Source organism: Loxodonta africana, chromosome 5 (genome assembly GCF_030014295.1).
Source record: "Loxodonta africana isolate mLoxAfr1 chromosome 5, mLoxAfr1.hap2, whole genome shotgun sequence".
NCBI lineage: Eukaryota > Metazoa > Chordata > Mammalia > Proboscidea > Elephantidae > Loxodonta > Loxodonta africana.
In genome coordinates this window covers 47941825-48086003 of record NC_087346.1, presented here as the reverse complement: position 1 = coordinate 48086003, position 144179 = coordinate 47941825, and the positions used below count along the sequence as shown (strand labels likewise).

Here is a 144179-nt window from a genome sequence, read left to right as displayed (position 1 = left end):
AGTGCTATTTTTATAATAAGACGAATATCCTGAATTGGAGACACTCTCTGTTTAAACAAAGGGGACTTAAGCAGGAACTCATAATCAACGATCTCTGGAAAAATCCCGGAAAGGATAGTCCTACTATTGTCAACAGCATCCTACCACCATTTTGTGCCACTTCTTAGGAATTAAAACTCCAATTTGAAGATTATGAAAAAACAATTATCAGAGTGGTTCTCCCCTTTGGTCTGCATCAGTGACACTGGGGTATTTTTTTTAAATGTTAGTCTAAACTTTGTACAGCCAGAAAAGCCAGCTCTTCCCACTGCTTTCTTCCTTTCCTTTTCAGGATCATCATAGTTACGTGTGTATGTAGGTAAGGGCTGAAGGGGGAGTTATGCATCCTCATGATTTATGAAAGATGCCAATTCACATGACACTGTAAGACACTTAGTGTCATCCAGAAAACTCTAGGTTCCATAAGAATAAAGATTGGGTCAGTCCTGCTCATCTTTGCAACCTCAGTGCCAAGAGAGCTCAGTAAATATTTGTTAAATAAATGGCTGAATAAATAGGAACTAAAAAGAAATCAGAGCTACCATTATGTGTTAGTTCCCTCCATCTCTCTCCCCAACAGTTACTATTACTTAACTATTTATTATCCTTCTCTGAACAAGCTGACTTTTGCCTACCAAAATATTTCCAAGTAAATAAATCAAAACCAAACCATTCCCATCGAGTCAATTCTGACTCATGGTGACCCCATGTGTTACAGAGTAGAACTGCACCATGGAGTTTTCTTGGCTGTAATCTTTACAGAAGCAGATCACCAGGCCTTTCTTCCATAGCGCCATTGAGCTCAAACCACCAGCTCTTAGGTTAGTAGTCAAGCACAAACCCAGGGCCCTTCAGGGTCAATACCAAAAACCAAATCTGTTGTCACTGAGTTGATTCCAACTCATAGCAACCCTACAATGACCATTAAATTCCCAACTCAATACAATACAATACATAGACGTATATTTATAATCACTTTTAATTTACCAGTGAGTCAAGATTTTTCATATGTCTCCAGTAATAGTTTTACATGACCCTATTTATCCGTCCATGGTCTGGGATCATTTCAAAATAGATCATTTTAACTGCGTTCAATAAATAAAACAATGGTTCTGCACAACTCCTAAGAAAGTTTACTCATCATGCCATTTTCAAGGAGCTGGGAAAAAAAGATGTGCAAAATAGGTCAGAACAAAAATTGATCATGTTGACTGTGCTCTGTAACCCAGTAATCACACAACCAAAATGGCAGGATGATCAGAGATCTTTAGTGACAAGACTCATTATCTTAAAGAATAATTTATCAAGAGAGAGCAGTTCATCTTCTTTGGTGAATGGAAAATGTCGGAGCTTAATAGCCATCATTTTTATAGCATCTGTAGCCTAGTATACAAGGAAAAAAATGAGTTTAAATGTAGGTGATAATTTATTTGCGGTAGACACATTACTGTATGAGTACTTAAGATTTCAATTTGAGCTAGTTAACACTCCCTTCCCGAGCCAATACTTTTGAGAAATGTGGTAAGGAGTGGAGAGAGTGGTGGGGACTGAGGGAAACTTGATTACCAGTCAACAGCTATGCCCTTCCTGCACTGATTCTGGAAAGCTCTTAGAGCCATATTGTCTTGAGAAGCAAAGGAATTTGCATTAAAAATGTGGAAGATCATTCTTCATCTTGAAGAAAAACAAACATTTCTGGGATAGGTTATGGGCTTGGATAGGTTGTGGGCTTAGAGGCAACTGCAATACCCATTCTTTGCAGCAGCTTGGAGTAGTGACTTCCAGCCTACCCAGCAAGTCTTCACCGAAACCACTTTGGCTAGTGTAAAGGCCAGGCACATGGGAGTCTCCAGAAACAGCAGTAATGGAAAAGGAAATGGTGCAATTGTCTACATGGCAATTCAGGCTTCTTAATGTACTTATACACAATGAGTTTTTAACTTTCTTAAAAACATCTTATCAATACTTTGGAGCAAGAGGAGAAATAGAAATTAGCATGAAAAAAATACAAGAATCCACATGGCATGCAAACTAGCTGCACAAATTCCGGAATCACACTCATCTAAGTCCAAAACCAGGTCTCCCATTTCTAGCTGTGGGAACTGAGGAAGCTAGGAGCTTCTCCAAGGCTCAGTGTCCCCATGATTTTAGAGGAGATAAGCATACCTATCTCAGAAGTTTGACTTAAAGATTACGTGACATTATGTATGTACAGCATTCCCCAGAGCGCCTGCAGTTACTAGATACTCAAAAAATGGCATCAATTATTATACTATCTATAATAACAATCTATATTCCACCTCAGAGATAAACACTGTTAACGTTTTAGCCTGTAATTTTTCATTTTGTCATTATGCATATGCTTGCCTGTATGTTTTATACAATGATGGGATCAGATTACGCCTACTGTTTGCAGTGTGCTTTTTAAAAGCAATCAACAGTATATCGTGAGCCTCTTTCCATCTAAATAAAGTTCCACAAAATAATTTACAATGGCTGCATGATAATCTCTTTTATGTCTCTACGATAATTTATTTTATTGATCTTCCTCTTGCTGAGGATTTAGAACGTGCCCCATTTTCAGTATCATCAACAATGCTGTGATGAATAACTTCGGACATAAATACTTCAGTAGAGTCCTCATCGGGTTAAATTCCTAGAAGTGAAATCATTGGGTCAAACAAAGTATATGTGCACTTTTTTTAGATTTTTGACACATTTTGACAAATTTCCTTCTGGAAAAGACTCCCACTCGAATGTGTGGAGTACTCTTTCTGAAACTTTATCCACCTTGGATATTATAATTTAACATTCAAAAAGAAAAAAACATTGCCAATATAACAGGAATGAGGAGGTGTTCCACTGATGTAACTGTAAGATAAAAAGCACTTTAAAGGATAATTGAAATCTCCTAATTGCTCTTTTCCAGCTAGAAGTTTATTCTAGAATAAGGACTGGGAACTATGGCTAGCAAACAAATCAAATCTGGCCCATCACCTGTTTTTGTACAGCCTACGCACTAATAATTGTTTTTACAGGTAAGCATTTGTATTTAATCTATAATGGTATAGATATAGAACAGAGTAGAACTGCCCCGTAGTGTTTCCAAGGAGCAGCTGGTAGATTCAAACTACCAACCTTTTGGTTAGCAGCCAAACTCTAACCCACTGTGCCACCAGGGCTCATTTAATGATATAACCCGTTGCCACTGAGTCAATTCCTACTCATAGCGACCCTATAGGGAACACTAATTTAACTCCCATTAAATGAAATTTTATTTTTGAAGAATTCAATTCTCATTAGCCAACCCATATTACCAAAACTTACACTCAATTATTTTTTATTATATTTTGAATTTCATCAAAAAAAGTTTGTAGCAATTCCTTTTCTCTCTTGTTATGTAAGTGTCTGTACAGCGTTCTCAATTTTATATCTTGGCCCACAAATTTACTGTCTGGCTGCTTACAGGACTTCTAGAAAAAAATAGAGTATCCACCAAAAACATAAAAATTTAAATGTGTTTTTAAGCATTTTTACCTACCATATTAGAGTGATACATTTAATAAATTATTCCCTTATTCCATTTAGAAATGATTTTCAAACTTGGAGTTCTTACTAAGGTTTCCCAGAGATACCACCTATCTCCAGGAAAAAAAAAAAAAATGAGTGGAAGTCAAAGCCAGCAGGCCTCATACTACGATCGTTTTTATTGTCTCTTTTTTAATAGCTGGGTTCCAAATAAGATTTCATGTAAATAAATAGTCCCATTACTTTAAAAAAAAAAAAAAAGTTATCTGAAAACTTCTAAATGTGAAACAGGCTTAATATGGAAAATGGCTTCTCTTTTTTCCAGTGACTGAGGACACTAGAGGGTTCAGGGTAGGTCCCAGCTCACCTGCTTTAAAATCAAAATTGACTTCACTTTTTTAAAGGTTAGAATTTGAATTGGTAACACATGGCTAATGACTAACTCAAATAAATCTAAATTGGTAGCAGGAATTTTTTCTCCTTTCAGGAGGAAACAACGAATCTTGATTCATGTATTCACACAGTACCGGAGGAAAAACAGAATTTAAGAGGAAGGGCATAGAACAGATATTGTAGGCCTAACTTTTCTCATTTTTCTGACTTATTTCTTTAGGCTGTGAGAGCAGATTTATACTGAAGCTATTCCTTCATTCTGTTGCAAAAAGTAATGAAATAGTTGGGAGGGGGAAATCAACAGGAATAGGGACTGGGTGGTTTTTCCATTAATTGTGAGTTCCTTGATGATTGTGCATTTCCAGAAGGTTTAACATAATTGCCTCTTCTGCTTTCCTGAAGCTCATTTAGATACATCTTGACACATTCCCACACAGCATAGCTCTTCTACTCTTCAGTTCAGTTTGGCAGGCAAATTCTTTCAAATAAGCAAGGAAGAAAACAATCTGCTCTTTCCTGGCTATATGCTATTAAAAATCAACAACAAAGTAACATATCAATCCCATAACAGGAACTCTGGGCCTTAGAGTTTAAATTTCTACCAATAGTTTGTATCAAGTTATCCTCATCTCTGGGATCAGGTAAATCAAGATAATGAAAATATAATCAATAGAATTCCCAAATGAATAAAATCCCTAATAGCAATACAAGCAAATGTTTGGGTACTTACTGTGTAGCAGGCCAGTAAGTCAAGAGAAACAGACTTCATGGAATTTCAGTAGTAATAACAAACACTCACTTATTATGAACTAGGCTCTGCACTAATTAACTTTTGTGTATTAACTACTCCAAGTCAACAGCACGTATGAGATAGGCACCATTATTATCACCATCTCACAGATATGGCTTAACAAATGGCCATGCTCACCAAACTGGGAGAGATGGACCTGATATTTGGGGCCCAGGTCTCTGGAACCCAGGTCAATGTGCCTATCCACGACTTTCTTCTGCCTGTCAACCTGCCTGATAATGGAAGGCGGAATGGAAAGTGGGAAGATGAGGGTAGTATAAGCTCTAGTCTCGATATCACTGAAATAAATAATGAATGCTCTCTGTTAGTTGCCGTGGAGCTGATTGACTCATGGTAAATATGTGTGTAGAAGAGAGCTATTCCATAAAGTTTTCAAGGCTATGATCTTTCGGACGCAGATCACCAGAACTTATGATGTGCCTCTGAGTGGGTTCCAACCACCAACTTTTCAGCTAGTAGTAGAGCACTCAACTGTGCCACCCAGGCATCCCTGAAATAGTGACTAGAAGGGTTTATTTTAAAAAAATAAATAAATAAGAACTGCTGAGGGTGAAAAAGGAAACTGCTTCAAAGGGTGCATTTGATCTCTGTCTATATTTGTGAAAGACATTTAGAGTAAAAAGCAGAAAAATCTGCTCCATGTCAATCTTAATGCATTGGACCATTACACAGAGGAGCTATTGTTGCTATTAAGTGCAGTCAAGTCGGTTTCAACTCATGGAGACCCCATGTACAACAGAACAAAAGGCCGCCCCATCCTGCACCGTCCTCACAATCGTTGTTATACTTGAGACCCTTGCTGCAGCCACTGTGTCAATCCATCTCGTTGAGGGTCTTCCTCTTTTTCACTGACCCTCTACATTACCAAGCATGATGTCTTTCTCCAGGTACTGGTCCTTCCTGATAACATATCCAAAGTACATGAGACCAAGTCTCACCATCCGTGCTTCTAAGAAGCAGGCTGGCTGTACTTCTGGCAGTCCACGGTATATTCGATAGTTTTGGGCAACACCATAATTCAAAGGCATCAATTCTTCTTCAGTTTTTGCATGCATATGAGGTGATTGAAAACACTATGGCTTGGGTCAGGCACACCTTAATCCTTAAAGTGACATCTTTGGTTTTTAACACTTTAAAGAGGTGTTTAGCAGCAGATTTGCCCAATGAAATTCATTGTTTGATATCTTGACTGCTGCTTCCATGGGCATTGATTGTGGAGCCAAGTAAAATGAGATCCTTGACAACTTCAATATTTTCTCCATTTATCATGATGTTGCTTATTGGTCCACTTGGGACGATTTTTATTTTCTCTATGTTAACGTACGATTCGTGCTGAAGGCTGTGGTCTTTGATCATCAGTAAGTGCTTTGAGTCCTCTTTACTTTCAGCAAACAAGGTTGAGTCATCTGCATATTGCAGGTTGTTAATGAATCTTCCTCCAATCCTGATGCCCTGTTCTTCTTCATTAGTCCAGCTTCTTGTATTATTTGCTCAGCATACAGATTGAATAAGTATGGTGAAAGGATACAACCCTGACACACATCTTTCCTGGCTTTAAACTATGCAGTATCCCATTGTTCTATTTGAACAACTGCCTCTTAGTCTATGTACAGGTTCCTCATAAGCACAATTAAGTGTCCTGGAATTCACATTCTTTGCAATGTTATCCATAAGTTATGATCCACACAGTCAAATGCCTTTGCACAGTCAATGAAACACAGGCAACCATCTTTCAGATATTCTCTCCTTTCAGCCAAGATTCATCTGACATCAGCAATGATATCCCTCCTTCCATGTCCCCTTCTGAATCTAGCTTGAATGTCTGGCGGTTCCCTGTCTACGTGCTGATGCAACTGCTTTTGAATAATCTTCAGTAAAATTTTACTTGTGTGTGATATTAATGATATTGTTTGATGATTTCCCCATTCTGTTGGATCACCTTTCTTTGGAATGGCACAAATATTGATCTCTTCCGTTCAGTTGGCCAAGTAGATGTCTTCTAAACCTCTTGGCATAGACAAGTGAGCTGCCCCAGTGCTGCATCCATTTGTTGAAACATCTCAATTGGCATTCTGTCAATTCCTGGAGCCTTGTTTTTTGCCCATGCCTTCAGTGCAGCTTGGAATTCTTCCTTTAGTGCCATCGGTTCTGATCATATGCTACCTCCTGAAATAGATGAATGTGGTCAAATTCCTTTTTGGTACAGTGACTCTGTGTTTTCCTCCCATCCTCTTTTGATGCTTCCTGCGTTGTTTAATAATTTTCCCTCAGATCCTTCACTATTGCAACTTGAGGCTTGAATTTTTTCTCCAGCTCTTTCAGCTTAAGAAATCATGAGCATGTTCTTCCCTTTTGGTTTTCTAACTCCAGGTCTTTGCACATGTTATTATAATACTTTGTCTTCTCAAACCACTCTTTGAAATCTTCCGTTCAGCCCTTTTACTTCATCATTTCTTCCACTGACTTTAGCTACTCGATGTTCAAAAGCAAGTTTCAGAGTCTCTTCTGACATCCATTTTAGTCTTTTTTTTTTTCCTGTCTTTTTAATGACCTCTTGCTTTCTTCATGTATGATGTTCTAGATGTCATTCCACAACTCCTTTGGTCTTCAATTGTTAGTGAACAATGTGTCAAATCTATTCTTAGGATGGTCTCTGAATTCAAGGGGAATATCCTCAAAATTATATTTTGGCTCTCGTGGACTTGTTCTAATTTTCTTCAGCTTCAACTTGAGCTTGCTTATGAGCAATTTATCACCAGTTGTGCAGTCAGCCCTGGTCTTGTTCTGACTGATGATATTGAGCTTTTCTATCATCTCTTTCCACAAACATAGTCTATTTGATTCCTGTGTATTCCCTTAGGAAGGTTTACATATATAGTCACCTTTTGTGTAACACTCCCCAAATCTGGCCCAGATAAAAGTGCTAAAAGCACGAGAAAGGAAATAGCTAAGGACTAGTAGTTCCAGATACCTCAAATGGTGTTAGAACCAAAACATTGTCTGTTCTTGTCAGCTGCAGTTGAGTTGACCCCCAACTCATGGGGTCCGCATGCACAACAGAACGAAACACTGCCCTGTCCGGTACCATTCCCATGATCAGTTGCCAGTTGAACCATTGTGATCCATAGGGTTTTCAGTAGTTAGCCCAAAAAGTGGCAGATAAAAATTGCAATAATTGAATGAAAGTAGTCACCATTGCCAAAATGGCATTCTAGGAAATGCTAATAAAAATTCCCCAAATCAAAAGAAAAGAATATGTGGTTTGATAATATGGGAAGAAGCTGGGTCAAAAAGAATTACATAGATTTCTTCACTGCAGGATTTCTAGAGTCTTTGATATGCTAAAGTAAATCTCCAAAGACAGACTATAATATGCAAAATTTCCTAAACTTCTTTGAACACAGCATCCTTTTTTCTTAGAAAGATGTGTTAACATTTTGTAGATCACCCATTTTCTGTGGAACACAGTTCAAACAAGCTAACCTTTATTCTTTCTCTGTGGTGAAAACTAGCAGAGTGTTGTGCTGAGAGAAAGATTTGTGCTGTGTGTCTTGGGTTTGCACATCTATATGCACTTACATGTAAAGTATTATAATAAATAAGTTAAAACAGGTGGTCTTATCTGGTACATTGCAATGTGATCCATAAGCAGGGCTATGAAAACCAAAGATTCATTTAACTAGCTGGGTTGCTATGAGTTGGAATTGACTCCATGGCAATGGGTAGCTGGGTGGGGAGAGAGAATTGAACTATAGACAAATTTGTGTATGCATATTTGTTTCTGCTGTTATCTGGAGAGAGGCTCCATTGTGTTCATCAAAGATTTAAAGAGTTCCAAGATTCAAAACAGTTTAAAAACCAACTGTATTTTACACAGTAAAAATAATCTTTGCAAAGGTGATATTAACACTGAATTCCAGATACTGCTGTGATTTCAGATACATCAAAGCTTCTATTGAAGACAATATTCTTTGTTCTATCTACCATGCAGAGTTAATATGAAGATAAAGTTATATCGCAGATGCAGAGAAGCTTTCATGAACATTTAAAAAAAAAGACTTGTTGCCACTGAGGCGATTCCAACTCATGACAACCCCATGAGTTACATAGTAGAACTGCTTCCTAGGGTTTCCTTGGCTGTGATCTTTACAGATGGAGACTTGACAGCATGATGGTTAAGTGCTCATCTGCTAACCCAAAGGTCAGCTGTTCAAACCCAACCAGAGGCTCCACGGGAAAAGAAACCTGGCAATCTATACCCATTAAGATTATGGGGCAGTTCTATTCTGTCTTATAGTTTTGCCATGAGTAAGAATTGACTCAATATGCCGAGTGAAATAAGTCAATCACAAAAGGACAAATACTGTACAAGACCACTATTATGAAAACTTATGAAAAGGTTTACACACAGAATGAAACCATCTTTGATGGTTATGAGGGAGAGGAGTGATAGGGAGGGAAAAACACTAAATAGACAATAGATAAATGGTAACTTTGGTGAAGGGTAGGACAATACTAGGCAAGTCAGCACAACTTGACCAAGGCAAAGTCATAGAAGATTCATACCAAAAAAAGATTCATAGACACAGCCAAACTCCCTGAGGGACTGAATTACTGGAGAATATCTAGCTCAGTTGTCATAAAACAGTTTATAAAGAAAGTATTCTACATCCTACTTTGATGAGTAGCATCTGGAGTCTTAAAAGCTTATAAGTAGCTATCGAAGATACTCCACTGTGCCCATCCTGTCTGGAGCAAGGGAGAATGAAGAAAACCAAAGATATAAGGGAAAGATTAGTCCAAAGGATTAATGGACCACAACTACCACAGCCTTCACCAGACTGAGTCCAGCACAACTAGATGGTGCCCCACTACCACCACTGACTGCCCTGAGAGGGATCGCAATAAAGGGCCCCAGACAGAGCTGGAGAAAAGTGTAAAACAAAATTCTAACTCACAAAAAAAAAAAAGAAAAGAAGACCAGACTTACTGGTTTGACAGAGACTGGGGAAACCCTGAGAGTATGGCCCCTGGCCACCCTTTTAACTCAGTACTGAAGTCACTCCTAAGGTTCACCCTTCAGCCAAAGATTAGACAGGTCCATAAAACAAACAATAATACACATAGTTCAACCATGTATATGAGACTAAATGGGCACACCAGCCCAGGGACAAGGATGAGAATGCAGGAGGGGACGGGAAAGCTGCACTAATGAAATGGGGAACCCAACGTGAGAAAGTGAGAGCATTGACATGTTGCAGGGCTGGCAACCAATGTCACAAAACAACTTGTGTATTGTTTAATGAGAAATTAATTTGCTCTGTAAATTTTCACCTAAAGCACAATTAAAAAAAAAAAAAAAGAGTTGACTCAAAGGCACACAACAACAAGAGGAAGCAGAGGACCTGGCCTTTTTCCACGGTGCTGCTGGGCGGGTTCAAACAGTCAACCTTTAGGTTTGTAGTCAAGTGCAAAGCCTTCATGCTGCCTGATAAGCATAAAATGCTATACAATTATTAGAATTATTATTATTATTATGGTAGTATTAAATCATATTTTCCTCCATAAGAGGCAATATAGGAAAAGAAAAAAAAAAAAGGTAACATTTTGAGATTAGCGGTGTTTTCAATCATGTCATATGCATGCAAAAGCTGGACAATGAATATGAAAAATTGATGCTTTTGAATTATGGTGTTGGTGAAGAATATTGAATATATCATGGACCGCCAAAAGAATGAACAAATCTGTCTTGGAAGAAATACAATCAGATGCTCCTTAGAAACAAGGATGGAGAGACTAAGTCTCGCATACTTTGGACATGTTATCAGGAGGGCTCAGTCCCTGGAGAAGGACTTCATGCTTGGTAAAGCAGACAACAAAAAAGAGGAAGCTCTTCAATGAGATGGATTGACACGGTGGCTGCAACAGTGGGCTCAAGCACAACTACGATTGTGAGGATGGCACGGGACCAGGCTGTTGTACATAGGGTCACTATGAGTCAAAACCTAACAACAACAATGTAAATCTGAAAACCACTCAATCTACAAAGAAATGGAAAATCATCAAAGAAGAACTAAAACCAAAGGAAAGCTCTGTCAGGCAAGCTCAAGCAATGACAATTAAGTAATTTGATGAATGCCTCTAATGTATGCAGGAAGTCCATGGATCTTAACTACTTAGTACAAAACACCAACATTTTAAGTGAAAATGGCATGTATTGATCTTTAAGTAATATTAGTAATATTCCTGCTGTACACATATACTTTCAAAGAAAGCAAATCTGGGTTAATTGTGGAACCTTAAAAACAGCATCAATGAAAATTGTTGATAAATAACAATGGTTCCTGGGTGGTAGAAACAGTTTGCACACGACTAAAACCAAAACAATAAAACCATTGCCACTGAGTCCATTCCGGCTCATAGCCACCCTACAGGACAGAGTAGAACTGCCCCCATAGGATTTCCAAGGAGCAGCTGGTGGATTCTAACTGCCAAACTTTTGGTTAGCAGCTGAGCTCTTAACCACTGCACTCTTTGCATTGAACTACTAGCCTAAAAGTTAGTGGTTCGAACCCACCTAGCGCTGTGGGAGAAATGCTTGGCAATGTGCTTCCATAAATATTACAGCCAAGAAAACCCTATGGAACAGTTCTACTCCATAACAAATGAGGTTGCCGTGAGTCAGAATTTACTCAACAGTATAAAACAACAACATAAATGACAACAGATCTGTGGCCTTATAACCGTGAAATATAAAGCATTCATGATCCCAAGTGGTATTCAAAGGATAAAGGGGTTTATAAAATAATATGAGTTAGTATCTACCACTTAAGGAGCCCTAGTGGTGCAGTGGTTAAGCCATGGACTGCTACCCTAAAGGTCGGCAGTTCAAACCTACCAGCTGTTCCAAGGGAGAAAGATGTGGCAGTTGGCTTCTTTAAAGATTATACCAAACCTACTGCCCTCAAATTGATTCCGACTCATAGGAACCCTATAGGACAGAGTAGAACTCCCCTAGCATGGCATAGTGGTTAAGAGCTCAGCTACTAACCAAAAGGTAAGTAGTTCAAATCTACCAGTCGCTCCCTGGAAACCCTATGGGGCAGTTCTACCCTGCCTATAGGTACTCGACAGCAATGGGTTTGGCTGTAGTTTATTCCATTCTACAGATGGAGCCCTTGGATGGTGGTTAATATGCTCAGTTGCTAACAAAAAGGTTAACAGTTCAAGCCCACACAGATGTGCCTCAGAAGAAACTCCTAGCAATCTACTTCTAAAAAACTCAGCCTACAGAGCCAGTTCTACTCTGACACACATGGAGTCATTATGAATCGGAATTGACTCTATGACAATTAGCCATTCTGTAGATAAGGAAACTGAGATTCAGAGAGGTGTGACCAAGTCCACCACGTAGCTAGTAATCACCAGATTTAAGATTAAAAGTCTAGTCTCTCTGATTCTAAAATCCTTTCCATTTCAACACATCTGCTGTTTCTCCAGACAAAATAATTTCAAAAATGAATAAAACTAAAAACAAATGTGAAGAAGTGTTTGGTTGACATAACAGCAAATCTAAAAGTTTAAATACCTAAAAATAAACTTACAGAAGATCTTAATAAGAAAATATTTTTACCGTTAACCTCAAAATTTATTTTTATAACTCACATATATAGGAGAAAGTTTAAAAGGAAAAGTACTTTTAACAGAAGTACCACTTACTTAGTAAATGACAGAATCGGTGGTAAATGAAATAACTACAACTATTATAATTAAAAATAGGAGAAACACTTAGCTAAAACTTATTGATTGACAATAGGCCAGCAGTAAAAAAAAAAATACAAGTGTTATATTTAATAAAATGTTCTCTGCTCAATATTACCTATTTTTATCCTGGTCTTGAAATAGCAATGGCAAGATCTGTAGTTTTAAACCAGGTTAAAGGATGATCTAGTTTCTTTGCACCTTCAGAGTCCTTTTTAAGAAAGTTTTTTTTTTTTTACCTTTACAAATTCTGTTAGGATATCTCACAAACCATTAATCTCAGCTGTGATAAACAAAACGCACAAGGAAGACACTTGCCATTCTTTACTCTTCTGCACAAAAACCCCACCTTTGGAAAAACCTTTCCCTGAACACCAACCTGCCACCACTTCTTCAATGAATGAGTAAATAGGATGAGAGCCCAGAGCAGCATCCCCAGGTTAAAACACCAAAGTTTCATCAGGAGATCCCTCAGGTTCCTGACCCACAATGCAAAAGGAAATAGAACAACTGAATTAAAAGTTCCACCTGGAAATCAGGGAGCCAAATAGTTTATGTGAGTATGGAGAATTATCCTCTTCCCCAAAATCCACATAGGATTCCTCAGTGGAGGTGTGTTAGTTTAGCAGCTTAGAAGACACAGAAGCAGCATGAGAGAGTCTCAGGAATCTTCACTGTTAAAAACGTCAGCAGAAACGAGAGCGTCCCTAGTGCCCCAGCCTCCCAGGCTCTGTGCCTGGGTAGGGACAACTAGCATCAGCAACTGGGGAGTACAGGAACAGGGAGTTCCCATTACAAAGCCTGTGAAGTTGTTTTCTCGATTTGTCAGGTCTTATTTTTATGGCCTAAGCATCTCTCACCGTCTTACTCCCCACCCCACCCCCCAATTCCTCTTGGAAATTACATCCATTCTCCTAACTTCACCTAAGCTTCTCTCCCCCACAAGCAGAATGTGAAATGCCTCTGTTTCCTCAGTCCTAGAGACTCAAGCCCTAAAAGTCACTCCAAAAAATGAGGAGCTGCAGGGTAGGCCTGCAATAGCTTCTTTTTCCTTTACCTTCCACAACCACGTGCTTCATACTGCCTCCTTAAGGAAAGAATGCATAACAATGAAAGAACTAACAGATGAGTCTGTCTGCTAGGGTTTTTCTCATAAAATGTGGCTATCTAAAAATAATATTTTTTTATTTATTTAATTGTCACAGTGGAGGTGATGGCGGCGCAGAAAGAGTGCTTAACACCTGCAGGTCAACAGTTAGAGAACTCCCATCCTTCTGGTTTTCACAGAAGGAAGGCACTCTCTTGGGTGCAAAAGGATTTAATCCTCTTTTCCTCTTGGGTTGACACATATATAGAGACATCTGGGGGACTAGGTAGGAGCCCTGGTGGTGTAGTTGTTAAAACACTCGCCTGTTAACCAAAAGGTTGGTGGTTCGAGCCCACCAGCTGCACAGTGGGAGAAAAATGTGGCAGTCTGCTTTCTTAAAGATTTACAGCCTTGGAAACCCTATAGGGAAGTTCTACTCTATCCTGTAGGGTCACTATGAATCAGAATGGACTTGATGGCAGTGGGTTTGGTTTTTTGATTGGAAACTAGGTGGGGGAGTGTTGCCAGGAGGCAGGGTTTGAATTGCAAAAGAAAACATTGGTGAGAGGCGCATCAGTCAGTTTGCTTTTGCTTGCTAGTCATTGAAAAGCAGAAGGAGCCCTGGTGGCGCAGTTGTTAAGAGCTCTGGTACTGGTTGCAACCATCAAAAAATATTAACATCTTATGAAGAACCAATTTTAAAGGATTCATAATCCCACAGATACCCTCTACTAATGTATTAGTAAATATCGTCTCTGTCTGTTACATACACACATAAGTACAAAAATTAGGATTATGGTATGTTAATTTAAGTTTTTACATTCCCTTTCTCACTGTAGTAATGGCAGTAATCATATCAACTGTGACACCTCTCCTCTAGTACGTATTCACAGTCTACAGCTATCTTTTAATATCCTTAATTACTAAAGTGTTTCATTTCAAATTAAGTCACAGGGTAAGATCCTGCTTCTTGGTGAGGGTCTTGGTTGCAGATAGAAATTAGACATTATTCACTAAAACCGAAGTCAAATAGTCAAATACTACCTCCTCTATGAAACATGGCCTGGCTGCCTCCTGTGCCAACCTAAGAAGAATTCCCTCACTTGTGCTGCAATACTATCTATCTGTTTGTCTCCTCCATCTTAACACCTATGAGTTGTGACACCATTGGTTGTTTACCTGAGTACTCCCCCACAATACTCCTGAAATCCGGGGTGATCTTTGATTTATCTTTGTACCCTCAAGAGTCTAGCATCAGTAGATACTCATTATATGTTTTATTAAACAGTAGAACAAGCTCTGGTTTTGTTTACTTCTTTTTTTTCCCCCTTGTTTCCTACGATGGTTTATCTTATTTAAAAAGAGGCAAAGTTTGACTGGTTAATTTTTAAAGTATCATTTGGAAGAAAGGGAAATGCAATTATTCCAATATTAACCTGGATATTATGCTTAAGTATCAGTAAAGCATGTACCTAAAAAAGCCAGGTGTCTATAAAAATCAAGCAGTAACTTAACAACCAGGTGACGGTTGCTAAGGAACTGCATCATTCTGCGAGCACATGGCATATGAAATATGGCCTAGATTCATCTCCTACATTAAACATCTTCCTTGGAGTTATCTAAAAAGTCTAATTTTGCATAGCTTGTCAAGGTATATAAGTTCCTCCTTCAGCTATCCTGCTCCTGCTATTACAAAATTATATGGTTCTATACATAGAATGTTATTTCAATACCATCATCTGGTCTGAAGCTCAGGTTGCCTGGATTACAGACTGAGCCTTCTTTAGCTCTAAAGTATTTCAGTGATACTAAATGTTACCATCACTTACAGTCACCACTAAGGAGCAGCCATCACTTCTGATGCACTGACAGGGCTAAACACAAAAATTAAAATCTCTACAGTGTTTCTATGTATTCTACAGTGAAACAAAAATGAATCAGAGATTATTTGAAAGTTTAGGAAGACTTTTGCTCACCACTAGGAGTCCCTGGGTGATGTAAAATCTTAAGTGCTCGACTATTAGCTGTGGTTGACGGTTCGAACACACGCAGAGGTGCCTCAGAAGACAGACCTGGTGATCTGCTTCTGGAAGGTCACAGCCTTGAAAACCCTATAGAGCAGTCCTGCACACACGGGGTCAGCAGGTGTAGGAATCAACTCAACGGCAACTAATAACAGTGGAATATAACAGAGATTTTGCCATTTTCTGTCTAAAATAAGTTGGCCCCAAACCTTGACAAGGGGAGGTCCAAAAAGTGCTGAGGGATTGTGCTAAATTCAAGCACTAGAAATTGTGATTGAAATAAATATCTCAATACTTACCTACTGCATTGGTTAGAAATTTTTCACTATGTAACAGAAGCCCAAATCAAATTAGCTAAAGCCTGATCACCCCTTCCCTCCCCCCAAAAGTCTTATTGAGGCAGTAGAATAACCAAAAAAAACAAAACCACTGCTACCGAGTTGATTCCAACTCAGAGTAACCCTGTAGGATAACTCACAAAATCGAAGGACCTGTAGAAAGAACAGAAAAGAACTGAGGGCATCAGGGACAGGAACCATGGACAACTCAACAATTCTCTCTCTCCGCTCCAGCCCTCATCTATGTCTTCTTCTCTCTAGGTCTCAGTCTCATATCCTCAAATTTTTCCTGCGGCGGCCAGGGATGTGACCATGAGCGGCTCTGGAGTCACATTCAAGAGGCGAGTGCTTTAGCTCTTCATCTTCAGTTTGGAAAGTTCTGTGGGAAGAAGAATGGCTCAGCCTGGGTGACTTGCCCAGCACATGGTACAGGGTAGCATTAGGTGATGAGATTGGCAGGTCCTCCAGAACCAGGGCGAGGGGGAGCAACCATCTCCAAGAGAAAGAGGGAAGCTGCTTCAAGAAAAATGGCAGAACTTAAGATAAGCAGAAGTCCATTACACCAATCATGTTTGCCAATGGTTTTTAATACCACTCTCTTTAGCCCGTCGCTATAAAATTACAGGACAATCTAACACAATGTCACCTCTAATACTCATTATTCTGAAATGTTATAAACTTTCTTCACCTAAAGAGATCACTATGCCAGCACAGTTTATGGTTTTCACATGCTTCACTCTATAAAATGGTTACATGATAAAATACTGAGGTTTAGTTTTCTCAAAAGACTTTTCCATTGAAACACAAAGAAAAAAAGTATAGAAAAGCACATATTTGGAGTACCTTCTCCACAGTTTCAAAGATTTCTAAAATCAATGTTTCCTAGTTCATTAACAATCCGTTATTTAATTACAAGAGTAAAACATTAAGTCTGACAAACATAGTGACTCCCAAAGGAAAAACATTGAGTACTTACAGGTGTCTGCTGTGTATAGTCAGATCCTCTCAGCTCTGTGGTTCTAGGCTTGAGTTCCTGGTTTTCTTACTCAGATAAGACTCAATAATTCCTAGTATATTTTAAGTAAAGGAGTGTGGCCCGTAGATATATATACATGGGAAAAATTCTTATAAGGCACAAGCTGTTTATTCAGCAAGCATTTATACAAATACATTCACTCTCTCAACCTAGAAATCTAAGTCTTTGTTTAAAAAAACAAACGAGGCTTAATGCTTAAGAAAGTATTTGCAGATGTATAGTTGGACAATTTAATGTATTCAAAAGATAGTTATCTGCCAAAAATAAGATAAATCCGTTTATAGCAAGTGTCTCAAAATGCCCTACATATTCTTTTCTATTTGAATAGTTACTCATGCAAATGAAGCTGACCCAATTCCATCCTGTTAACCTAAGAACATTTAATACATCAAATCATCCTGAAGCTTCTAATCATCTTCCAAAAGACCAGTCTCTCTTGAGTCAATTCGGACTCATGATGAACTCATGTGTTCCAGAGAAGAACTGTGCTCCACAGGGTTGTCAACAGCTGTAATCTTATGGGAATGCTCACTGGGAACCTGTACATAGAACAAGAGGCAGTTGTTCAGACAAAACAAGGAGATACTGCATGGTTTAAATCAGGAAAGAGGTGTGTCAGTGTTATATCCTTTCACCATACTTATTCAATCTGTATCTGAGCAAATAATCTGAGAAGCTGGACTATATGGAGAAGAATGAGTCATCAGAATTGAAGGAAGACTCATTAACAACATGCAATATGCAGATAACAGAGCCTTGCTTGCTGAAAGTGAAGAGGACTTAAAGCACTTACCGATGAAGATCAAAGATCACAGCCTTCAGTATGGATTACAGCTCAACATAAAGAAAATAAAAATGCTCACAACTGGACCAATAAGCAACATCATGATAAACAAAGAAAAGATTGAAATTGTCAAGGATTTCATTTTACTTGCATCCACAATCAACACACATGGAAGCAGCAGAAATTAAATGAAGTTTCGCATTAGGCAAATCTGCTGCAAAAGACTTCTTTAAGGTATTAAAAAACAAAGATGTCACTTTAGGACTAAGGTGCACCTGACCCAAGTCATGGTATTTTAATCACCTTGTATGCATGTGGAACCTGGACAATGAATAAGTAAGGCTCAAGAAAAATTGATGCCTTTGAATTATGGTGTTGGTAAAGAATATTGAATGTACAATGGACTGCCAGAAGAATGAACAAATCTGTTTTGGATAAAGTACAGCCAGAAGTCTCCTTAGAAACAAGAATGGTGAGACTTTGACTCACTCATTTTGGACACGTTATCAGGAGGGACCAGTCCTTGGAGAAGGGCATCATGCTTGGTAGAGGATCAGAGAAAAAGAGGAAGACCCTCAGTGGGAAAGATTGACACAGTGGCTATGTGATGGTTAAGGCTGTGTGTCAACTTGGCTAGGCCATGATTCTCAATGGTCTGGCAGTTATGATGCAGTTTGGCAGTTTTTTAATGATGTAATTTGACAGTTACATAACAATGTAATGAACTTTATGATGAGATCTGCTGTGAGCAGCCACTAAGTTGAAAGGGAGTTTCCTTGGGGGTGTGAACTGCCTCCAGTATATAAATTGATGTTCCAGCAAGTCTCTCACTCTAGATGCACATCCCGTTCACCATCATCTGGCCTCCAGTTCTTAGGATTTGAGCTAGCAGCTCACTGGCTGATCTTGGGATTCATCAGCTTCCACAGCCTGTGAGCCAGTAGCCTGCAATCTTACCTCCTGGTCTTGGAATTCTTTGGCCTCCGCAGCCTGTGAGCTGATTTTGGGTTCATCAGCCCCTGCAGCTATGTGAGTCAGGAGAAGCCTTCAGCCTGATGCCTGACCCACGGACTTGGGACTTGCCAGCCTCTACAACTCTACAACCACATGAGCCATTTCCTTGAGATAAATTTATGTGTGTATATATATATATATAAAATAAAATATATTTCACTGGTTTTGTTTCTCTAGAGCACCCAGCCTAAGACATTTTGTACCGAGAGTGGTTCTAGAGAAACAAAATTGTAAGGATGAGTTTTTGAAATTAGTTCTTATGTCTGGTTAGTCTTAAAGATGTTAATGACTCTGCTTCCAGTAGTAAAGAACGCACTGCTAATTCATGGCATGAGGTGGCAATAGAAATACACAAAATATAACCACCAATAGATCAAGTATTGGTGAGAGGGAAGGCTCTGGGTGATCAGAGCTGTTGATACTTTTCTACAATTTTGTCAGAATGTGAAGTATAAGGAAGCTAGTTGGTTGGTCCTACTTTCGCTAGACAAAGTGGTGAAAAAAAGAGATGAACTCAGGGCTTCAGAATCACAGCTCAAGCATCACATAAACGATCTCAAAGTTGCTACTTGTCAAGTGGCCATCTAAGATGCATCAATTTGTCTCAACCCACCTGGAGCAAAGGAGAATGAAGAACACCAAAGACACAAGGAAAATGAGCCCAAGAGAAAGAAAGGGCCGCATAAATGAGAGACTCCATCAGCCTGAGACTGGAAGCACTAGATATTGCCCGGCTACCACCAATGACTGCCCTGACAGGGAATACAACAGAGAATCCCTGATGCAGCAAGAGAAAAGTGGGATGCAGACCTCAAATTCTAGAAAAAAGACCAGACTTAATGATCTGACTGAGACTGGAGCAACCCCAGAGGACATGGGCCTCTGTTAGCCCAAAACTAAAACCATTCTCGAAGCCAACTCTTCAGACAAAGATTAGACTGGTCTATAAGACATAAAATGATACTGGTGAAGAGTGTGCTTCTTAGCTCAAGTAGACACATGAGACTATGTGGGCAGCTCCTGTCTGGAGGTGAGATGAGAAGGCAGAGGGGGACAGATGCTGGTTGAATGAACGTGGGAAATACAAGGTGGAGAGAAGGAGTATGCTGTCACATTGCAGGGAGAGCAACTAGGGTCACAACAACGTGTATACAAGTTTTTGTACGAAAAACTGATAACTTTCACTTAAAGCACAATAAAAAAAAGTTGCTGCTTGTGTCCTGAAACAGCCTTAATTTTTGTACTAACAGAACTGATATTGCTGAAAACCAAACCCACAGGCTTATTGTAAGAGTGGTTGAATTAAAACACTGATTGAATTCTCAACCTTGAATGGTGTCTGAAGTTAAAGTGAGAGCATTAATTGAAAATAATTGGAATCCTGAAACTTGGGATGGGGACATATGGGCAATGTCTTAGTCATCTAGTGCTGCTATAATAGAAATACCACAGCAAATGGCTTCACAAAGAGAAATTTATTCTCTCACAGTCTAGTAAGCTACAAGTCCAAATTCAGGGCATTGGCTCCAGGGGAAGGCTTTCTGTCTGTGTCAGCTCTGGAGAAAGGTCCTTGTCAACAGTCTCGCCTGGGTCTGGGAGCATCTCAGCACAAGAACCTCAGGTCCAAAGGACGTACTCTGCTCCCGGCACTGCTTTCTTGGTGGTATGAAGTCCCCATGTCTCTCTGCTTGCTTCTCTCTTTTATATCTCAAAAGAGATTGGCTTAAGACACTATCTAATCTTGTAGATCTCATCAATATTAACTGCTGCTAATCCATCTTATTATATCATAGTGATAGGATTTACAACACATAGGGAAATCACATCAGATGAAAAATGGTAGACAGTCATACAATACTGGGAATCATGACCTAGCCAAGTTGACAGATATTTTTGAGGGACACAATTCAATCCATGACAGGCAGATAATCAGGAAGCTAGGGACACTGAGCCCCTAAATTCTGTTGTATCACACATGCGAACAGAACCAGCCCTCTCACTTCTGTTTCAACAGATTACTCCATCTTTGTCTGCTAAGCCATCCTCTTCAGTAAAACCATTAGCTTTCTACCTCCATTTGATGATATTAACCCAGCTGTGTCTGAAAAGCCTCTGTCTGAGTTCTTCACCTGGGAGGCATCTTGGTCATTGCCTGGGGCATCCCCTGAGGAAGATGCCTTACAAGACATTCTGATGTTTTCAGAACACATTCCCACCACTCATTTTTGCTTCCAGACCTATAATTAGACTTAAGTCTCAGTGAGCCCCAAAAAGTGAAGTACAAAGTGTGACCCATTAGGAGGTGTGCTACACTCCAAAAGAACTGTTTGCCTTTTCTAATATGTACAAACAGAAACCTGGGGAATATGATTGGGAATAGCTATTAAGGGTGTGAGATAATGGTACAAAGAACATACAGGTGGATCAGTCTGAGTTTATTAACATGGTCCCACTAAGCACAGATTCTTCATTCAAGGTTTCAGCTTAAAAGGTTAGAAAGGATCTATTAGTCTATTTGATAGTTTATTTGATTGGTTCACTGAAACATTGATTACATGATGGCCTACGTTAAATCAAGTACCAGACCTGCATTGGTGTACTGTAGAAGAAGGTAACCAAAGGCTTAGGGAAATTGCCATGTTAGGGTAGATTTATCAGATTGGACCCACATACCCACACATGGAGTACCCAGAGGACACACTTTTCACCACAACAGTGAGATAAAATTTGTGAAAGGAGCTGCAAGATTCTTGAAGACTACTGTGATTGCTATTTTATGTAAATCAGGTTTGTCAGTGGGAACTGCTCTAACTCAATTAAGACAGCTAACTACCATGGGGCTGATTGAAACCTGTGGTGGTAGAGGTCAAGTGGCGGTACTCAATTGACAAAGACAAAGTAGGTGTGGTTACCATAATGGACAGCAGAGTTGAAGCACTAATCAGAATCGTCTGATCTGTATGGAGTTATGGCATTGGCTACTTAGTCATGGTGTGCCTAGAAGTGAAATAGATGGGAAATCTACTAAATATTTTCTTGATCTATGCGAGCGGCGGGGCCCTGGTGGCACATGGTTAAGAGCTTGGCTGCTTAACCAAAAGGTCAGTTCAAATCTACCCAGCCACTCCTTGGAAACCTTATGGGGCAGTTCTACTCTGTCCTATAGGGTCACTATGAGTCAGAATCAACTCAACAGCAATGGGTTTTATACAAGTGGAAGAATTCTAGGTCAAGTGAAGGGCAGTCTAACTTGAATCACTAAGAGTAGAAAGTCACGGCCCCTCAACCAATTCCCAGACTTAAGCCAGTTTATAGACCCAAAATCCTCGAATTAAGGGGAGGCCAGGTCCCTTTGAGTAAGGATCCCACTGCACTTTCAGAAAATTTATACTGTTAATCTTTCTCCCAGCCTTATTCAAAGGGATCTATGTCCTTTTATAAGAAAGGTTTTCATCAGGAAAAAGGGAGTAACTAGACTTTTCAGGGATTACTGGACACTTGTTCTGGACTGACACTAATTCCAAGAGACCCAAAATATCACTGTGGCCCACCAGTCAGAGTGGAAGTATATGGAGGGCAGGTTATTAATGTAGTCTTAGCTCATGTCCTTTTCACAGTGGGTACAGTGGGTCCCTGAACCCATCCTATCGTAATTTTCCCAGTTCTAGAATGCATAATTGAAATAGACATACTCAGAAACTGGCAGAACCCCCACGTTGGATCCCTGACCTATGAAATAAGGGCTATTACGGTAGGAAAGGCTAAATGGAAGCCATTATAACTGCCCCTCCCTAGGAAAATAGTAAACCAAAAGCAATTCCTGGAGGGATTGCAGAGATTACTGCCACCATCAAAGACTTGAAAAATGCAGGGTTGGAAATTCCCACCACTTCCCCATTCAACTCACCTATTTGGCCTGTGCAAAAAAATAGATGAACCTTGGAGAATGACAGTGGATTATTGAAAACTTAACCAGGTATTGACTCCAGTTGCAGTTGCTATTCAAAATGTGGTCTCATTTTTTGAGAATATGAACACATCCCCTGGTACCTAGTATGCAGCTATTGATCTGGCTAATGCCTTTTTCTCCATATCTGTTTGGAAAACCCACCAGAAGCAGTTTGCCTTCAGCTGGCAAGGTCAGGAATACATCTTCACTACCCTACCTCAGAGGTATATCAACTTTCCAATCTTATGTCATAATTTTGTCCACAGGGAAGTTTATCAACTTTGCCTTCCATAAGACGTCACGCTGGCCCATTACATCGATAACAGTATGCTGATTAGACTTAGTAAAGAAGACGTATCAATGAATCTAGACTTATTGGTAAGACATTTGCATGCTAGAGGATAGGAAATTAACTGAACAAAAATTCAGATCCCTTCCACCTCAGTAAAATTTCTAGGGATCCAGTGGTGTGGGGCATTGTCACGAATTGAATTATGTCCCCCCAAAATATGTGTCAACTTGGTTAGGCCATGATTCCCAGTATTGTGTGGTTGTCTTCCATTTTGTGATTGTAATTTATGTTAAAGAGGATTAGGGTGGGATTGTAACACCTTTACTAAGGTCACATCCCTGATTCAATGTAAAGGGAATTTCTCTGTAGTGTGGCCTGCACCACTTTTTACCTTATAGGAGATAAAAGGAAAGGGAAGCAAGCAGAGAGTGGGGGACCTCATGCCATCAAGAAAGCAGTGCCAGGGGCAGAGTGCAACCCTTGGACCCAGAGTTCCTGCCCTGAGAAGCTCCTTGACCAGGGGATGACTGATGAAAAGGCCCTTCCTCAAGAGCAGACAGAGAAAGTATTCCCCTGGAGCTGACGTCCTGAATTTGGGCTTGTAGCCTACTGGACTGTGAGAGATTAAATTTCTCTTTGTTAAAGCCATCCACTTGCGGTATTTCTGTTATAGCAGCACTAGATAACTAAGACAGGATTTTGCACCGAGAGAGTGGGGTGCCACTCTAACGGATACTAAAACTTGGAAAAGGTTTTGAAACTGTGAATAGACAGAAGACTCAGAAGGAAGTAAGGAGAACTGTTAACACCAGAAAAGGAAAAGATGGTGAGAAACATCAGCAGAGAACTGGCAGCAGCAGAACCAGGAGACCAGTGCCAGTTGGCACCGGAGCTGACCCAGAGGGCGAGAGAGCTGAGTACCTGTGTGCAGGAGGCTTTCTGGCAGAGTGGAGTGCTTCCATGCACTTATTGGTGGAGCTACTGAGCTTTGGAACGCTTGCCCTAGCAAGGCAGATGCCAGCATGAGACCAAGAAACCAGGAAGCAGAAGCTGAAGAGGCAAGGAACAAAGGAGCTGTCTCGGTCTCAAAGGGTAAGGCCACAACCTCTGGGGTTTCAAAGGATAGAGCCATGGCCCCTGGTGTTTCTAAGGGTAAAATTGCCACTCAGATGGACTAGGAGAATGATGTACCTAAAGCCAAGGGAGCAGAGTTGCTGTCCCAGTGGGCCTGGAAGGCAGAGCTGAAGCCCAGGGCTGAGGGGCCTCCACTCAGAATTGGGAGAGTGTGACCAATTCCTAGAGTCTGGAAGGCAGGCCTATTGTGTGAAAGGTCTCAGAGAACAGGATTATTTTCAAAGCCTTGAGTGCTAATGTAATGTGTTCTGCTGACTTGCTTGGTGCCTGTTATGCCTTCTTTCCCTCCAATTTCTTTCGTTTGTAATGGAAATGCCTAGTTTGTTTCTGCCTGTTCTGCCATTGTACTTTGGGAGTAGATAACTTGTATTCTAGGTTTCACAGATGAAGAGGAATTTTGGGATTTTGGACTTGGAGTTGATTTAAGACTTTTGCTATGATTTGATGGGGTGAATGTGTCTTACATGTAGAAAGGACATGAATTTTTGGGAGCCAAAGGACGGAGTGTCATGGATCGAATTGTGTACCCCAAAAATATGTGACAACTTGGTTAGGCCATGATTCCTAGTATCGTGTGGTTGTCCTCCATTTTGTGATTGTAATTTTATGTTAAAGAGGATCAGGGTGGGATTGTAACACCTTTACTAAGGTCACATCCCTAATCCAATGTAAAGGGAGTTTCCCTGGGGTGTGACCTGCACCACCTTTTACCTTACAAGAGGTAAAAGGAAAAGGAAGCAAGCAGAGAGCGGGGGACCTCATACCATCAAGAAAGCAGTGCCAGGAGTAGACTGCATCCCTTGGACCCAGGATCCCTGTATTGAGAAACTCCTCAACCAGGGGAAGACTGATGAGAAGGACCTTCCTCCAGAACCACAAGAGAGAAAGCATTTCCCTGGAGCTGATTGATGCCTACTAGACTGTGAGAGAATAAATCTCTCTTTGTGAAAGTCATTGACTTGTGGTATTTCTATTATAGCAGCACTAGATAACTAGGACAGGCATGTTGAGATATTCCTTCTAAAATTAAGGATAAGTTATTGCATCTACCCCATCCCACAACTAAAAAGGAGACAAAATGCCTGGTGGGCCTCTGGATTTTGAAGGCAGCATATTCCTCATTTATGTGTGCTAGTTCAGCATATCTATCAAGTGACTCGAAAAGCTGCTAGTTTTGAGTTAGGCCCAGAAGAAGAAAATGCTCTGTAAGAGGTTCAGACTGCCAGGTAAGCCATCCTGCTACTTGGGCCATATGATCTAGATGATCCAATGTGCTTGAAGTGTCAGTGGCACATAGACATGCTGCTTGGAGTCTTTGGCAAGCCCCTATTTGTGAATAACAGCACAAACCGTTAGGATTTTGGAGCAAAGCCCTGCCATCCTCTGCAGATAACTACTCTTCTTTTGAGAAACAGCTTTTTGGCTTGTTACTGGGCCTTAATAGAGACTGAATTCTTAACTGTGGGCTACCAAGTCACCTTGTGACCTGAGCTGCCCATCATGAACTGGGTGTTGTCTGCTCCACAGAGCCAAGAAGTTGGACGTGTACATCAGCACTCTATCAGTAAATGGAAGTGGTACATACGAGATCAGGCCTGAGCAGGACCTGAAGGCACAGTAAGTTGCATAAGGAAGTGGCCCAGATGCCCATAGTCTCCACTCCTGTCACATTACCTGCTCTCTTCTCAGTCTGTACCTATGGCCTCATGGGGAGTTCCTCAGGATCAGTTGACTGAGGAGTAGAAAATTTGTGCCTAGTTTACAGATGCACGCAGGCACCACTCAAAAGTAAACAGCAGCTACATTACAGCCCCTTTCCGGGACTTCCCTGAAGGGCGACGGTGAAGGGAAATCCTCCCAATGTGCATAACTTTGACCAGTGCATCTGGTTGTTCACTTTGCTTAGAAGGAGAAATGGCCAGATATGTGATTGTATACTGATTCATGGGCTGTGGCCAATGGAACATGATTAGAGAGTTGGAGACAAGCAGGTATGGGGAAGAGGTATGTGAATATATTTGTCTCATGTGAACACTCACTAACGGGTGACCTTGGCAGAGGAGAATTTTAACAATAAAGTGGATAGGTTGATGCATTCTATGGAAATCAGTCATCCCCTTTCCCCAGACACTCCCGTCATTGCCCAGTGGGCTCATGAACAAAGTGGCCATTGTGGTAGGGATGCAGGTTATGCATGGACTCGGCAACGTGGACTTCCACTCACCAAGGCCGACTTGGCTACAGCCACTGCTGAGTGCCCAATCTGCCAGCAGCAGAGACCAAAACTGAGTCTCTGATATGGCACCATTCCTCTAGGTGATCAGCCAGCACACTGGTGGCAGGTTGATTACATTGGACCACTTCCATCACAGAAAGGGCAGCATTTTGTTCTTAATGGAATAGACACTTTCTCTGGATACGATTTTGCCTTCCCCGCATGCAATGCTTCTGCCAAAACTACCATCCAGGGACTCACAGGATGCCTTATTCACTGTTTTGGTATCCCACACAGCATCGCCTCCGATCAAGGGACTCACTTCAAAGCAAATGAAGTGAGACAATGATCCCATGCTAGTGTAATTCACTGATCTTACCATGTTTCCCATCATCCTGAAGCAGCTGGCTTGATGGGATGGAATGGCTTCTAAAGACACAATTACAGTACCAGCTAGGTGGCAATACCTTGCAGGGTTGGGGCAATGATCTCCAGGAGGCTATATATGCTCTAAACCAGCATCCAAAATGTGGTGCTGTTTCTCCCATAACCAGGATTCATGAGTCCAGGAATCAAGGGATGGAAATAGGAATAAGCACCACTCACTATTACCCCTAGTGACCCACTTGTAAAATTGTGCTTCCTGTCCCCATGACCCTTTGTGGTTCTAGAGGTTTTAGTTTGAAAGGGAGGAATGCTCCTACCTAGAGACACATCACCGATTCCATTGGACTGGAAGTTAAGAATTCCTCTTGGCTACTTTGGGCTCCTCGTGCCTCTGGATCAACAGGCAAGCAGGAAGTTACCATATTAGCTGGTGTGATTGAGCCTGGTTACCAAGGAAAAATCAGACTGATGCTACATAATGGAGTTAAAGAAGAGTGTGTCTGGAATACAGGAGATCCCTTAGAGTGTCTCTTAGTACTACTGTAATGGATTGAATTGTGCCCCCCAAAGATATGTGTCAACTTGGTTAGGCCATGATTCCAAGTATTGTGTGGTTGTCCTCCATTTGGTGATTTTCCTATGTGTTATAAATCATAATCTCTGCTCGTAGTTAAAGAGGATTAGGGTGGGATTGTAACACCCTTACTAAGGTCACACCCCTAATCCAATGTGAAGGGAGTTTCCCTGGGGTGTGGCCTGCACCACCTTTTATCTCACAAGAGATAAAAGGAAAGGGAAGCAAGCAGTGAGGGAGATCTCGTAGCACCAAGAAAGAAGCACAGGGAGCAGAGCGTGTCCTTTGGACCCCAGGTTCCTACAGGGAGAAGCTGCTAGTCCAGGGGAAGACTGATGAGAAGGACATTCCTCCAGAGCCAACACAAAGCATTCCCCTGGAGCTGACACCTTGAATTTGGACTTCTAGCCTACTAGACTGTGAGAGAATAAATTTCTCTTTGTTAAAGCCATCCACTTGTGGTATTTCTGTTATAGCAGCACTAGATGACTAAGACAACTAACATGCCCTGTGATTAAACTCAGTGAAAAACTACAGCAACCCAATTCCAACTATTAATGACTACTAATGGCCCAAACCCTTCTGGAATGAAGTTTTGGGTCACCCCACCAAGCAAAGAACCACAACCTGCTGAGGTGGTTGCTGAAGGTAAAGGGAATACAGAATGGATTACTACAACATGACCAGTTTCAGAAATGAGGAATGTAATCGTTATGAATATTTCTTCCTTGAAACAAATATCTTTGTTTTCTTCACTTACGACATGTAAGATGTAAACGGGGCTAGTGCATTTTCAGTTGTACATGTGTTTGTTGTATCATAATATGTGCAAGTATGACTTTATAATTGTCTTTATTTAGAGATTATGTATGGCTTAAGAAGATGTGTACAGGTGCCAAGTTGACAAGGGGTGAACTGTGATAGTTAAGGTTGTGTGTCAACTTGGCTGGGCCATGATTCTCAGTGGTTTGGCAGTTATGATGTAGTTTGGCAGTTATATCATGATGTAATTTGGCAGTTATGTAATGATGTAATCAGCTCCATGATAGGATCTGGTATGAACAGGTGCTAAGTTGAAAGGGAGTTTCTTTGGGGGTGTGGTCTGCCTCAAGTATATAAACGGATATTCCAACAAGGCTCTGTCTCTGAATCCTGCATCTGACTCATCATCTGACCTCTGGTTCTTGGGACTTAAGCTAGCAGCTTATTGCCAAACTTGGGATTCGTTGGCCTCTGCAGCCTGTGAACCAGTGGCCTGTCATCTGACCTGCCAATCTTGAGTTCATCAGCCCCTGCAGCTCAGCTATGTGAGTTAGGAGGAGGCTCCAGCCTGACAGCTGACCCATGCACTTAGGATTTGCCAGCCTGTACAGGTGGTGCAGTGGTTAAGTGCTATGGCTGCTGACCAAAGGGTTGGCAGTTCGAATCTTCCAGGTGCTCCTTGGAAACTCTATAGGGTAGTTCTACTCTGTCCTATCGGGTCGCTATGAGTCGGAATCAACTCGAAGGCACTGGGTCTGGGTACAATCATGTGAGCAATTTTCCTTGAGATAAATCTCTCTCTCTCTCTCTCTCTCTCTATTTATATGCTTCACTGGTTTTGCTTCTCTAGAGAACCCAACCTAAGACAGGCTGCAATAATAGGCTCAAACATAGCAACAACTGTGAGTACAGCACAGGACCAGACAGTATTTCGTTCTGTTGTACGTACTGTTGCTATGAATCAGAACCGAATTTACGGCACATAACAACAAGAAGAAAATCTTATGGAAGTAGATTGCCAGGTTTTTCTTCTGAAGCACCTCTGGGTGGACTCAAACCTCCAACCTTTCTGTTAGTAGCCAAGCATGTTAACCATTTGCACCACCCAGGGGCTCCATCTAAGCGTCTTCAGCCCCTACAAATTTTGCTTGCTTTCGCATAGTACCAACTCACTCCCATTTACCCATTTTAGTGTCTTACCCTCTCCCCCAAATTCACACAGTCACCTCCTCCAGGGTAAGACATTTATGTCTAATCATTCACAGTCGTGTGGGAAACAAACTGCACAGTCAAAACAGGATAAGGCAAGGAAGGTTCACTTACAAAAGGAGTAATCATAAACACAGTGTGAGCTATTGAGGAAGTTTGCCATAAAACACAGAGTGAGACAAGCTTTATAAACTTTCTCAGCACTTCAAGGAAAGGGGAGCATTTCTGATTTGAATTCTTCCTAAAAGACTTTCACCTGTAACTCATAGCTTTTCATCTTTACTTTTCTTTTCCATGACCCCAGATCAGCCATCCCTTTGGTTACCACAAGCATGGTCATAAGTTATCCACCTATTGCCTCACTGGGGTTTTACCACAAATTGATGTATAGTGTTGTAGGAATAGCATGCACAATCACTGCAGTGGGAAATAAGCCAAAAGTCCCTGGGTTGTGCACATGGTTAATGTCCTCAGCTGCTATCAGAAAGACTGGAGGTTCATGTACCCTCACAGGCACCTCAGAAGAAGGGCCTGGTGATCTACTTCCAAAATATCAGCCATTGAAAACCCTACGGAGCACAGTTCTACTCTGATGCACATGGGGTCGCCATAAGTTGGAAAGGACTTGAAAGCAAATGGTTTTTTAAATAAAGTTTAAAACATGAATGTCCTACCCACTAAAACTGTTATTTGATAATCTCACTGTATATATCTGAAGTAAATGAAGTTGAGATCTGATGTCACCAGTAGCCCATTCAACTATTTACAAAAATCAGATAGCAAATAACATGACCGATTCCAACTTTGCTTGTGCTGAACACCTGTAATAAGCCATATAGAGACAGGAGAAAGAGAAAAAAAAAAAAAAATTTTCCAATTCCTGTTAATAGTACTTAGTTTCACAGTTCTGGATATAAGTCCAATAATTAGAAGAGTTTTAAATGTAAAGACCAAAGTCCATAGAAAAAGAATGTTGTTTAGATTTCATAATGATGATCATTAAAACCCCTTAGAATTTAAATGGTCTTGTGAAAACACAGGATTTCTTCCAGGTAAGTTCTCCCAACAAGCTGAGATAGAGAAACTATAAAGACAGGTTTAAATGCATGAGAACAATACTAGTTGTAAGGTAATATTAATCAGGGGTGGCCAGTAGAGCTAAAATAGTCAAGATAACAAGTAAGTGATCTAAGAGAAGTCATAAGAATCCCTAAAAGAAGCAATTATGTGAACTGACTGCATCAGAACCACCTAATAATAATTAATAAGCTTCCCAAGTGGATCTGATGCAAACCTGTCTATAGCCTAGATGGCTAATAGTCTATTGTTGTCGTTAGTTGCCCTGAAGTCAATTCTGACTCACTGAGACCCCATGTGTGCACAGCAGAACTGTTCCATACGGTTTTCAAGGTTGTGACCTTTCAGAAGCCAATCTCCAGACCTCTCTTTCGAGGTGCCACCGGGTGGGTTCAAACTGCCAACTTTTCAGCTAGCAGTAGGGTGCTTAATCGCTTGCGCCACCCCAGTACCAATTCTTTGCTTCTTCTTAGTAAGAGAACCCTGGTTTTGTTGGGAGTAGTGTATCCAGCTAAAAGCAACATTTTCCAGATTCTTTTGCAGGTTGGTGTGGACCTATGACTAAATTCAGGTAGGTGAATGTAAGTGGAGACTGTTGGATATTGCTTCTGAGAAAGATCCTAAAAGGGGGATGCAGAGCTGCGTGTGAACTTTTTGCCTTTCTTCCTGTTCCTTCTTGCCCTATGAGGAACTCAGATTCTAAAACTGAAGCTCTAGCTGCCCTAAAGGGGGAGTCACAGCTAAAGATGACATAGCAGGAAGGTCAAAGAAGCTTGGGTTCCTAATGACCATGGAACTGTCACACCAGTCCTGGACTGCTTCTCCTATACTTTTTTTTTTTAATAGAAAAGTAAACCTTACACGTTTAAGCCCCTGCTATTATCATCAAGGAAAACCTGGTGGCATAGTGGTTAAGAGTTCGCCTGCTAACCAAAAAGTTGGCAGTTTGAATCCACCAGGCACTCCTTGGAAACCCTATGGGGTAGTTCTGCTCCATCCTATAGGGTCGATATGAGTCAGAATTGACTCGTTGGCATTGAGTTTGATTTGGTTTATTATCATCAAGGAGTCCCTGCGTGGTGCAAATGGTTCACGTGCTCAGCTGCTAACCTAGAGGCTGGAGGTTCAAGTCCATCCAGAGGCATCTCCAAAGAAAACTCTGGCAATCTACTTCCAAAAAAATCAGCCATTGAAAACCCTATGGAGCACAGTTCTACTCTCCAACACATGGGGTTGCCATGAGTCAGAATCCACTCAACGGCAACTAGTGGGGTTTCTTTGTTTTGTTTTGAATTATCATCAAATCTTAAGCACAGTGATGCTGGTATTTTCTTGGCCTTACCAGATTTTAACAAAAGATTTTCATTTTCACACAACAATAACTACCTCAACAATGCCACCCGGTTGACAGTGATTGCAGCATATCATTTGGAAATGTTACACTACTGGGGAAAATATGTGTCTTAGAGTTAGTGGATATTTGAAGTTTCCAGGTTATTCAGCTACCTTAGCATACCTGAAATATGGCTAGTAAAGTCACTGATCCTGGGACCATAGAGAAGTCAGTGGTCTGCAATATAGGAAGTTAAATGGCCAAAAGAGAAAGTATAGCTTTGTGCCTACACAACAAAGACAGGAAGCTAAGGGAAAGGCAATTTAACACAAATATTGCAACTACAGTTGGATGGTAGGCAAGTATTGGTAAGAAAGCAGCTGTAGTAGCATCTGTCAGTGAATTTATTTATTACAGGGTTAAGAATCTTTTGTACAGTAATAGACCTTAAACAAAGAGGGAATGTGGAAATCATGGCTGCCTACTGATAAAAACCAAAGTGAGACCCAATGGAAGAAAATGTTGCCAACCAGAGCATGGAAGACAGACTGGCAATTAATGTTCCCCTGGCACAGGCCATCAGTACTTAACTCTGTTAATACACCTACACTAATTATCTGGTAAACTCATATTACTGTTTTGGTTGTTCTCAATGCATTTAAAAAAAAAAAGAAAAAAAATTTAAGCTCCTAGTTAAAGAAATCCTTTCAGATGTGATGAATGAGAAATAATTCAGGAGGGCCTTACTAAGCATCCAGAATTATTATAGTAATGCTATTTAGGGACTATTATAAAACTGGATAACATTGTGAAGAATGGGAATTCCAGAACACTTAATTGTGCTCATGAGAAACCTTTACATAGATCAAGAGGCGGTTATTCAGACAGAACAAGGGGATATTGATTGGTTTAAAGTCAGGAAAGGTGTGCATCGGGGTTGTATTCTTTCACCATACCTATTCAATCTGTATGCTGAGCAAATAATACAAGAAGCTGGATTATATGAAGAAGAATGGGGCATCAGGATGGGAGGAAGACCCATTAACAGCCTGCATTATGCAGATGACACAACCTTGCTTGCTTAAAGTGAAGAGATCTTGAAGCACTTACCAATGAAGATCAAAGACCACAGCCTTCAGTATGGATTCCACCTCAATAAAAAGAAAACAAAAATCCTCACAACTGGACCAATGAGCAACATCATGATAAATGGAGAAAAGACTGAAGTTGTCAAGGATTTCATTTTACTTGGATCCACAATCAACAGCCTTGGAAGCAGCAGTCAAGAAATCAAAAGACGCATTGCATTGGGCAAATCTGCTGCAAAGGACCCCTTTAAAGTGTTGAAGAGCAAAGATATCACCTTGAAGACTAAGATGCACCTGACCCAAGCCATGGTATTTTCAATCACATCATGTGCATGTGAAAGCTGGACAACGAATCAGGAAGACCGGAGAAGAATTGACACCTTTGAATTGTGGTGTTGGCAAAGAATACTGAATATACCATGGACTGCCAAAAGAATGAACAAATCTGTCTTAGAAGAAGTACAACCAGAATGTTCCTTAGAAGCCAAGGATGGCGAGACTGCGTCTTACATACTTTAGACATGTTGTCAAGAAGGATCAATCCCTGGAGAAGGACATCATGCTTGGCACAGTACAGGGTCAGCAGAAAGGAGGAAGACCCTCAATGAGGTGGATTGACACAGTGGCTGCAACAATGAGCTCAAGCATAACAACGAGCTCAAGCATAACAACGATTGTAAGGATGGCGCAGGACGGGCAGTGTTTTGTTCTGTTGTGCATAGGGTCGCTATGAGTCAGAACCAACTCAACGGCACCTAACAACAACAACATAAAACTGGACTCCCACGTTATCGATACTAAGCAATTTATAGAAATGAACCATAGCAGGGTTAGACTTAAAAGCTGGGAACAAACACAGATTATCCTAACTCAGAGTGAACCAGTATTACATCCACACAACCACACGGAATAACTTATACTGGTAATGGAAAGAATATCCTCATTAAAAGGGATCCAGGATATTATTAGCATTAGAAAAATGAGGTAGTTCTGGAAACTTCTGAAAAATTGTTGTTAATATTACACATACTTTTTTTTTTTAACTAGGTAAAATATGGGGGTATTGGTGGTTCAGTAACGGAATTCTCATCTTCCATGTGGGAGAACTGGGTTCAATCCCTTGCCAATGCACCTCAGTGCAGCCACCACCTGTCTGTCAGTGGAGGCTTGTATGCTGCTATGACAACGAACTGGTTTCAGCAGAGCTTCTAGACTAAGATGGACTGGGAAGAAAGGCCTGAAGATCTACTTTCAAAACCAGTCAATGAAAACCCTATGGATCACAAGGGTCCAATCTTCAACCAATCATGGGGATGGTGCAGGACTGAGTGGCGTTTCCTTCCAATGTGCACACGGTCACCATTAGTTGGGGGCCAACTCAATGGTAGTAGCTAACAACAACAACAGGTAAAATGAAAGAATAGTCTGTAGAGACTACTTATGGCAGATTGAATCAGTCTGTTACTTCTTCATCCTTTATTAGATTTGTATATTCATGCCCTTTGCCACTACAGAGCCTATCTGACCCACAGCTGGATGCAAAGCCACCCAGCTCAGCCCAGACTAAATCAGCTGAATTCCAATCAGCAGACTTGTAAACATGAAAGTAACAGCCTGTTGCTGTTAGCCTGAGACTTCTGGGGTAGTTTGTTACTCACATTACCAGTACATGTTAACTGATAGGTTCGCACTTTTTCAAATAAAGTTGTGCAGTATAAATTTAATCACAGTTGTCCATATCCTACCTTCAACCACAGACTCCAATAAGTAGCATATTTCGTTTTGCTTCTCAGATCTTCAATGCTCTAACGCCTCTGTTTACTTCACGTTGTTGTTCGGTGCCATCAAGTCAGTTCCAAATCATAGCGCCCCCTATGTACAACATAACAAAACACTGCCCAGTCCTGTGCCATTCTCACAATCATTCTTATGCTTGAGCCCATTGTTGGAGCCACTGTGTCAGTCTACGTCCTTGGGAGACTTCCTCTTTTTCACCGACATTCTGCTTTACCAAGTACGATGTCCTCCAGGGACTGGTAGCTCCTGATAACATGTACAAAGTATATAAGATGAAGTATTGTCATCCTTGCTTCTAAGGAGCATTCTGGCTGTACTTCCTCCAAGACACATTTGCTCGTTCTCTGGCAGTTCATGGTATATTCAAAATTCTTCACCAACACCATAAGTCAAAGGCATCAATTCTTCTTTGGCCTTCCTTATTCATTTGTCCAGCTTTTGCACGTGTATGAGGTGATTGAAAATACTATGGCTTGGGTTGGGGCATTTTAGTCCTTAAAGTGGCATCTTTGCTTTTTAACACTTTAAAGAGGTCTTTTGCAGCTGATTTGCCTAATGCAATACATCTTTTGATTTCTTGACTGCTGCTTCCGTGGGCGTTGATTGTGGATCAAAATAACATGAAACCCAGGACAACTTCAATCTTTTCTCCATTTATCATGATGTTGCTTATTGGCCTAGTTGTGAGGATTTTTGTTTTATGTTGAGGTATAATTAGTACTAAAGGCTGTGGTCTTTGATCTTCATTAGTAAGTGCTTGAAGTCCTCTTCACTTTCAGCAGGCAAGGTTGGGTCATCTGCATAATGCAGGTTGTTAATGAGTCTTCCTTCAATCCTGATGCCCCATTCTTCTTCATATAGTCCAGCCTCTCAGATTATTTGCTCAGCATACAGATTGAATAAGTATGGTGAAAGGATACAACCCTGATACACACCTTTCATAACTTTAAACCTCACAGTATGCCCTTGTTCTGTTTGAATGACTATGTCTTGGTCTAAGTACCACAATCAAGTGTTCTAGAATTCCCATTCTTTGTAACGTTATCCATAATTTATTATGATCCATACAGTCGAATGCCTTTGCATAGTTAATAAAACACAGGTAAGTATCTTTCTTGTATTCTCTGCTTTCGGCCATGATACATCTGACATCAGCAATGATATCCGTTGTTCCACATCCTCTTCTAAACGTGGCTTCAATTTCTGGCAGTTCCCAGTTGATGTATTACTTCAGCCACATTTGAATGATCTTGAGCAAAATTTTACTTGTGTGTGATATTAATGACATTATTTTATAATTTCCCCATTCTGTTGGATCACCTTTCTTTGGTATGGGTACAAAGATAGATCTCTTCTAATCGGTTGGCCAGGAGCTGTCTTCCAAATTTCTTAGCATAGACAAGTTAGTGCTTTCAGCACTGCATCCATTTGTTGAAACATCTTGGTTGGTATTCTGTCAATTCCTGGAGCCCTGTTTTTCACCTGCGTCTTCTGTGCCCGTTGGACCTCTTCCTTCAGTACCGTTGGTTCTTGATCGTATGCTACCTCCTGAAATGGGTGAATGTCAAATGGTTTTACCTCATACTCAAGGAAACTGGCCAAAAGATAAACAAATGTAGAGAATAACAAGAAGCACAAAAATATTCACATAAGCAGTGAAGCTACCTTGTTTTAATATAATGTTGAAATAGCTCCTTTTATCAGACATACAATCTGTACACTAAAAAAGATTATCTCATAAAATTTAATGTTACTATTTTTATTTTACCTGTTTACTGATTTTGATGAATGATAAATCTTTACAGTATTCACTCATTGAATATCTTTGAAATAAACATATCACCAATTCCCTATTTATCTCTCTCCCTCATAATTCCTGGTACATGGTAGGCATTCAAGTTGATACATAATAAATAATGAATAACATGGTTTCAAAGGTGTTTACTATTTGGTCAAAAATTATTTTTTTTTGTCAGTCATAACACAAAATATATATGAAAATACACATTAAATGCCGTTAATGCTCATCAAATCTGCATTAGTGCTATGTGAGAACACCTTATGGCTCATGGGACAATGGAATTCCTGAGATCAATGTTGACCTTCATTGATCATTTTCCTTACTGCTAAACCATCTTTCCCTAACTTGGGAGTGTAAATTCAGGTTAGGATGCTCAAATTTAGACCAACTTTCTATATCTACTAAATGAGTAAATATTTGGATCACAGACTCCAATCAGCAATCAATCATGGGGACGGCGCAGGACCGGGCAGCATTTCATCCCATTGTGCATTGGGTTGCCAGGAGAACGCAGTCGACTTGAGGGCATCTAATAACAACAACAATCTTTTACAAAAGGTAGAAAAATAAGCATAGTGTGCTGATTTCCCCCCCTCAAGATATATTGAATAGGAGACATGCAGACTGAACACAAAAGAAGTCTCTTCTTAATTTCTCTTATCATCCATAAGGAATGTATGCTGTCTAGTTAATCGGTCCTTGACATACAACGGCCCAGCTGTTGCTTTGCATTTATTTAAAAAATTCTTTGCTAATTAACTGCACTCATCTTTCAAAGTAGATTGCTTAAAATTTTACTCAATTTCTTTCTACAAACCAACACATTCTTCATTTTCACAAATCAAATATGTTGTACACTGAGTTTCTACCAGCTTTACATTGTTTTGCCATTTGTAATGGGCTCAAAGTCAACAAAAAAGCAATTCTGGTTTTTTATGAATTCTGCTAGAGAACACACTTAGAAATAAGGCATCAGACAAAGTCTGGGCTTAGTAGGACTATAAAACTTTATTGATTTCAAAAATTCATAGTTTTGTCAAATGGTTTTCAAAACAATCCTACAAGTCCCTAACTGAAATATAAAACAACAAAAACTATGAGCAATATTTCTTTCTTGGGTTCATTACAGCCTGGCTGGAATCATTTTTATGTGTGTGGCATACATTTTGTTTCTTCTCCACAGTTTGATGTACTTGTCCTTGAAAGCATTAGAACAAATTCATTTTAATTGGAAATGTACCACTCTGAAACCACTTGAACCTTTGATCTTATCTTGTATTTTTCTCTGGGCCTCGGTGTATGAATGTTTGTAGAATGCATGTCTCTTGCTTCAGGATGGTTTTCTAATATATATGTAACATAGAAAAGTGGGTACGTATCAAAGATTCCATACACCAAGCCCTTCAAACTGGAACTGAAAATCTTTAGAAGCATTTTTAAGTACAAATAATGGTCTCCTTCATCCATCTGAAGCCAATAATTAGTTTTCTTGACCTACAATTGAAAACAAAATTATCTTTCAACTAAGTAGATTAGCTTAAAAATCCCTTTGGAGATGTTTTTATTTATTAAACGCCTTCATTAACAGCACCATCTTCCATTTCCTATTACTCCAATTCAATGTCTCCTGCAAACAAGGTAATGAGCAGGATGGCTATGAATCCAGTTAACATTCCAGCATTCTGAATCATGAAGAAGGTGAAATCCGTTTTTCTTCCAGTTACCTTTTCTCTCAGCATATCATTCATCTCGGGAAACTAGAAGAAAGATATATCGTTAGATAACTGTTGCCATCTTGTGGTAAAATATAAAAGTCATGTATAGATTTCTGTGGAGGTAAAATGATCATTGATTTCAGATGTTTAAAAATTTTAGCATAGATAGCATAATAAGGATATCTAATGTTATCATCATTCAACATGCGGAAAAGTACGAAATAGCATTCTTCAACTGCCCCAGTCAATTGCATGGGATATACTTTATTCTTTCTCATTCATTCTCTTTATCTCTCTGTCTCTCCCTCCTGCCCTCTCTTCCTTCCTTCCTTCCTCCCTGTGCTCTAGCCACACCAGCCTTCTTTCAGACCCTCAAATGCATCTAGCTCTTCCCTGCCTCAGAATCTTCACACACCTTAACCTTCACCTGGACTCTTCCCTCCCCAGTTTTCCAATGGGCTAAATTCTTCAGGTCTCGGATTAAACTATACCTTCTCAGAGACACTTTCCTTAAATAAATAAACTTTCCTTAGCTCCTCCAAATTTACATTAGATTCCCCCAGGCCCCATTATCATCTATCATCATATATATTGCTTTTCCTTTCATAGTTTGTTTTTACTATCCGTAATTATTTACTTATTTGTATGATTTTTTTTTTTTTTTTAATTCTGGTTCCCTTCTCTGCAGACAGAAAGCCCCATAAATGCAGCAACTGTGCCTATTTTGCTCACTCCAGTGTCCCCAGTGCCTTACAGATTTCTAGGTTTGGTACAGAAATATCAATAAATAGTAGCTGATGAAATTTTTTTTTTTTTTTTAGAAATCACTATACATTTAATTCCTGATCTCTTCAATTTTGCTGCTTTCTGCTTACGCTACCCTCACAAAAGCATAAGATTCTTGAATAAATTATGTACTGTTCTAGGATCGAAAATTATAACAGTCTCATTGCAGTGAAAGCAATTAAAACGCCAAGTCTTGTGCTTAAAATCCAGCAGACGACTTCTACCGAAAATGCTACATGAGGAGATCTGGAAATGACAAAGTTTCAAGCCATATTCCAAAACGATATTCTACACATGTTGCAGTGCATTGTACCTAAGCATCTTAGAGATTTTCAGAATTCTCAGTCAATCCGCATGTCTGACGGAAGAAAACTGTCGCCAGGATAAAATGGGTGAAAGATGTGACACCATTTTTAAAAGAGCAAAACTGCTAAGTGTTATACAGCATCACGTATTATTACTATTTTTTAAACCGGACAACTTTAATAGATTTTGCCCTTATGTGAGATGGAAATGATGACTGGAATAAAGACAGGGTGAGACGGTGATTCTGTGAAAAACATACAGGTGCCGTACTGGTTCTAACAGATACAATCCTTACTCAAGGGTCTGCAGAGACCAATGAACAGAGCCAGACAGCCACAATTTGGAGCCAAGAATGCAGATGAAGGAAATTAAGTGATTGAATTATGTATGTAATACATGGTCCATTCAAAATGCAAAGAAAATATTCCTTCATTTCCACACACTTATCACATTTTCATTTTCCAGAAAGCTGTCCATGATTCAATTCATTCTGAAATATACAGGACCATTCATATGCTCTCTTATACACACACGGGACCACTGATACACTCTCTGTCTCTCTCTCTCTCTCTCACACACACACACACACACACACACTCAGATATAAACAAAGACATAGGCATAAGCATAGATACAAATATATACTGGCCCAAATATCCAAGTTTCATTTTAAATCCAAGTTTCATTTTACAAATTTTAGTTTACCAGTTTTAGTTTAGCCCAAAAGTCTTCACTGTTCAGATCCTTGAAAAAATAAAATGCTATTTACTCTAACAAGTTTTTCATCTTCTAAATATGATATCCTCACAAAAGGGGAAAAAAATTCTTTGCGGACATACAATAATAGAAGGCAGGGGCATTGGTGGTTCTGTGGTAGAATTCTCACCAGAGTCCAGGGTTCGATTCCAGGCCAATGCATGTCATGGTTAGCCTCCACCTGCCAGTTAGTGGTGGACTGTGTGTTGCTAGGATACTGAACAGGTTTCAGGGGAGCTTTCAGACTAAGACAGAGTAGATGGAAAGACCTGGTGATCTACACCCAAAAATCAGCCAGTGAAAACCCTATAGTTCACAATGATCTGCCCTGCAATCAATCACGGGATGGCACAGGACTGGGCAATGTTTTGTTTCACCAGAGACGGGATTTCCTTGAGTTGGGGGCTGACTGAATGGCTAGCAACAACATAACAGAAGACAAGGTTTACCTACCATGATGCAGAAGGAAACGCAGGAAAATATCTCTAATTCAGCAAAAATTAAATCACTTCATCATCAGTCAATAAAAATGTAGATAAAAGAATCAATGAAAATCACTTTCAAATTACCATTAGTGCAAACTACTCAACAAAAGTTATTTATTGAACTGAGAATGTTTTAAATTCCAATAAAAAGGTTTTTGCACACTGGGGAAAGCAGAATTACCCAGATGTTCACTTCTAAATTTTAAATCAAAGGAAAATCAAATATTTTAATTTCTTACCATATCTGCCAGAGAAATATAAAGGAACATGCCTCCAGCTAGTGCAAAGATGATATTTGGAGCAAAATTGTTGCCCACCAAAATGCCAAAAGCTAGCCCAACATAGCAGGAACACGCAGAAAGAAAGTTGAATAGCAAAGCTTGTCGTGTGCTCATCCCTGCATTGAGTAGGATCACAAAGTCCCCTAGAAGAAGAAAATAACAAGTGAATTTGTTTTTAATTGAGATAAAAGGTAATTATCAATGTCCGACAAGTACTCCTTCACTGTGATGCATCAGCAGAATTTTAGGAGCTTGTTACCTAAAATACATCATTCCACTAAAATCAAGAAGCAGAGACCCTTACCTAGCTCATGAGGAAACTCCTCACACAAGATTGCTATCGAAGTACTGAGTCCCTGAAAGAGAGACAAGGTGAAGGAAGCCCCAATCGCCAGGCCATCGATGAAGTTGTGGAGGGCATCACTGAGCGTTATCATCCAGGCAATTGTCCCTATTTCTGACAGCTTGGGCCCCTTCAAGCAGGTGCATGAACTTGACTCCCTTTTTTCATCCTGTAAAACAGCAGAAAACCAATCAGCATGATTAGCAATTTCTTGAAAGTCTAAGGGATACAGAAAAGTAAGAGATGGGTTATGTCTTGAGAGAGACAAGCGTTCCAACATAAAGTCTTTCACGGTGGATAGCAGCCCCTAATATTTTATAACAAGAAATTTACAGTGGGGAGAATGGAAATGAATCAGTTGAGACTCCCTGAGCAAGCCATTTAAAGACATTTTACTTTAGTTTCCCCTTAAAACAATCTTTTTGACTCGTATGAACAAATTCTTAACACTGCCTTCCTAAAATGTATTAATATTAACCTAAAAATTTGATTTATTCAAGGACAAATTTTAAAGTCTTTTCCATATTACAACTGAAATGTGAAATCCATATTTAAAGCATGACATCAAGAAACATTTATTTCAAATCCTTCTATGCCATTGTGTGACTGTGAACAAATTACCTCGGCCTCAGTTTCCTCAGCTGTGAAATGCAGAAAATACATTAAATGATTCCTTTATTTCTGAATAATTTATTAACTTTCTACTGTGTTTCAGGTATTGTGCTGGGTATTTAGGCTATAAGAATGTGGTCCCAACCAGCTCTAAATTTCAATTATTCTCTTAACCAAGTTCATAAAAAGTAATTGGAATAGGCTTGTCTTTACACTAATACTTCTTTCCATTCTGAAAAAATAATAAAAATAGAAAATTCTATAATAGATCCTTTGTAGGAATTTAGAATTTCATAAAATTTACAAAATTTTACGCCATCAAGTAACAAACTGCCAACTAATGCATATTCCAGAAACCACAGGGAAAATGTAAATTCATTTTAAGTAGTGTAGCAGTTTCCAATTAACTGGGAAACATTTTATACCTAATTTTCCTCCCCTCAATTCTACCAAAACAGCCAATCAATGTATTTATTGGACCTCTGCAATGTGTTAAACATTGTACTATTGGCTGTTCTGGGAATACAAAGAAGTGGAAATAACAGCTCTGTCTTCAAGAAACAGGCACCTTGAAGAAACAAGACATAAAGTATATGGCTGATCTTTTTTAAAAACATGATACATAATCAAATGAAAGATGCTTCCTTCAAAGCAATCACCTGAGAGGCATTACACTTAATACAACATTGCTTTTACTGCTCAAAACATTTTGGGGACAATTCTTTCAAAACTGACTTTAGATCTTGCGATACATCTTTTCACCGTTTCACTAGTGGCAAATCTCCGTCTTTGGGGGATGTTTTCGGTTTGTAGACGCAGTCAAAAGTCATTTATTTGGAGCCAATAAACCCTTAAGTTAATATGGAACCAAAACTGGTGAATAAATTGAGTGGCAAAACTAAGCAGGGTGGGTGGGGGACTTGAGTAGTGGTAATAAAAGGAGGAGGAGGCAGACGAGTAGGAGGAGGAGGAAGAAAGGGAGGACAAATATTAGAAGGAAAAGAAGAAGGGAGAGGAGAAGGAGGAAGAGGGGAAGCAGAAGGAGAATCTCAAAGTTGTAGGAAAGACTCAGGAGATTAATTAACAGGAAAGTAAAAGTAATACCAACGCCTTCTTAGGATTGTTGTGAGGATTAAATAATAAGAAGTAGAAATAGAAGGAGGAGGAGTGGGGGAGGGGAAGAAAATAGCAAGGGCATATAGTATTTGTTATGTGCCAGGCATTGTTCTAAGCACTTTAGATATTTAATTCATTTAATCATCAGAACAATGATAACTGCAGATACTAGTATTACCTTTTTATAGTTGAGGAAACTAAAGCACAGAGTGGTTGGTGAGCTTACTCAGGGATACACAGCAAATAAGTGGGTTTTTTTTAATACCACTATTTTACTACTCCAAATTTTTTGGGGGAGGAGCATTTCTTATTCGTAATAGAATCTGAAGGCAATTGACGAGGAGAACTCCCCCTTGCCAAAAAAAAAAAAAAAAAAACTCTTCTAAACACAAGTAGCAATGTTACAGTAAGTATTTAATCTCCTTGAAGAGGCAAATATCAAAAAATAATTCCATTTTGTCCAAAACATGGCCTTTTTATAGACATATCTTAAATGCACAGCATAATAAAAAATAATGACACAGAACATGTCAGTTGGGTGTTCTGGATAAGAACTGTCCCAGAAGAGGGGGCAATTACTGCTGAAGGAGTAACAAAAGTGATCATGGCAAAGCCACAGAGGAAGCGATCTGAGCTCTGTAAAAACTTATTGCCAAAATACATTTAATAAAACCATATTGAATTGAAACAGTTGTTTTCATATTCCAGCCTGGGTTACCTAATCGTACATTTATAATTTCCTTATTTACTTGTGTTGATTTAGGGCAAAGATTATATAAGACCAAGTATTGACTACTTGATTTTACATATGGAGTCTGCATACAACACCCTTTATGCTGCAAAAGAATTTAATATATCAGGCATGAGTCTTTCACCTCTAAGTACAGATATCAAGTCTATTTATTATGCCTTATATTAGCTCTATAAATTTAGGTCCCAAATGATACCATTGGGCAGGTTAACAGGTATACATTTTTAATAGTGTCAGAACAAACTGAAGTGGTCAAAGAGTTCTTTTGTATTTCATCTGTAACTAAGTCGCTGAGCAGAAAGTACAAGTGCAAGTCTTTCTAGCTCAGTTACTGAGTATTCTTCTCCAACCCTCCAACCCTCCACCTTTCTTGTTTGTTTGCTTGCTTTCTTGTTTGATTTCTACATTAAAGGTGAGGCTATTTCTACCTTCAGCCATGATGAAGTAACTCAATCTAGTGAAAAGACATCCAGGAGAACTGAGCTCTAGCTTGGCTCTGACAATAATTACTGTATAATCTTAAGCAAAGCTCTTTTATTTCCCAGGTTAGTTGTTAATGGAAATGAAAGTAAAAGCGAAGTGTAAGTGATCAGAATTGGGAAAGACTACCATGTATTAAAGCAGTAAGAGGAGAGAAGAGACTAAGAAGAGTTTCAACATAAATTTGCAAGGAAACAAAGAGAAGAACAAGGAGGAAGAGAAAGGCAAGAAGGACAAGGAGGAGGAGGAGGAAGAGAAGGAGGAAAAGAGTAAGGAGGAGAAGATGGAAGCAAGGAAAAGGACAAGGCGTAGGACAAAAAAGGGGGAGGACAAGGAAGAGGAAGGAAGAGAAGGAGGAGAAAGACGAGAAGACGAGAAGGAGGAGTTGTAGAGGGAAGAGGAAAAATAAAGAAACAGGTTGGCTATCCTTCAGTAGAATATGAATCATAAAAGTAATGGTTTATGCCTGCAATGAAATACTATGTAGTGTAGAATAGATGATGAATATCTACATTTTTGTACATGAAGATGTCCAAAACTGTGTTGAGGTATATATATATATATACACACACAACATTGTTTATTGGACGCCTTTTTGGTAAAAATAATAATCATTATTGTAATTACATGATGGTCTAAGTGCAAATATCTGGAAAGATATATACAAAAATGCTAACCATGGTTCTCTCTGGGAGATAGTACTGTAATAAGTTTTTTTTTTTTCTTACATCTTTTCTGGATTTTTGTTTGTTTGTTTGTTTTCACTCATTATGCATTATTTAAATACACCAAAAAATAAATTAAAAAAGTCGTGTGGGGAAGGGATGAGTAAAAAGCCAGAGGGAAAAGTGAACCTGTGAGGACATGGGTGTTATCACCAGTGAACAAGGTGAAGTTGGGGGAGCAGGTTGCCTGCTGGGTTTTGTTTGCAATGAATTATGCATCCATCCCTCGGATATGGTGCTTTTTTCACTGAAGTGAATCCTTCTTGGTTTGCTTAATAGATCTAGAGAGTAGCAGGAACACAGATCCCATTCTGCACTGTGAGACGCAAAGTGAGCTGTGATTAATGAAACAGTGTTTATAGCTTATGGTCTTTATGTTTTATTGATAAGAAGGCAAAAGCGAACAGCTATGACAGAGGAAAGTTAAATTTCACATGCCATGTGCCAAACTGAAAGAAACATGCAGGAGGAAGGAAGAGCTCTGCTAAAAAAGAAAACCAAGTCAAAAAAAAAAAAAAAAGGTAGCAACCCACCTAAAAACACAGTGAAGGTGGCAAAATGAAATACACATGCCAGGAAAATAACAAGGAAAAGTATATGTAAAGCAATACATAAAAACGTATGCCCATAAGTGAGAAATTAATGTAACAGAAATAAGAATAATAAAATGTTGTCTAAAGGCTGCAAATAAATGAAGATTTAAGGAACACAGCACTGGAAGGCAGACTACCTTAATGATTACAGGGCGCAGGACTTGGCAACAGGTGAACCTAAGTTTAAATAATGTCTCTACTACTTAAGAGCTCTGTGCCCTTGGAAAAGTTACTTGGCATCTCTGAGCTTCAAATTCCTCACATGTAGAATGGAGAAGATAATACTAGGGTCTTCATAGGATTGTAGTGAGGATTAAATGAGATGATGCTTATAAATCACTAACCAAAAGTGCTCCATTACTTATTATTATTATATAACATAGATCACTGCATCTAAAAAAGTACTGATGAACACAGCATTACTACAAGGAAGAGACACAAAAGCTGCCTAACACAAAACTGTGCCAAGAAAAAAAGATTTATCATCTCAGATTGGTATTATATTCAGGAGTCTATTGGCCATGAGGGAGCCCAGGTGGTGCAGTGGTTAAAGCGCTCAGCAGCTGACCAAAAGGTCGGCAGTTTGAACCCACCAGCTGCTCCCTCCACAGGGGAAAGGTGTGGCAGATTTACAGCCCTGGAAACCCTATGGGCCACTATGAGTTGGAATCCACTCGACAGCAGTGGGTTTGATTTGGTATTGACCAAGATTATTGGATAAAAAAGGGAGAAAAATTAAATCTACAAAGAAACAGCTTTAGGAAAGTGAGGCGGAGCTGAGACTTGTCTCAAAAAAAAAAAAAAATGAGAAAATATTTTAACAAGGATGGGCAAGCTTGGGCATAAATGTGCTCTTGGAGAAAGCCCAACTACTGAAGCTCAAAGTTGTATGAAAGAGTCAGGAGATTAATTAGCTGGAAAGTAAAACCCCCTATGAAAAGTATAAAAGCCGAGTTAATAGGTTTATATGAATCAGACAGTTGACAAGAGTAAGAGAACCTTAAAAATGTGAAGTAATATCTTGTGTATCACAGCACTTCATAGTTTACAAAGCACTTCCACCTGTTAACTTCTTCACTGTCTTTTGACCTTTACAACGTCCTCAAGAATGAAAGAGGACAGAGGCTGGTATTTTAGAGATGAGGAAAAGGACATTCCACGAATACAAATGATTGCTCAAAGTCACACAGGTGTTGGAATTAGACTACTTAATTGTTCACTGAGCACCTTGTTTATAAACCTAACCCAGTGCCGTTGAGTCGATTCCGACTCATAGTGACCCTATAGGACAGAGTAGAACTGCCCCATAGAGTTTCCAAGGAGCGCCTGGTGGATTCGAACTGCCAACCCTTTGGTTAGCAGCTGTAGCACTTAACTGCTACGCCTCCAGGGTTTCCCTTCATTTATAGCAGGCAGGAATTAAGCTGAGAAGATTTTTAAATAACAGGATCCTCATCTGGTTGGAATTCATAGTCCAGAAAGGAATTCCCAAGATTCAAACCTCAGGTCTGTGATAAATAGCTCCCATTTGCCCATCCCAAATGGTTCTCTACCCTTCTCCCTCTGCTGTCTGCCCTGAGGCTGTCCTGAATGGGCCACCTCTACAGGCTCCTTGTCCTCTGGTTTCCATTTGAGATTGGCTGTTAGAAAATCCGGGAAGAGATACGGAGAGAGGGAGAAAGAGGAGCTCAGGGTATTTGTGCCTCTGGTCTCCCTTCGTGGGCTCTCCTCCAGCTGTATATGACCCTCAAATCAAGGCCATAGCTCTTCTCAAGATAACTCTTTCCAGGTTCACTCTCTCCTCCACCCTTTCAGTCTAGGGGTGGTAACAACTTTGCCATTCCCAGTCCCTAGTCCACCACTATTCCTAGTGACTACCTTACAACCCGTTCAAACCTTATAAATAAACCCTTCCCAGATTACACTAGGAGGCTCTGGGTGGTGCAAATGGTTAACACACTCAGCTACTAACCCAAATATTAGAGGTTGAGTCTACCTGGAGATACTCAGAAGAAAGGCCTGGTGATCTACTTCCAAAAAATCATCCATTGAAAACCCTATGGGGCACTGTTCTCTGACACACATGTGGTCACCATGAGTGAGAATCAACTCAACAGCAACAGGTTTTAAATTATCCAAATTTGAATGTCCCTTCCGTTTCCTATTGGAATTCTAACTGATACAATAAATAAATAATGTGGGAAATGGCCATAGGAAACAGACCCCCAAAATGAGACTCTTTAATTGGGCTTCCCATTTGTTCGAGGTATAGGGGAAATGGAACATGGGTTATCCATAAGGTGGGCTGCATTTCTGAGTGAAGCCCAGAACACAAAAGGGCTCTGAAAGGTCTAGGCTGTGTTGCAAGCTTCCCCTCCATCTGGGTCTTAGGACTTATCAGTCCCAGTGAAACTGGGAAAGTTTGTGGCAGACAGAGATGTTATAAGGAGCTTCTGGCAAGCCCTAATCAGAGAATCACACAGTGCAACCTCCTAGGATTTCAGAGTAAAGCCATGTCCTTTTCTGCATTAACTATTCTCTTTTTGAAAAGCAGTTCCTGACTTGCTCCTGGGTTATCATAGAGACTGATTTTCTGCCCATGGAATGCTAAGTGACTTTGGGATCTGAACTGCCCAACATGAACTGGATGCTGTCTGATCCAGCGTACCTTGAAATCACATATTCCCATCAGCATTCCACTATTAAATGAAAGAACATACTGAGGCTGGTCTTGACTCACGGATAAATTGTAATAGTAGGTAATCCAGACTCTCATGGTATCTAATCCTAATGCTTCATCTCCTCTTCCTCAAACAACAATAATACTTCATGGGGAGTTCCCTATGGCCAGTGTGATGGTTAATTTTATGTGTCAGCTTGCCTAGGCTGATTCCCAGGGGCTTGGCCAGGCACTGACTGATTCCTGGTCCATAATATAATGTAACCACCTTCCATGATGTGAGCTGATGTGATCAAACAATCAGTTGAAAGGGGAGTTTCCTTGGGGGTGTGGTCTGCCTCCAAAACATAAATGGATATTCTGACAGAGCTCTTTCTCTATCCATCTTTTTTCTCTCTCCTCTCTCTCTCGACCTAGCCGTCTTCTCATGGCCAGAGCTATGGATCTTGGGACGCAGGCCTGCCACCGGACCACAGATTTTGGACTTGCCAGTCTCCCACGATCTTATGAGCCAGCAGTGTTCCCCAGCCTGCCACCTAACCTATGGATTTGGGACTTGCTAGCCCCCAAAATTTCATGAGCGGCTTCCTTGAAGTAAATCTCTCTCTCTCCTTCTCTCTCTATGTGTGTGTGTGTGTTTCTCACTGGTTCTGTTTCTCCAGAGAACCTAAGACAGTCAATTAACTGAGGCTAGATCTGTAGGTGTGCCAGCACGAGTCAGCCATACAATCTTACTCATAATAGACATAAAATACAGTGATAAAGGGAAATCCTCCAAGTGCGTAGAACTTTGAGTGGAATATCTGATTTCTAGCTCTAGAGAAGAAATGGCCTGAAGCAGAGATTTACACAAAATTATGGGTGAGTGCTAAGGGCTGGTCAGAGATTTGTAAAGAATAAAATTGGAAAATTGATGGCAAAGATATCTGGAAAGAAATATATGGATGAACCTCTTGTAACAGGAACAGGGTGTGAAGATAATTTTGTTACATGAAATCTCATAAGAGTTTATCATAGAAGATAACTTCATAACAATGTGAACTTGAAGATCTGATTGTAAAGATCACTCTTTCTCTTTATCAGTCATCCCATTGTTTGCTTAAGGGACCCACAAAGGGGCCATGGTGGTGGGGAAAGAATTTATTCATGGGTTCAGTGTCCTCTTCGCTTACTAAGAGTGATCTGGCTTGCCAACACTGAATAAAGCTGATAATAATGCTGAGCCCCAAAAGGGCACCACTGCCCAATGGGACAGGAGGGACCAGATGGATATGTGTGGCAGCAGAGTGATTACATCATGGTATCACATTGGATCTCTCCCATCCATACCTTTGGACTCAGAAGGATATACATATATGATGTGCCTTCCCTGGCTTAGGTGCTTCTGCTAGGACTATCATTCATGGGCTTACAGTATACCTGCTACCTACTCAATGTATCCTGCACTAACTGCCTCCAAACAATTTTTCAGCAAAGAAAATGAGACAAAGGGCTCAATCCATAGAATTCACTGGTCATATCATTTGCCCCTCATAGAAGCAACTAACTGAATGCAACTGTGGAATGCCCTGCTAAAGACTGAGTCAAGGTGCAAGCAAAGAGATAACACCTTGAGAGGCTGGATTTCTGCCCACAGCATGTGGATATGTTTTCAACTGGCAGCCAAATATATGGTGCCATCTCTCTGCAGAGGATACACAGATCCAGGAACCAAGGGGTGCAGGTGAAAGTGGCCTATCTCACTTTTATAACTAATAACCCACTTGAAGAATTCTTGCTTCTTGTCCCCAAGACCTTAGACTTGGTGAGTTTGAAGGTCCTAATATTGAAGGGAGTAATGAGTCCATCAAGAAATACAATCATTTTCTGATTAATTGGAAGTAGAGACTAATTCCTAAAAATGTGGGTTCTTTATGCCTCTAAACCAAGGTCTAAATGAGAAAGTCACTATGCTGGCTAAAATAATGACACTCAATTATCAAGGAAAATTGAGTCGCTGCTACAGAATAAGGACAAGAGCAATGCTTGGACTCAGGGATTTCAATGGAGCACCTCCTGGTACTCCCTTCCCAATAGTCCTGGTCAAGGGAAAGCTGCAGACAACCAAGGACTCATATCTTGCAGGTATGAAGGTTTGCGTAACAGACCCCACTTGGAAAGGGACCCCAGCCAGTCACAGTGACAGCAGACAACAATGTAATCATAGAATGAATAGTGGAAGGAAGCAGCTATGATTATCCACTTACGCCTCACGACCAGCTATTGAGGGGAGGAGCAGCTATAATTTATGTTCTTTAACTGCATCTTTTCTCCATCCTCCTCTGCCAATATTTTATATGAAGAACACTGGTGGTGGCCAACACTTTAGTTTCAGGTTACAACATTACTGAAATGACATCATGCAGTGATGATGACTTTATGCATTGCTTGTGTTGGGGCGTGCATTTTTCACCTACATGAAGGACAACAGTGAGGCTGATGGAAAAAAGGGGTGGAAATATGCCAGATATCTTTCATTTTTCCCTCCAGATCCATTTTCCACCCTTCTCTTTCCAGCTTTCTGCCCCATGAGACCTGTATGAACTCTATCAAAGGATTCACATGGCCCTGGCTTCCAGTTGGTTCCAGCCAAAGAGCTCTTAACACAAAATTGGAAGGAGGAAGGAAAGGAAGAGCGAGGCATTTATTCCCTTGGTTCCCTTCTTGATGGGAAATTTAGGCTGACTATGTCCCCAATTAAAGATTGCTGCTCCCCTCACAATGGCTTTCTCTACAGGACTAGCTCCTTCCAGGTTCTAGTAACTTCTTTCTTTCTTGCCTTTGGACATATGATTGTTAACAGCTCCACTATTACTAGTCCCAGGTTACTACACTCTCCCCTACATCCCACCCACAGTTTTGTAAATTGTCCCTTTGGAAGTAATCCTCCTCTATTTATCCTAATTTAAGTGTAAATTGTCACTTTGGAAACAAGCTTTTCTCTATTAATCTTTAATTGAGGGTGCCAACTCTTTCTGGAAAGGACACCACTGATTCCAAGTCTAATGCTCATTTCATAACACAACACCCACTAACTCTATATTTACTATTGGTGTTGGCAAAAAAAAAAAAATATTGAATATGCCACGGGCTGCCAAAAGAATGAACAAATCAGTCTTGGGGAAGTACAGCCAGAATGCTCCTTAGAAAATGAATGGCATGACTTTGTCTCTCTTTGGACATCTTATCAGGAGGGACTAGTCTTTGGAGAAGGGCATCATGCTAAGTAGAGGGTCAGCAAAAAAAGAGGAAGACCCTCAACAAGATGGACTGACACAGTGGCTCCAAAAACAGGCTTAAACACAGCAATGATTATGAGGATAGCACAGGACCAGGTGACCTTTCAATCTGTTATATACAGGGTCGTTATGAGTCAGAACCAACTCAACGGCACCTAACAATAACAACAACAGTGGAAAAAGTAACATAAAGTATTATATATGAAAATATATGAAGAGTTAAAGTCACTCTACAAATGTAAAATTTTCATACGCTTTGTTTTTATGGCTAGATTTTCCAGTAATTTCAATGTTTATACTTTATTCATGGTGGTTTTTTGGTCTTCCCCTTAGCTATGAAAAGCCAGTTTCAGCTTACAATAACCAAACTTAAACTTCATATAAGAAAGGCAAAATGAATTTAATCTTTAATGAATATAACTAGATATAATTCAAGTGTATTTAGCCTCTAGTTATTTGGTTTCAGAAAAACCCCATACCTATTTCTAAAACTCTGCTAATGAAAATAACCATTAACAGGAAAATAACAATTTCCAGAAACCTTGAAAATTATTTCCTTTCTCCATACATACATTCTGTGGGATGTGAGTAAAGTTGTTTTGGTCTGTAGGAGCTGAAATAATTGCCTTTCGTTTTCAATGTGGGACCATGTCATTTTACAGCCTTGAAAAAATAATAATTTAAGGGAAACCTGAGGGATTTTCAAGAAATCAACTACTATTTTGCCAATGGAATTTAAAGTATACACTAATTAAATATTTACAGTTATCCTAATGGACTGTCTATTTACACTACTCTAAAAGATTGCCTACTGTTGGTACGGCTAAGGATAGCATTAATGCTCTTGTACATTCAGGAAACAGAATATCACTTCTTATAAAAGGCCTGAATAATGTAATGTACTCCCCAGTCCACAAAACTCTCATTGTTACTTAGGAGGCATAAAGGGAGTCAGAGGCACCAGGAATTGGGTTAAGTTTCAATGTCCACTGGAGAAATTGGTTGCTAAACCAAAACCAAACTGTTATGGATTGAATCGTGTCCCCCCAGAATATCCAACAACTTGGCTAGGTCATGATTCCCAGTATTGTATGACTGTCTACTATGTTATCATCTGATGTGATTTCCCTGTGTTGTAAATTCTGTCACTATGAAGTAACAAGATGAATTAGCAGCAGTTATATTAATGAGATCTACAAGATTAGATAGTGTCTTAACCCAGTCTCTTTTGAGATATAAAAGAGAGAAGCAAGCAGAGAGACAGGGGCACCTCATACCACCAAGAAAGCAGAGCTGGGAGCAGAGGTGTCTGCACTGAGATGCTCCCAGACCAAGGTAAGACTGATGACAAGGACCTTCCTCCAGAGTGAACAGAGAGAGAAAGCCTTCCCCTGGAGCTGGTGCCCTGAATTTCGACTTCTAGCCTACTGGACTGTGAGAGAATAAACTTCTCTTGAGCTATTTCTGTTATAGCAGCACTAGATGAACAAGACACAAACCCACTGCCATCAAGTCAACCCCAGCTAAGCAACTCCAAGAAGAATGAATACCCACATGTATATGGCACATTATGAGAACTTTAAGCTCTCCTTAAACACAATAATGTTTTCTTTTACGCACGTGATTTGTAAGTATATTTTTCATGCAGGACAGTTTTTCAACCTTAATACAGTAACTGTATAAAATTTTTCCTTCAGTGGCAACCTGTAGTCTTTAAAATATGGTAAGTATCTTGTCTGTTTTGAAGGGGATATGACAATGAATCTACTAGATGGAAAATCCTGGTAAAAAGTAGATGTCTGACTCATAGCAACCCTATAGGACAGGGCAGAACTACCCCATAGGGTTTCCAAGGAGCAGCTGGTGGATTAGAACAGCCAACCTTTTGGTTAGCAGCCGAGCTCTTAACCACTGTGCCACCAGGGCTTCTCAGGAGGCTTAAAGGGAGTCAGAGTCACCAGGAATTTGGTTAACTTTTAATCTAAGTCAGAGAAATCGGTTGCTGGGATCCTAAAAATCAGTATTCCCCAAAGACAGGAATATCTACATTTCTATGGAAGCATCAAGGCTTCCAGAATAATTCAGATGAGGAAACAAGGTAAGATGGGGTGGGGGTAGGGTGGAGGAACTGACCCCAAGCAAAAGCCGCCTGCTGTGTATTTACTATTTGACATGAATTATGTCAAGGACTGAACAGCAGAAGATTCCATCGAATGTACAACAATGATTGACTAGGCCTGCAGAAAAAATGAGAGTGCTGACTGCCAGATAGGATGTAGAAACACAAGCCTTTGAGGGCTAGGAACTTGGGAAAAGTGATAAGAGCAAAGAATGATAGATGCGAAGAGGAAAGAGAGCAAGAAGTATCTATAGCCACCATGACAGAACCACCAATTAGGGCCATAATAGAGGTGGCAAGAGGCAGGCAATCTGCCAGCAGAGAAGGGAGCGAGTAACACAGAGACAGAAATGAAAATTATTCTCTTTGAGGAGGTAGCCAGCACACTGGTCTGTATTTAAATAGTTCCGAAAAACAGAGACCATCTTTGTATGTAGAGAGTGAGGGGTAGGGGCTACAGAGAGGATTAAGGTACCAGGACATTAATCCTTAAAGGTGTCACCACGACATTCTGAAGATTTACTGACTGGTTTATGAAAATAACTTTCATAGTGGGAGATTGAGCACAAAAGATACAGTATATACTACTAGTACACAGAACATAAATGATGATGATGACAGTACTAATAACATGCCCTCATATAGCACTCACAATGTTCCTGGCACTATTCTAAGCATTTTACATGTATCAAGTCATTTAATCTGTACAACAAAGCTACGTGGTTATAATTCCCATTTTTGGAAATGAGGAAACATTAGCACAGAGAGGATAAGAAAACTTGCCCAAAATTATACTCGTAGAAAGGAACAGAACCAGGATTTGCAGCCCTATGCCAAACAAGCTAAATTTGTGATCTCTAGCAGATAAGAGATCTTATTTCCTGTGTTGTTCACGCCTGTTTACCCAGTATTTAGCACTGCAGGCACTCAGTGAATATTTGTTGACTGAATAAATGAAAGCATGGTTTCTCATCACAGATTCACAAATCATTGTCAAATGAATCATCTATCCCAGTCTTTCTGAAGAGCAAACACATGGACATTTACGTACAATGTGAAAAAGGTGAGCACAGAAAAATGTTCATTAATCAATTCCGAATCAGTCTATGTACATAAAACTCAGAAAGTGTAGAGGTGTTTGTTTCTGTTTGTTCGTCGTTGCCAATTCTTAGCGACCGAAAGTTATGGAGCAGGATTAAAAGTTCCTGGAGAGCAAGAATTATTTTTCATTTTAGTCCAGAGTTTAACACATATTAAATGTTCAAGAAATGTTTTCTTATCAATAAATGATGGGAGAGGGGCATTTACTGTGCTGAGCCAAATGGAGAGGTAGAATATCAAAATTACTCGGAGTCCACAGAACTCAGGGCGCCTCCACTTTTATCCCAGTGATCTCTAAATGACAGAAGGTTTTTATCAGCAGTCATCTTGCATCTCAGTTTATGAGACAAACATTTATCAGAAAATTATTTTGAAAAAAAAATTTTGAAGGAGTGCTTAAAAATAAGAACAGTAAAAACAAAGGCAACTAACATTGTTGAGTGCTTGAGTCGGAATTGACTCCACAGCAACCAGTTTGTGTTTTGAGGGGTTTACTGTTTTCTAGGTCTTCTCCAAAATGTCAAGAGATGAACACTATCACCCTTATTACAGATTAAGTAAATGAAATTACCTAGAGGTAAAAACTCCACCAAAGCCACAAAGTGAGAAAATGGAGAAGCCAGGATTTGACCCCAGGCTGTTTAGCTCCTCGGTCCACTCACTAAGAAGCAGATAGACTGCTCAAGAGAACTGTGAGTTCATTCAGATAAAGAACTGTTGAGCTCAGGAGTTCACTGCTACAACCATGGTTAATTTATTGATATTTGCCAGCCTCCATCCTAGAACACGCCAGTGATTCAAGTACTCCTGATTTTGAGTAGAATGGAGTCAGCTGATGTTCTGAGGTTTGTTAACACTTCAGACACATTTTAAAAAATATCTCTAATCGCTGGGTTGAGGGAGTGACACTGTTCTGGAGCTTTCAAATCTATATAACCTGTTGTTTACAGACTGCAAGCATGGATGGAAAAATACAGTCGTTTTCTTGACTACCTCTTCCTGAGTCTGTTGCAATTAATAAAAAGTCATCTTAGAACCAGAGGTTTATTTATTATCAACAGTATTCAACTGTTTGAACACAGTAACACTTTGAAGGAGGATTTTTTTTTTAAGGATTACTACCTAGAAATTTCTCTGATGTCATTGTATACCAGCCTCCACTGTGTCCTAGCTACTCTGACATTCTTTCAATTCCCAAAACCCACCAAACTCATTCCCACCCTAGAGACTTTGCACTGGCTGTTTCCTCTTTTATAATACTCTTTTCCCTTATCTTTGCATGGACAGTTCATTCCTACAATTAAAATTTTAACTTAAATGGGTACGTTTCAAAGAGGCCATCCTTGGTCACCCAAGTTAAGTAGGCCCAGATACCATCACTTCACCACATTTTAATTCCTATGTTATTGGGCTGCACACCTCACTGGAATGAACCAAAGTGAGAGCAGGAACATTTTCCATCTATTTCACCACAGTATTTTCAGGGTATAGACTAGAACCTGACATGTAGGAGTCATCACTTTATTTATGGTGAGTGAATAAATGATAGAATGACTGACTGACTACCATCTTCTGCCCTTTAATATAATTCACTTATTTAACTTACAGATCAAAATGTCATTCTGAGCATGAAATGTTAACACAAAAGAGGTCTGATGTATCATGGAAGCCCAATTTAAGATCGCCATTATTGTAACATCAAAGTTTCATGACACTCAAGCTTTGGTAAAATTAACAAATGATAAAATAACTCAGAGAAATTATGATCTATTTTTTAAAAAGTGATGTCTTCCCAGTAAAGGTTTGTAACAATTTTACTTCCCAAATGTAAAACAATCTCTAGACTTGAGTTTTTCTTTTTCTAACCTAGAAAACTGTTAAATATTATGCTCACTTCAGTTTTTCTGACACATATTTTACAACCTAGTAGTAAGAGAGTCAAGCTTTCGGGACCTTCATTTGCTAATGTGGCACGACTCAAAATGAGAAGAAACAGCTGCAAACATCCATTAATAATTGGAACGTGGACTGTACGAAGTATGAACTAGGTAAATTGGAAATGGTCAAAAATGAAATGAAATGCTTGAAGATCAATATCTTAGGCATTAGTGAGCTGAAATGAACTGGTATTGGCCATTCTGAATCAGACAATCATATGGTCTACTGTTCTGGCAATGACAAATTAAAGAGGAATGGCATCACACTTGTCACTCAAAGAACATTTTGAGATCTATCCTGAAGTACAACTCTGTCATTGATAGGATAATACCCACATGCCTACAAGGAAGACCAGTTAATAAGGCTGTTATTCAAATTTACATACCAACTACTAAGGCCAAAGATGAAAAAATTGAAGACTTTTGCCAACTTCGGAAACTCTGGTGGCGTAGTGGTTAAGGGCTATGGCTGCTAACCAACGGGTCGGCAGTTCAAGTACACCAGGCACTCCTTGGAAACTCTATGGGGCAGTTCTACTCTGCCCTATAGGGTCGCTATGAGTCGGAATCGACTCGACAGCAGTGGGTTTGGTTCTTTTTTGGTTTTGCCAATTTCTGCAGCCTGAAATTTATCAAACATGCAATCAAGAGTTACTGGTAATTGGAAAGTGAAAGGTGGAAACAAAGAAGATGGATCAGTAGTTGGAAAATAAGGCCTTGGTGATAGAAACAATGCTGGAGATCGCATAATAGAGTGTTGCAAGACCAACGACTTCTTCATTGCAAATACTTTTTTCAACAACATAAATGGCAATTGTGCATGTGTACCTCACCAGATGGAAAACACAGGAATCAAACCGACTACATCTGTGAAAAGAAAAGATGGAAAAGCTCAATATCATCAGTCAGAACAAGGCCAGAGGCCGACAGTGAACAATCAATTGCTCCTATGTAAGTTTAAGTCGAAGCTGCAGAAAATTAAAACAAGTCCACGAGAACCAAAATACAACTTTGATTATATCCCACCTGAATGTGGAGACCATCTCAAGAATAGATTTGACACATTGAACACTAATGACCGAAGACCAGACAAGTTGTGGGATGACATAAAGGACGTCATAGATGAAGAAAGCAAAAGGTCATTAAAAAGATAGGAAGGAAAGAAATGACCAAAATGGATGTCAGAAGACACTCTGAAACTTGCTCTTGGACACAGAGTAGCTAAAGCAAACAGAAGAAATGATGAAGTAAAAAGGCTAAACAAAAGGTTTCAAAGGGAAGCTCAAGAAGACAAGTAAAATATTGTAAAGAAATGTGCAAAGACCTGGAATTGGAAAACCAAAAGGGAAGAACACGCTCAGCATTTTTCAAGCTGAAAGAACTGAAGAAAAAATTCAAGCCTGAAGTTTCAATTCTGAAGGATTTTATGGGCAAAATTTTGAACAAGGCAGGATGCAACAAAAGAAGATGGAGGGAATACACAGTCACTGTACCAAAAAGATTTGGTCGACATTCAGCCATTTCAGGTGAAGTCCAAGCTTCACTGAAGGCACTGGGGATAAACAAGGCTCTACGAATTGATGCATTACCAAATGAGATGTTTCAAGGTGCTCACTCATCTATGCCAAGAAATTTGGAAGACAGCTACCTAGCCAACTGACTGGAAGAGATCCATATTTGTTCCATTCCAACAAATGGTGATCCAACAGAATAAGGAAATTATTGAACAATATCATTAATATCACCCACAAGTAAAATTTTACTGAAGATAATTCAAAAACAGTTGCTGCAGTACATCGATGGGGAAATTCAAGCCAGATTCAGAAGAGGATGTGGAACAAGGGATATCGTTGCTGATGTCAGATGGATCTTGGCTGAAAGAAGAGAATATCAGAAAGATGTTTACCTGTTGAATATGTAAAGACATTCAACTGTGTGGATCATAGAAAATTAAGGATAACATCACGAATAATGGGAGTTCCAGAACAGTTAATTGTGTCATAAGGAACTTGTACATAGACCAAGAGGCAGTCCTTCGAACACAAAAGGGGATACTGTGTGGTTTAAAATCAGGAAAGGTGTGGGGCAGGGCTGTATCTTTTCACCATATTTATTCAATCTGTATGCTGAGCAAATAATCCAAGAAGCTGGACTATATAAAGAATGGGGAAATAGGATTGGAGGAAGGACTTATTAAGAACTTGGAATATACAGATGACACAACCTTGCTTGCTGAAAGTGAAGAAGACTTGAAGCACTTATTGATGAAGACCAAAGGCTACAGCCTTCAGTATGGATTACACTACAACATAAAGAAAACAAAAATCCTCACAACTGGACCAATAAGCAACATCATGTTAAAGGAAGAAAAGATCGAAGTTGTCAAAGATTTCATTTTACTTGGATCTATAAACAATGACCATGGAAACAGCAGTCAAGAGATCAAAAGATGTACTGCATTGGGCAAATCTGCTGCAAAAGACCTCTCTAAAGTGTTGAAAAGCAAAGACGTCACTTTGAGGACTAAAGTACACCTGACCTAAGCCAAGATATTTTCAATCGCCTCATATGCATGTAGAAGTTGGACAATGAATAAGGCAGACCGAAGAATTGACACCTTTGAATTATGGTGTTGGAGAATACTGAATACACCATGAACTGCCAGAAGAACAAGTTTATCTTGGAAGAAGTACAGCCAGAGCACTCCTTGGAAATGAGGATGGCGAGACTACATCTCACGTACCTTGGACGTGTTATCAAGACGGACCGGTCCCTGGGAAAGGACATCATCATGCTTGGTAAGGTAGAGAGGGTCAGGGAAAAAGAGGAAGAGCCTCAATGAGATGGACTGACACAGTGGTTGCAATAATGGGTTCAAACATAGCAACGATTGTGAGGACGGTGTAAGACCAGGCAGTGTTTCCTTTTGTTGTACATAGGGTCACCATGAGTTGGCACCGACTTGATGGCATTTAACAACTGTAAGAAAATGACCTAGAAAGCATCAGACCAGAGATCCGTATGGTCTACTGAACCCTCAACGGTAACCTTTATGGCAGCTTTCTCAGCTATTAAATGTCTCTGACTTTAATTCACCTTCTCTGAGTTGCTATAAAGGTTTAATAAAGTCACATTCATTAAGCTCTTTGATATTCCTAAGTAGAAGACGATTCAATAAAATAAAGTCTGTTCTTTTTTCTCTGAATGTTCTGATATGTGATGACAGAAATGAAAAGTGATAGCCCAACCACTTTTAAAGAGAATTGGGCTCACATGTTTGTATTTCTGTTCTACTGATAAGAACTTAAAATTTCTTACAATACTTCTGAATAAATTAGGCCATTGATTAACATGGTGGATAAAGTTAAAGACAGGAAACAGTCACCACTTAATTAAAATAAATGAGGAGTCATTAATTTAACTGGATTGAGATTCTCAAAGGGGGACTGAAATTCCTTATCTTCAAAGCAGACATATAGTAAAATCAAGTTTCACCACCCAATCAATGATCTTGACTCTAACCTGAAGGCCCATTTCTTAAGAGTGAGCAATTACTTTGGTCTTCAGACATCTTTAATTCTTCTTTTTTATTCACTAATACTAAGCACGGGGTCAGCAGAAAAGAGGAAAACCCTCAACAAGATGGATTGACACAGTGGCTGCAACAATGGGTTCAAGCATAACAACAATTGTGAGCATGGTACAGGACTGGGCAGTGTTTCATTCTGTGGTACATAGGGCTGCTATGAGTCAGAACCGACTCGACGGCACCTAACAACAACATTATCAATGTAGTAACAATAGTTATACAAGTGATAGTTGTGACCTGGACATTTCCATCCAACATAAAGCTGAATAGATATGGATATAAAAATAGATGGATATCTATAGGTAATTGTGTGTGTGTACATGCGTGTGTGCATGCATGTGTGTGTGCCCGTGTGTGTGTGTGTCTGTGTGTACGTGTGACAATCCGCTTATACTCTATTACATAGTGTCAAACTCAGAAAGCATTTTGGCAAGACTAGGCTCCACTTTTGGTATGCTTTTTGACTTTTTAGAGTTTAGGATCTTCATTCTGGGTTTTAGTACAAGAATAAATACAACACAAAATAAAAGAATATAGCATAAATTCTGTCTCCCTAAGTGCCTCTCTCTGGGACATGGACTTCATTAGTACAACAATAAAACACCTCATGCTCAGGCAAATTTCCCATCATGTAATCCACTGAATAAAAGTTACTCACCAGGTCCTGGTCCAGAATTCCCAAACTGCAGAATGTAGCATGTAAAGAATATAGCACTACATAAATATTTTTAAATGAGCAAATTGCAAAAGCCAAAGAAAAGAAAGAGACCTGTTTTGGCAAGTCCCATAATTATGACATGGACATTCTTTATAATGCAACATGAAAAAAAAAAAAAAAAACCTTGAAAAAGCTGACATTAAAGAAGCATCGGCAACGAAATCTGTATTTAAAAAAATTTCCGTTACATATGCTGATTTACAACTGGGCTTTCTACATAATGAGACTAAACAACTCATTCTAATGCCCGGAATAATTTACTTGAACCTCTGATTTTTTTCCTCTCATTTTTCAAGAGAAAAATCTCTTGGCATTTCAATTTTTTTGTATCAGTCAGCATGCATACCAGAGCAACACAGCAATTCTTCATTATACTAATAGGGAAAAATTAACTTGACATCAAGCCTAATTGTGTAAAACCTCACTAATTCTTCTAAATAGGGATAAGCCCTGCTTGATTAGTGGAAGCAATTTACTGTAGAACATGTTCAGATAAACGCACTTTTATCACTTTTCAGGAACTCACACTAACAAACTGGGCACCAGCAGCAAGCACACAGTGTGCTAGAGGTCCCAGAAAACCTACCACAGTGTATGGATAAAATTAATTTAGCATATCAATTACGTAACAGCAGCTTGGTATTTCCTTAGATAACATAAAAACTTTGGGTGCAATCTCATCTACGAATTGTTCCAAAAACAATTTTTATAGATGCTGCCCAAAATGCTTTACAGACCAGCCCATAAGCAACTTTTTCATTGCTGTAAAAAATATAGATGACGCAATATTTGCCAATTCAACATGTCATTTGTACAATTCAGTGAAACCAATTACATCAATCGTGCAATCACTACCAATATTCATTCTATAAGCAAATTTTGACAAAACATAAATTTATTTGCTCTGACAAATTAGTAGAGCCAAAATTAACACGACTGCACTCTTCAGACAATTCTCGACTCACTACATGCTGTACCCTGAGCTAACTGTTAGAAATAAATACTGATTATAGCAATGCCCCCATTAGAAAGTTAGTGTCATGTTTATGGAACAAGCATGGATTTTGGATGCAAGACTCCAGGAGCAGATCGTATCGCAGCCTTGCCATTATACTGTGTGGACTTGAGTTACTCATCTGAGTCTTAATTTACTCATCTGTAAATAGATCAATATTTCTTTCACAAGGCCAATGTGGAAATTAAGCTTAAGCTCTAAAGCATCTAGACTGTCCCCTCTATTCTTATACATAGGTTTTTGTTTTTTTTTTTCCAAGTACTTCTTACATAAGAGGGTATTAGCTGGGAGGTCATAGAGGAGCTTCACTGGGTTCATGAACCGCCTTAAATTGTATGCAAAATTTGGTGAGTCTGCGTATTCTTTTGGTGCAAAAGTCAGTGGGTTCCATCAAACAGCTTCCTAACAGGAAAAATTAAGAACTATTGCTCTATAGAGATTCCTCTCTTAAATTTTTCAAAATTAGAAATGTTTAAATATAATAATTAGAAGTATTCTAATTATTAGGTTAGTAATTAGGTCACTGTTTTACCTAATCTTATTTGCCTGGCAACTTCCTGCCCATCTTTAAAGACCTCTGCGAGCATCACCTTGTCAGTAATGCAACCATGACTGTCCCTGCATCACTTCCCACCCCAACTTGTGCCATATCTTTCCCTCCACAGTAACCTGATCATGCTCTCTACTACAGTACTTATGGAAACCCTGGTGGCATTGTGGTTAAGAGTTTGGCTGCAAACCAAAAGGTCGGCAGTCTGAATCCACCAAGCGCTCCTTGGAAACCCTATGGGGCAGTTCTACTGTGTCCTATAGGGTCTCCATGAGTCAGAATCGACTTGATAGCAACGGGTTTTCTTTTGGTTTGGTATAGTACTTATCACACTATGCTACAACTAGTTTTTACATGTCTACAAGGAGCGCAGGTGGCACAACAGTTAAGCTCTCAGCTGCTAACCAAAAGGTTGGCAGCTTGAACCCATCCGGCGACTTTGAGGGAGAAAGACCTGGTGATCTGATTCTATAAAGATTACAGCCTAGAAAACCCTATGAGGCAGTTCTACTCTGTCACATGGGTTCACTATGAGTCAAAATCAACTTGACAGCACCCAATGACAACATAAGAACCTGTAAGGGATGATTCATAAAATTTCATTTTGTACCCCTGATACCAGCCACATAGTAGATGTTCAAAAAGTATTCATCACGTGAATAAGAATTTTTTTCTTACAAAACTGAATTTATATTTGGATTTTAGTAAAAGCAGTCATTTTAATTGATAAAAAAAGAAAAAATTATTGCAAAAATTTAGGCAACAATTAGAACCCTAGATTTTTGATTCCAAGCTAATGCAACAAGGCAACCACCCTTGTTGATGATGACTGGAGATTTACTCTGTGAAGCAATTGAACCAGAGAGACCCTCAATTCAGCAAAACTGAAGAGTGCAGTGAAGCGCAATGCTAAAGACAGGGGACAAGGTCAAAATACTTATAGCGCCCCAGCCCCCTTCTCTTCCTACCCCACTTTCCAACAGGGGCAGCCAGGAATATACTCCACCCTTCCTACCTCCAGGAAGGACTGTGGAGAAAACAACCACCCAAGAGAAAAGATCAGCAGATAATCCACACACACATAGAGCTTCCAATCAGTTTGCTTTCCAATTTTGTCTGCAAATTTATTTTATGGAAAGGCATACATTTTGTCTGTTCTGTCCCACTGATGTATCCCCAATGCCTAGAATAGTGCCAAATACATATTAGGTACTTTATGACTACTTGTTGAAGGAGCCATGGTAGCACAGTGGTTAAGTGCTACGGCTGCTAACCAAAGGTTTGGCAGTTTGAATCCACCAGCCACTTCTTGGAAAACTTATAGAGCAGTTCTACTCTGTACTATACGGTTACTATAAGTCGGAATCGACTTGATGGCAACAGTTTGGTTTTTGGTTTTTTGTTGAAGGAGTACAATATATTTAAAATATGTGGGATTATCAGGGGGACCCAAGCACTTCAAAACTGTTATCTTTATATTTGTAGAGTTATCACTTCATATCAGTTATTAACAAAGCAATTCTCCTAAACTTCGTTTTGCAGCTAAATTCCACTTCATTGCATTTCAGTTTTAAATGGTAAAATCCACGAGTCGACCTCTCGAAATGGCTGATTGTAATTTTTCTTTTACTAGAAAAATAGGCGGATCATATCACTTTACATTTATTGGGATCTAAAAAAAAAAAAAAATTTTTTTTTTTTTTGATTCTTAATTGGAAGAACAAGAGATTTCATTTAGAAAGAAAGAGACAGCTAATGGACTGTTGAAGGAATGAGCTAGATGGTCCCTCTAGTGGTCTTGAAGAGCTAACACACATCCCAAAGGACCTAACATTTTTAAGGAATCAGTACCTAATATAGTCCTTTTTTAATGCTGTGGGTGGAAACCCTGGTGGCATAGTGGTTAAGTGCTATGGCTGCTAACCAAAGGGCTGGCAGTTCGAATCCACCAGGCGCTCCTTGGAAACTCTATGGGGCAGTTCTACTCTGTCCTATAGGGTCGCTAGGAGTTGGAATCGACTCAACAGCACTGGGTTAATGCTGTGGGCATCAGGGGTGGGGTGGGGGGGGGGATCTGCCAGTTTCATAGATACTGAAATTACCCCTCCACGTGTCTAAACAGAAAAGAGAGAGAAAAGAACAAGGCAATTGTCACAGGGTATAATACATTATGTAAAACATTACCTAGTGGCAATAACCAGAGAAATGGAATCCTGGGCTCTCCCTTCCCTTCCTCCATATGTCTTCTTACTTCCCCTTTACTACCCTACCTTTCCTCCAAAACATGGGCACAGACACACAAACACACACTCACACACCACACGAACTGTTGAGCCTAACATTTATTGGGTCTGGAGCAAGAGTCTTTCATCATTTGTCTAAATATTTGGAAGTTATAATAAAGTTAATAAACTTACATAAAACACCTGCTGTTCTCCTACTGTGACAAATATGCCTTCATGACATTTTTTTTAAATGTACATAAAGCTATGATTTTTAGATAACTGAATATAGACAAAATACAAAGATTATTAAATTTAATTATTGTATATCTGAATACTCTATGATGGGGGTAGAATTGTCCATATATATAACAAAATGTTATAACATAAAATAAAGACATTCCTAAGTTATACATTTTAATTATTCTATAACATTTATTTTGTTCTGCCATTTCACTAAATCAAGAATTATACTGTTATAATCTAGATTATAATTGTAATGGTAGATTATAATGGTAATGCCAAATTAGACTACTTTTCTTAGCTCCTAATTTTTAGATAGTTTTGTATTATTTTCAATTTGTAGAAATTACACTCTGTTGAGGCAGTAGCAACTGGAATTGCCAATAAAATTCTTAAAGCAATCCCTGGGTTCAGCAATGAACCATGAATTTTACATACCATGTTCTATCACTGTAATGTCACTTTGAGGTTAAATTATTATCATATGAAATATTAGAAAATATTTTTTATTACTAAAATCACTGTCACTTATATTGCAATATCCACTTTCTTTTAAAACAATATCTAGACCTTACAGTATTTCTTGCAGCCCTGGGGGTTCAGTGGTTAAGAACTCAGCTGCTAACCAAAAGGTTGGCAGTTTGAATCCACCAGTCACTCCTTGAAAACCATACGGCGCAGTTCTACTCTGTACTATAAGATCGCTATGAGTTGGAATCAACTCGATGACAATGGGTTAGGATTTGAGTTTTACAGTATTTCTTAAATTACACCTCTTTTAATTTTTTTATTTAAAAAAAAACTGAATAGCACTGTTGCTCAATCTGTTTGAATCTTTCTTCATTTGAGATTATATCTTTAATGAAAATGGAAAGAAAAGAGTCTCCATGAGAAACTAGTTTCAGGGCTATATGGCTCATCTCAAAGCCTGTTGCGTGGTTGTCATTTTACCATTCCCCTTCCCTGATTTCTTCAGCTGGACCTCTTATTCCTAGAAGCACACGCCCAGAACCCTAGCTTCATTCCACCTTCTCACTAGATTGGTAGTTTACCTAGATTTACAATTCCACGATTGTTTCCATTTAGAAGATTGAAGGAATTGTGCCACTGGTCTCCAGTGTCAATGTTGGGAAGTCCAATATCATTTGCTTCCAGTTCCTTGGTATGTGACCTGTCTTATCATTCTCAAAACATTTAGAATATTCTTCGCCCAGACATTTGCATGGGTGGCTCTTTCTCATCACTCAATTCTCTGCTGACCTCTTGGAAGACTTTTGTTACCAAACAATCAAAAAAAAGCCCCCACAAGTCATTCTCACATCGCCCTGTTTTATTTTCATCAAAGTATTTATTGCTCCCTGATAGCTTCTTGTTTTACTCTTTTCTACAGTCTGTTTCTTCTGAATAAACTGTAATCTCCATATTAATGTTTCCTTCTCAATCTCCAGTGCCAAGGACGATGCCTGGCATATAGCAGTTACTCAATAAATATTTATTGAATAAATTAATGAAAGCCTGTACTCTAGCATTACTGCCAGAAGTAGAGTAAGAATGGACTCTTGACTGATATTTCTAAATTATGTATAAGAGCATCATGTGTAGGATTTCGTCTTTGTCAGGATGCTTAGCTTTACTGTAAACATGTCTTCTAGCCCTAGCACATCCAGTATCTGAAGAATTATTCATCAGTGTTTAAACCAGTAACACAGTTGACTGACACTTCCTGAATCACCCGTCAGCTAATTCAACCATAATTTTGCTATGATCCAGTATTTACCAAAATCTTGCATAACGCAACTAGAATTTTGATAGTGTAAGGATGGTTTTTAACTATCATTCTCTAGGTTCTCACTGCTATGTCCCTGCATTAAATTATATCATCAGAAAGCAATGTCTTTGGCCAAATTATCTTCCTTCTTATAAAAATAAATATTTATCATGTTAAGAGTTAATGCCGCCATCTTGTTTCTAATAGAGCAGTGACACGTGGAAAGCTGTACCAAAGCGTGTAAGAGCATAGGCTATAGCTTCAGATGACCTCAGTATGAATACAAGCTTCACCACTTATGAACTATGTGTCCTTGGATTTGCTGCTTAACCGCTACATGCCATAATCTCCTAATTATAACAGTCCAACGATTCTAACAGTAGTGTCCCCAATTTATTATGAGGATCAATGAGGTAGTTCATGTAAAGTAGTAGGCAAAGTCTTTATACATAATGAGTATTTTAAAAACCTTAGCTGAAATTATTATAAGAAATTATCTATTTAAACATTTCTATACCCTTTGCAAAATCTTAGCTGAAAGCACTATTCATTACATTACATAAAATAAATTCCTTAATTAGGTGAGAATTATATGATCGATCACGTTTTCTTTCCAGAGGGAAATCCAGGTCATGGTCTTTTACCATAGTAACTTCTATTCTGCTTTTTTGTTTTTTTTTTTTTAAGATAGCTTCCTTTTCCTTTTTGAGTTTATTTTAATTTTCCTCTTTCATATTGTGTTTAACTTCATAACTTATGGTTCTGCCATTTACTAGCATAGAGACCTTGTAGAAGTTATATAAAATTTAAAGTTTCACTTTCTTCATCTGTTAAATGGGCATTGTTTTGGGCACCAAAGACAATGTCATACCAGTATCTCTTTTTTAATAACCACTCCTCTACTCCATCCATACTCCACTGGGAGCCATATAAGAGGCCCAATTTTCCAAGCACTTATTATTTGTCTGGAAGTGGACATCTAATTCAAGATGGGCCAGTAAGACACTTCTGAGGAATTTCAGATTTAGTACTGAGAGAACTGCCTTCCGGTGGCTGAAATTATAAGACTTAAATCTCAGGAGTTGCTAGTGGCAATGTTTTCCACTTATGGAATGAGTCAGTCCACAGCGAAAGAAAAGAATGATACTAAGACCCAGCTTTACATTCCATTTATTCCACATATCCAGGAATAAGCCTGATACATACTTAAATGTACAAAATATTGGCTTGTCCTCATTTATGGAAGTTGATACATAGTATAAAGTAGGTAGCGTAATAAAGAAAAAAATGGAATCAGCATACCTGTAGAGATACGACATCGACATTATCAAAATGGATGTGTCCATTAGGTTCTGTGACAGCAGGATTTGCATAGCACGTAACACCATTGATGGCAGGTAACGTTTTGGGTTGATGGGTTTTTTCCTGAGGAGGGCCAAAGTCATCACTTGCAAAGTGGGTATGATTATTCTACAAGCAGGGGAAAAAAAAGCAGAAGTTATAGAAAGATTTAAAAAATTAAAAAAGATGGCTTCCACAGACAAGAAAATAGAGTTTACTCCTTTTTGTTTGTGAGAGGAAATTTTTATGCCTATTCTATATGTGGTAGCCCTGGTGGTGCAGTGGTTAAAGCAATCGACTGCTATGTGAAAAGTCGGTGGTTCGAAACCACCAATGGCTCCGTAGGAGAAAGAAGTGTCATTCTACTTCCATAAAGATTTACAACCTTGGGAACCCTATCGGGTCGCTATGAGTCGGAATCAACTCAACGGCAGTGGATTAAAAAAAAGACAACAATTGGGAGTGGTTTATTCTATATGTATTCAATGTGATCTTTTTAGATTTATAAATTTCTCTTCCTTTCAATATTCTTTCATTTTCATTTATTAGCTTCTGCTGATTCTTTTTTCATGTTAGGCAGATATACTTTCTTATTTTGATGAGCATGAACGGAATATAAATTATGCACATCTGTAATTTGGCATTAAATTGTTAGTACTTGTTTAAATTCTACACTAAGAATCAAGTATTTCTCTTATACTTGTCAATACGTTGACTCTTTTCTTTCTCCTCACATTCACAAATCTAATAACTAGACCTTTCACACAATCCTAAGAATAAATTCCATGCCTTTATTTGACTATATAAAGTAACTTTTGTTAGTAAAATATCAAACGTATTAGTCTATTTACTTGACCATATGTCTTCAATAACATCTTAAGCATTCTTTCAACAAAGAAAAATATGTAAAATCCACCAAACACAGCAGCTGCTTTCTCAACATAGTTGTCAACTTTGGGATCGAATCCAAATGCCTGAGGAAGGAAAAAAAAAAGGTAATTCAGGTAAAATCAAATAATTTAACTTGATTTCTGGAAAATAATACCATATTTTCTCAGCACATATTTTCACCAAAGTTCTAAGCCTATCTTCACATCCAGATAATATTGAGAGTTTACCTGCCAAAATCACAAAACAAAAACTCTGAAATATGAGTAGCAAAACTGCAAGGAATAGCATACAGACCTTATAAACAGAGAAAGTCCCATAAAGAAAGACACCAAAGGACCTTATAGTTGCCTAGCGATAGCACCTACAGAAATTTTTGCCTTGAAAAGCAAACTATTAGCAGTAAATAAACAGCACTGATTCCTATCTTCAGAAGATGGGATTAAGTCTAGGTAATGAAGATAAATGAGATGTTGATGACCCAGTTTCTCTAAAAGTAATATATTTGCCCATCATACCCAGAGTCAAATTTTTAAAGTAAATATGGTAGGCCACTTGGATAACTGTTTCCCTAAGACAGATCCTCTTATACCTAGTGGGTCCCATGAAGTCATAAAGAAATAAATAAATCAAGGACTGGAACCAAGAATAAAAAAGATGATTTAAGATGGATATCTCACACACACACACACACACACACTCACTCACTCACACACAGTAAGAATGAACTAATCCATTGTTTAAAGGACCAAAGGGCAAGAGTTAGAGTTTGAGCTTATAGAGTCAAGATCCTCCTAACAGACAAGCAACATAAATTTAATGTAAATAAATAAAACAGGAAGAGAGCGTAATGCACAAAAGCCGCAGCTTCCACCCATCCCACCCATCGCACGTCTCCCCTCAGGCCAGCAGTCTGGTACACAGGATGCCTGGGTCCTTGTTCTACATTTGCTTCTGCTAAGACCTCACAGCCAGATCTTCATCTGAGTGACCTCTCAGTCCCCATTTACACAGCACAAAAATGGTGTAAAAATACCTACTGCATATATTTAATACAGCTGTTATGAAAAAAAAGAAATAACAAAAAGGAAAGAAAATTGCCAAAAAACAAGGAAAAAAAAGAACTCTGCATGGAAATTTGAGAATTATTGCAAGAGTTCTTTAGTGCTTATGTAATTCTCTGATCACTTCCATAATTCCTTAATGATCATAGAAAGGCAAAAGAACATTCAACCATAAATGTTTTTGAAGGGGTTTCTTATTTTCCTGGTAGACGTCTGCAGCAAAATAACAAACCTCAAAATCACAGATGTGGAATGTCCAGTACACATGCAATATCAGTTTAATTTAATTTGACCCACAAGACACATGTGAGATATCAATATAATTAAAACCAAAAAAAAACAAACCCAGCGCCGATCGAGTCGATTCCGACTCACAGCGAACCTACAGGACAGAGTAGAACTGCCCCATAGAGTTTCCAAGGAGCACCTGGCGGATTCAAACTGCCGACCCTTTGGTTAGCAACTGTAGCACTTAACCACTACGCCACCAGGGTTTCCAGAAATATAATTACACATATAAAATTATATATTATACATTATATTTAATATAATTAAAGCACATATAATTTTACATATGTAATTATATTAAAAACTTTATATATAATATATGTAATATGTATTTTTATATCAGAAAATTTGCATTATAATCCCAGCTTTGCTACTAGCTGATTATATGACTATAATCGAGTCATTTAACGCCCCTGGACTTCAATTTTTTTTTCATCTCTAGAATTAAGAGTTTGAAGTAGATGTTCTCCTAGTCTTTTCTGCATCAAATAATAATAATAAGGGCCAGGCCCAAGAAAATGTGCACCCACTTTTGTACATATCTGTGAAAACTGAAATAGGCTTTAATTAAAATTTTGAGATGAAGTTGGTATTCTCATTTGGAAATACCACTTTCTCTTTGTTCAGGGCTTGTCCCTCCATCTCTATGTATGCATGGGCATGGAGAGATACAGTCCATGGTACAGATATTCCTCTAGTTTCCCTTGATGGCTCCCTCTTAATAACATCTCTTTCTCTTTCTCCTCCTCATCAACTTCCCCTCCCTTTTCAACTCATTTATTCTCCCTCCTCTCTGTTCCTGAAATTGAAGTCCACAATATAGACTTTGAATAAAACACACATATTTGTGGATAAATCGAGTAGTGTACTGTAGTCAATGTCAGATCAATAATGCTTCATATCAAAAGAAAAATAAGTTGCTGTTTATTTATTGGCCCTAAATTAATTTTCCCACAGTCAAAAAGGAAAAGAAAAGGCTTGTGAATTGTGCTTTATCATCCAGTCTTCTACAGCTGTAGTAAATATATGAGGGAATTTTATGGTGTATCGTCAGTAAATTTGACATTGTGTCCTCCTTAGAAAATAAATAATGAAACGGTGTGTAGAAAAACTAAATTTGCCAAATGCAAGGCAGAATGAAGTTTTAAAGCCCTCCAAAGTGTCCCAAAGACGTCTGAGCACGTACTGGTGGCTGGCCTTCCAGAATGTTAATTTTGTCTCCAACACTGACATCCACTGCAGCTGGGGACAAGCTTTTACATTTGCTGTGATTCAGCGTTCTCTTATTCAAAACACTATAAACCAGATCATAAAATGCTGTGAGAATTATGGAGGCTAAAAATGTACAAAGCCCTAAAACTTAAAAAAAAAAAAAAAATTGTTCACAGAAACAAATAGCCCATATCCTTACCTCTGGAATAAGTTGAAAAATTGCATTTGAAAACAGGGTCCCAATAGCCAGCCCCACAAAATAGGTCAAAACCTTAGGAAAATAAGGTTTCTTTATCAATGGAGTCAAGACCAATCCAAGAAGAGACGCCAGATTAATAATCGTCACTGACAGGAATCCATACCCCCAAACTGTGGGTGGGAGAAAGAAGAGAATAGACATTAATCAGCACAAATGAGCCAAATGAAGTCTTATCGTACAGTAACCTTGAAACAAATTTCTTCTTTAAAAACTTGAAACAGATTTCTTCCTTAAAACAAAATCTTCTCTACAAAAATCATAAAATGAAGAACATAAATATTGCATAATAAAAATTAAAAGTAAACTACCTATGCTTCAGTAAGTCCTAACTGTGGAATCAAAGAATATTGTAGCTAGAAGAGAATTTGAAGAACATCAAGACCACAGGTTTCGAACTACATTCAGCTGCCTAGTTTCATCTTGGCCCAGGGCCTAGTATAAAATTCAGTCTCCCAGAGGCATATACAGGCAGTGTGAGTTTCAGGAGAAGGTATGGAATGATGAGTAGAGGGTAGGGGTGGAGACGGGTGGGAATGCATTATCTGCAAGATGACTGTAGCTGCTGACACTAAACTTATAATCCTCTGCAGGTGCCTGTGTAGAGCACCTCCTGGGGAGGGACAGCACCTTAGCCCCCAGCTGGGGCCTCCTGGGACCTGGAGTCAGCCCAGTGCATGAGCACTCAGGAAGTGAGCACATGCGGCCGGGAGGGAGCAGCTGTGTAAGACATAAATACGCTGTGCAAAGGAGACCCTGGTGCAGAGAAATCTTTCATCTCCAGGGCCTGGCACCCAAAAGGTGCTCTATAAATAGTGCTTTGAATTAAATTAATTAATGCTATCAAAAGCTTCACAGCAAGTGTCATGTGTGACCTGTTGCTTTGGGCTTCAGTTGCCCCATCACGCAAACACACACACACACACACACACACCATTTGCCATCAATTTGATTCTGACTCATGGCAACTCCATGTTTGTCAGAGTAGAACCATGCTCCACAGCCTTTTTAATGGCTGATTTTTCAGAAATAGGTTGCCAGGCCTTTCTTCTGAGGCACTCTGGGTAGACTTGAGCTTCCAACCTTTCAGTTAGCTGCTGAGTGCATTAACCGTTTGCTCCACCCTCATCAGAAAAGAGTGGCTGATATAAGGATAAACTGGAAATTCAAGTGAAACCTACTGTGTGACTCTAAGACAACAGTCTATGGCAGTGCAGGCGGAGATACAATGTGGCCTCTGGGATCGTGCAACATGTGACCTTCCCTATGGCCCCATACGCTGTGCACCAAGTACAATATGAAAGATTAGAAAGCTGCCTCTGCACTGCCACTTTTTTAAAATGCCCTGAAAACATTCTTAAAAGTAGAGCCATTTTTCTTATTGACACCAACAGTGGAATATGCTAGTGATGCCTAACACAGTGAGTGTTTGCCATGTGCCAGGCACTGTGCTAAGTGATTGACAGGTATTAACTCATTTCATCCTCACAAAACCCTATAAGGTAAGAACTATTATCACTTCCTTCATACAGTTGAGGAAATCAAAGTATATGGAGTTCAAATAAGGTCACGCAGATAGAAAGTAGACTTCAAACCCAGGCCGTCTGGCTCCAGTATCCATATTTTTTAGCAGTATACGTTATTACTTTCTGTGGAAGTAATCTAATTGCTAAAAAGCACAAGGGATTCAACAAAACTGTGAACATTTCATCCTGAATTATACCTCAGGCATACAAGTTTAGCCACGCTATTCTTGTCTAGGATACCCTGGTGGCATAGTGGTTAAAAGCTATGGCTGCTAACCAAAAGGTCAGCAGTTCAAATCTACCAGGTGCTCCTTGGAAGTCCTATGTGGCAATTCTACTCTGTCCTTATAGGGTTGCTATGAGTTGGAATCAACTCAACGGCAATGGGTTTGGTTTGGTTTCTGGTATTCCTGTCTAAAAGAGTCTATCTACAAATAAACAATGTTAGCAAATGTCCATGCAGTCCACGATTACTGACAAGGAGTTTATAACCCTTTGCTTGGAGATCTGGGACAAACACACGCATCCACACACACACACACACTCACACACACACACCCCAAAACAAAGTAGCATATGTTTAGCACCAAATGAAGGGCACAGATAATAAATGTTACTATGTGACCACAAAGGAGCCCTGGTGGCACAGTGGTTAAGTGCTCAGCTGCTAAGCAAAAGGTTGGTAGTTCAAACCCACCAGCCACTTCACAGGAGTCCGTTTCCGTAAATATTTACAGCCTCAGACACCCTATGGGGCACTTTTTATTCTGCCTTATAGGGTCACTATGAGTAGAAATTGACTCATCGGCAATGGGTTGGTTTTCTGAGTTTATGTAACCACAAGAGTCATCTCAACACTGACCATGACTTTCTCTTCTCCAGACACGTTGCTATCAATTCCAAACTCTTGACCATGTCCTACAAAGTCATCCTTCAGTCCACCTCATCCCTATTTTTTATAATCTTTTCATCTAAAACAAGGCTACCTATTCCCCTCTTTCTAATTAGAAAGTGTTTTCAACCCCACATCTTCCTCCACTGTATGTCTACATGTGGTTTCTCTTAACACAAACACTAGCCAACATTCATTCAACAAATATTTATAATCTCTTTAGGTAGACAAGAGGTATACATATGAAAAACTAAAAAAAAAGCAATTTTTAGTACCAAATAGAAGTAAAGCCATATACATATATTAAATATATCAGCTTCTCCTGAGAAATCCTGCTCCACTTACCCTCATTCATTATCTCCACAGATAGCAGAAACATCAGGGTCAATTTCAATTTCCCACTCTGCCCCAGTCAATTCCTATAGACAGTTGGTGACCAATCCTTATAGTTCTGCCTCAGGGATATTTCTTTCCTCCAGCGTCTCTACCCTCATTGCCTCTGCCTTGAGTTCAGGCCCTCATCGTCTCTTACTCCTTCATCTGATTTATTGACAGCTTTCAATTTTGTCTTCCTCCTCCTAGCTGACATGACCACCAGGCATATCATACTAAACACAAATTTGATCATCTCATGCTCCCATCTGAAGCTGCCCTTCATAAACTGACTCCCACATAACCTCTCTGGCTTTACTTGCCCTGCCCCCTCCAAACATGGCCTTTATCCAGACACAGTGTTTTCCAAATAGCATTAACTTCGCATTATGGTTCCCTCTCTGGAAATACCTTTCCATCTCCGTTGCTAAAGGAACTCACATATGGCTCTCCACGCCAACTCAAAGACCTTCTCTATGAAGTTTTCCTGACTCATCAAGAGTCCCACAGCTTCTTGTTAGAAGCTAATCTGTCCACTGACCATTTCTTGTGTGATACAGTAATTTTATCACTTACATGCTTGTCTACATCATATAGATTGTGAGATTCTCAAGGAAAGGGGCTATCTTTTATTCATACATGATTCCTGGCGAATTGCCCAGCAAATAAGACATTCTTCGCTGAATGAGTTAATAAAAGCCGTATTTCAAGGTGCACCTCAGAACTCTGTCAAGGAAAATACCAATTCATGTACTAGTCTGATCTTTCTAAACTTCCTTGCTCTTTTACACATCTATCAGAACCACCGGGAACTGTTGGGGAGTGTAAATGATCACACTCTAGCCATACTGCATAGTTTTCCCTTCTTGTATTGTTATTATTCAGAAAAAGGTCCATTCATCAAAAATGAACTGATATAAAAAAATTCCTTGGATCTCTCTATATACACATGAGACTCCTTCTAATAATCTGAGCCTTTCTCTTTGCTTCTAACTGCATCTATAAGATCTTAATAAATTTCCCAGGAATAATATCAGTAACAAGAGCTAACATTTCTTGACTGTCCATTGTGTGTTAAGTTTCTTCTAAGAACTTTACCTATTTTAATTCATTCAATTCTCGTAACAGCCCTATAAAGTGGGTCCTATTATTATCCTCACTTTACAGATAAGGAAATATGATCCTGGTCTTTTCTGCAAATGACCCAGATCTAAATATCTAAGCTTCAATTTCTACCTGGCCCCATTCATACAGAGCAGCTGTTCAAAATGGCGGTTAACAGTGTGAGCTCTGGAATCAAATGATTTGGGTTCAAATTTAACTCTTATATTCACTGGCATTTTAGATTTGTTGCTTGAATTCACTAAGCTTCAGTTTTCTTACGTCAATAACGCTAGTTTCAATTTCATAGAGTTTTTACAAGATTAGAACAAAACTAGTTAGTGCAGTCCTTGAAATATAGTAAACCTTCAATAAATTTAGTTTAAAAATATATCCAATGGAATATTACTCAAACATAAAGAGAAATGATACATGCTACAACACGGATGGAACCTTGAAAACATTACGCTGAGTGAAATAAGTCAATCACAAAAGGACAAATATTGTATGATATCACTAATATAAAGTACATAGAGTAGATAAATACACAGAAATCAGAGTTTAATAGTGGTTAGCGGGGCAGTAGGGAGGGGAAATGAGGGGGATTCCTGTTTAAAGCCTTAAGATTTTGTTTATGGAGATGAAAATTTTGGCAAAAGACACTGATGGTGATTCCACATGACTGATGTAATTGATCTCACTGAATTGTACATGCAAAAAATATTGAACTGGCAAATGAGGTGTTACCTATATTTTCACAACAATTTTAAAACATAAATGGGTAGGAAGAATTTCAAAAGAAATGGAGATACACAGTGAGAAAAATTAATGTTGTTTATTATTTCCAAAAAAATTAATTAGTTTAAGTGGACCACAATATAAATTTAGTTCATTTAGTTGTCATACAGTGTCAAGAACAACAAACTAACAGTCAGGAGACTTGGGCTCTAGTCCCACCTCCAGTATTTTACCTACCAGCAGCCAGTTTACTTCTCTGGAGCTTACATTTACATCATTGGTTGTATTAGGGAGTTGGAAAATATGATCTCCAAGGATGCATCAAATAAAAGTCTATAGTATTTTTATATGTTACTTGAATTAAATAGTCTCCTGTGACCTCACAAAAAAAAAAAATCGAGGCAATTTCAGCCCATTAAATTAAGCCTAAAATGTAATTAGTTTACCTCCTAGAGAACTTAACTTACCATCAATTTATTACACTCATCAATATGACTTTAAAAACATCTGAAAGGCAACTTCACAAAATTTAAGGTCCCTGAGAAATAAGGCTGTTCTACCTGCCCACTGAAACAGTTCAAGGGAAGCATGCTCATAAAATCCTTGTATCATGACTCCTTTCAACTGCTTTTATTTTGGTTTTCCATCCCCTTGCATGGGCTCAAAATTAACTCTACATTAAATGAACAAAAAACAGATATACCCAAATCCAGTACATTTAATTATTTTCAAATCATATCCTTGTTGGGGAAAAAATAGGCTTTCACAAGGACTAGAGCATGATGTAAACCTATAAACACATTTGTCATAAGAAGCGCAAAGATGTATTCTGTCTGCTCTGTACCAGGCACTGTTCTAGGCACCTGAACATATGAACTCATTTGATAATCCCAACAATTCTGTAAGTAAGGTAGTATTATTATGTAATTGAAACACAGAGACATCAAATAAATCTCCTGAGATCACCCAGGTCCACTAAAATAAAACAATAAAAGCTGAAAGACACTATATGGGCCCCACAGAGTTTCCAAGAAGCAGCTGGTGGATTTTTGAACTGCCGACCTTTTGGTTAGCAGCCAAGCTCTTAACCACTGCGCCATCAGGGCTCCATGAGCAAATCTGAGATATTAAATTAGTAATACTAACTACTACTTTCCCTAATTATATTGAAACTTCCTATACCTTCCCCCCCCCACCCCTTCATACCCCACTTCAGCCCATTTCAATTCCTCAGATAATATGTACTTTAAGTCATTTCTCTTTATCAGGTCTTCTGTCCAAATATTTGGTACCTTTCTGATGTTTAACATAGCGTTGTTGACTTTCCCATTTTATGACTTTGCAGTATTGATCCTAGAATTCTCTCTCATTTCCTGCTTACCACTTCCCTGTTTCTACCTCCTGAGTCCCACCTAGTTCCTGAGAGTAAATTGAGCAAGTAGGGTTAAAAACACTTTTGAATATTAATAATTAACCTGCACAGAGTGGATATGCTTTTCCTTAAGCCCCATCTCCTGCACCCAGAATTATGCACGTTAGATATATTTTATTTATTTACAGACACATATATAGCACTAACAATGTCTTCAGTGCATTACAACCTTATGTTTGTTGTTGTTAGTTGCTGTCAAGTCAGCTCCAACTCACGGCAACATTATGTTTAACAAAATGAAACACTGCCCAGTCCTGTGCCATCTTCACAATTGTTGGTATGTTTGAGTCCATTGTTGCAGGTATTGCGTCAACCTTATGAGAAACCTATGTGTCAATTTTGGGAGAAAGGTACTATTATTATCCCCATTTTAGATGAGAGAACTGAGGCAGAAGAGCTCAAATCACATGCCCAACATAGCAAGGAAATGACAGAGCTGGATTTGAGCCCAGGTGGGTTGACTTCGGAGTCTGTGCTTTTCCTATGCTCTACTATTAGCAGTTGCTGAGTTTAGTTTTGAATGTAAAATGTATGACAGTTAAACAGAGTTGTAGAAATACCAACATATTCTCATTTAGAACACACTGTAAAAAATATTTTATTGAACAATTAGCTTGGAAATTATTGTCATTCACAAAAACTGTTAATTATATTTATCAGATTTGTGCTTGGTGCTTTTCATTCTTTGTGTATATAAATATAGAATATGAAAGAGAACATGGATTCTGAAGTTAAGACTGTCTGCTTTTGAGCCTGGCTCTACCACCCACAAGTTGTATAACTTTGGCCAAATGACATTAACCTCTCTGTACCTTGGTTTCCCCAGCTATAAAATGGGGATAATAATGCTTAGCTCACAGAGTTGTATGAAGATTAAATTAGTTAATACATGTAAAGTATTTGGAACAGTGCTTAGTACATAATAAGTACTACATAAGAGTTGACTATTATCATTGTTGTTTTTCCTGTTATATAGAGAGAAACCTAAGTACTCATACATACACAAAGGAATCCAAAAGGAAGTACAATAGCCATTTCATTTCTTGGCCCCCCCCTTTTCTTCTCTATCCATACTCTCTTCATATTCTCTATCTATACTCAGAATCGACTCGACAGCAATGATTTTTTTTTTATACTTGCATTAGGTGAATTTGCTCAGACCTCCAGTTTTCAATACCATCTCTACTACGACAAATCTCCAGCCTTGCTCTCTCCCTTGAGCTCCATATGTGTACATGCCACAGCCCACTGGACATCTGCACTTCAGTGTCTATGTCAATAGCTGACCATGTCAAAAATTATGCTCTTTTTTATTTTTAGTTTTTTTTTACAATAAGCATTTGTTTTCTCACGGTTTTTGGTTTTTTTTAATCCCTTGAATTTCAATTTTTTTTATTGTACTTTAGATGAAGGTTTACAGAGCAAATAGGTTTCTCATTAAACCATTAATACACATATTGTTTTGTAACACTGGTTGCCAACCCCACGACATGTCAACACTCTCCCCTTCTCAAACTGGGGTCCCCCATTTCCATTCATCCAGCTTTCCTGTCCCTTCCTGCCTTCTCATCCTTGCCCCTGGGCTCGTGGTGCATTTAGTCTCATATACATGATTGAACTATGTGTGTTATTGTTTGTTTTATAGGCCTGTCTAATCTTTGGCTGAAGGGTGAACTTCAAAAGTGATGACTTAATCACCTAGTGCTGTTGTAACAGAAATACCACAAGTGGACGGCTTTAACAAAGACAACCTTATTTCCTCACAATAAAGTAGGCTACAGGTCCAAATTCAGGGCGTCAGCTCCAGGGGAAGGCTTTCTCTCTCTGTCTGCTCTGGAGAAACGTTCTTCTTGTCAGTCTTCCAAAGGACGCACTCTGCTCCTGGTGCCTCTTTCTTGGTGGTATGAAGTCCCCAATTCTCTGCTTGCTTCCCTTTTTATCTCTTGTAAGATAAAAAGAGGTGCAGGCCACACTCCAGGGAAACTCCCTTTATACTGGATCAGGGATGTGACCTTAGTAAGGGTGTTACAATCCCACCCTAATCATCTTTAACATAAAATTACAGTCACAAAAGAGAGAACAACCACACAATACTGGGAATCATGGCCCAGCCAAACTGATACACATATTTTTGGGGGGACATAATTCAATCCAAGTAAAGTGACTTCAGTACTGGGTTAAAAGGGTGTCCAGGGGCCATACCCTCAGGGTTTCCCCAGTCCCTGTCAGGCAAGTAAGTCTGGTCTTTTTTTGTGAGTTAGAATTTTGTTCTACATTCTTCTCCAGCTCTGTTCAGATCTCTATTGTGATCTCTGTCAGGGCAGTCCGTGGTGGTAGCCAGGCACCATCTAGTTGCACTGGACTCAGTCTGGCAGAGGCTGTGGTAGTTGTGGTCCATTAGTCTTTTGGACTAATCTTTCCCTTGTGTCTTTGGTTTTCTTCATTCTCCCTTGCTCCAGACAGAGTGGGACCAATGGAGTATCTTAGATGGCCACTCACAAGCTTTTAAGACCGCAGACACTACTCACCAAAGTAGTATATAGAATATATTCTTTATAAACTGTTATGCCAATTGAGCCAAAAGTCCCCCAAGATCAAAAATTATATTCTTGATCCTCACCAACCCCTTCCTGACCAGCAAATTGCTCCTCTCCAATTTTCTCCATCCCAGAAACCATTTATCCACTTTGTCTCACCCAAATCTTGATGCACCTTTCCCTTTCCTGCATCCAGTCCAGAGGCAAATTATTTTAGCATAATCTCCAAAATCTATCCTAAACTTTATCACTTCTCCCCAGTTCTGTCCCTCCTACCTTAATCCAAGTCACCATCACCTCTAGCATCAACCCCTGGCAATAGGTTCCTGAGCAATCTCTTTGCTTCTTACTGTTGGCCCATTACAATCTATTCTTCAAACCACAGGTGGAGTACCCTCTTACAAATTTAAATGAAATCAAACACCCCACTGTTTAGAAGACCACCGTGGCTTCATACCACATTCAGAATAAAACCCAATCATTTTACTGCACTTTATAAGACCCTGCCTACCTCCCAAATATCACCTCCTCCTACTCTCTCTCCTGCCCACTATGCTTCAGACACAGGCCTTCTTACTGCTCCTTACACAGGCCAAGCTCATTCCTAAGCTTATACTCACTTTTCCCTCAGCCAAGAATATCCTTTCCCCAGAGATGATCTTGCCATGACACTCTCTTTCTCCTCAGTCAAGACTCTGCTCAGATGTTATCTCATGAGAGAGGCCCTTATTGACCTGTCAAAAATCACACCTATCCAGCACCTCCTTCTGTCCCTTACCTACTTTATTTTCTTCTTGGTATTATCACTCTGAAGTTATAGTACTGATTTGCTTGTTTGTTTCGATGTTTAGTATCTCTCTTCACTAAACTGTTTAAGCCCTAAAAAGGCATGGAAATTTTCTTCTTGTTCACTTATAAATACTGTCCTACGCTGGGTTCTCTAGAGAAGCAAAACCAGTGAAGTGTATATATATATACATACAGACACACACATGCACACACACACACACAGAGATTTATCTCAAGGAAATGGCTCACACAGTTGTAAAGTCCCAAGTCTGTAAGTCAGGCATCAGGCTGGTAGCTTCTCCTGACTCGCATAGCTGCTGGGGCTGATGAACCCAAGATCAGCAGGTAAGAAGACAGGTCACTGGCTCACAGGTTTCAGAGGCTGAAGAATCCCAAAATCAGCAGGCAATACTGCAGGCAGCTGGCTCAAGTCCCAAGAACCAGACGTCAAATGATAACAAGCCAAATGCAGGATCCAGAACAAGCAAGCAAGCTTTGCCAGAATATATATATATATGTATGTATATGTATATCTGTGTGTATGTATGTGTATGTATATGTATATACATATATATACATAGGTATGTGTGTGTGTGTGTATATATATATAAAATGATGCAAGCTACACCCTCGAAGAAACTCCCCTTACAACTGATTGGCTGATCACATCAGATCACATCATGAAGGATGAATATATCATTATATAACTACCAAACTACATCATTACATAACTACCAAACCACTGAGATTCATGGCCCAACCAAGCAGATACACAACCTTAACCATCACAAATAACCAATGCATAGAACACTGCTTGCCATGTAGTTCAATAAATATTTATTGAACGAATTCATGAATGAAAAAGTGAGAAATAAAATATCCATATGGGTTAAGTTCACAATTTCAGGACACCAAAAAATTGCACATAACTGGCAAATACACCCCCCTGAACAACTGGTTTATTTCACTGTTGAAAGTACACTTCTACAGGTTATGCATATGAACTATATATCAAATACATACTCTTTTTCTTGTATTTTTTAATGACTTCACAGCAAATTATTCCTTAAAAATTATAGACATAATAATTGTTGGCAATTTTTTTCATTTATGAAAATTAAAGGAATAAGATTTAATCTAAAAGCAAGCTAGTTCCCTTATCAGTTTACTGATAATTGCAGATAAACTAACAAGGTTTAAGACAATATAAGAAAAAGTTAATATAAATTAACTGATCAATTACGAGCCAAATATTCAATGTGCAATCCAATGTGCACATCATAAAGTATACGTTGCTTAAAACCAGGAATTTTTATTTAGGTTTCTAAGTGGTTCCTAGTATAACTTTGACTCCTCAAATGGAAGAGTATGACTTATGAAGCTTCAACAAGTTCTAATAATTCTTATTCTAACTACTTTCAGAATATAAATATTTTTACCAAGGAGTTCTACATAGATTAATTAAAAACAATAAAGCAGAAAAAAGAAGCATATTAACTTCATTTCAAACTGGCCAATAAATTTTTCAAACAAATAGGAGGAAAAAATCCCAACATACCTTCCGAAAGACTTGATTTTGTATTACGCTTTGGCCTAGCCTCACAAGGGTGAAGGCTCAATTGCTGTAAGACTGCTGGACAGATGGTAGACAAGTTAGAGCTGGTTATCTGGGTAGCATTTGAAAAGCCATGAAGGTAAAAGATCTCCTCAGCAGATAAACACTAAAACAGAATAAACAAAGTAAACAAATATATGTTAATGTAATAAAGCACCCAAGCAAAGATGCTATAAAGGTACACAGAATATTGCACCTAAAAGCCCGGCTTTATATAAAAGCCCACTACAGAAATATATGGGCCTCTTAAATTGTGCAACAGTCCAAATCTCCTAAAACCCAGAAACAAGAAAAATAACAAATAACAACAAAGAAAAAAGTAAATAAATTTCTTAATCAGTAATCTACCTATATAAGCAGACAAAAAAATAAGAATTGGTTCGGGGATGCCCAAGAACTTTAGAAATATGAAAAGCAAACCAAAGGGCTCCAAAATGGTTCCATGTTTTCTGTCACCCCTCTCTGCTTACTTTGGTGCTAATGGATATTTGGTGAGGGCTGCTAGAGTGGCTCTCTATAACATTTCTTGTAGACAAATACCTACACTTCCTTTACAATTTCACAGTCAAGAAATGCATCCCTCCTCCTACACAGCAATAATAACTCCAATATAGAAAAGTTGATTTCAAGTCTGTTCTTAGCACAAACTATTGTTTACTAAAATATGTATTCTCAATGATGGCAAATAGCTTTTCTATACTATATGAAGTTTCTAAAATAGAGCCGTGTTGTTTAGAAATTCATTAACTATTAATTACAAATTTAATGAATTACAGAAAAAATTACAAAATTTTTTTTTACTAAAATAACTTTTTAAAGGTATCATTTTGCTCTTGGGCACATTTTAACTGTAATGTATCTTCTACATACTTACATTATAAACTATATAAAAGAAATTAAATGTGTTGCTATTGTTAATAAATATCTGAAGAATTATACAGTAGGAAAAACAGACATTCACTCAAACAGAAGAGTCTTTAATAAGCACAATTGAAAAAAGTTGCTTGTGCACGTTAGCCAATACTTAAACCCCACTAAGAACTTACAGGCTGGTGGCACAGTGGTTAAGCACTCAGCTGCTAAAGAAACGGTTGGGGCAGTTCGAACACACCAGCTTCTCCACAGGAGAAAGATGTGGCAGTCTGCTTTTGTAAAGACTTCAGCCTTGGAAACCCTATGGGGCAGTTCTACCATGTCCTATAAGGTCTCTATGAGTCCAAATAGACCTGACAAGCAGTGGGTTTGGTTTCTATTTGGTTTAAGACCTTAGCTATGAATGATATAGAGAACTCCAAAGTTGATGCTCATTGTTTGAGAATTTGGGAGGGAAAAAAAAAAAAAAATGTTGCTATCAAGTTGATTCCAACTCATGGCAACCCCATGTGTGCCAGAGTAGAACTGTGGTCCGTAGGGTTTACGATTGCTGATTTTTTGGAAGTACCTTGCCAAATCTTTCTTCCAAAGTGCCTCTGGGTGGACACAAACCTCCAACCTTTCAGTTAACAGCCAATCATGTTAACCATTTGCACCCCCAGCGGCAAACTACTTTGGTACCAGGAGAACATTACTGATTATAAAGATTAAAAAAACACCAAATATACAAGATATACGCAGATGTCAAAAACGAAAATTCAACTACTTTAAAGAAAATGCACATTTAGACCTTTTTTTTAGTGTCTAACCATGAACCTAAAACTGTTCCCTATTCAACCCACTCTCTCCTTTGGGTTCGGATGATGATTGCCGAGCGCCACCAAAAACAGCAAATGCAATGCCCTGTAAAAAGTCTTCCTTTAGGCCTAAAATAGAGGATAATAAACTCATGGAGGGAGAAAATAGCTCTATAGTCAAAAGGAGAAGGGAAACTGAGTACAGTTTATTCATCACTATGAAGCCGCCCAGGAGCATAATTGCTAGGCTCAAAAATTACAGAGCCGATGCGGTTCGACTGCCCACTGCATGATTCCAGGAATAAATAGGTGTAAGAGTACAAACACAAAGCACTACTGTTTCCCTGCAAGGAAGTCTTAACCTACTTGGACTTCAAGTTCCTCCGACTAGAAAGAGGAGGAAAAGGGGAGGGTGCCTAGATAATCTCCCAAGTCCTCTCAGAATTAACATTCTAAAACTTCATAAAATTTGATGACTCTGACTCAAATTATGACCCATTAGTGATTCAGGAAATTTGTTTAATAAGTCATAGACAGCATTTTTTAATGAAGTAAATTAAAACAGGATAGAAACTATAGAGCGCATCACGCATAGCATGGGTCATACTTTAGTTTCAGTTATACACATCCACACACAAATACACTAGGTCACACTTGGGGCAGATTATCCAACAGGCAAGGTCAGCATGGTGCTTACCTTGCTTACCAGATGATCCTTGGTGAACAATTTCACATTTTTTCACCACATCAAAGATTCTGCTTCTAGGTATGGCTGGTATCTGTCTCTCTCCCAACCCCACAGCACCTTCCTACAGATTCAAAGCCCCTTTTCAAATTTAGAGTCTCTGATTGAGTGGATGACCCAGTAAACCAGGTAAGCACAGGCTGTGCTTACCTTGTTTGTTGGATAATCCGCCCCTGGTCACAATGTAAAATTTCTTTCTTTCTATAAATGGCAGTCAAGGATTTGAAAGCCACTGCTCTTGAGGATGCCCAAAATCCCTTTGTATAGAATTAAAGACACTCTTCTACATATAGGTGAAGAAAAAAATAAAAACAGTACAGTCCAGTGAATAAATAACCAATGCTGTACGATAGCCTTTAGAGTCTCAATGATCTACACAGCAGATATCATGGCTGGGCAGGTGGTCGTGGGTAATAGCACTTTGACAGTGGCCACTGACCAATCACCAGGAAGAACTCAGAGGTGGAGAGATGACAAGACTCAAGGCCTTGCTTTGTGATAACAGAAAGAAAATACTAACGGTGGAGACAAACTGAATTCATGGCAGGCCTGCTTTATTTAAAATAGCTATGTACTGGCAATACACTACATCATTTTCAACAGCAGCATATTTTGGCTTCAAACAATCTTTATTTCTATTATACTTTGATTTAATACAGTTGAACCCAAAACAAAAGAAAGCTGTCGTCTAAGAAAGGGTGGTGTCTGCCAGAGCAGGGACAAAACAGGATGAGAGCCCAAGGCCTGAATAGTGAGAGAGACAACAAAACCAGTTGAACCATTGCCCAAGGAATTTCAAACACCCTCTCAAGCACACCCCTTCATCTCTAAGACAAACAATGAATGAATTATGGCACTAGAAGGAGCAGCGAGTGTTCCTCAGAAATGAATTCGGGTGATTATACTGCATAATATGTGCCTTAAGAAAACCCTGTGCCCTTGCACCATCTCCCTCACTAATACGCACTGACAGGTTCCTTCTTTCCACCTATTTGGCTTTTATTATGCTGCTTTTCTCAGGAGTCCCATCCTGAGGTTTGCTGCAGCCGTTTGAGCTCTGTGCTATCAGAGACAATCTCCCACCTGCAATTATCCTAAGGTTAAGTGGATTGTCTCTTTTCCTAAAGACGTTTTCTAAATATGGAGTTAAATTGCCATTTGCTGGTATTCTGTCACATTAAGGTCATCTCCAATGGGCTTTATAAGCATGAAACACCAAAGGAAGGTAGCAGAACAGGTAGGAAGGTGTAGACCCAAGTTATAAACAAGACTGAATCACATTAACAAATAGTTCCACGTATATCTTCTGCCTCCCCTGCTCCTTCTTCCTCAGCAGTTCTTCCTAGTTAGAGGTTTCTCTGCTTCTTTTTCATTATGTGTTTGTGTAAAGGCTGAGAGCTGGTGTAGGGGATAACACGGGGAAGATTAAGTGACTGGGAAAATTTCCTCCCTCAACATTTTTGTACAGGTGAAACCTGCTTATAAGTACCAAGGCTCACGGCAAGATTTGAAATTACCCAGCTTGGATATCACGTATAATAACCATGCAATTATATTAAACAGTTGCCATCAAGTCGATTCAGACTCATGGTGACCCCATATATTGCAGAGTAGAAGTGGACTCCATAGGGTTTTTATGGCTGTGAATTTTTGGAAGAAAACTACTAGGCCCTTCTTTAAGGCACTTCTGCGTGGGTTTGAACTGCCAACCTTTTGGTCAATATTTGAGTGCTTAATCATTTGTGCCACCCAGGGAATGCTGTAATTATACTACATGTTACATGTATTTTTATTATTATTATTCATTCACAAATATTTATTGAACATAAAAATCTGGGCATAATATTGATAGCAGAAGTGGAAGGTGGGGCAAGCTGGAGGATGACAACAAAGAAAGAAATAGAATAAAGATAAGTCATAGACCTTCCCTCAAGAAACCTAAACAACTGTGGCAGAAATAAATCATATACACCAATATGTATAAAACCAGAGGGAAAGTGGTTAAGTTCACGAGAGACATCATGGTGAAGTAGCCTATGGAGTTCCTATGAGGGAGAAGAGGTATGCCAAGTGAAATCACCAAAAAACGACTAGGAAAGTAGAAAGAGGATGTGGTTACCAGTGAGACTAGGGAACCTGGAAAGCGAAACACATTTGGGGGGATGATGACAAGTTTGGCCTTGGAGATTTTAAGCTGCAATCCCAGGAGACACCCAGATGGAAATGACCAGTGAGCTTTCTCTGAGATAAGGATGCAGCTCTCTTCTGCAATGAGATAATAGCTAAGTGGGAGTGGAGGAGATCATCATGCGAGAGTGTAGAGAAAGAAGACTAAAAGTTTTGGGAATACATCTACAATTTATGCAAAAGCAGGAAAGGGAGACATTTAAGAAAGAGACAGGAAAACAAGCCCAAAGAGTAAGAAATAATCTAGGCCAGTAAAATGCGGTGAATACCTATTACTTTGGCCGACCTGAGATCCCTCCACCATCATCCAGTAACAGACTGCCTTACTGCCATGGGAGACCCCTTCCATGTGATTTAGTGGGGTAAATGGAGGGGCTGGCCAGGGAACACAGGACCCAGGCCTATCCACTCTCTGGGAGAGCTACTGAAGAAGCCTTTCTCCACTAGGATTTCTAAATTGGTAGGTCATGAGTCTAGCACTCCTTGGCCACTTTTTTCACCATGTGAAAAGAGGCTGGCTAAGAAGTAAAGAAAAAGATTCCAATACCATCATTAATCTCCTGGATACAGCCGTGCAGAAATCTAATTCTGTCCCTCAATTCTTCAGTCACCTGAGTCAACAACTTCCTTCTTGGCTTAAGCTAGTTAAAATTGAGTTTCTTCCACTACAAATGAAAAAGTCCTGTTTGTACACAAATAATTATTTAAAAGGAGTCCCTGGGTAGCACAAATGGTTAAGCGTTCAACTATTAGCTGAAGGTTGGCAGTTCGAACCCACCCAGAGGTCCTCAGAAGACAAGGCTGGCAATCTGCTTCCAAAAGATCACAGCCTTGAAACCCCTATGGAGCACTTCAGCTCTGCACACACAGGCCAACATGAGTCGGAATTGACTCGATGGCAACTAACGATTATTTAAAAGCCATTTTTTAAAGCTCATGAATGAGATATACATTCAGATCTTGTGGAGAAGGAAAAAAAAAGATAAAAAATTTTTCACTTTTTAAAGCTTCTACATTTCTTCCTTTTCTCAATATGCAGGCTATCTTCTTCACTTGACTGTCTTCTCAAATGGCAATCATTAAATCATATAAAACAACAGGACAATCTGACCCTGTACCCATTATGGCAAGGCCTTGATACCACACCAGAAATTAACTATCTTCCCGTTTAAAAGTCACCGCAGAGCTGGACGTAGGTTCCGTTTTGCCATGAGCTGATTCTGTGGGAAACTTAGGAGTTCACATTCCTAATAAATACACTGCTAGGTACAGAGGTAAAGTCTGACAGAGGGAGCACCTCGTAATTCACTTAGACTTTACGACAATCAAAATTGTAATGAAACATCAAGTCCAGTCAGTTTTTCTAGGCTGTAAAGTAATTGAACCACACAAACTTTAAATTCCACTACAAAGGGAGCCAAAGGCAGGACAGGGGTTAGGACGCAAGTCTGAAAAAATCCTGTTGAATCTCTTTTCTCTTAAGGACTTCTCTGCCCTGCCCTACTCTGCCGCTGACCGCTACAGCTTTTACTTTTTTACAGGAACTACAGCCATCTTCTAGAATTTGGCCATGCATGCAGCTAAGATGGAAGCTGTGCAAGCTATCCTTCTCCACACCACAGGCGAATGACGGGTCTTCCCTCTTGAAGAGATGTCACAGGTAAGAGGTTTAATATGAATTCATCCCCAATCTTCAGCTATTCTGCTCTCACAGTAACCAGCTATACTTCTCGCTCACTCCTGTTCATCTATTCATTCACCCAACATGAGCTGATCATACCTTCTCTGGGCCAGGTGTTCTGGTAGGTGCTGAGAAAAAGATATGGTTCCAGACTTCAACGAGCTCACCATTCCATAGGATAGATATACAAACAGATAAGTAAAATACAATGTGGAAAGTAGAATATAGAGATATGCACTAGGCATTGTGAGATAACTCAGGGAAGGCTTCTGAGAGGAGTTCAATACACTCCTGAGCCTAAAATGTTGAGTGCTTTTGATGGCTTGGGAGGTAAGGTATAAACCACAGAAAATTAAGTGAGGAAGAACTCAGTAATGCACTTGACATTAATGTAACTGACAAGTGAGTTTTTTAAACAATAGTTATTATAGGAGTTCTGAGAAGCATATATAAGAGCTACAGTAACCATGACCATAATGTATGCTTAACATATATTCTCTCTTTTAATCCCCTTACCATCTGCTAAAGTAGATTTTAGGAGAAATCTAGGATGAAAAAATCATGGCTTAGCAAGGTAAATTGCCCAAGATTAAGGAATTTATAAATGCTAATGACAGAATTCAAATCCATGTCTTCACATGCCTTCTGACTTTTAAGCCACTGTTCTTGTCGCTACATCCCTATGTGTTGGACTGTTGAACACTAAGACGAACTCAGATAAAGAAAGAGAAATATTCAGATGCCGGTAAGGAATGCATTTTGTCACCTCTAATAGTGACTTGAGTCAAAGGGTTAAATTACTCTTACACCCTATTCAGGATCCTATCCTGAGAGAGACCACAGAAGCAATCTCGGAGTTCAGACATCGGCCAAGTTTTCTGACCACGGTAAGAATGAGGAATCACGGAAAGATGGTCATGATTCTTTAGCCCCCACTATGCCCTCCTGTCTCTCACCCAAAGAGGAAAATTTAACACTCAAATGCAACAGCCACACTCGAGCAGTAGAAGCTAGCAGGCCAGAACCTGGCACAACACCCTCTGCTGACATTGCCGTAAAGTACTCCTGTAACAGGTGTGCTGTCTTGAATGGCTGGCACAATGAATGCTTTGTTTCACTACTTTTATTTTAAACCCAGTATTTCTGTTGCTCAGAGAAGCCAACTTATTGATTCATCCACCTGAGCTACGAGTCCAGCATGACCGGCCACAGATTATTAAGCGCGTACTCAGAGGCAAGAAAGGTGAAGATTCAAAATAATTACTTAATGGGAAGGAAATCTCTGACATCCTTAACCTCATATGTACCTTAGTATTTGCTAATACTAATACTGTGTGCCTAGCAGACAGTATTGCTCAGTAAATATCTGCTGAATGAATGAACCTCTCACCTGTCTTCATAGTATTTTTTTAAACCAGTTGCAAACATCTTGAATTTACAGTAGTAACATAAACAATATCATGAGGAAGCAAAATGAATTAAGTGCAAAAATTGAAATACATATGAGTGTTTCAAATATAACAATTGGCCAAGGATTCCAAGAGAAACTTTTAAATATTTAAATTTTAAAAGGTCCGTTTGAGCTTAACAATTGGGAGGCCCTTTCTAAACAGTGAAACAAGTGAACGATTCCATTAATTTATCCGTTCATGGGTCACAGAATAATGTTATAGAACTGGTGGCTTAAATGTTCCAAACTCCTGACAAGAGCATTCAAAGCAGGAGTGACTGAGGAAATGTCTTCCAGATATTTATTGATGCAGCAATGGAACTACCTAACCTCAGTGACAAGGAACTCAAATACCACTTCCAAACCTCTCTTCATATTCAGATATAGATGTATGCTTGTCATTTGAGGACTAAGGTGCACCTGACCCAAGCCATGGTACTTTCAATCACCTCACACGCACGTAAAAGCTGGACAATGAATATGGAAGACTAAAGAAGAACTGATGTACTTGAATTATGGTGCTGGTGAAGAATATTGAATATACCATGGACTGTCAGAAGAATGAGCCCATCTGTCTTGGAAGCAGTACAGTCAGAGTGCTCCTTGGAAGTGAAGATGGCGAAACTTCACCTCACATACTTCAGACATGTTATCAGAACGGGCCAGTCCCTGGAGAAGGACATCATGCTTGGTAAAGGGTCAGCGAAAAAGAGGAAGACCTCAATGAGATGAATTGAGACAGCGGGTGCAACAGTGAGCTCAAACATAGCAACGATGGTGAGAATGGCACAGGACTCGGCAGTGTTTCGATTTGTTGTGCACAGGATTACTGTGAGTCAGAACTGACTAGACAGTACCTGACAACAACAACATGTATGTATTATGTATACCCAGCTTCAATCAAGTCGACTCTGACTCATGGGGACCCTATGTGTGTCAAAGTAGAACTATATTCCATAGGGTTTTTAATGGCTGATTTTTCAGAAGTAGATCTCCAGGCCTTTCTTCAGAGGTATGTCTGTGGACTTGAACTTCCAACCTTTTGGTTAGCAGCTGGGTGCATTACCCATTTTCACCACCCAGGGACTATATATATACTGAATCACCGTCCTCTACCAAATTCTTGAGACTTTTCCCTCTTAACTCTATCTTCAAGGTTTACTCCTTACTATCTTATTAAGATAAAATGCAGAATTTTTTAAGGTCTCAGTAAACGAATGTTCTAGAAAGATAATCTCCAAGTTCAAATGCAGTCTAGCCAAGTGGTCCCAACTCTGTCTCCCTGGGATTCATTTTTCCCTCAGGTGTTCTTATACTTCTTGCTGGAGCCACTACAGTGCTGATACATTGCCAACCCCAAAACACACAGACACACACAAATTCACATTCATTCTCAAAGCTCTTCCTCAAGGAGATAAAAATCTCCTTTCCTAGACATATTATTTAAGATAGAAAGATGTTTTGTTTTATGATGTGTTATTAAGGAAAATATATTACTATGAAACAATGTGTATAGAATGATATCTACTGTAAATAAGGTTAATTGTAATTGAGAGAGACAGGGTTCAAAATGTTAACAATTTTTATCTCTGAGTGGTGAAATTATGGGTGATCTTTATCTTATCTACATTTGCCAAAGTTTAGACAATATACATTTATCCCTGATTCAATTAGAAAAATAAATTTAAATCATGGCTTTTTTAAGTCACTTTTCCTAGGTTCCCCTTAGCACATTTAAGAAAGTTTGGAATTCTTATAAGATTTTACAATCAAAATGGTCAACATTACTATAAGGCAAAGATGAGAAGGTAAAGGGGCAGGTAAACTAGATTACTGGAAATGAACAACCAGAAGGAAAATAATGAGAATGGTGATACTTTGTGAACAATGTAACCAATATCACTCAACAATTTGTACAGAAATTGTTAAATGGGAACCCAATTTGCTGTGTAAACTTTCACTGCAGACAAAATTAAAAAAAAAAAAATTGTTTTTTGAAAAAAAGATTTTACAAAAAAAATTAAAGCTAAAATATGCTTTTCAAATGAGGTTTACAAAGTTTTCTTGTTTTACCATAGCTCTTGTCAAGTTTCCCAGTCCTGTTCCACTCCACATTCAGTTTCTCAATGCCTTCTCACCCCTAAAAGCCTGGTATGGTGTCACAGCAGACACTCCAGTCTGACTTCCTGACTTCCCAGCCCTGACCGGCCTCCAGGTGGCAAGTGCCACCCTACTTTCCATCACCTATAGGATGGTGCCACAGGCCACTGATTTGCTACCAAGATCAAAAGGCCTTTTGGTATTACTGCTCACTGAGGGCCTCCCACTCAGTCCCTCTGGGTATAAGGCATGGAGAGCATACTGCTTGCCCAAATGGAGGATTGGATAGATGCCATAAGGAGTGAGCTCATGCTTCAGAACCATCTTACCCCTGCATACAAGCAGGGCCTTGTCCATCACAGGCCCAATGGTATGGCAATCCTTAGCAAGTGGTTCTCAAAGTATAATCTGGGAACTTCTGGGGATCCCTAAGACCTTTCCAGACAGTATGCAGAGTCAAAATAATTCTCATAGCTTTACCACAGCTATTCACAAGCCATTAATGAAAACTGTATTTGCCTTTTACACTCTCACTCTTTCATGAGGGAACAATGGAGTTTTTCAGAGGCTACATAACATTCAATGTCACAACAGTTCGAATGGAGAAGTATATTTGGGAATCCAGCTGTCTTCTTTAAGCCAGATATAAAGAGATTTACAAAAATGGAAAACACTGCCACTCTTCTCACTTCTTTTTTTCTTATGGAAGATACAATTATTTTTCATAAAATACATTAACATGTAATGGATTATTGTTATTTTTAATAAATTAATATTTTTTTCAATATTCTCAGTATTAATTTCCATAATGTTAATACAAATAACTATAAGTCACATATATGAAAGCTCTTTGATGTCCTCAATAATTTTTAAGAGTACAAAAGCGTGCTGAGTCAAAAAATTTGAGAACCTAGCACATAAGAGTTACACACAAAGCCTTTATATTCCACTTAGCTAAGGAGTTGGGAGCTTCTTATCTAGTACACCTCTCATCCTGTTTATCCTACAAGCCCACAAGATTATTTCTATTGAAGTGTCACCATCAGGGTATCCCTCTTCTACCCAATCCATCCACCATAAAAAAAAAAATTTTTTTCAGAAGTACATGATTCTGCCAGGAGGATAAAGTCCTATCACTTAAAACCAAAAAAAAAAATGAACTTATTGCCATGGAGTCAGTTCCGACTCAAGGCAACCTCACGTGATACATACAGCGTAGAACTGAGCTCCATAGGGTTTTCTTGACTGTAATCTTTACGGACGGAGTTCCCCTATCCTTTCACAGTGCCGCTGGGTGGGTTCAAACCACCAACCTTCTGTAAATAGCTGAGGGCAAACTGTTTTTGCATGCAGAGACCTTATTAAAAGTGACATATAAATACAACCGATTGTGACAGAATATCTGTCTTGTTACTGCAAAATCCTGAGTTCTCCTTAAACTGTTATAAATTCCTAACACTTAAGGATAAAGTCCTAACATTTAAGACTCTTCTTTATCTATCGTCCTTTCCCTTTACCATCCTCTAAAAGTATACATGAACTCTTTATTGTAACCAAATTGTTCTAATATGTTTTGTATTTTCCCTTCTTTGTGACTTTACTTTCCCTGTGACCTCTACATAGAATTCGGATACACCTCCACTCAATCTATCCAACTGATAATGGGGAAGGCACAGGACTGGGCAATGTTTCCTTCTATTGCACATAGGTTTGCCACGAGTTAGGGCCCATGTCGAGGACAGCTAACAACAATAATGAGATACCATTGTAGGTCAGTGACATGATCATAATATTAGTGTTACAACTCTGGCAACAATGCACAAGATGAAGAGGGACGTGGGATGAGACTGTATGCAAAGGCAGCAACATAGCAGACATTTATTGAGGGCTCACAGCATGCCAGGCATAAGACTGCATAATTAGATATATTATCTGATTTCATCCCTACAACCATTCCATGATATAGGTAAAATTATCGCCATTACACAAAAGAGGACACTGGTGTTTAGAGAGATTGAGTAAGAGATATTTTTGAAGTTATTGCAACAGGACTTACCGATGCACTCGATATGGGGAGCAACAGAGGAAGAAGGGGAGTTAGGAATAGGAGGAGGAAATGGAGTGTGTAGCTAACTGCCTCCATAAACAGCTGCCGCCTTTGCCATGAGACCAAAAGAACTGCATAGTTCCCGGCTACCATGACTGAACTATTTGATCAAAGATTCTATAGAAGAATCCTGATCAAAAGGGAGAAAATGCAGATCAGAATTTCAAATTCTCATGGAATCCAGAGTTTGTGGAACCATGGAGGCTAGAAGAACCCCTGAAACTACTGCTCTGAAACAATCTTTACATCTTAAAACTTGAACGAATAATATCCCCTGAAGTCTTCTTAAAACCAAATAATAGTTCCCCTTAACCATTGAAGAACGTCTGTCTTGAGCACTGTGCTCTTTTAAGAACTATCGATATGGGATCAAATTGACAACAGCAACTCAAAAGATTAGATAGGAAACTTTGGGGGCAGTGAGTTTATGTTAATAGGGAAGGAACACTTTGGAAAGAGAGGGTGAGAATTGTTGCACAACTCAAAAAATGTAATCAATGTCACTGAATTGTACATGTAGAAATTGTTGAATATATGTTCTGCTGTGTATATTCTCAACAACAACAAAAATACAGTAAATTATATAAAAAGGAATAGCACCCAGTTTCTCAGCTTAGTCAATCAAGCAGGTGGTAATGTCAATCACTAAAATTGACAAAACAGGGTTACCAGGTTTTGTTGGGAAAAGAGGATGGAGGATGGAGTTGATAAGTTCCATTTGCAACAAGTTTAGACACGTTGAGAAGGGGGAAGTTGGGCATCAATAGGCAGCTGGATGAGCAAGGCTGAACCTCAGAAGAGAAATCTGAACCAAGCCAACCTATTTAGAAAGCCTCTACAGATAGGTTACAAACCATCAGAGGGATAAGCCATAACAGTGAATGATGTTGTACAGAGAGAGTGCATAAAATCAGAAGAAAGAAGGCTTGAGACAGAACCCTGAGGGACACTAATATTTAAAGGATAAGCAAGGGAAATCGAAATTGAAAAGAGGTAGCAGAGAGGTAAGAAGAATGAGGCAGACACAGTGTGCAGGCAAGGAAAGGGTGTGTTTAAGTAGGATGCGTTCAACATGGTCAAAAGTAACAGAGTTAAGGCCTGAGAAGTGCCCATGGCATTTAGCATTTAGAAGGTTCTGGGTAACTTTGTGTAGAGTAATTTCAAGGAAGTGGTGGAGACAGAAGCCAGAACACGAAGGGTTAAGGGGTGCATGAGAGGTGAGGAAGTGGAATAGGAATTCATACATTTCCATGGTCCAGTTATATACAGATATAGGCAGTGAGGCACAAAAACTACAGAATACCCAGGGAATTTGTAGCACAGCAGCGGCACCAGCGCAGCACCTGCTTACAGCAGCGTAATGGAGAAGATCTGAGATTCACAGCTGGAACATCTCTTCTCCCGGACAAATTTTGCCACTTGGTCTGACTTTTGTCAAATGACTTCTTTGCGCCTCAGTTTCTGGGGAAACTCATAGGTCCTAATTCTCTCACAATATTGTTTTGAGTATGAAATGTTAATAGTCAGGAAATAACTTTATATGGTTGAATAATAACTTGAGTATCAAATGTTAGTAGTCAGGAAATGACTTTATAAGGTTGAAAAATAACTCAAGGAGAAATTCATTTCAGGTTTTAGAGCTAGCCCTCACTACTGCAGAGACAGCTTCAACAACAACAACAAGGAATGTTTTCTTTTTTACTCAAACAAGACAGGAACATCAGCAGAGAACATCTTCCTGCTTCAAATGATTGTACAGTTCCCAGTGGCTTTGAGAAATTGGCACCACTTCCACCTTGACATCCAGGTCCACAGGAGGCATTTAGCTTTTTGGAAAATAAACCAGTCCCTCCAGGAGATAATATTCTTCAACATGAGGAATGACAGTGGAAGAAGCATAGGTTTTGAAGTCTGATCACCTTGCAGTTGAGTCCTCACTTTGCCACTTAAGAGTTTAGCTATACAACTTTTAAACAAATCCCCCCAAAGAAACAAATCCATTGCTGTCGAAATCCATAGGGTTTCCAAGGCTGTAATCTTCACGGAAGCAGGCTGCCACATCTTTCTCGGGCAGAACAACTAGTGGGTTCAAACTGTCAACCTTTTGGTAGCAGTTGAGCACTTTAACCACTGCACCACCAGGTTCCATATGACTTTTAGTGAGTTATTTAACCTATCTAAGGCTGAGTTTCCTCACGGGAATAACAAGTGTACTTCCCCTACAGGATTAGGAGAATTAATGAGATGGTGTATAAAAAAGGACTAAGCACAATGCCTGGCACACGATAAGCACTCTATAAACATTAGCTATCATTCTTATTAGCACAGGACCTGTTTCCTGCCCAGAACATTTACTTAAATGACATTCATGCCATAACTAGGGACAGTGCCCGCGTCTAGCCCGTGAAGTAACCAAAGAATGCACCTAAATTCTGTGAACCCTGTTCCTAAAGAAAACTGTTGAGCATCATTTTTTAATCTACAAATGCAAGTATCATCAATAGCATGCATCCCTTAACGAAAGGACCCCTGTGTTTTAATAGCACATGGGCTCGATATTTATACAAACCAGGATCTATTACTCAACTCAATTCAGAATTGTATCGCCAGTGTTTGATAAGGGAAGTAGAGGTAAATGGTAAAAACTATTCCCAAGGTGAAAGTTGGAATGGAAACTAACAGTAAAACCATAGTCCCTGGACTGATTTATTTCTCACTGAACTTTTTATTTCATTAATTCCTACTGTCTATTTGTAGCTATGCTCTCCTGTATAAGCTGACTGGCCCTACGGTATTTAGGTCTTCAATGAAAGACAATTTTGTTAAAGATAATAAAGGTATATCAAGTGGCACAGTATTACAATGATAACTATGTAAAGAAAAAAAATAAATTTTTTTTTGATAACTATGTATTGAACATTTAATCTGAATCAGGAATGATGCTAAGCATTTACATGCATTGTCTTATTTATTATTTGAAATGATATAAACCATACCCAAAGCTATTGTTGTCAAGTTGAATTCCAACTCATAGCAACCCTATCGGGAAGAGTATAACTGCCCCATAGGGTTTCCAAGTCTGTAAGTCTTTACAGAAGCCGACTGCCACATCTTTATCTTTTTCCCATGGAGTGGCTGGTGGGTTCAAACCTCTGACCTTTTGATTAGCAGGTGAACGCTTAACCACCGCACCCCCAGGGAAGTGTCTTATTTAATGAGCTAGTAAATGTAATTCACTAGATATATAAGTGTCTGAAATATCATAAATGCTCAGTAAATGTTACTGTCTTTCTTACTTTTTAGTTCAAACAACCATCCTATGAATGTTTCATTTTTTCAGTTTGCAGATGTGAAAACTAAAGGAGCTAAGTCACTTGCCTGTGATTCCCCAGCTAGTAAGTGACAGAATTAGAATTTCAATCCAGGGGTGTCTGACTCCAGAGGCGAAATTATTAACCATTATGTTGTATTCTCTAACATGGTTAGAGATCTAAAAGGCTCACTGGATAAACTGAGGATGACTCTGGATTATCTGAACTAGGTTCATAGAACTAAACATTCAAGGCCTTATTAATGCTCAATTGATTTTTTTCTCTAACTATTCAGTTGGTTATGAATAAGTGAAGGTGTTAAATATTTGGACTTGGAAGGCATAATACTACTTTTCAGGTTAACACCTTTGATCTAGAGTCACAGATTTTTGTGAAGTTATGTTCTTCTAAACTTCAGGCCAAGAAAAGCAACAGAGGATCTTTGGAAGGAGACAGAAACCGAATTAAACAAGGCTCTATTTTTTTTTTTTTTTTTTTAACTATTCTGAAGGTTTTCTATGCTACCAAACTCAGCCACCACAAAGGTAATTCAGCGATAGCTTCATTTTCTTTATAAAATAAATCTCAAGACTCAATGAACCCACTTGGCTAGTGAAAAGGAGACCTGGGAATAGTTTGAGGATAAATTAGTTTCAACTACAAACAGGAGTCTACTGCAATCTGGAGTTGGAAATGGGAAATCTCTGAAAACTACATAGTTCCTTACGTTGTCTAGGGCTTAACAACTGTTTTTTTTTTTTTTAAATAAATTGCATCGCAAATAATCCTAATAATGTTTGCACTTAGTAATGTTCACAGTCCCCAGAGGAAATGCCATTCTAAATACAAGTAACTCTCAAACTCATTACCAACTACATTTAGCTGCCTTCATTTGGAGTCGTTTTTCTTCTCCCTGAGCAACGTCAGTCTTTCTCAACTTCAGGCCTCCTTTCCCAATTCTATTTATGTTCATTTGTCTCTCCCTTAACTCCCATCACCACCAAAAGAAATTGATAACACTAAATTTAAATTTAAAGAAGATACCCATAAATTACAGTCCTGGTTAGCAACGATACTGAGGATAGGGTAGTACCAGGCAGTGTTTCGTTCTGTTGTACACAGGGTCATACAACAGAACGCAACACTGTGAGTTGGAACCAACTCAACAGCACCTAACAACACAGTCATGGTTGAAAAGTAATGGGTTTTTATGATTAGGAAACTAAGTCCCTGCGCCCCCAACATCTCTCAGGATGGGTGTGACTGGGAAACAGGAATACAGCGTGAACCATGCAAAGCACGAAAGCTGCAAATCACCCACCTACTTTGAACATCCCTAGGAAGGAATAAAGGATCTATAGTTTAGGAAAGTTTACCTCTCTTCTCACAGGAGCTCAAATTCCCACCCTGCAGCAATGTCTTACCTACAGTTAGAGTTAGTAATTCAGTTAAAGTACTCTCTTCATCTATTCTTCCCTCACTGCTTCAACTCATTTCCCAACATCTAAGCACAAACCACTTTTCTCCAGTTTCGTGCAGTTAGAAACGTACTTGCTTCACAGGCATGATCATGGAAGGTTTCCACTCTTTAAACTGCCAGAAGAGGGAGTGGCTTCATTGGCAAAAAACTTCCAGACTGCAAGGGAGACCTGAACTGAAAGTTTTAACACTAGACATGGGTATTTCACTCTTTCCTGAAGCTTACACACAGAAGAAGGTTCAAGTTGATTAATGTGCTTTTCTCCAAGAAAACTTTTGAAACTTGGAATTATGAAAACTTGCTGCTCAAAATATTTTTTTCTGAGAAAAGTTCATATCTATGTGTGTGTATACAAATACATATAAACATAAATACATATATATACAAAAAAATCTCATTCTATAAGAAAGGATTCTTGTAACACACAGGAAAATCTATGTTGTGATTAATACTACAGATAGATTTGGTATATGCAGACATTCAATAAGTATATATTTTAAAAACCAAATTAGATAAGCGAAACTCTTCAAAAAAAGAATTGACTGAGCTGTAACTCCTCCATGAGTCATTTCCAACACAAAAGGATCCCTCTCCCTTCTAATCTAGCAGTACATTGTATCTACAGTATTCATTTGGCAATTAATTATACACAGTCTTGTGATGTTTCCTGTTTAACATTACCTCTGGTGATTACTTAACTATGCAATTTCATCCTGCATACCTATTTTTCACTAGCTTCCATCTTATTTCCTAATCAGGTTATAAACTCTCTAGAATGGATGATGGGGACAGTCATCTGTAGCCTTACTTATCCCATTCCTTTAACATGACCAAGCAGTAGAGCTAGATAAGTGATTGGTGATTAGTAACTTCTGTCCATAGTTCAAAATCTGAGGTAATGGTAGCCCCGGCTAAACAAAGTAAGATTTTCTAGACTATAATCCAAAACAGGCACTACAGCATGTTTAAGACTGCCTGGGGGTTCTACCACTTAGTGCATGACATTGGCCAAGTTACAATTTCCACAATTTCCTCATGTGTAAAATGAAGATACTGAAAGTATCTTTATCATAGGATTCCTGTGGGTATGAAATGTAATAATACATACAAAGTGATTAAAAAGACCTTATGTCACATAGTAAAAGATCGATAAACCCTTGCTGTAACTGTTCATATTATGTACAAAAAGATGCATGTGACTCCCAGGATAGTGAGTAAAGATGTAGACTTGGGAGTTAGATATGGAAAGAATGAAGAGCATTTCCACATATGGATATCCATCATACCTGCCATTTGAGCCAACTAAATTCTTGACATACCAGTCAAATGAATTACGAATGTCCCTCCCTTGTTTTTCCAAAATCTCTTGGAAACAGTGATCACACCATACACAATCAACTTAAGTGGGGAAATGTGATAGATCAGAATGGATCCATTGTCTCAAAGGATATATAACATGTGACCCAAGCTCAACCTCACCCTCTGTTCCACCCTTAACAGTTTCTCACCTGAACAAGCAGGTTGGAAGCCATTCCTAACAGATTTACCCCATCATTTCTCAGCACATAAATGCCAAAAAAAAAAAAAAAATAGGAGTAGATGTTCTTTGTCTTCTCCATCCCCAATCAGTGCTTCTCAGAACCTCCCTCATTTAAACCCGGCATTACCCCAACACCAAGAAAAAGTGCAATAGATAATATCAAACAATGCATACAACATGTATGCAATGGCCACACACACACACACATACATACATACACACACACACACACACCCCTTCTGTTTACTACACACCACTAAGCTACACACCACTAAGCTGGCCAAGACTTTACCTCACTGATTCACCTCTCTACCATTATAACGCCAGAAATTAATGAAGAAAAAGATCTAACAATAGTCAAACGACCACTAAGTGCAAAAATTTAATTAGATGAGGTTTATCTTTGGTGACTTTTTTGTACTTTTCATCCATTCCAATTCTTCCAGAAGTCTCTGGAAGCAGAAGCCTTTATGCAATTTTCTGACTGTCTCCAGGTTCAAGTACCCATTATATATGCAAAGAACTGTAGTTGACTCCTTAGCTCTTGTCTCAACCCATAATACATTCTAAGCTCCCATGTCAGATTAATTTTCTTTGAAAACACAAGTCTGATTCCATCCCACTTTCGTTTGCAATTCTTTAACTAGGCCTATAATGTTCTAACTTGCATTAAAGTTATATGTGCATATACGTCATATCTCCTCCAATAAACTGTAAAATCACATGAGGGCACAAATCATGTTACTCATCTTAAACAATCTTCACTCATTCATTCACAAAATAGCTAATGAATATATCTTATGTACCGAACACTACAAAGTCCCTGGATGGTATAAATGATTAACATACTCAGCTCGTAATAGAAAGGTGGGAGGTTCAACTCTACCCCTGGGCAACTCGAAAGGCCTGGTGATCTACTTCCAAAAAATCAGCCATTAAAAACCATTTGAAGCAGAGTTCTACTCTGACACACAGGGGGCAGCTATGAGTTGCAATGAATTCAATTCCAACTAGTTCTGGCTACCAGGCACTACACTAGACCCTGGACAGATGAGTCAAGCTGTTCCCTTCAATTTGTTAAAACTGTTTAAAATCTGGTACAACCATGTGAACAGGAAAGGGTAATACATATAATATTACTTGTATATTATCATACAATTACAATATGTAATATAATGTTACGATTGTATAAACACAAGTTAATATAGGCTCACGTAGAAATGGCTCCTACTAAACTCTTGATCAGATCAAAAAAGGGTTCTTAAAAGAAGTGGTACCCAAAATGACACCTGAGGTATAAACAGATGTGAATGAAGAACCATTAAGACTGGAATAGAGGAGCCAAGATGGCAGCTTAGTCAAACACACCATTGTGTTTCTCTACAGTAAAGACTTGAAAAACCAAGTGAAACAGATGCAGATGACAACCTGAAACCCTGAACATCAAAAGGAAGGATAAAGAATTAAACTGAACACTGACTGGAAGGAGAAACTGAACTAACGCAGCAAACGAGGTAGGATACGGAGTAGAGGAACTCTGCCAGCTGTCCAGGCTCAGTGTGGCCATCTTGAGACAAAGCCAGTAGCATTCCAGATGAGGGGCACAGGAAGGCAACTTTACAGCATCCTCAATAAGAAAGACACACCAGAGGGAAAAAAGGTGAGCAGAACACGATCTGGATCTAAGGAGGGAAAGCAAGAAGGAAGGCAAGAATTCCAGGGATTCCAGTGTCCACAGAGTAGGGAGGGAGCTAGGATCCAAAGACAGGTTTACATAAGAGCAGTGGTCCCGGACCATTAGGATGAGTGGTACACATGAGGCAATAGATTCCCTACCTGACCAGTCTACAGGTAGCCCCCGCCCTCTCATCACACTTGAGCAGGGCCACATCTGGATTACTGACAGCAGACAACAAGAAATGCCTTGAAAACCCTGCCAATAACCTGAGGTGTGCACTCTCCCTCCCCCCACACTCCTGATGACTAGAGGCATGAACCCCCCTATCCCCACAGCACCAACTGCCATGAACCACAACTCGAAAACCCCCACTCTCCCCCCATCTGGCCTCATCCACCATTCCCCCGTCCCCATCCACCAAGCGGCAGTGGCAGTGGTGCTCCCACCCCCCGACCCCATACCAACATGGTAACCAGCCCCCTTGAGCAGCACAAGACCATTCCAGAGACCCTGGCTAGCCAACCTCAACCCCCGCCCAGTGACCTGACCCCCTTCCCAGGACTGCTCTGGTGGACCCTGCCCACCTGACCCGACCCCTGCCCAGCTACCCATGCCCCCAGACAGCTCCGGCCCTGAACCTAGCCCAGTGACCTGCCCACCCAGGACTGTTCTAGCAACCCCACCCTTCCATCCTGTCTCTCGCCCAGCGGCCTGCCCCCCTGAGCAGCACGGGTATGCTCCAGCAACCCCACCTGCCCAACCCAGCACCCCAGCCCCCCAGTAGTGCAAGGGCACTCCAGCCCCCTGGGTCACCCACTGGTCTTCCCACCAGGCTAGCGGCAAGAAGGGAGTGCTCCCACATCTCCACTCACCCAACACATCTATCACACCTACCACTCCACCCACTCAATGAGCGTCACTGCCCACTCCCACGCCACTGGACTGATGACAGACAGCGGACTATCCTCGCCAAGCCCATCCTCAGCTCCTGCAAGACCAGTGAACAGAGACCTGCACTCACACTACAAGCTGCTACCCAGCCCAACCGGAGAAAAGTGGTGAGAGCTCCAGTGCTGCTAGACTATCAACCAGAGTAGCACATCTGCCCTGCCCACCTGGATATAAAAACAAAATAGAACAAAAACAAAAAGTCAGAAAAGAAGCAAACAAATATACAATCAATAAATAAAATAATACCTTAATGCCTCAGAGACAACAGACAGTATCAAATCCCATAAAGTAGCAGGACAAAATGGCTCAAGCAAGTGACCAAAAGAAAGGACCAGAAAACCTTTCTGAGGAAGATATGATAATGGAACTACCCAGTAAAGAATTCAAAAGACTTACATATAGGACCCTCAAAGAGATCAAAGAAAATACAGACAAAACCAAGTAAAATACAGAAAAAACTCTAGAAGAATTCAAGGAAACAATACAGGTACAAAACAGACAATTAGAAACCACAGAAAAACAGCAACTAGAAATCCAGAAGAATAACAAAATATCTGAAATAGATAACCCAATAAAAGGACACAGAAGTAGAACTGAATCAACGAAAGAAAAAATCAGTGAAAAGAGGACAAATCCCTTGATACTGATTTGACTGAGGAACAATCAGAAAAAAAGAATGAAGAAAAATAAAGAAAGCCTTAGGGTTCTAGTGGGACACAATCAAGAGGAATAATCTATGCCTTTGAATGCAAGAATAGGAGGAGATTAAAAAAAGCACGGAGAGAATCTCTGAAGACTTGCTGTCAGAAAACTCCCACAATACCATGAAAGATGAGAAGATTTCTGTCCAAGAAGTTCAATGAACCTCCTATGGGGCAGACACCAAAAAAAGTCACCAAGACACATCACAATCAAACTTTCCAAAACCAAAGACAAAGAAGGAATTCTGATAGGAGCTCATGAAAAAGGAAATATCACCTACAAATGGGCACCAATAAGACTAAGCTCTGACTTTTTGGCAGAAACCATGAGGCAATGGGATGACATATATAAAACCCTGAACGATAGGAACTGCCAACCAAGACTGATATATCCAGCAAAATTGCCTCTCAAATATGATGATGAATTAGGACAATACCAGATAAACAGAAATTAAGGAAATCCATCAAAACCAGGCCAACTCTACAAGAAATATTAAAGGGAGTCCTTCAGACAGAGAACCAATGACACCAGACAACAACCTGAGAGTAAAACACATGATAGCATCACCCAGATACCAGCCCAGATAAAGAACTATGAAAAGTAAAATAAAGCTACAAAAATGAAAACAGGGAAAGAGATTTCAGTCTACAACTTCAAAACAAAGAGAGGGAACAAACGGTGTAGTAATAGAACTTCCATATGGAGAGGAAATCAAGATGGTATCAAGAAATAGCAGGCTGTTTTAAACTTAGGAAGATAAAAGTAAATCTTAGAGTAACCACAAAGAAAATTAATAAGCCTACTTATCAAAATAAAGACAATAATCAAAAAGACTCAGTAAACACAAAATCAACAAAAACAAAGGAAATGAAAAGACAATCCATAAACAAAAAGAACTCAGCAGAGAATTTAGTGGAACAAAGAAATAGTCAATACCACAAAAAAAAAAAAGCATAACAAAATGACAGCATTAAATTCATACCTATCAATAATCACACTAAATGTAAATGGATTAAATGCACCAGTCAAGAGACAGAGAGTGGAAGAATGGATAAAAAACAGCATGACCCATCATTGTGTTGCCTACAAGAAATACACCTTACACACAAAGATTTAAATAGGGTAAAATTCAAATGATAGAAAAAAATATATCAAGCAAAGAGTAACCAAAAAAGTGCAGGAGTAGTAATATTAACCTCTAATAAAATAAACTTTAAATCAAACTCCATCATAAAAGACAAGGAAGGGTATATATAATGATTAAGGGATCAATTCACCAAAAGGACATAACCATAATAAATATTTCTGCACTCAATGACGGAGCTTCAAAATACATTAAAAAAAAAAAAAAACTCTATCAAAATTGAAAAAGAAAAACAGACAGTTCTACAATAATAGTAGGAGACTTTAACATACCACTTTTGATACTGGACAGAACAAACAGAAAGAAACTTAACAAAGATACAGAAAATCTAAGTAACACAATCAACAAAACTTGACCACATAGACATATACAGAACACTCCACCCCACAGCAACACAGTACACATTCTTCTCCAGCATACATGTATCATTTTCCAGAATAGACCATATTTTAGGCCACAAAGCAAGCCTCAAGAAATTCAAAAGCATTAAAATATACAAAGCATCTTCTTTGATCACAACACTATTAAATTAGGAGTCAATACCAGGAAGAAGAAGGAAGAGAAATCAAATAGATGGAAACTCAATAACACTTTGCTTAAAAACAACTGGAAAGTAGAAGAAATTAAAAACAAAATTTAAAAACTCCTAGAATTATTGAGAATGAAAACATAAGACACCAAAACCTTTGGGATACAGCAAAGCAGTGCTCAGAGGAGAATTCATAGCAATAAGTGCACACATCTAAAAAGAAGAAAAGGCCAAAATCAACATGAACAAATAGAGAACAGCAAAAGAAGCCCACAGTCACCAGAAGAAAGGAAATAACAAAGATCAGAGCAGAAATAAATGAAACACAAAACCAAAACAATAGAATCAACAAGACTAGAAGTTGTTTTTTTGAGAGGATAGACAAAATAGACAAACCACTGGACAAATTGACAAAGGAAATGAATGAGCAGATGCAAATAACCAAAATAACAAATGAGATGGGTGACTACTACAAAACCAATTGAGGTAAAAAGAATCATAACAGAATATTATGAAAAACTGTACTCTAACAAATTTGAAAACCTAGAAGAAATGAACAAATTTCTAGAAACACACAACCTACCTGAAATAACACAAACTAAGGTAGAAAATTTGAACAGACCTGTAACAAAAGAAGAAACTGACCTACCCACTGCTGTCAAGTGGATTCCTACTCATAAAAAAAAAAAACAACCTACCTGAAATAACACAAACTAAGGTAGAAAATTTGAACAGACTTGTAACAAAAGAAGAAACTGACCTACCCACTGCCGTCAAGTGGATTCCTACTCATAGTGACCTTAAATTGAAGAGGTCAAAAAAAAAAAACACCCAACAAAATAAAACCTTCAGCTCAGATGGCTTCACTGAGGATTCTATTAAACATTCAGAGAAGAGTTGACACCAATCCTATTCAAACTATTCCAGAACACAGAAAAGGAAGGAATACTAGGAATATTCCCAAATCCATTCTATGAAGGCAGCATAACCCTGATACCAAAGCCAGGCACAAAAAAAAAAAGAAAATTACAAACCAGTATCCCTCATGAATATAGATACAAAAATTCTCGACAAAATTCTAGCCCACAGAATTCAACAGCATATCAAAAAAATAACACATCACGACCAAGTGGACATCACACCAGATATGCAAGGATGGTTCAACGCTAGAACATCAATCCATGTAATCCACCACATAAATAAAACAAAGGAAAAGAATCACATGATCATCTCAATCAACGCAGAAAAGGCATCTGATAAAATCCAACATCCATTCTCGATAAAAACTCTCAGCAAAATAGTAATAGAAGGGAAATTCCTCAACATAATTATGGGTATATATACAAACCAAAGGCCAACGTTATTCTCAAAGGAGAGAGACTGAAAACATTTACCTTGAGAACAGGAACCAAGCAAGGATGCTCTTTATTACCACTATTATTCAACATTGTACTGGAAGTCCTAGCTACAGCAATTAGGCAAGGAAGGGAAATAAAAGGCATATAAATTGGCAAGGAAGAAGTAAAGCTATCCCTATTTACAGATGATACGATCCTATACATAGAAAATCACAAAGAAATCTACAAGAAAAGTACTGGAACAAGTAGAAGGTTAGCAAAGTGGCAAGCCACCAGATCAGCACACAAAAATCAATCAAATTCCTCTGTACTAATAAAAAGAACTCCAAAATGAAATTAGGAAAACAATACCATTTACCATAGCCCCCAAAAGATAAAATACTTAGGAATAAATATAACTAGAGACATAAAAAGACTTATACAAAGAAAACTACAAAACACTACTGCAAGAAACCAAAAGAGATCTAAATGAATAGAAAAATATACCATGTTCATGGATAGGAAGACTTAACATTATGAAAATTTCAATACTACCCAGAGTGATCTATAGATATAACCCAGTCTCAATCCAAATTCCAGTGACATTTTTCAATGAGATGGGAAAACTAATCATCAACTTTATTTGGAGAGGAAAGAGGCCCTGGACAAGTAAAACTTCACTGAAGAAAAAGAAGAAAGTAGGAGGCCTCGTATTTCCCAATCTCAGAACCAACTACACAGCCACAGTAGTCAAAACGGCCTGGCACTGGTACAGCAATAGACCAATGGAACAGAAATAAGAACCCAAAAAGACCACCTACAGACTGGGAAAGAATTTTCAGCTATGACATCTCCGACCAGCGCCTGATCTCTAAAATCTATGATTCTGTCAAAACTCAACCACAAAAAGACAAACAACCCAATCAAGAAGTGGGCAAAGGATATGAACACACACTTCACTGAAGAAGATATTCAGGCAGCTAACAGATACATGAGAAAATGTTCTCGATCATTAGCCATTAGAGAAATGCAAATCAAAACTACGATGAGATTCCATCTCACTCCAACAAGGCTGGCATTAATCCAAAAAACACAAAATAATAAATGTTGGAGAGGCTGCAGAGAGATTGGAACTCTTATACACTGCTGGTGGGAATGTAAAATGGTACAACCACTTTGGAAATCGATCTGGCGTTATCTAAAACAGTTAGAAATAGAACTACCATACAACCCAGAAATCCCACTCCTCAGAATATACCCTAGAGAAATAAGAGCCTTCACACAAACAGATATATGCACACCCATGTTTATTACAGCTCTGTTTACAATAGCAAAAAGCTGGAAGCAACCAAGGTGTCCATCAACAGATGAATGGTTAAATAAATTGTGGTATATTCACAAATGGAATACTACGCATCGATAAAGAACAGTGACGAATCCGTGAAACATTTCATAACATGGAGGAACCCGGAAGGCATTATGCTGAGCGAAATTAGTCAGAGGCAAAAGGACAAATATTCTATAAGACCACTATTACAAGATCTTGAGAAATAGTATAAACTGAGAAGAACACATACCTTTGTGGTTACGAGGTGGGGAGGGAGGGAGGGTGGGAAAGTGTTTTTTACTGATTAATTAGTAGATAAGAACTCCTTTAGGTGAAGGGATGGACAATACTCAATACATGGAAGGTCAGCTCAACTGGACTGGACCAAAAGCAAAGAAGTTTCCGGGATAAACTGAAGGCTTCAAAGGTCAGCGGAGCAATGGCAGGGGTCTGGGGACCATGGTTTAAGGGGACTTCTAAGTCAGTTGGCAAAATAATTCTATTATGAAAACATTCTGCATCCCACTTTGAAATGTGGTGTCTGGGGTCTTAAATGCTAACAAGCGGCCATCTAAGATGCATCAATTGGTCTCAACCCACCTGGAGCAAAGGAGAATGAAGAACACCAAGGTCACACGATAACTAAGAGCCCAAGAGACAGAAGGGCCACATGAACCAGAGACCTATATCATCCTGAGACCAGAAGAACTAGTTGGTGCCCGGCCACAACCGATGACTGTCCTGACAGGGTGCACAACAGAGAACCCCTGAGGGAGCAGGAGATCAGTGGGATGCAGACCCCAAATTCTCACAAAAAGACCAGACTTAATGGTTTTTTTTTAATGGTCTGACTGAGACTAGAGGAATCCTGGCGGTCATGGTCCCCAAACCTTCTGTTGGCCCAGGACAGGAACCATTCCCGAAGACAACTCATCAGACATGAAAGGGACTGGACAGTAAGTAGGAGAGAGATGCTGATGAAGAGTGAGCTATTTGTATCAGGTGGACACTTGAGACTGCGTTGGCATCTCCTGTTTGGAGGGGGGATGGGAGGATAGAGAGAGTTGGAAGCCGGCAAAATTGTCACGAAAGGAGAGACTGGAAGGGCTGGCTCATTAGGGGGAGAGCAAGTGGGAGTACGGAGTAAGGTGTATATAAACTTATATGTGACAGTCTGACTTGATTTGTAAACATTCACTTGAAGCTCAATAAAAGTTAAAAAAAAAAAAAAAGAGAGAGAGAGGTAAAAGGGAAGCGAACAGAGTGAATGGGGGACCTCATACCACCAAGAAAGCAGCACCGGGAGCACAGCGCGTCCTCTGGACCTGGGGTCCCTTCGCCTGAGGAGCTCCTCAACCAGGGGAAGACTGATGACAAGGACCTTCCTCCAGAGCCAAGAAAGAGAAAGCCTTCACCTGGAGCTGATACCCTGAATTTGGACTTGTAGCCTACTAGACTGTGAGAGAATAAATTTCTTTTTGTTAAAGGCAAAAAAAGAAATAAGAACCCAGAAACAAATCCATCCACCTATGATCAGTTGATCTTCAACAAAGGACTAAAATGCATTAAATGGGGAAGAGACAGTCTCCTTTAACAAATTGTGCCAGCAAACTAGATTCCATCTGCAGAAAAATGAAACAGGACCCATACTGCACACCATATACAAAAACTGACTCAAGATTGATCATGGACCTAAATGTAAAACCTAAAACTATAAAGATCACAGAAGAAAAAATAGAAGTAAACCTAGGGGCCCTAACTTATGGCATAAACAGACTATCAAACATAACTAAAAATGTACAAGCAGCAGATGATAAACTAGATGACCAGGACCTCCTAAAAGTCAAGTACTTATGCTCATCAAAATATTTCTCCAGAAGAATAAAAAGAGAACCCACAGACTGGGGAAAAAAAATTGGCAACGATGTATCTGACAAGGGTCTATATCTCTAAAATTTATAGAAAACTCCAACACCTCAACAACAAAAAGACAAAAATCCAACTAAAAAGTGGGCAAAGGACATGAACAGACACTTCATTAAAGAAAACATTCAGAGGGCCAACAAATACATGAAGAGATGCTCCTGATCATTAGTCACTAAACCTATTGCCATCGAGTCGATTCCAACTCATAAGAACTCTATGTATGACAGAGTAGAGCTGTCCCACAGGGTTTCCAAGGAGTAGCTGGTGGATTCGAACAGCCAACCTTTTGGTTAGCAGCCATTCTCTTTACCACTGTGCCACCAGGGCTCCATTGGAGAGATGCAAATCAAAACTACAATGAGATATCATCTCATATCAGCAATAACGGCACTGATTGAAAAAAAAAAAACAGAAAACAAATGCTGGCAAGGTTGTGGGGAGACTGGACTCTCATACACGGCTGGAAGGAATGTAAAAGTACACAACCACAGGAAAACGGTATGGTGCTTTCTCAAAAAGCTAGAAAGAGAAACACCATATGATCCAGCAATCTCGCTCCTAGGTATATATCCTAAAGAAATAAGAGCCATGACACAAATAGACATACACATGTCCATGTTCACAGCAGCATTATTCACAATAGCATAAGATCGTAACAATCTAAGTGCCCATCAACAGGTGAATGGATAAAAAACTGTTAACATACACAAAATGGAGTACTATGCAACGACAAAAAATAATGATGAATCCATAAAACATCTCACAACATGGATGAACCCGGAGGGTATTATGCTGAGTGAAATACCAAAAAAAAAAAAAACCAAACCCTTTGCCATTGAGTCGATTCTGACTCATAGCAACCCTATATGTCAATCACAAAAGGACAAATATCGTATAAGATCACTATTAGGAAGAGTAAGAAAAGGTTTACACACAAGTTACCAGGGGTGGGAGGGGGTGTGAGGGAAAATCACTATACAGTAGACGCATGCTAACTTTGAAGGGAAAGACAATACACAATACGGAGGAAGTCAGCAAAACGTAACCATGGCAAAGGAAGACACTGAAAGGTACGCAAGAGTAAAAGGCAACAGTAAATACTATTATATGTACAATCCTACAACAACAGTAATATCAAAAAATAATGTATGACTGGATACACAGGTAGTTATAGAAGATGAACAGGCGTGGGAGGGCCATAAACAAACACCTCCCCGGACTGAGATAATGGGCTTGTGGGCTAGCAACCATAGTCTCAGGAGACATCTAGGTCAAATGGCATAACATAGTCAATGAAGACAATACTCTAGATGCTACTTTGGTGAGTAGCAACTGGGGTCTTAAAAGCTTGCAAGTGGCATCTAAGTCACAACTATTGGTCTTTTTCCTTCTGTAGCAAAGAGTGAAGAAAACCAAAGACTCAAGGAAACCATTAGTCCAAAGGACTAATGGGCCACATGAACAACAGCCTCCACTAGCCTGAGACCAGAAGAACTAGATGGTGACTGGCTACCACCATCAACCGCTCAGAAGGCAGGAGAGAGAGTAGGAGGAAAAGGAAACACAAAATTTAAATTCTTAAAAAAAAAAAAAAAACTAGTCTGATGGAATCTGGCAGAACCCCTAAGGCTATGGCCCTTAGACATCCTTTTAACTTAGAACTGAAGCCACTCCTCCACTTCTGGGAGATCACCTTTCAGCCACATAAAAGGCCTACAAAGTGAATGATAACACCCAAGAGGAACATGCTCCCCAGAACATCAACTATACAAGACCAAAAGGATAGCAATTGTCCAAAAGCCAAGTTAAAACGGCAGGAAGGGGCAGGAAAACTGGGCAAAGGGAAACGGGGAGCCCAAGGTGGAAATGGGGAGAGTGCGGACATGCTGTGGGGATTGTAACTAATGTCACGGAACAATCTCTGTATAAACTGCTATATGGGAAACTAAGTTGCTCTGTAAATTTTCACCTAAGCCACAATAAAATATTAAAAAAAAAAAAAAAAAAGACTGAAGTAGTGGAAAATGATAAGGCTTGAGAAATATACACAGACCAGATCATAAAAAGGCTTTTAAGTCACATTAAGGTGTTTGAAGTTTATCTTGAAGGCACTGAATTGTTTTAATAAGATGAGTGATATAATCAGATTTACACTTTAAAATAAGCATTCTAATTACAGTGCAGTAGTCAATCAAAATGTCTGCTGAACATATGAATAGCTAAGAGATATTTGCATAATTAAAAAATATTTAGAGTTCAGAAAAGAAAGAAATCAGTGAATGAGTACTGGCTATGATGCCCCAGAAAGGTTTTAAAAGAGAGTTTAACTGGGCTTTTGAAATGCAGGATTTTGATAAGGTGATTCAAGGACTAGAACAAGCAAGAGTTCAAGGAAGATAATGAGCTAAGATGTTGTTGAGCAAAAGTGTAAAGTGAATTCATAGAAGAATGAATGGCTTAGTTCAGTGGGTACTAGATCTGGAGAGGTAGATCAGCACAGGGGATGCAAGGCCTTAAATGCCAGACTCAAGATTTAGACTACACCAGGCAAGAGGCACTTGATTGAGGGTCTCAGAGAAAAGAGGCATACTCTATGTATTGCTTTGGGAATATCTCATATGAATTGAGGTGGCTTCATGGTTTGGTTAAGTGCTTGGCTGCTAACACAGAGGTTGGCAGTTTGAACCCTTCAGCAGCTCTGTGAGAGAAAGACCTTGCGATCTGCTCCCATAAAGACTACGGCCTAGTTCTACTCTGTCATATATGGTCACTATGAGTTGTAGGGCACACAACAATATAAACTGAGAGAGATTAAAAACAGGTTTCAGGCAACCATATTTTATGAATAAGGTGATGAAGAAGGGTGAAGACAAAAATGAAGCAGGAAACCTGCTCCAAGATACATGTCAAAAGAAGAAAGAGAGTCAGGAAGAAGAAGCAAAACTTTTAAGATTGAGTGATGTGAAACAAAGATTACCTCATACTTCACGCTACCACATTCACTGCCACACTCCAGCTCCCCCATTAACACTCTCTGGGAGGCTATTTCTAGCAGTTTAGTGTGATAATCTAGAATCTTCGCTTTTCCTTTTGCCAAGTTGTCTAACCAGTGTTCACCAGTAAGAACTTTTTTTTTTAACCCCTTTTGGTTAGAGAATGAGAATGGAACATCTGAACAAATAAAAGGCAGCACTGAGGCCATTCTTAAATTCCCTACACCCAGTCATAGGAGTCCCAGAACATGTTTGGCTAAAAGGGCACCATCCCTGGGCTATTTGAGTTTCCCATTCTACCAGCCTTTTGAACCCTTACTAGCCATAAGAAGCAAAACAATAAACTCGGTTGTTCTATTGCCTCCAGTTTGAACTCGCATCACTTTGTTCTCCCAAAGCAACAAATTATTTTAATAGTACTGTTTTTTTTTAAAAAAAAAAGGGATACTTAAATAAATAAAACCTGTCTAACAAAACCTCCAGAGTATGGTAGCCCAATACCTGAGAGAAACCGACCTAGTAAATACCACAGCCGTCATCCCAAGGAATAATGTCATGTGTAGACAGATCTTGTAGAAAATTCAACAAATCCCTGGCCACTAGAATCCAATTCCATTTTCTCAGTCTTTTTCAAAGTCAGAAAAGTCAAGCTTTTCACAATAGGCCCATACATTGCTTATTCTACTTTGTTTCAGGTGAGGAAACTAAAGTTGCCTTCTTTAAAGTATGTGGACATTCATGACCCTAAATTATACTCCAAACTAGGTGGTTTCCATACTATAGGAAGTATGAATGCCTTGACTAAAGTCCATCAGTTACTAGCAAATTAATGGATTCTTCCGGATTGGCATTTCATTTGTCATCACTTAACCAATGATTGTTATTGTCAGTAGGACTTTTTAGAACATCACATAGATGTTAGGCCTGATTGCATGATAAATTGTCTTTGGCTTCCCTTTGTTTCCAAGCTAATTACAGGCTTTTTCTTGTCTCTTTTTGAGGCCGACAGAGCCCATAATGAGGGTAGTTACATACAAAAGCATTTGAAGAAGAAACAAGGTGTCAACATACATATAATTTATCTATTAAAGGACTCTAATCTGTTCATAAACTGAGAATCAAATTGCTGAATGAACTTAACCAAACTTCCTAAATAACACAGGCATATTTTCCAGTGGCTATGCCGAGGGGAGGACACCCTGGTGTCATAGTGGTTAAGAGCCACAGCTGCTAATCAAAAAGTTGGCAGTTCAAATCCACCACGCACTCCTTGGAAACTTTACAGGTACGAGGCAGTTCTACTCAGCCCTATAGGGTTAAAAAAAAAAAAGGGTAGCTGAGTCAAAATCAACTCGAAGGCAGTTTTTTGGGGTTTTTTTTAAGCCAAGGGTTGGCTTGGGGTGTTTTGTGCCCCCAGAGACTACAAGATAAGGAGATAAGTTAAAACAATGTGTTGGGGTGGTTTGGGGGTGTTTTGCACCTCCAGAGACTGCAAGATAAGGAGATAAGTTAAAACAATGTGTGGACTACAGATATGCAACTTCAAGTCCCCAAACTTCCTTCCAACCATATGACCTGCCCCTACTCCTACCCAGAAATACTATAGACAGCTCAAGTATTTCCCGTACTTGGAAAGAAGAGATAGCATCCAGTCAGAAAAATACATAAAAAGTTGTTTGCTTTGCTTTATTTTCTAAAATATTAATATAATATGTGTGCATTTTGTTTTTTCCAACATGCCTGGACCCACAGATAGTTTAGTAAAGAACATGCATAAGAGGGCCATACAATTTTCTTGATCAAAGAGAGATCATCCTGATATTTCATGGTATCAGAATGTTCTACTTCTTCTTGACTACAGTATTTTTAATTGAGGTAAGATATTTCTAACAAAAAGAATACCAAAGCTACCTATAATAATATTACCAAGGAATTTATCTGATTAAAGTTTCTCTGTCACCTGAAGTCAAATACATTAGGAAATCCCAAACTTCCTAGAGGGGAATATGAAATGCAGAATTTCTCAAATATCTTGGACCACAAAGACTTTTTTTTTAAACACTAACATCTCCCAGAAGTGAGGAACAATATGGAAAATACTGTATTCTGCTATTCACTACCAGTTGTGAATGGCAGACACTGGGACAAGGACGAAAACATCGAGGCAGTGGGACAACTCAGTTTAAAAGAAGGGAGGAGGGGGCACAGAAGTTGGAGTCAGGGGAAGCTGAAAGCACACTCTGCCAGCTTCACAATTTTAAGAAATACTCAACGCTAGAATATTTATTAGGGAAATAACTAAGAATGTATAATATCATCGTTCTTGAAACTTGACTTTCATGTTCACCAACATCTATGATCTTTAATTGTTCCTAGGTAGTTCAAGGCTGGAAACCCTGGTGGCATAGTGGTTAAGAGCTAAGGTTGCTAACCAAGAGTTGGGCAGTTCCAATCCACCAGGCTCTCCCTGGAAACCCTATGGGGCAGTTCTACTCTGTCCTATAGGGTCTTCATGAGTCGGAATCCACTCGACCCGCAATGGATTTTTTTTTTTTTTTTTTTTTTTTTTGGTTTAGTTCAAGGGTGTCCTTAAAACCTAGGAATTACCAAGTGCCCAGATAATACTGGGAAACCCTGGTGGCCTAGTGGTTAAGTGCTACTAGGGCTGCTAAAAAAAAAAAACGGTCGGCAGTTTGAATAGGCCAGGCCCTCCCTGGAAACTCTATGGGGCAGTTCTACTCCGTCTTATAGGATAGCTATGAGTTGGAATGGACTCAACAGCACCGGGTTTGGTTTTTTTGTTTTTTAGATAATACTGTGTGTATGTACTGAGAAATACATTTTTGCTGTGAATGAATATTAGAATCAAACGCTTGACCTAACCTGACAAACGACTAAAGTCGAAGGCTAGTCATCTTAATTATGCTACCAACTGAACGTGTGAACTTGATCTCAAGGCCTCCTCAGTTTCCCCATTGGTATAGCATAAAGACCCTTTGGTTCTAAATATCTTGTGTAATGCACCCAGAAAAGACAAAACTGCATTATATCTGGTTTCTAAATTGCAGTCGTTACCCACCAGGTAACAGTTGAAGGTGGCCTATGATATATACCTTCTTCCTTGCCGAATTTGTAGGAAATGTGTAAGCCGGTATCTTTCTGGGAAGATTTAAGTACGTCATTCCTGTCTAAAAGATATCTCCTGAGGTGGCTTCCCGCCCTGGAGCTCCACGAACTACTTCACGAACTGTTATAGAATCTTATAACCACAGGCGTCTGATCTCTCAGCTCATGAGGCATAAAAGTGCAATTTTTGGCTGCCAAATCCCTTGAACAACACACACTAGCTCTTTAATCCTGACCAACAGGACCTAAAACTCTAGTAAAAATGTGGTGCCACTAACCAGTTATCATCTCATACTTGAAAAACTGAATTCTTTCTCCGGCAATTTCCCAAATACGGGCACCCGCATATGGGCACCCACAGTGAAGAAGGGCCGCCCGGGCCCCCGCCTGCCTTACCTGGTTGAAATGCAGCAGCCCTGGCTCGGGGGCGCCTTTCACGGGGGCGGCTCCCAGCAGCTCCAGCAGGCGCCCGAGCTGCGGCACCGACAGGCTCCGATTCGCGCCGAACACGCTCAGCACATCCTCGCTGAAGGCGAGCCCGGGCCCCGCCGCTGCTTCTCCGAGGCCCGCGGCCGCCAGCAGAAGGAGCCCGGCCACCGCCCGACCCGGGGCCATCCGGATCAGTGCTGTCCCTAGAGGGCCCTCGACCGGCTGGCGAGTGCAGGTACGTGCTGAGAGCACCGGCGTCGGTGCCCAGGGGCGCGCGGGTCAGGCGGCGGCGCCGGCTGGAGTCAGCAGTGGCAAGGGGCGCTCCTGGTCCTCGGCTGCCTTCGAAAGAGCAGCAGTCCGCGACCTGAGGGGCATTGAAGAGGCTGCACAGCCGAGGGGTAGCGATAGGCAGAGTGAGCCCCCCGGGCCTCCTGGAGAGCCTGAGATAAAGGGGACAAAGGGGGACAGAGATAAACGCCAGCTGACCACCCGCCGGCCGGACCAGGGAGCGCGGCGTGGCCGGAGCCCTCAAACGCCAGGCCGGGCATGGGGCCAGCTGCCCTGGTGCCGGGTTTGCAAACGCCCCAGGATTTGCTTAGAGTGTGGTGACACAGGCTCCTCCCGGATATAAAGCCCCAAACCACGCCACTTCTTAAAAAAAAAAAAAACTAGTGCACGCCACTTCTTAGGAAGAACTAAAACCACCACTAGCTGCAGAACCCCACCTCCTCTTCCTCTTTCTGCTTAATTCCCTCCGCAGCAAACTGAGAAGGGCTAAGACATGCAGTCCCAAAGAGCTGCAGAAAACGTCCCCTTTGGAGATCCCAAGTTTGAACATCTAGACGGGACCCCCCTTCTCTCCGTTCTGGGCTTGGGAAACTGGTAGGAAGGTCTCACTACCCTCTCTCTCACCTTGCGTCTGTCTGCCTGACTCTTTCTCTGTATGAGTCTGCCTGAGACTGACTCTCTCTCTCTCTCCCCCCACTTTATCTGTGGTCGGTCCGCTGTGAAACTCCGGGATCCGGAGGAGGGCCCTGACCCCGCCTATGCTGGCACGTGGTGACACACTCCCCCAGCTTGAACTCCCCGGCGTGTCCACACCGGGGCGCATAGCCCCGGGCGCCTCCGGGTTGGCCTTTCCTCTTCGCCTCCGTAGCTCATCCCCAGCCTCAGCTCAGCCCCGCGCGCTCCCCGTGCTCTCGCCTTACTGTTACCTGGATGCCACCTCCGTGTCGGAGTCCCTAGCTTCCCCTATAGTCTGGCTGGTCTGTTTGTTACTCCGTTGGAACCAGCTTCCTGGAATGAAGTCTGGGGCCACTTTCATTGTCTAAAAGACTAACAAAAATTGCTTTTTGTCTCACTTTTTAAAATCAGAGGAAAAAGAGGAAATCAAATCTGTAGCGTACGTAGTCGAGAGGCTAGCTGAGCCAGAACAGCCAATGCCGGCCCTTCCGGTCTCCTCACAGGATATCCGCGGATCAGAGTGAATGTTTATTTGTTCAGATGAGAGTTCAAGAAAACCTGGCTTAGGTGTGAGGTCAACAAGTTTGTGCAAAGCAGTGTTTGAGGCCAAAGGTTGTGTCTGCTTTATATGATTGTCCAGAAATAAAGTGAAACCATGATTCACAGTTAAATGGTGTTATGGATTGAATTGTGTCTCCCAAAAATGTGTGTCAACTGGGTTAGACCATGATTCTCAGTATTGTATGACTGTCCACCATTTTGTCATCTAATGTGATTTTCCTAGGTGTTGTAAATCCTACCTCTGTGATGTTAATAAGGTGGGATTAGCAGCAGTTATGTTAATGAGGAGAAGTGAATCTACAAGATTGAAAAAAAAAAAAACCAGTGCCATGGAGTCCATTCCAACTCATAGTGACCCTATAGGACAGAGTAGAACTGCCCCACAGAGTTTCCAAGGAGAACCTGGTAGATTCAAACTGCTGACCCTTTGATTAGCACCCGTAGCATTTAACCACTATGCCACCAGGGTTTCCAATCCACAAGATTAGGTTGTTTTAAGTCAATCTTTTGAGATATAAAGGAAGCGAGCAGAGAGACAGGCGGACCTCATACCACCAAGAAAGCAGCGCCAGGAGCAGAGCAAGTCCTTCAGACCCAGGGTCCCTGTGCCTCAGAAGCCCCTGCACCAAGGGAAGATTGATGACAAGGCCCTTTCTCCAGAGCCAACACAGAGAGAAAGCCTTCCCCTGGAGGTGGTGCCCTGAATTTAGATTTCTAGCCTACTAGACTATGACACAATAAATTTCTGTTTGTTAAAGCCATCCATTTGTGGTATTTCTGTTATAGCAGCACCAGATAACTAAGACATATGGCTAAGAACAATAACATCAAGAATTCAAAGTGATATTCTTGCCTTGAAGGAGCCCTGGTGGTGCAGTCGTTAAGAGCTGGACAGCTAATGGAAAGGAACCCACCAACTGATCCACAGGAGAAAAGATGTGGCAGTCTGCTGCGTAAAGATTGCAGCCTTGGAAACCCTATGGGGCAGTTCTACTCTGTCCAATAGGGTGGTTATGAGCCAGAATCAACTAGCCAGCAACAGGTTTTTGGTATTCTTACTTTTTATTGAAGGTCATCTGCTAATAAAGCACATTTTAAAAGACATAGTCCAGATAAAGACAAGGAGATTGGCTAGAGGAAAGACTCTCATCTTTCATGATGAAATTAAGGACACACTGTGGAAGAAAGGGGGTTTTATGGAAGAAAGAGACAGAGAAAATCCAGGATGATGAAGATCTAGGTGGACACAGCTGAAGGACTGTCATGTGGAAGAGAGTTTAATTGTATTCTAAGTTCAGAGGGCCGAAGACAGCATTAACAGGACAAAGTTACCAAGAAGCAGGTTTCTCCAGAATGTAAGAGCTGCTTTGGGAAGTAGTGAGTTCCCCGCCATTGAAAGTGATTCAGAACAACAGTTCCTGGGTGACTACCTATAGGGTATATGGCAGAAGGATTCTGCACTTGAAGGGAAGTGAACTAAATGATCTCAATGGTGTGTCCCTTCCAATTATAAAATCTGTGCATTTGTTAATATACAGAATTACATTGATGTTCAAAGGGCAAATGTTTCACCCAAGGACCAGAAGTAATTTCAAATCACAGCTGAGCTCTTAAATTCATTACTCAACTAGTGGGACTCTTCAAGCCTTTGATTAGGTTTTTAAATACAGTTTGTTGCCTATTTTTCCCTCTAACCTCAGTGACTCAAGGTGATTCTTGGAAATTACTGAGGTTCAAAATTACTGAAAGTTCAAAAAGGCTCATCTATACCCAGCAATTTTTCATTTCCAGCTTGAATTGCAACTAAATTCATTTATAAAATGTTGGATTTTTCAGAAATGTAAATGGATTTTAAATAATAAAAATTTTATATTGTGGATTTTTTGAAAGCTTAATTTATTTATAGTCATTTATCCTTACATACATACATTTTGCCAGTCCACCAACCCAACAAGACGATAAACAGTAAAATAAACAATAATCAGCCTGCTCAGCAACTTTACCATGCACAATAATATAAGCATCAATTAATAGAAAGTATTCAGAAAATTACAAGTAACTAACTACCAAATTGACAAAACTAATTTCTAGATCTTCCACTCTAAGAATTTATTATCACCAACATACTGCACTGATAATGTTTTAGGGCCCAAGGTATAACATTCTATTGGCAACGCATTACTGAAGAAAAATACTTCCAATTTAAATATAATGATTTTTCTAGGAAGTTTGCATTAAAGGAAAAATAATTTAAAATGATAATAATGAAGGTAGCATGCCAAGAACACTGGCCAAAGAGTGGAAAGACACCTTTTCTATTTCTCACTCAGCCACATGGAAAACCTGAGACAGTCCTTTGACCTAACCAGGATTCAAATTCTTCATCCATAAAACAAGAAAATTGGAATACAAGAACTTTAACTATCCACTCCAGCCTTTTTATTTCTGTCTCATTTAGAAGTCATCTATCACAATACAACGTGAAATATTGAGAAGAGAAATAAAGTTTAATCTTCAGTTGAAAGAATAGTTAACTTCAAATCTTACCTTTTCTAATAATTTCGAATTTTTCTTACTCCAAATCTTTAGTTACTATTGAAAAAAAGGAGCAAATTTGCTTCTTTTAAATTTTACATGCCTGCAGTTCCTTGTGGAAAGACTCATAAGCAAATCTAAGAGATGGCAAATCCCTTTCTCTTCTTCTTCTTCCCCTTCCCTTCGCTTCCTTTTCTTTCCAGTCCTAAAGTCATTAGTTGGAGCAGAGCACAGTAGGTGTCTGCAGGAAAGGGAGCCACAGTGGCCCAGAAGTGTGTTGGAGCATGAACAAGGGGAGGAGGGCTTCCAAGTAGGAGGACAACCTAGTGTGGGCAGTTAGAGTCCAAGCAGGGTAAAGAAGGTCTAGATTTGGGAAGGGGACATGGAAAGTCAGATGGTGCCTCCCTAACGGAATAAGAGTATCAGAGCCCAAGCATGAGGAGGGGAGCATCCTTCCTAGCATGGGGTGTCAGAGCCCAAGCTGAAAGCGGACAGCATCTATGCAAATGGTGGTCAGGATTTGGATATCAGAAGCAGAGCAATGAGTGGAGAGCACCCATGAGTGGGGGGAGAGAGAGGGAGGTAGACCAGCATGGAAAGTTAGAGCCCTAGTAGTTGAAGGTATCTTCGGTTAAAGGTGTCAAAAACAGACAAGGGCGGGAAGGGTGACCCTGTTCTGGGATGGCCTAGCATCTAGCATGAGTCTGAGCAGTGAAGAGGATAGCTGGCATGGAATATCAGAATCCAAGAAAGCTAAGGAGAGAATCAACAGGTAAGGAATTGGCAGCAGAAATGGAAGATTAGTATGATGATTAATTGTATGTGCAACTGGGCTAGGCTGTAATTCTCAGTGGTTTGGCAGACACTGGACTGGAAACCCTGGTGGTATAGTGGTTAAGTGCTACAGCTGCTAACAAAAAGTCTGGCAGTTCGAATACACCAGGTTCTCCTTGGAAATTCTATGGGGCAGTTCTACTGTGTCCTATCGGGTCGCTATGAGTTGGAATTGACTCGATGGCATCGGGTTTGGACAGGTTGCTGCTCCATAGTGTAATGCAATGTAATCACTTTCCGTAATTACAGAAGTTTCCTTGGAAGGTTTGGTCTGCCTCCAGAATATAAATGGATGTTCTGGCAGAGTTTCACTCTCTCTCAACCCTGCACTCTTCTTGTCACCTGGCCTATAGTTCTTGGGACGTCAGCCTTCAAAAATCTTCAGTCTGCCACCGACTTTCAGATTTTGGATTTGCCAGCCCCGCACAATCCCATGAGCCAGGAGAGGTCTCCAGCCTACCACCACCTGATCTATAGATGTGGGACTTGCTAGCCCCCAAAATTGCCTGAACCACTTCCTTCAAATAAATAAATAAATTTATATATATATACCTCATTTCTCAACTATCACATTATCCAACATTTTGCATTTACAACAATAGTAAAAAATCTACTATCTGACTATTTTGTACATTAACTATCTATTGTACATTAATCTGGCAGTAACAAATGCCAAGGTGTGAGGCAAGAGTAATGCTAGCTTTGATTGTTAAGGTTATATGTCAACTTGTCTGGGCCATGATTCTCAGTGGTTTAGCAGTTATGTAATGATGTAATTTGGCAGTTACATAATGATGTAACTTGGCAGTTTTGTAATGATGTAGTCATCCCCCATTTTGTGATCTGATGTGGTCACTCTCCATTTTTACATAACACTGATTTAGCATAATGACCTGGTCTTTGGAACCTAACCATGTTGATAAGTGAGGAGAGGATGTGTGTGTGTGTGCGTGTGTGTGTATATATATGTATATATATTTTTTTATATTTATATTTTGTATAAATATATATACATATGTATGTATATACATAAATATGGAAACCCTGGTGGCATAGTGGCTAGCAGTTTGAATCCACCAGGCCTGGAAACTATGGGGCAGTTCTACTCTGTCCTATAGGGTCACTATGAGTAGGAGTCGACTCGACGGGAACAGGTGTTATGTATATATATACCTGTTTCACTGGTTTTGCTCCTCTAAAGAACACAAATTAAGATAATTAGCCATACAAAGGGAGATTAATTAAATATATAAAAGATAATGAGGGCCAGTTTTCTCACTAGGGGAGAAGAAAGTTACAAAGCCACAGTCTTTGCAATCACCCATATGTATGCAAAAGTTGGCTAATAAAAAAGGAAGACAGGAAGAAATGATGCATTCAAACTATGGTGTTGACAAACAATATTGAATATACCATGGACTGCCAAAATAATGAACAAATTAGTCTTATAAGAAAATACAACCAGGATGCTAATTAGAGCAAGAATGGCGAGACTTACACTAGCTTACTTCAGACTCATCATCAGGAAGGACCAATTGCTAGAAAAGGACATACGTTTGGTAAATAGGAGGCCAACAAAAATGAGGAAGACCCTCAATAAGTTGGATTGACACAATAGCCACAACAATGACTCGAGCATACTAACAATCTTGAAAATGGTGCAGGACCAGGCAATGTTTCATTCTGTTATACGTAAGGTTGCCATATATCAGAGCCAACTTTACAGCAAATGACAACAAAGAACAAATCCTATGGTGATGGGTTAGAGTTGTAAATATCAATGTAAACTCATGGTTTTCAGGATAGACAAATAGGTAGGTAGGTAAATGATAGATAGATAGATAGATAGATAGATAGATAGATAGATAGATAGATAGATAGATAGACAGATAGACAGATAAATATAGAAATAAATACAGCTCTAAATAGCAGTGTCCACAGTGGCACACAATAGTAATGAGAACACCTAGGGCCCAGATCTTGCCTTCTAAATACCATTCTCCATTAAATGGAACCAGGGCTCCTTAGAGAAAGGCTGATTCCAGGACTAGGAAAGGCAAAGTACGAGATGAACCTGATATATTTTGTTGTGTCAGAAAGTAAGAAAGTGCTCAAAGAATGTGGGAAACTAATATATTTGGTGATAATGGCTCATCAGGTCAGCAACTTAATTTCAAATGATTCCAAGGGGAAGAAACAGTCTTTATACTGTGCCTGCAACTTTTCTGTAAATTTGTCATTGTTTCAAAATTAAAAACATTGGATACTAATAAGGAAAGAAAAAAGAAAATTCCTGTAGCAAATTACACAAAAATTAAAACTAAAATTTTGCTCAAATGCCACTTAATAATTTTTAGTAAAAATTAATTTACTCTTTCAATGCATATTTGTTTACATTTGCATTGCAGTCCATGCTGTCTGAGAAATGAAGAATGAAAACGTATACCTTATTTTAACCTTTAAAAAGTTTGTAGTGTAGTTACAGATGAGAGAGAGGTGAAGTGGTTGAAATATGGAGATTTTAAAGGTAGCAGTGGAGAAAGATAAGAGCACTCATTTCTGCAGGAGACATTGAGCAAATAATTCACAGAGCAGGTAACCCTTGAGCTTGAAGCATTAGTAGAAGTTTGACAGAAAGACAAAAAACTGAAGCACATTTCAGGATGAAGAAATACCAAATAAAAGCTCTGAGAGGTCAGAGAGCCAGGAGAACTGCAAGAGATTCCATAGAGCTAGAGAATCTGGAACAGAAAGAAATAGAGTAGAATCAGGAAAATTCTCAAAGTTCCACTGGATCAAAGATGTCTTCACTGGGTATATTCCAAAAAATTCTCTAAGTCACTGCAGTAAAAATGTCTTCTGTTAAGTCTCCTTTTTCCTGTCTTATAAGTATCAAGCAATATTCATTATAATTACAAGTATGCCACACATAAAATTCTCAAATAAGATAATATTAAGAAAGTTTTCTTATTTAAGAAGATAATGACTCCACCTGAATCATGTCTGTTCAGTTAACAATTCTAGAGACTATATAGGTAGGAATCAGACTCCTGCAAGACCTCTCTGAACTCAGTTTTTATCTACAAATTGGGGATTAAAATAATATCTGCTCGGCCTACGTCACTGGGTCACTGTGAAAATCAGATACGAGGAGGTGTGTGAAAGTCCTTTATAAACTATAAAACAGCTTGTAGGTATTATTATAAGCTAAAATGGTAGGGTAATGTGATCTGTATAATAGACCAAGCACTGCTATTGGAAAATGGACAAGAACAACCAAGAATACATTGGAACAAAGACTACTTTATACCAAAGAAAATTCTTGAGTTCCTCTCCCCTCCCTGCCCCCAGAAAATTAAAGCACTAAACCTCAGAAGGGAAGGAACCACAGATATTTTCTCATCTAATCTGGTTATTTTGGAGGTAAGAAAAAAGAAAGCTCAGGAGAGTTAAGTGATGTGATAAGTAACGCAGTTAGTCTGGAACACAGGCTCAAACCTGTCTCTTTGCATTTATAAACACAAAATAAACATCAATCAATGTTTCAGGAATAATATATTTATGACTTTAATTTGTTCGAGTAAATTAACTGGAAATTATATTAATCTTTGTTCTGCATAGCTCTTCTTCCTCCTTTTTCTTCGATTCTTTTCTGATGTGCCCCTTTGCTACCATTAACTCACTCAGCATTACTCCACCATAGTGTCTGTGCTTCTTAATTCTATAACTTTTTTTCTGGATATTCTTTGATTTGGGGAAAACTTGTATGTACTAACATGATAAGATGATGAATAAATTAATGAAAAAAGTAAGTGGCAGAATATGTTGCAAAACAACATAAACAACAGTGTGTGTGTGTGTGTGTGTGTGTGTGGAATAGGGAGTCCCTGGATGGTGCAAATGATTAAGCACTCAGCTACTAACTGAAAGGTTGGCAGTTGGAATCCAGCCAGAGACACCTCAGAAGAAAGGCTTGATTACCTACTTCCAAAAGGTCACGGCCGTTGAAAACCCTTTAGAGTGCAGCTTTACTCTGAAACACATGTGGCTGCCATGTGTTGGATTTGACAGCAACTGGTTTGATTTTGAGGAAAATATATGCCAAGCTGTTTACAATGCTTTCCTCATAAGGAGAAGAAATGGGGAGCAGAGAGGTAAAAAAGGAAAATAACATCTTTCCCTGGAAAGAAGGAGGGAAACTTCCTGCCTTTATATACTTCTCTATTATTTGAATTTTTCAAAAAGTGTGTCTTACATTTATAATTAAAGGAATAAAAAATTATCAAAATGTAGATGGTGGTAGAAGTCTGGGGGGCGTCTAAAATGAGAACATGAACAGTAAGAATTTGCCAATGTGTTTCCATGTGCCCAAGGAGAAGAATCCTCAGAAGCAGACTCAAAGATCCCAGGCTGTGTGACTGGCAATCTTCTTTAACATAAAGTCTACCAAAATAGCACAAAACCAAACGCAATGCCGTTGAGTCGATTCTGACTCCTAGCAACCCTATAGGACAGAGTAGAACTGCCCCATAGAGTTTCCAAGGAGGGCCTGGCGGATTCAAACTGCTGACCCTTTGGTTAGCAGCCGTAGCACTTAACCACTAGGCCACCAGGGTTTCCCGAAATAGCATAGATATATAAAAATCGCCCTTAAAGACATTCAGTTGGTTTTATTCTGTTTATTCTGAGTAGCACCAGGTCTTCCACGGGAAGCGGGGTAAGGTTAACTGTGGGCATGAATATCTAACTCTCCATGGGGGGGTATGTTGCTGTTGTTGTTAAGTGCAATCCAGTCAGTTTCAACTCATAGCGACCTTATGTGTAAGAGAATGTAACTTTGCCCGGTCCTGTGCCTCCTGACAATCGTTGCTGTGTCTGAGCCCATTGATGCGACCACTGTGTCAATTTATCTCATAGATGGTCTTCCTCTTTTTGGTCATTCTCTACCAAGCATGAAGTCCTTCTCCAGGGACTGGACGGATTTGCGTGTTCTTCCGGCAGTCCATAGTATATTCAATATTCTTTGCCAACACTGTAATTCAAAGGCATCAATTCTTTTTCTGTCTTCCTCATTCATTGTCCAGATTTTGCATGCACATGAGGCGATTGAAAAGAACCATGGCTTGGGTCAAATTCTCCTTAGCCATGAAAGTGACATCTTTGCTTTTAAAGACTTCAAAGAGGTCTTTTGCAGCAGATTTTCCCAATGCAATATATTATTTGATTTCTTGACTGCTGCTTCCATGGGTTTTGATTGTGGATCCAAGTAAAATGAAATCCTTGACAACTTCAACCTTTTCTGGTTTATCATGATGTTGCTTATTGGTCCGCTTGTGAGGATTTTTGTTTTCTTTATGTTGAGGTGTGGTTTTTGATCTTCGTCAGTAAGAATTTCATATGCTCTTCACTTTCAGCAGACAAGGTTGTGTCATCTGCATGCCGCAGGTTGTTAATGAGTCTTCCTCTAATCCCGATGTGGCATTCTTCTTCACATAGTCTACCCTCTCAGATTATTTGCTCAGCATACAGACTGAATAAGTATGGTGAAAGGATACATCTTTGATGCACACATTTTCCTATTTTGAACTATGTAGTTATCTCCTTGTTCTGTTTGAACGACTGCTTCTTGGTCTGTGTACAGGTTCACACGAGCACAAGTAAGTGTTCTGGAATTCCCATTCTTCAAAATGTTATCCATAATTTGTTATAATCCACACAGTCAGATGCCTTTGCATAGTCAATAAAACACGGGTAAACATCTTTCTGGTATTTTCTGCTTCCAGCCAAGATCCATCTGACATCAGCAGCGATATCCCTCATTTCACATCCTCTTCTGAATACAGCTTGAATTTCTGGCAATTCTATGTCAATGTATGGCTGCAGCCATTTTTGAATGATTGTCAGCAAAATTTTGCTTGTATGTGATATTAATGATATTCTACAATAATTTCCACATTCTGTTTGATCATCTTTCTTTGGAATGGGCACAAATATGGGACTCTTCCAGTGGATTGACCAGGTAGCTGTCTTCCAAATTTCTTTGCATAGACAAGTGGGTACTTCCAGCATTGCATCTGTTTGTTGAAGCATCTCAGTTGGTGTTTTGTCAATTCCTGAAGCCTTGTTTTTTCACCAATGCCTTCAGTGCAGCTTGGACTTGTTCCTTTAGTACCATTGATTCTTGACCACATACTACCTCCTGAAATATAATTCCCATATTTCAGCTGTCTCAAAAACGTGAAGATCATAGTGCCAAAGCTTGATTGAATTTAAACTGCTGGGAAACACAATCATCTGAGAACAATTAAGAATTTTCTTTTCAAAATAAGAACTTAGAACAAAGCCTAGACTTAGACAAACTTATGAAATAAACCAATGACAAGGAACTATTTTCTCCTCTGGGGATCTCAACCCCTTAAAACCTAGGACATCATCCTGAACCAGAATCAGTATAAGGCTGGTTTCTATGAAGAGAAGTCAAATATACCTCTGTCTTCTCACTTCTCCATTATTTCACTTTCTATTTCTCTACTGGGTTCCATGATTCATGGCAATGTTCACACTGAATTCACACAACTCACAGACTATATACCCAATTATTTAGTTTATTAGGATAATAATGCAGAAGTAACAGGATACAATTCAAGATGCAACTCACGGTAAACGTCAGGGAACTCAGGATATAACTCAGGGAAAAGCTTATGGTCGAGATCTGGGAGAGTCCCTGCAGAAGAGGCCACAACTCTCCCTTGTCAACCAAGGAAAGCTGGAACAGGTCTTCCTCAAGGGGACTCTCAGGCAGCTCTCCTCTCCATCAAGATAGCTCCCCCCGAGGTTCCAGGATTTTTATAAGCCAGTCCATGTATTCCTTGTCAATTACAAGGCAGGGTCCCTAACCAAGGCAGGTAAAGTTCAGCTACTGGCGGGGGAGGAGGGGGCAGCCAATCTGTGTAAAGTGGATCATAAACTGACCAGTCTTAGCAAGCCACTTATGAACACAGTAAATCAACCAATCAATCCCTTGCAAGCTGCTTATGCAGATAGCAAACTGACCAATCCTTTGCAGGCCACTTAATCCAGATAGCAAAGTGAACAATCATTTTGGAAAAATTACAAACTCAGGGCCAGAAAGGCCACATAAGAGAAACACATTGCACCACATACCTGTTTCCCTTCTTTTCCCTTACTTCAAATCTCCTCATCCTAGTGGCTCTATTCACATTAAAATATAAAAAATTAGGAAGTAAAAGTAATAACTTCCCCAGGCACAATTTGCAACTTTTTCCCAATGGTACCACTTGTTTATCTAGTTTCAAAAGTATTTTTAACTTAAGAGTGTAATTAAGACTATTGGCAGAAATTCTGATTTTATGACTAAAGAGACCAAAGCAAAGAGTGAGCAAGTGTTCTCTCTTCAGTGTATGCACTTTTAGGAACTTAAATCTACATAAGAATCCTCTTGACCAGCTTCACTTCTGGTCTTTTCCATACTGCCATCTTGCCACAAAACAAATGTTTGAATGGCAGTGTTTACTCTCACTATTAAGTATTCACCTTAAAATGATGAAGATTTATTTGAAAGATCTACTTAAGAATGCATGTTCTCTAAGGAATGCTTCACAGACTACTCAACTCGGTCTCCTGGCAGCATGGCATTGTGAAAAAGCAATGAAATAAGAACCAGACTTGAGTTCTCATTCTAACTAAAATTATATGAACAGTTTTGTAGTTTTTATAGAGTATCTCACAGAGTTGTTATGAGAGTTAATTGAGATAACACAAATTAAAGCATTTTAAAACTATAAAACACCATACGAAGTGAAGGAAAATTAAAATTTCAAACTAGCTAAACCAGATTGCTAACTCATTTTAAGCATGATTTACAGCATTGTCATACTCCTTGTCTGTCTGTCTGTCTGTTTCTACAGGCATAACAACATCAAACAGACTAGATAGTTCATCCTCTCCAGACCAGAAAATTACTTCTCTGTAAGTTCAGACCATTTAGACAGCCCATTTCAAAAAACAGTGCTCTGTTCCACATGAGCTCTTGGTAAGGTAAAAAGAGGAAGGCCCTCAACAAGATGGCTTGACACAGTGGCAGCAACAATGTGCTCAAACATAATAATGATTTTAAGGATGCCTCAGGACCAGGCAGCATTTCGTTCTGCTGTATGTAGGGTCAATATGAGTTGTAACCAACTTGATAGCACCTATCAACCTAACATTCCAAGGCTTCAAACCGGTTCCATCTTGTTCAAATTCTTGCTGAGAATTTGCATTTCCACCCCAGATATATAGAATCAGAATCTGCGTTTTAACAAGATCTCCAGTGATTCTTATATATAATACATTTTGAGACCCACTGCTCTACTAGTGGGTCTCAGAATTGGTCCCTAACCAGCAGCATTAGCGTCGCCTGGGAACTTGTTAGAAATGTAAATTCTCAGCAGGTATTCAAACCAAAGCTAAGGGTTCAAAGCCCTTCAACATTTCGCATGGGTAGCATTTGCCACTTTATTACAGAAAGTGTATTATCTCCTGGTCCTATCTTTTGTGCTGGTGCCTTTGTTTGGTATGCTTAAGGAGCAGGAAATATATTCTTGGTGAACATAAATGAAAAGCCAGGATTGGTACTCGTGGTTTTACATTTAAATATGATCCAGTCTTGTACGGAAGACTTACTATAGATAAACGTACTTGGAATAAAGTATAATTTACACAAAAATATGGTAAAAGCAGGATAGATATTATGGAGAAAAATAATGGCTTAAACACACAGGAAACTTACTGCCCCAAAAATAACATGTCCTGATATTCTAAGAACTGTAAGAAAGTGTCCAACTTGTATTTGTGATGGAAGAAAAATTCTCCAGACATATAGTCTGATATCACTGAGAAAATAATGGATTTACTAATGTCTAGTGGTTTTTATTTATGGAGCCCTGGTGGCACAGTGTTTAAGAACTCAGCTGCTAACCAAAAGGTCAGCAGTTCAAATCCACCAAGCTGCACCTCAGAAACCCTGAGACATACTCTGTCTACAGGATCACTATGGGTCAGAATGGACATGACGGCAACAGGTTAGGTTCTTTTTGTTTGTTTGTTTTTTGTTTTAGTGGTTTTTATGTTTCAGGTGCTATCTCCAGAAAGGCACCATCTGGTGGTAGTGTATTTCTTAAAAACTGTAGACAATGGATGGTCTATGGGTGTCTTCTAGGAAGTCCACAGTCTGGTCTTCTGTTTTGCTTTGTTTTTAAATAATATTTTCTTGCGTTTTTGGTGAAAGCTTACACAGCAGTTTGGGTTCCCATTCAACAATCTTTACACAAATCGTTAGTGACGTTGGTTGTATTCCTCACGATGCGTGAGCATTCTCATTTCCATTCTGGTTGTTCCTTTCCACAGTCTATTCTTAATGCAAGTGACCCAGAACAGGTTTGTTCTTTTTCTCAAAGTGAAAAATACATTTTCCACTACAGATTGAAAACTAAATTAGTCATTTACCAAAATCGTATTAAGAGAAGCTAAACAAGGGTGGGAGTTTGGGGACCATGGTTTCAAGGGACATCTAAGTCAATTGACCTAACAAAGTTTGTTAAGAAAATGTTCTGCATCCTACTTTGATGAGTGGCATCTGGGGTCTTAAAAGGTTGTGAGCACTATCTAAGATGCATCAATTGGCTCCAGCCCACCTGGAGCAAAGGAGAGTGAAGAACACCAAAGACACAGGAAAATATTAGCCCAAGAAACAAAAAGGGGCCACATAAACTAGAGACTTCATCAGCCTGAGACCAGAAGACCTAGATGTGCCCAGCTACCATCAATGACCACCCTAACAGGAAACACAACAGAGAGTCCCTGACGGAGCAGGAAAAAGGTAAGGTACAGAATTCAAATTCTAGCAAAAAAGACCAGAATTAATGGTCTGCCTGAGGCTGGAAGAACGCCAGAAGACGTGGCCTCTAGACTCTTTGTTAACCCAGAACTAAAATCATTCCCAAAGCCAAACTCTTCAGACAGAGATTAGACTGGACTGTAAGACATAAAATGATACTTGTGAAGAGTGTGCTTCTTAGTTCAAGTAGATAAACAAGTAGATACATGAGACTAAATGGGAAGCTCCTGTCCGGAGGTGAGATGAGAAGGCAGAAAGGGATAGGAGCTGGTTGAATGGACATGGGAAATCCTGGGTAGAAAAGGGAACAGTGCTGACATACTATAGGGACAGTGACTAGGGTCACATAACAGTGTGTGTATAAATTTTTGTATGAGAAACTAACTTGAGCTGTAAATTTCCACTTAAAGCACAATTAAAAAAGAAAATATGGAACTCCCTAAAAAAAAAAAAAAGAAGAAGAAGTTAAATATTTACTCAGATAAAAGCACCAGTCTTTTTCAGATTTTTAACAAGCGGAATAAGAAGGTGCTTTTTTTTTGTTACGAAGTCCCATTTATCTGTCACTTAAAGGTCTCTTACCGAGAAGAAGAAAGACGTTCCATAATGGATTTAATTCCAGAAAAATACAGAGTTCAGATGGATTATTTTTCAATCTTTTACTATCTATCACTTGTAAATTTGAGGACAGGAGAAAGGAAAAAATAAGGAGTGTGGAAGAGATGTTCTGTAATATGAGTTTAATAACAGGAGCTTCATATATTGAATGGTTTCTATTTCCTTTGACATTTGTCAATTCATTTTATTATTAAAAATATAATCAAATCTTTACTTGTCTTAAAAGTATAGTAATTCTCAAGTCTTTATTTTCAAACTAACTTGAGAGTATATATTTTTAAGCCCTCACCCTACTACTGTAATTGTTCTTTAAATATAGTTTCACTATTTTACATGTCATGGGAAAATATTTCTGATATAGTCTTAATTTTTTTAATGAGCTTGAATTTCTTTTCTGTAAACAAATAAAATAATAAGTGTGCAGAGAGAAAAATTGGAATAAATACACAAAAACATCAACTGTGATCATCTCTGCATGGTGGGAATACGAAATGTTTTTCTTTATGATTGTTTTTTATATTTTCTAAATCTTCTGGAAAATGATTTAACAATTAAGTTTTTAATATTATTTTTCAAACAACAACAAAATAGAAAGTTTGAGAGCTGAGTAGGATGAGGATAGAAACAGTTTTTCATTGAAAAGCCAATGTTAAGGCAGCGTGGAACAGTCCAATTCTGGAATTCAGGTCTGTGGGCTTTCCTTTCATCTGAGGAAAGAAACCTCCTTTCTCCTTCTCTATGGGTTAAATTACAGACTTACTTTCAGAACTGAGTAAGCAAACACTATTTTTAGCAGGGAAAAAAAAGAAAAATCCCCCAAGGCCAGAATTTTTATGTTCGGTAAGACTTTCCAAATGCAACTGCACCCTCCCACATGCAAAGGGAAAATTTAGACTAAAACTTTAAATCCAAGTGAATAAAATAAAATAAACAACTAATGAGTTCTGGGTAGTTACAGCTTCACAGGGTTTTAATTTAAAATATTGCATAGGAATAGCAATTACTTTGGAGAGTTTTTAATTGAAGATATTAGGTAGGAATAAAGTATAACATTGCCATGTTGTTTCTTCCTATGTAGTTCGCTGAAACTTAATTACAAAGTCAGTTTTAACCAATGTTATATTAAAGTTTTCAATCTTTAGCATGCAGAATTATTTCTATTTTATTTTTCTGCGTTTTGTGAATCTAGGATTTGAATTCTTAAAGTAAGACTCAGAAAAATCATGGAACAAAATTACAGTCAAAATAAATTTGTCATCAGGAGAGTCCAGGACAGAAAGTAGAAGCTGATAAACCTTAGTGTCCTTTCTGCTCTTTAATCTTGAAAGAAGTTTGTAAGGCCTTCAGCTTGGCTAAGGCTGGAGAGTAAGATTAGAAAAGAGACTGGGATTAGAGAAGAAAAAGATGGGTGTAACACTGCAATTTACATACACTGAGGCTGGGCTCTGCCAAAGGTTTATAAACCAAAGAATGGAGTTTGGCGCCATTGCAAACCATATCACATCAAAACGATTTCAAGAATAAGTAAGATAGAGAACGCTTATAGCCATGTCAATTTTTATTCATCTATGCCCCGGCTGATACTATATAATTTAATGTTTATGACTGTAGCTCCAGTGCCACCAACAAAAATATATGTAATATGTGTAGTTATTCTTTCTACCGAACCACCAAACTCACTGCTGTTGAGTATATTCCAATTAATAACAGCCCTATAGGACAGAGTAGAACTGTCCCATAGGGTTTTCAAGGCTATAAATCTTTACAGAAGCAGACTGCCACACCTTTCTCCCACAGTGCTACCAGTAGATTCGAACCGCCAACCTTTCCATTAGCAGTCAAACCCTTAAACCACTGCAACACCAGGACTCCTTAAAAAGACCACTTCTACCTACTAACAGTGGAGTCCCTGGGTGGTTGAAAATGGTTAAGTGCCCAGCTACTGGGCGGAAAAGGTTGGGAATTCGATTCCACCCACTGGTACCTCAGAAGAAAGGTCTGGTGATCTACTTCTAAAAAATCAACCATTAAAAACCCTATGAAGACTTCTCCAGCCTAAACCCAGAGCTAGATGGTGCCCGGCTACCACTACCAGCCGCTCGGACAGGGATCACAATAGAGGGTCCCAGACAGACCTGGAGAAAAATGTAGAACAAAATTCAAATTCACAAAAAAGAGACCAGACAGAAGCTGGAAGAACCCCCGAGACTATGCCCTCCAGACACCCTCATATTCACTCATAACTGAAGCCACTCCTGAAGTCCACCTTTCAGCCAAAGATTAGACAGGCCTATAAAACAACCAATGACACGTGAGAAACGTGCTTCTTAGTTCAATCAAGTATACGAGAACAAACAGGCAACATCTGCCCAAAAGCAAAGATCAGGAGGCAGGAAGGGACAAAAAACCCGGATGAATGGACAAAGAAGAAACTGGGGTATAAAGGGAAAGGAAGAGGGTGCTGACACATTGCAGGGATTGCAATCAATGTCATGAAACAATTTGTGTATAAGTTTTTGAAAAAGAAACTAATTTGCGCTGTAAACTTTCACCTAAAACAGAATAAAATTTTTAAAAGAACCTATGGAGCGCAGTTCGCCCTAACACATGTGGGGTCTCCATGAGTTGGAATCGACTAGACAGCAGCTGGTTTGGGTTTTTGGTACCTACTAGCAAATTGATCTACATTTGAGACACAAAACCTGTCCCTAATGACTGGGCTTCTTGCCAAGAGGCCCAGGTTAAAGTACAAAGAGGCTTCAGTGTTTATCAGCCCGTACAGTTTGCTTCAAAGAACCTAAGTGTGCTCGTTCGCAGTGTGTTTTCCCTTCAATTATTTTAAAACTGTTAAAATGTTTTGTTTTGTTTTACATTTATTTTCTTGGCCTGCATTTCCTAGTTATTATCCAAAATACATAACAAATAATAATACGGAGTTCCCTAAAAGTTTTAAATGGCATAAGAGAGACTTCTTGTTTTGTTCTGTTTTCAGCCTCTTGGTCCTGCTATTTGTAGCACATGGCTGATTTTTTATCGATATTCAAGTAATTGAGCTTTAGTCTATACTCTAAATATTTCTGAAAAAAAACTTTAAAAGTTCTGTTCTTCTCAACTCTGTTCTGAATACATTACAAACTTCCAAGAACTTATTTGCATAACTACGCGCTGTCAGTTAACCTCTGGCCCACTACGTGAACATCTTTAATACTGACCCCTAACCTTTATAGTATACAGAACAGAAGGTTCTTTTGTCAGAAAACACTATTGTCAAATGTTGTGAGGATCAGTGTAGGCAATATATGTAGAGCATAAAGGCACATAGTGGATGCTCAGTGAATGGAAGAATTATGGAGGCGTGTGCATGTGGCACAGTGGTTATGAGCTCAGACTGCTAACCAAAAGGTCAGCAGTTCGAGCCCACCAGCTGCTCCTTGAAAACCCTATGAGGCAGTTCTACCCTGTCCTTCAGGGTTGCTATGATTTGGAATTGATTCGATGGCAACAGGTTTGGTGCATGTCTATGTGTGTATGTGTGTATGTGTGTGGTGTGTGTGTGTGTGTGTGTCAAGCACTGTGCTACACTTTCATATACTTCTTTCTTTTTCCAATACCTGTCGCAATGCCCTAAAACAATACTAATGATTATGACATTGGTCTGAATTTCAAATCAGAAACATTAGCTTCTCTTTTACTGAGAAGATATAAGCACTCAGAATAGAAATTTCTCTTCCCACCATCAACCCTAACAAGCCACTCTCATATGAATTTAAAGATTCTGCCTTCTCTCCTGTTATAGCAAATGAATTCTCCAAGATGTTTTTACAAGGCCGTAGGATCCCATCCATTTCTTCCCTGCTCAAGGTCTTTTTCCTACAATTATACCTCCACTCTCCTACATCACGCTTTCCCTCTCTGTACTAGATCATTCCTATGAGAACTGTCATGGATTGAATTTTTTCCCCAAAAAATATGTGTCAACTTGGTTAGGCTATGATTCTCAGTATTGTGTGATTGTCCACTACTTTGTCATCTGATGTGATTTTCCTATGTGTCGTAAATCCTAACCTCTATGGTATTAATGTGGAAGCCCTGGTGGCGTAGTGGTTAAGTGCTATGGCTACTAACCAAAGGGTCGGTAGTTTGAATCCGCCAGGCACTCCTTAGTAACTCTATGGGGCAGTTCTACTCTGTCCTATAGGGTCACTATGAGTTGGAATCAACTCGACGGCACTGGGTTTGATTTTTGATTTTTATGATATTAATGAGGCAGGATAAGGCAGGACTCACTCTACAGAATTAAATTATATCTTGAGTCAATCTCTTTTGAAGTATAAAAGAAAGAATCAGAGAGAGAGGAGAGGGACATGATGCCACCAAGAAAGAAGCACCAGCAGTGGAAAGTGTCCTTTGGACCCGGGGTCCCTGCACTGAGAAGCTCCTAGACCAGGAGAAGATCGATGACCAGGACCTTCCCCTAGAATCGGCACAGAGAAAAAGCATTCCCCTGGAGTTGGCACCCTGAATTTGGGCTTTCTAGCCTCCCAGACTGTGAAAAAATAAATTTCTCTTTGCTAAAGCCACCTGCTTGTGGTATTTCTGTTATAGCAGCACTAGATAACTAAGAGAAGTATAAAACATTCTCTCTTATCTTTTAAAAGTGCCCTTAACCCTACATCTCCCTCAAGCTACCACACTATTCCTCTGCTTCCCTCTTATAACAAATGTCTTGAAAGGGTTACCTATAATGCTGTCATCACTTCAAGCTCCCCAGCCCGTCCCGTTCCCCAGAAATCGCTTTTTTCTAAGTCACTTATTGTGTTTGCTTTTTCTTCGTAGCAAATATTATATGCTTGTTTCTTTAGTTATTGCCTGTATCCGCCACTAGAATCCAAGCTGGATTCTTGAGTCCCTGAGTTCCTGGTACTTAGTAGACCCTCATCGGAAATTTTTCAAATGACAGAATGCGTTTGCTTTTAGATTTTGAGTTACCTGTGGTACATAAAATATCCGTTAGGATTTAAGGATTCTTTATCCCTGGATACAACAAATTTTGCAAGGGTTTTGTGATAATTTTGCAAGGGTTCGAAGATTACTAACGTAAAAAGTTTTATGTAATATATATTTTGCAAGCATACATTATCACGAATATTTTATCTCAAAGTAGACACCAGTGTCTTTATATTATACCTTCCACAGCTATCAGCAGATTTTAATCTTCCTGTTCATCCTATGTATTGGGGAAGGGAGGTTTTTTACTTTTATCTTACGGGTTTGGAAATTCAGAGAATTTGAGCCAAGGGGACTTCCTGTGATATCTGAGTGGATAAATGATAAAATGCAAACTGAGATAAAAGCTTTTGATTATCATATCAGTTTAATTTCCACTAGAATCCCTCAGTACTCACCCCACCTTATAATTTCATTGACATTTAAGATTATTATCTCAATTATATTCAGTGAGAAAAAATAACTTCCTTCTGGATATTAAGCAATCTACAGATGAGTATGAAATCAGAGATACTACCCAAATAAAATGAAATAAATGGAGATTTCTTGCTGCGTTCAGTGCTCTAATGAGTGGTAGAAATTTAGCGTGATGCATGGAGTATAAAAAGAAAATTAAGCAGCACTGTTAAAGGTATTCACAAAACGCATTATCTAATTGGGATGTATCTGTGTCTAAGTAAACTTGTTTTTTCCATGTTCTCATTGCCCTCTTTATTAGCAGTAAACAGTAGCTGAGCAGCAAGATAAGGCACCTTGTTAAAGATACTGAAACTTCACTAACTGAAGATATTAAGGAGGCTTTGGCCTCCTTACCGGAAGAGCACTATGTATTTTACTCAAGCTATTTTTTGGGTCCGACTAGAAGGTCAGCAGTTCGAATCCACCAGGCACTCCTTGGAAATTCTGTAGGGCAGTTCTACTCTGTCCTATAGGTTTGCTATGAGTCGGAATCAACTCTACGGCAACAGGATTTTTTTTTTTTTTTTAAATGAGTCAGAATCAACTTGACAGCAATGAGTTTGGTTTTTTGGTTTTTTATTTTTTTAAGAAATGGAGTAGTATAACAGCATTGTACTCATCCATACGTTTTCATAAAGACAATTGTTTTATGAATGCCTTGTTTTCATATTTCCACTCAATTCATTTTTAAAAAATATGTCAATATACTGATTTCAGAAGAAAACAGATTCAAGAAATTTCAAGGACGAAAGTGATATTAGATATAGCAACATAAAAATTATTTTAAAAATGCACTTGCATGCTATTTTATCAAGTCTTACTTCAACCTTAGTTTTATTCAGACTGTCTTCTCTTTCCCCGAAAAATCTGCCTCCACAAGCACCTCTCCTTTTTTCCAGTCATTTTTCTCATTGCTTTGTCCTTCCATCCTAGTCAAATGGAAGAGGGACCTATACACTTATCTAAGGTTAATCCAGTACCTGAACCCTTGTCCTCCAGCTCAGGGGCTGCTCTACCAATTGTCTCCTCTCCCTCTTCTTCAGCCCTTTCCTCTCCCATGGTTACTTCCAAGCAACACTCAATCCCATCTACCCACCCAAGCTTCCCGGGAGCTGCTGCACTCTTCCACTCAGTCCTCTCTCAGCCAAAGTTTTCACCTTCTTTTCAATCATCAACCCACAGGCTCACCGACTTCATGTTTGTCCTCCCTTTTAGGTCTTTCAGCAGCGTATGGCATTGGATGACCACTCCCTTCTTCTTGAAACAGTCCTGTCCTTGTCTTCCAGGAAGTCATGCTTTCCTGGTTTTCTTTCTCCTTTTCTGCACTCCTTATCAGTCTGTTTTGTTAGTGTTAAATATTAGTCCTGTTAGTGTTAATGTTGTTGTTAACCGACTCATGGAAACTCTCCGCACAACAGGATAGAGCAGCTTGATCCACAGAGTTTTCAGTGGCTGGTTTTTGGGAAGTAGATTATCAAGCTCTGGTGGTGCAGTAGTTAAGAGCTACAGTGACCTATGGCTGCTATGGTCAGCAGTTCGAATCCCCCAGCAGCTTCATGGAAACCCTATGGGGCAGTTCTACTCTGTCATATCAGTTGACTATGAGTTGGAACCAACTTGATGTCAACAGGTTTTTTTGGGTTCCTTTCTAGTCTGTCATCATTTGGAAGTTCTACTGAGTCCTATTTGCATCACAGCAACATGCAAGCAAGGCTCCACTGACACATAGGTGTTGCTTAGCTTGAAGTGCATAGGCCAGGAATCAGTCCTGGTTCTCCCGCAAAGAACAGGAGAATTCTATCACTGAACCACCACCACTGCCCCCAGTGGTAATGTTAGTACTGTGAAAGGTTAGTGTCCCTCCAAGCCTGTTCTAGGCCCTCTTTTCCTCATTCTACTTCTTAAGCAATCTTATCTACTCCCTTTGTATGGATTACTACCTATGATTAGGCTATAGTTCCTGTCATGGATTGAACTGTATCCACCAAAATTGTGCATATCAATTTGGCTAGGCTGTATTGTGTGACTGCCCACCATTTTGCCATCTGATGTGATTTTCCTATGTATTGTAAATCCTGTCTCTATGATGTTAATGAAGGGGGATGGGTGGAAGTTGAGTTGATGCAGCAGGACTCAGTCTACAGGATTGGATTGTATCTTGAGCCAATGTCTTTTGGAATATAAAAGAGACAGGTGAGCAGAGAAACAGGAGGACTTCATACCACCAATAAAGCAGTGCTGGGAACAGAGCACATCCTTTGGACCCAGAGTTCCTGCACAGAGAAGCTCCTACTCCAGGGGAAGATCGATGACAAGGATCTTCCTCCAAAGCAGACAGAGAAAGTCTTCCCCTGGAGCTAACGCCACGCATTTGAACTTCTAACCTACTAGACTGTGAGAGAATAAACTTCTGTTTGTTAAAGCCATCCACTTGTGGTATTTCTGTTACGACAGCACTAGATAAGTAAGATAGTTCCTAAACTCATTAATGTAATGTCAGTTCTGCATGCCAGATCCATATCCCACTACCTATTGAATCTCACCACATAGATATCTCAAAAATACCTCAAGAATTCAACGTATGCAAGCCCATCCAGTTGCCTGAACCAGAAACATGGTCATGTCACTGTTGTTAAAGAAAATGGCCCCTCCTGTTTAAACTTAACTCTTAACCCTTCACAGAAAATAAAAACTTGTGATAAAGACCCTAATTGTGCCCCATGCCACGTCTTCTCAGTTGACCTCTGACTGCACTTTCACTTCAAGCTGTTCTCACATTTCCTGCCTCCGGGTTTTCTCCAAAGTTCTGAGAACTTGCTCAGCAACTCTTGAGTGCAGTGGAGTTAACATCCCCGGGCAACCCTAAACCAAAGGGAGATGAGAGCCAGGGAATAAAGGCCCAGTCTCTAGTCTTTCAGAAAGGCAAGTCTGAGAAACTTTCATCATAGTTCCCCAGAGTGTCCCCCACAAGATTGTGCCCCAGTTTTTTACAGCAACAAATAGTTCAGTAATGCACCCTTTATTGACTTTCCCATATTCCCTGAATTGGCTTTCTTCCTTCCTGATTCTCCTCATTCCCTCACTCTTTCTTCCTGGAGTCACTTCTAAAACTTTCTGTACCCAAAATGTTACCTGGTGGAAACCCCAGGTTCTTACTCGGCATGACTCAAGTTGGCCAATAAATGAGAGACTGGGGTCAGAGAACAAGAAAGGCACCTTTATTTTGTTGTACAAGGAAATGGAGCAGTCGGAGCGGTTGCTGCCAAGATGCTCGCCAAGGGCGAGTGGGCAGGTTACTTCTAAAAGGGTTTACAAAGTAAGGAGTTCATACAAGTTACATCAGCAGCATTCTTAACCATACTATGAAAGTGCACTGGGTTTTACATATAACCTGGAAGCAAAAGCAGAATTCAAATGCAAAGCTGATGGGGGGATGGGGGGGAGGTGGCTGCAAAGGAAACAGTTCTGCAATACAACACTGTAGGGGAGGAAGCCAAGTAAAGATTACAGCACTGTGGGGGTTCTGTCTCATAGTTCTTAACTCAGATTGCTTTTAGAGGGAACCCACACAAAGACTGTTAATGTCTTTTCCTTATCTTTTTCTTTATTCATTTCATCTGCCTGTCAGTCATCAAATATTAGTTATTCTACCATGGCTTTCAAACTGACCTACTCTCTCCAAGCCCATTTTCCTAGGCTTAAAACAAGCGAACAAATAAAACACCAAACCCCTTGCTGTCAAGTTGATTCTGACCCCAAAAGACAGAGTAGAACTGGCCCATAGGGTTTCCACGGCTGTAAACCTTGATGGAAGCAGGCTTCTACATCTTTCTCCAGTGGAGCAGCTGGTGGGTTTGAACTGCCAACCTTTCATTCAGCAGTCAAGCACTTAACCACTGTGCCACCAGGGCTCCCTATCTTAGGTTTAAGCCACCATCAAAGCTTACCTGGATAATGCTGTAATCTTTTAATTGATCACTCCGTCTTCTGAACTGTCCGTTGTCCCTCACCGAATTGTTCTCCACAGGGAAGTCAGAGTGTGCTTTCTAAATGGACTATCTGATCTTATTTACTCACACATTAAAAGCCTGCCATTATTCCCCATAGCCTTTAGCATAATGTTCTTAACATGATTTGCAAGGTCTACCCTAATCAGGACCTAGTTTTCCTCCACAGTCTCATTTCTCACCATTCCCACCTTCTCACTGGGTGTTGTTTTTGTTGTTGTTAGTTGCCGTAGGGTCAGTTCCAACTCATGGTGACTCCATGTGTGCAGAGTAGAACTGGATGCGCTTATCGTGTTAAGCTACTTTCTGGTCCCTAGCCAGCCATGACATCTGTCACTTCTGGGCCTTTGCACATGCTGCTCCCTCCACTTGGAATGCTCTTCCCCACTCCTTATCACCACTTCTACTCACCTTTACTGTTCCTGGAGCCCTAGCGGTACAATGGTTAAGAGCTACAACTGCTAACCAAAAGGGTTGGCAGTTTGAATCCACGAGCCACTCCTAGGAAACCCTATGGGGCAGTTCTACTCTATCTATCCAACAGGGTCACTATGAGTCAGAATCAACTCAAAGGCAATGGGTTTTTTAGTATTCCTAGTTTAGATGGCACTTACTCTTGAAAACCTTCTTTGATGTTAATTTTTGGTTAGGTGCCCCTCCTGTGTGCTCATAAAGCGTATTATGCTGTATTTTAATTGCTTATGTCATCCACTCAGTTATACTTTTTGAGGGTTTCTATTTTTCCACTGTGTCTCAAGTACTTAAGATAATTTAGGTAGTCAATAAATATTGATAGAATTAATGAATTAATGAAAAGTTATGGATTAATGTTACTAAAGATTATAACAACAAAAAACTAGAAAACAAGTTTTTGTATCATATACAAAGGGTTGAAGCATAGCAGAAGCAAGATTAATAAATAGAAACTCTATAAAAATCTAGGACAAAAAATGCCATCTTCAGAAATTTTGGCACCGTTACTGTTGTAACCATGGATACATGCCTACTCAAATTATTTTTAATCCATTACTTAGAAAGCAATTTTAAAAGTTGATAATACAAAGCGGTTATTTCAAGTGGAAAATTGAGACAATCCCATGAATTAAAAAGAGAATTTTTTTTAATATTTTTTATGAGATGGTTTTAAATTATGACTCCACCCAATGGAATAATAAGGTGCTAAACAAGGCTAAGGACTCCCCGCATTGGCTAGTTGCATGTTCCATGCTGTCTCTTGCCATTTCTCATGACTGTGAGTCATATGAAATGTGGAAATGCTAACTTAGTGTAGACAGTGAATTAGTCTTCTAAGGAGGTCATCTGACTTGTTTATTTCCTTGAAACTCTCACACCTGTCCCCAGAAGCTAGAACTAGGAGTGTATGTTCATGGACCAGATCCTGCTGCAAAACCTTCAGAGTATGGTTCACTGCAGAATTAATGAAGTGATGATGGAGGAGGCAGGGCTTGTTACTCATCACAGATCCCAAATAGGCACTCACTGCTCCCTCAGTGAGAAGAGGTTCAGGACTTTCAGGTTCAGTCCTACAGTACCCTGCTTCTTCTGCAGGCTCTCGTCTCTGCCGCAGCCTCACAGCATCCCCAGGTCTGGTTTAGATGGTATTTACCTTTATCTCTGAGAGGTAGTAGGCAATGAGGGGCTTTTGTCCCACCTGTTGAAGGGTAGGCATCAGACCTATTTGGTGGTTTGGGGTCATTTTACATGAATACTGGAAATGGCAAAGTTTTCTTTGGGTCATAACATTCAGGGGGGATTCCTGATACCACCATCCAGCTACCTTCACTTTCCATCCGCGTAGGGCAAGCAGGACTCCAGAATAATAAAACAAGGCTTTAATGGCAAAGTTACTGAGGTGAGGAGGCGGGTAACACACATCCTTCCCTTCCTCTTCAATCTCAGGCAGGTAAAGACAGAGCCACATTCTTCCTCTCAGTCTCTCACCATAGATTAGAAATACAGACTTTGAACTGTGCCTTGGGCTTCTCCTCAGGTCCTTGAGTGATCATCATTCTAGGAATAAAGCAGGGTAACCACATCTTTTTATCTAGCTCCTTTTCTGTAAGGCAACAAAGAGAAAATGGGCAAACTCATCTGTTTATTCCAGTTACATGGAATTTATTGCAAATGATAGGGAGAGTTTTACATACAATTTTAAGGATCAAGTTGCAAATACATAAATGTAATGCCTCTATGTATTAAATAAGAGTATA

At 39.4% G+C, this 144179-nt stretch overlaps 1 protein-coding gene across 1 annotated transcript; it reads right to left on the bottom strand.

Moving 5' to 3' along the window:
• Positions 1–34195: 34195 nt before the first annotated feature.
• SLC39A8 (solute carrier family 39 member 8) lies at positions 34196–117322 on the bottom strand. The gene is made up of 8 exons (XM_064285497.1): positions 117034–117322; positions 82597–82759; positions 71595–71764; positions 68795–68917; positions 67905–68072; positions 41067–41274; positions 40721–40905; positions 34196–38190 (listed from the first exon to the last, which is right to left on the bottom strand). Exons 1-8 carry the CDS (start codon positions 117250–117252, stop codon positions 38041–38043), a joined length of 1386 nt encoding a protein of 461 aa, XP_064141567.1. The 5' UTR covers positions 117253–117322; the 3' UTR covers positions 34196–38040.
• Between the last annotated feature and the right edge of the window lie 26857 nt (positions 117323–144179).

What these genes read in the sequence shown, in the direction of transcription:
- SLC39A8 (XM_064285497.1), bottom strand. Translation starts at nt 117,252, where the DNA reads ATGGCCCCGGGTCGGGCGGTGGCCGGGCTCCTTCTGCTGGCGGCCGCG. An exon ending in TATTGAAGACATATGGTCAA is followed by an intron (nt 68,073 to 68,794) that starts GTAAATAGACTA and finishes CCCTGCTTGTAG; the next exon opens with AATAATCATACCCACTTTGC. An exon ending in TCGATGTCGTATCTCTACAG is followed by an intron (nt 41,275 to 67,904) that starts GTATGCTGATTC and finishes GCTGTTTTACAG; the next exon opens with GATGAAAAAAGGGAGTCAAG.